Raw genomic sequence first — 117333 nt, 5'->3', positions numbered from 1 at the left:
TTACACCATAACTACGGAGTAATTATGCTGTACTTCGCAGGCTCTAAAGTGTCACCATCATGTATCCTGATTATGGAAGCAAACTGTCTGGGTCGTGAAGGATGCAGAGGGAACCCATGTGTGCAGGAAATGGAGGGAACTTTTGTGGCTGCAGGCTCACAGTGCACCAGGGGCGCAGATGGAGACAGAGCAGGAACAGGAAGAATCCGTCTTATACATAAAATAACTGAGTGCATAAGTATTTTTCCTCCCTTGTCACACCCCTAAACCATCAACATAGAAAATTAATGTTAAAAGCTGCATCAAGTAAAAGCAGCAGTAGAAGCAGTGTAGCAGCAGAAAAAACTCACATCTGGGCATCTGGACCAGAGGGCAGCCTGGAGACTTCAAAAGAAAGTGGAAACAGTTTCTATGGTTTGCTGAGATTAAAATGTAGCTTTTTAACCATCATACTAAATACTGTGTAATTTACCGCCCTCACAGTGAAGTCTGTTGGTGGCAGCATCATGCTGTGGATGTTTCTCTGCAGCATGCTTTGTGAGAATCAAATGAGGAAACCCTGATGCAAAATGTAAGAGATCCGCTGTTTTGGAGAAGATCTACTTTCCATCAAGACAATGAGACCAATATAAAGCCAGTGCTACACGAGTGCCTTTAAAACAGCTACATTCATTTGAAAAAAGGTTTTACTTGCAGTACTTTCATTCATATCACATGGTCTTTATCACTGGATGGAGTTTGCTCAGGATCTGTTGACATGCAAGCTCAGTGGTGCAGCTGTATCAACTTCATTCACTGATGAAGACTGCGTGATATGGTTGAAAGCACCTAGAAAAGCTACTCAGTGGTCAGTAATGGGCTGTCATGCTAAACAATGTCGGTGTCCTGGATTAGACAAGTCAGAACCCAGACCTCTGGGTTGTCCACTTGTTCAAAGCTGATACAGACCTATCCCTATAGAGTCGACACTGTAACTAGTGCAAATGGTCCCTCCTCTAAATAATGAGAAGAATATTTTTGTGATCAGTTATTTTGTATCTTCTACTTTATTTGTTCTAATTCTTGGCCTCAATAGCACAAATAGATCACCAAGTGCAGAGAATTGCCAAAAACTCCTCACTGCTGGTGATGAGGAAACCCAGTAGCAGTGCTTGCTCAGACTGAGCCCTGTGACTCTTCTCCTGGTTCTTGATATGAACATGTTTTCATTTTGCTGTCCTCCTGTTATTCTCTGTCACAAAGTATACATTATCACGTGCACTGTTTTCTTTTTCTAGACGTTTACAGTGTAGTAACACTTTGATATCGTGCTGTTTATTTTATACAAAATAAAATCATATGTACATATCTATTAAACCTGTGGTCCTGTGAGTTTTTGTCAAATACATTGTGTGTACATGTAACATAATAACAATAACAATAACAACAACAACAACAACAACAACAATAATAATATAAATAAAATAGGTGAAATAAAAAAATATAAAATAAATGAAGTAATCAATAAAATAAGAATTAAGACAATGACTTAAGAAGTGACTGAAAAGATTGAAGTGATTGCGGACCATAAGCCCTGTAACTGCACACTTAGAAAACATGATTTTAAGAAGGATTTAAAAGTGAATATGGAGCTTCCAGAGAGGGGAGGCCCTTGGGCTGCAGCTTGATTGTGGTATGGCTAGCAGAGCCTTGGCTTAGGACCAGGCACATGCAGTGTCAGAAGATCTGAGATGTACTTGGGTGCATGTCCAGGGTGGGCCATACAGTAATGTACTCTGAATTTGGTTTCAGTGAGCAGTCTGGTTGCTACAATTTGGACAAACTGTAATTTATTTATTTATTTTTATTCATTTTGTGTAGAGAGAATCACAGTAGTCCACACAAGGGTAAAAAAAAGCATGTATGACTGTCTCTAGATTTCCAGTGCATAAAATATATCCGATATTGGACAGTCTTGTTTATAGCACAAAACGAGTGGACATATGTGTTAACATGCTTACAATTACTTGCTTACGTGGTACAATGGAGAGTCATCTGAATAGGAATGGCAGCTCACATTATGCTTGCAGATGAAATGCCTCAGGGATAACATGTGGAGAGAGAACAAGAGTGGTCCAACGACAGACCCCTGAGGTACCCCTTAGGTCATCTTCACAAAGGATGACACGACTTAGCAATGGGTATTCTACAAGATCTATCTTGTAAGTAAGAATAAAACCACTATAAAACTGAAGCAGAGATACCAACCCAGTTTTGGAGACGTTCCAATAAAATAAAATGGTCAACAAATTAAATGCAGCACTTAGATTTAACAGAACTAAGACTGACAGTTCTTAAGCAGAGGTTTTCTGTGGCACAGTTTATTACACTGAACAAGACTCTGGAGTTGTTGTAGTTGGGCAGCGAGACTAAAGAGGGTTTTTTCAGCTTAAATGATGTAATTTTGTCTAAACTCCAGAGGAAGTATAACAAATACGAAAGGATATATCTTTGCATTGTATCTTGTCTGATGAAACGTGAAAGAACAAGATCAACAGCATGGCCCTCGCTGTGGGTAGGGCTGTATTACAGTTACAGTCTCTCTCTAAGTTTGGCATCACAATAGAGAGGCGTTCAGATAATTGTTCTGGCACAGATTAAGATGCATAGTTTTATCGGGGACATATGCAAAATGCACTTTTTTAATATCTTTTCAACATTAATATGTATCTCCAGAGTGTCAAGAGATCCTCAAACTTTGAGAAAAGACCATCCTCTCTCTTTTTCTCTTTGATTTAGTAATCTTTCGACATCACACGGATGAATCTGCTGAAAATGTGACCTCCTTAAGCCCTTCAGCAGGATGATGGTCCCTCCAGTGGAAACCTGAATCAACTTTGCTGTCCACCATTGTTGTTATCTTGTTAATATCTCATTAATGCTAGCTCTGGGAATAAGATGTCCAGCAAAAACACAACATTCTTCATGTGCTCCCATCATCTGAGGAAGTGAAGACCCAGCAGAGCTCCTCCATTTGGATGAACTTATGACAACCAGGAAAGGAAGACCAAGAGTTACCTCTGCTGCAGAGGATGAGTTCATCAGAGTTACCAGCCTCAGAAACCACAAATTAACAGCACATCTGATTAGAGTCCACTTAAAAGCGTCAGTGTTCAAGTAGCAGACACATCTCAACATCAACTGTTCAGAGGAGACCGCGTGAATCAGGCCTTCATGGATAAATTGCTGCGAAGAAGCCACTGAGGAAGAACAACAATGAGAATTGCTTGGGCCAAGAAATACAAGGAATGGACATTAGACCAGAGGAAATCTCTACTTTGGTCTGATGAGTCTACATTTTAGACTTTAGATTCCACCCACCATGTCTCTGTGAGGTGCAGAAAAGGTGAGCAGATGGGTGTCTACATGTGTGGTTCCACCCATGATGCATGGATGTGGAGATGTGGTGACACTGTACAGTGAATTATTCAAAATTCAAGGCAGACCAGTAACCAGCATGGCTACCATAGCATTCTGTAGCGACATGACATGCCATCTGGTTTACACTTAGTAGGACCATCATTTACACTGCTCAAAAAAATAAAGGGAACACTAAAAAAAACACATCCTAGATCTCAATGAATGAAATATTCCAGTTGAAAATCTTTATTCATTACATAGTGGAATGCGTTGAGAACAAAATAACAATGTAATAATGTAAGCAATGTAAATCAAAATTATTATCCCATGGAGGTCTGGATTTGGAATCATACTCAAAATAAAAGTGGAAAATCACATGGGGAACGGGCAGGCCAAGCCATAGCATCAATGCCGTCATCATGCAGGAACTGCTGACACACTTCAGCCACATGAGGCCTAGCATTGTCATGCATCAGAAGGAACCCAGGGCCCACTGCACCAGCATATGGTCTCACAATGGGTCTGAGGATCTCCTCCTGGTATCTAATGGCAGTCAGGGTACCTCTGGCTAGCACATGGAGGGCTGTGCGGCCCTCCAAAGAAATGCCTCCCCACACCATTACTGACCCACCGCCAAACCGGTCATGCTGGAGGATGTTGCAGGCAGCAGAACGTTCTCCACGGCATCTCCAGACTCTGTCACGTCTGTCTTATGTGCTCAGTGTGAACCTGCTCTCATCCGTGAAGAGCACAGGGTGCCAATGGCGAATCTGCCAATTTTGGTGTTCTCTGGCAAATGCCAATTGCCCTGCACGGTGTTGGGCTGTAAGCACAAGCCCCACTTGTGGATGTCGGGCCAAGGAGGAGGTAGCGGTCCTGCTGCTGGGTTGTTGCCCTCCTACAGCCCCCTCCACGTCTCCTGGTATACTGGCCTGTCTCCTGGTATCTCCTCCATGCTCTGGACACTGTGCTGAGAGACACAGTAAACTTTCTTGCCACAGCTTGCATTGATGTGCCATCATGGATGGGCTGCACTACCTGAGCAACTTCTGTGGGTTGTAGACACCACCTCATGCCACCTCTAGGGCTGAGAGCACTGACAAAATGCCAAGTGACCAAAACATCAGCCAGAAAGGATGAGAACAGAGAAATGGTCTGTGGTCACCACCTGCAGAACCACTCCTTTATATGGGTTGTCTTGCTAATTGCCTCTCATTTCCACCTGTTGTCTGTGCCATTTGCACAACAGCAGGTGAAATTGATTCACAATCAGTGTTGCTTCCTAACTGGACAGGTTGATTTCACAGAAGTGTGATTGACTTGGAGTTACATTGTGTTGTTTAGGTGTTCCCTTTATTTTTTTGAGCAGTGTATTTTTCAACAGGACAATGACAGATCCACAATCATCCAACCTAAACTCATTGGACATGGTTTGGGATGAGTTGGGCTGCAGAGTGAAGGAAAAGCAGTCCTTTCGACCTGTCAAAACTCTTTACCACTTACACTGATTCACACCCCATTCACAGGCAGGTTGCCAATGGATCACTCACACATGCAACACACTTGGACTGGAGGATGACTGGATGACATGCTTTGGCTCTGTGCCAATTTATAGCAAGAAGATGGAGTCTTTTCTGACTTGTGTGTGTTTCAGTTTACGTACATCTCAGCCTTCAGAGTGTTGACCCGCTATGTAAAGCATATTACTATTACTACACTGTTTACCACTGAAGGATTGTCTATTCAAAAGCATAACGATGTTCAACTGGGAAACATTCCCACATTTAACACATTTTGTGCTATAAACCCTGGGATGGTGAGAAATTTCCAACATTATACAATGATTAATTACAAGCCTATTAATTACAGATATCTGGTCATAAATGTTCAGTGTTCACTGATAACAAACCATTGATCCAAATTTCAGGTTTTGATATGATACCTGGCTTGTACACACGTCTGCAGGTTGATACCTATCTCCAACGGTCCACTGCATGGTCCAAAGGTGGATGAGGGCGTCAGCTGTAACTGAGTCCTCAGTGAAAAGTGATGGATTCTTCGAGGGAGGACAATGCAAAGTAAGAATCCATCTTTTTTGACCTTTAAAAATGTATACTAATTCATATATTATCATAATTCATATATTTTCACTTATCTTTTCAAGTGGTCACCGGTCATACACACCTTATTCAAATATTCTCAAAGCACTCAATCTTGATTAACAGACAGCGGAACATCACACACAAGAAGTGCATTGTCAGATTGGCAGAATAATTTCTCTGTTTTTCTCTTTTCAGCATGAATGTGGAGAGTCTCAAGTCTATATTCCTGGACAAAAAAGACAAGTCTGCTGGCTCAAAGGACAAGGGCAAGAGGTAAGAAGATCTTCCAGAATGATGACATTATAAAAACATTCCCTAAAATCGCAAAATGAATTTCAGACTGAAGACACCAAAGTTATCGTCCAGTGGATGTTTGAGCGTCAAGTCTGAACAGTCCATTGAACCTCCTTTACTTTTCAAAGGCAAACAGTAAGATAACAAATTCATAGCCTCACTTACAAATTTATAATTGATTTTTTTTTTAACATGGTGATTAGCTCTATAAACAGACTGTGTTTATCCAATCCAACTGAAATATATCAATCTGAAAATCTTGCTGAAGAATTTCCCCTTGTTTGACCTAGACCTTGTAGAACTTAATAGACTTGTGCTGGCATGTGAACTAGTTACATATTATACATGAGGATGAGGTCAACACTTCCGCCGATGAGATTTCTAAGTGATATTATACAACCCAAGACCTTTCCTTCCTTCTTCCTTCTATTTAGCTCTCTGCCCTCCAACTCAACACATTCAGCTCTTTTTTGGTTCTCTGTGCTGTGATTCACCAGGAGACTATTTCAGGTAGGCTATTTGGGTAATTTTTCATTACACATGAAGTATGTATTTGATTTTTTAAAACTAAAGCCAAATTTTGGATGATTAATTGTGTGATACCAATCCGATAATGCAGGTGACATTGTCTTTTTGTCTTAACATGCTGTTGCTATTATTGTAGTTTTTGCTGTTGCATTTTCTCAAGCACTGTCCTTAAGTCCAGTTTTAAGGTACTTGCTCCATTACATTCTACTCCACTACATATTATAGTGCAATATTGTACATTTCACTCCACTGAATTTATTTGACCAGTACAGCATAGCTACTAGTTGCAGATTAAGATTTTCCACACTAAACATGTCGGCTCAAAAATCTTTGGATGCTTCATTATAGTATCAATTAATTACCCAACTCTGTGAAGTTGTTGAGATAACTTTCTAGTCCTTTCAACCTGTCAAAACTCTTTATCACTTACACTGATTCACACCCCATTCACAGGCAGGTTGCCAATGGATCACTCACACATGCAACACACTTGGACTGGAGGATGACTGGATAACATGCTTTGCCTCTGTGCCAATTTATAGCAAGAAGATGGAGTCTTTTCTGACTTGTGTGTGTGTTTTAGTTTACGTACATCTCAGCTTTCAGAGCTTTGGCCTGCTATTCAAAGTATATTACTACTACTACACTGTTTACCACTGAAGGATTGTCTATTCAAAAGCATAACGATGTTCAACTGGGAAACATTCCCATGTTCAACACATTTTGTACTATAAACCCTGAGATGAAAAATTTCCAACATTATGCAATGATTAATTACAAGCCTACTATAACACTTAAACTGCACAGATATCTGGTCATAAATGTTCAGTGTTCACTGATAACAAACCATTGATCCAAATTTCAGGTTTTGATATGATACCTGGCTTGTACACATGTCTGCAGGTTGATACCTATCTCCAATGGTCCACTGCATGGTCCAAAGGTGGATGAGGGCGTCAGCTGTAACTGAGTCCTCAGTGAAAAGTGATGGATTCTTCGAGGGAGGACAATGCAAAGTAAGAATCCATCTTTTTTGACCTTTAAAAATGTATACTAATTCATATATTATCATAATTCATATATTTTCACTTATCTTTTCAAGTGGTCACTGGTCATACACACCTTATTCAAATGCTCTCAAAGCACTCAATCTTGATTAACAGACAGCGGAACATCACACACAAGAAGTGCATTGTCAGATTGGCAGAATAATTTCTCTGTTTTAATACTTTTCAGGGTGAATGAGAGTCTCAAGTCTATATTCCTGGACAAAAAAGACAAGTCTGCTGGCTCAAAGGACAAGGGCAAGAGGTAAGAAGATCTTCCAGAATGATGACATTATAAAAACATTCCCTAAAATTGCAAAATTTATTTCAGATCGAAGACACCAAAGTCATCATCCAGTGGATGTTTGAGCGTCAAGTCTGAACAGTCCATTGAACCTCCTTTACTTTTCAAAGGCAAACAGTAAGATAACAAATTCATAGCCTCACTTACAAATTTATAATTGATTTTTTTTTTAACATGGCGATTACTTCTATAAACAGACTGTGTTTATCCAACCCAACTGAAATGTATCAGTCTGAAAATCTTGCTGAAGGACACAAAAAAGAACAATTTGTGTCCACTTACACGAATCAATAGATTCAATTTTGTGACTATTTCACAAATTTTTATGGGTTGTTGATTTCCATTGACATTGTTTCCATGGTGGTGCCACATTTATGTGGAATACTGTGTTAAGAACATGTGGATATATCACATATTTCTGTGAGATCAGGCTCATTTTAGGACGGTTTAAAAGTTGAAACTAAATTTGCATGTGAAATAGGAGCTAAAGGGTTTTTATTAAAACCTAAATTTGCTAAATGAATTTCAGATTGACGACACCAAGGTCACCCTCCAGTGAATGTTTGAGCGTGAAGTCTGAGCAGTCCATTGAACCTCCTTTACTTTTCAAAGGCAAACAGTAAGATGACAAACTCACAGCCTCACTTACAAATATTTATACCATGGTCTGGGTGAATACTTGATTCTGATCGGCTGCTGGGTGTCCATTACAATGTGATAATGGATAATGGTGTGATAATTAAGTAATTCTGGTGAAACTGTCTCTTCATGCTCTAAATTAAAGCACTAGCTGGAGTAACCATAACAATGGGGAAGCAGTCAGAACCTATGTTTACAGTTTGTTGCAAAACCCTCACCAAGCTAGCTCCTTCAGTGTCTCATCCTCTGAACACGCCTTTGGATCACATGATCACTCTCTGATCACGTCTTTGAACTGTTTACATCAATGATCCCCTTTCATGGGGGAGAGCCTGTGATCTGGAGGATTTGTCTGCTGTCCTGAAATACTGTCGTTGTGTGGAAAGTCAGGGCAACAATCCTGTAAGATGAAGTCGACACAAGCGATCATCTCACATCTCACATTCAGCTCGCAGCTTCTGGCTGACAGTAACGTTGCACACTGCCATTCGTTTGTCTGTTAAAATCTTGATATTGATTTGGGGACAGTGACATAGCAGGCTTGCGAGCTAGTCTTGTTAAACATACTGTGACATCATATTTACTGATTATTCACCATGTGCAGCGTTATTTACGTTGAATCTTGCTAACATAACGTTAGCTCTCTGGCTAACAGCTGAGCCAAGGGGATCTATGAGCTGAGCGGATTAGAAATATCTCTTGTTGTTACTCTGTCCTATTTCCTGGAGGAGTAAACAACGTTTCCATTGCATAGAAACCTAATGGAATGGTAGTGATTGTTCTACGTATTAGTTAGACCCCCAGGTGTTACCAGGGAAACAGATTTAAAACAGATTGTGAAAAACGTTTTTGTTTGCATGAAAATATAAATAAATGGTCTTAATTATCTTGTTTGGCAAATGACCATATAAGCAGGATAATGTCCTTCCAAGTGTCCATGATCAGAAATTAATAGACTCCACCGCTGCCTCCACGTCGTCCATTAATTCCTGATCGTGGACACCTGGAAGGGCATTATCCCTTACATAATTTAACTTTTTAACATGGTTGTTAGCTCTCTAGGCACACTGTGCTCTGTAAACTTTATTTTAAAATTAATTCTAAGTTGATGTAAAAGTCAATGTACTTTTGCTAAAGTAGAAGTTGTAACGCAGAACTTTAACTTGCTAGTGGTGTAATGGAAATTTGGAAAATATTTTCATTCGCTGTCTTGCTGAGACTCACATGATAAGAGTTATACTGCTTTCATGTCTGTACACTAAATATGAAACTATCACTGATAGCCAGTTAACAGTTAGCTTAGCACAGAGACTGGAAACAGTTCGTCTGGCTCTGTCTGAAGAAAACAAAATGTTCCTAACAAGTTAGATCTCACTTCTTCAGTGAGAGTACCAGGTACCAGGATAGTTGTTTTGTACTAAACTAAGCTAACGCCTCCTTGCTGTAACGTAATATTTAGCATACATACATGGGTGTGGTAATGCGGCCAATTGTTTCATTTAACTCTCAGCAAGACATAAATTGGGGGCATTTTTTTCATCTAAAATGGATTAGAAAAATTTGTTATGAATAAAAGTTACTCTTGCTGAGTCCCTTTTCTCACCAAAATGAAATAAAGAGTGATGGGGCACAAGATAGGTTGATTCCTACCACTTTTTGAAAGTTAAAATTATGTGACTAAATGTGCATGTCAAATAGAAGGCAAAGTGTTATTAGTAAAACATTCCCTAAAATTGCAAAATTAATTTCAGATTGAAGACACCAAGGTCACCGTCCAGTGAATGTTTGAGCGTGAAGTCTGAGCAGTCCATTGAACCTCCTTTACTTTTCAAAGGCAAACAGTAAGATAACAAATTTATAGACATCAAATGTCAGTTCACTTTAGAGGAAAGATTTTGTGTGTGTATTATGTTGTATCATTAATTTGATTCCAGGCGCTGTTAAATGAAATATTTTGTTTTTCCAGTGAAAAGCCACCTGGGTTTACATCATCATCACAGGCGTCTTCCATAGATATGGAAAATCCGTAGGACATTTTTTTAACCTTGTGCTTTGGTGGTTGAGTTCATCCTTAAACAACGAGACGTTTCTTTTGGCAACAGTAAAAACAGTTCAAGGTTCAATAGAATACATAAATGTTTATCAGTGGGACACTGATTAAAATGAAAATATTGTAGAAGAGGTAATTTGATGGCTAAATAAATTATGTCCTGCTGAAAAACGATATACTATATACTATAACTAAAAGCTATATGTCCTAGATAAAAAAAAATCTTCATCCTCCCAGTTACAGTTGTGAAGCCATGATTAGACAATTTTGTGTTTGGTGTAGTGAACATTCAGTTGATGTTCTCATTCTTTCAGATGGGAGAAAGCAGATTGTGACTACTCTGCTTATGAGTCAGACTCATCTTCAATGGACCATCCTATTCATTTTGACAACAAAATGTAAGGCAAACTTGAGACATTCATTTGATCCCAGCTGTTTCAAGTTTTACTCACCGACACTGTTCTGAGTGACACAATCTTTTTGTTTTTAAATATCTGTATGGAATATTTGCATTGTGCATTTTTGCATCCAGGAATTGAAAACCATGTTATATGTTTAGAAAGAGTACATCAGTGTCTTTCTTTTGCGAATCTAGCGACCTTGTCTTCAATACATGTTATTATTATTTTTTCTATTCACTTCCTTTCAGAAAAGTACCATATGGGATGCCACAATCTTGGGGTGGACATGTGATTTGTCACACGGATCCACACAGGTATGTTTCCTGCATATAGATATTAACTAAATCTGAAGTCAGACACTGTACATGTCCACTGTGCTAAATGTGTAATGATTTCCAGGTTAAAAGTGCAATACCCTCCGCCTGCTGTATATCCAGTAGTAAGAACTGACCGCAAAGCCCCGGATCGCTTAAAGCACAGCAGGTACAGCTTTTTGACATTTTTCCAGTGCTGAGAGTTAATCAGATGCCACATTAAACAATCTGTCACATACAGTTGGTCCTCTTTGTGTGCAAGTAAACAGAGTCGAAATAGATACAAATTCTATTTTCTGTAAAAAGAAATTCAATAATACACTTAATCATATAATTCTTTCCATAATAACAAACACACATCCTTGTGTTTTGGGAGGAATTAGTTGATTGAACAGAAACATTATGAGCTGCATCAGTTGAATTAAATATGTCATTTGCAATAAAATACGCATTTCTTCATAATTTTCAGGGCGAAGCTCAAACCTACAGGATCTTCTGGATATGCAACAGATATGTCTGATAATTTAAAGGATATCGTACACAATTTGAGTCTAGACAAACAGTAAGAGTCCAGATTTTATGTTCTACTATTATAACAATATTTAATGGATGCTTCAGAAATTATGAATTACTTGGATGTCATCTCTGAGCTGATCTAAAGGACAATTCATCTGCCTTGGTATTGGTAAACGATAAAATCTAAAAATGCAGATCCTCACATTTACCTTAAGGTGACATTATAGTTTCTAATGCAAAATATGATAATTTTGTCTTTCAGTCTTCGTCAGGATCTTCCAGAGACAGCAGAATCCACTTTATCATCTGACACATGGGAATCATCAATTAATACGTCTGGATCAAGAGATTCCCAATGTGATGAGGACACACTTTCATATGATGATATGTAAGACATCTTTTAAATTCAGTAGTTAATATACAGCTGAGGGGTTACCACAGCAACTTACATGAAGAATAATGAAAATCAGAGCCGTAGATGTTGAGATATTGTGGGTGAATGTCCACACTGATGTCGAACACTCATATATTAAACTCCCAGTTCAAGTCTTTCTTCCACCCTCTCCACTCCATTGAGGCTCCTGTCTCTTTAAGACCCTTGTCCAAAAAAACCCAGTCTGCACCGATTAGTCAGCTCCCAAAGGCCTGAGCAGGCTCCACATTAGCTGCGCAACATGGAACGCCAAGTTCAACAGACTAACCTGCCAAATAAACAGTAAAACAACACAAAATAAAGCAAAACATCCAGCTTTCAAGTCTGAAGGCGAGTCACAGACAGACAGAACCGATGCATCCTTGAGCTTGTGCTTTTATGGGCCCTCGTTAAGAAAATATGGGTGCTCAAATAAGATAATGCTACACATACATTCCAGTTTTGTGGTCATTTTAGGGATAAAATAGTGTCCAAAATAATGTGAATTTGCAGGGTTTTCACTTCCTGAGATGGTGGGATGACAGACAGACTGTTGCGTTGGTTCATGCAGCCATCAGCAGAACAATTTGCATGCATTGCTTGTACCTTCAACGCATTAGCGCATTAGCGGCCTAACAACAATGCCAGACAGCGAGGTGGATTCAGATTTCGCGGGAAGGTTCGAGCCTTCAAAAGGCCCTGCATGTGATGTCTCACACATTTACTGAAAGACCGAACAGGAGAATGAGTCTTTAGACACACCAGGGACAAATATTTATGTTGCAAAGATGTTGAAAATTGCATTCTGCACAAGAAATCCCCTTTAAGTCTTAAAACCTACCAAGCTGAGATGACATTGTGACATGACAAACTCCTCCAGAGCCACAGATGACATTATAAAACTTTTTTCACACACTGAGCAGATATGATTTTATGCACACTGTTCTAGTGGCTATAAATACATTACTAAAGCTGAGCAATCAAAAGTTTGAAATCTTGTAGCAGAAAGTTCAGGCTTAACCTGAGTAATTAAAGGAACATTTGTTTTAACTCCTGATTGTAGGGATTTGAATAATCATTTTTCTCACAACATAGCTTGTTTATATTAAGGAGTCTCAGTAAAAATGTTTCTGGGTACAGCCTTCTTTAGCTAATAGAGATTCTTATTCATTACTGCAACCTTTAATGTTTAGAGCCAGAGCATACTTTTCTGTTAATAGCTTGTCTTATTTCTCTATTTGAAATCAGAGAGAAGGGGGTAATCTGTGACATTTGCAGCAAGGCTCCAGCTGTGAAGACCTGCCTGACATGTAACAGTTCCTACTGTTGGCTTGACGTCCGACAGCACTACATGGTGAAAGCCCTGCAGAGACACATACTCAAAGATGCGTGTGACAAAATTGTAGAGAATCGCTGTCAGCACTACAGAGAACCTCTAGATTTCTTCTGCAGGACTGATCAGATGCAGGTCTGCAGCATTTGTGCAGAGGGAAATCACAAAGGACATGACATCATCTCGAAGACGACACATTGTGCTGCCAGTCAGGTGAAAATGTGTAAATGATTTGGAAAGAATCTCGTAATAGTGATGTGCTGCATTTTGCTTACTGCTACTATTCTATTACAGGCGTCTGGTGGTGAAGAACACCAGGCCCCTGGACTACCTGTTACAGGTGAATTAATACTTCAAAAGTGGAGACAAGTCACCCCAAATTACAGACACACATTTTAGATTTGTTTATTGAGATATTCCTTTATTAGTCGCACAACGTGGAAATTTGCATTAGGCACTGAAATGACAGTGATCTAGATGTAGAAATACGCCAACTAACTGGGTGGCAGTAAAATACAATACAGAAATTCTCCATTTGAAAAAAAACAAATCAATTCAAACGTGCTGATTTTGTCTGCTGCTGCAATCACTGATGCTCAAAACAGTTAACAAATGATATTTGAAATTTGCCATAACTAAGCGGGCAAAGACTCAAAGGAGTCTTTGATTTAATATATTTATGACAGGCTGGCTTTGTTCAGAAGCTAGAGATCATTTTATGTGGCATGGCTGGGCAAAGGTAAAAACTATAAAATGTGTTACAAAGTATGCTGTTGATATCATTTATGAATTTATTATGTCTATCTTATCATTATTCATCTGTTCACATTTCCCTACATCTCCAGAACAGTAACTAAAAAGGCAGGCTCTGCCAAAGTGACAAAAATGACAGTAGAGGTGGCACAAATGGTTTATGGTGTTGTACTATGTTTGTCAGTATTGCCTCCTCCTGGTAAGATCAAGTTCCTGTCAGTGGAGCCAAACACAGTGGTCCTGAGCTGGGGATGCCCACAGAGGCTGGAGGGGGCTGAGAGCTTCAGAGTTGAGTGGAAGTCCTCCAAGGCCGTGGAAGGTTGCATACTCATTAAAGATTTTCACAAAATTGAAATAGACAACCTCCAAGTTGGACAACAATATTTCTTCAGTGTCGCCACAGAAGACGAGGATGGCAATTTAAGTGAACAGGTCACAGCATCTGTTTTCACAGGTAATATGAGAGGTGTCCAGACATTTCATATATCTTTCACTGCAGTAAGTTCATATTCTTAAAAACAAGATAAAACATACCTACTTCAAATGACCACTCTCTTGCAGCTGTGCCAGCACCTCGACACCTAACGAAAGAGCATTCAGAGGCCAGAGTTTTGTCCTTGAAATGGACCAAAGGAGACAACATGGAGGAAATTCCACATCAATTCCTTATCACTTTGGAAAGTCCAGGGAAAGAGCCACGGGCGATACACACCAAAAACTGCCACAAGACCTTCACTGAATTAGTGCCAGACACAGAGTACAGTATCTCTGTCTCAACAGTGTTGAACGATCGCTGCAGCAAATCCATCTCTACAACTATGCGCACAGGTGAGAGGTTATATGCACTGTTGTTTAGGGGAAACTGAAAATTTGGCATCATGTGTATATTAGTGTTTATACCATGGTCTGGGTGAATACTCGATCCGGATTGGATGCTGGGTGTCTGTTACAAAGTGATAATGGATAATAGTGGGATAATGATGATAATTAAGTAGTTCCGGTGAAACTGTCTCTATGCAACGTTAGCTTTCTGGCTAACAGCTGAGTCAAAGGGATCTATGAGCTCAGCGGACTAGAAATATATCCCACTGTATCTATGATCCATCCTATTTACTGGAGTAGTGAACATTTCCATTGCATAAGAACCTAATGGGATGGTAATGATTTGATCCAAGTGTTAGTCAGACCCTCGTGTTACTCATGTGTAAAGACAGAGAGAGAGAACGAATGACATACAAGTATTAGCCAGTGATTTAGTACAGTGGGAACCCCTCATAGTGATCGTGGTTACAGTGATCAATCGCTTATATGGATCAAAAAGCTTGGGACAGAATAATTCAGAATAATACTTAGATTGTTCATTTTGGATCATTTCATACATGACAACATCATCCCAGAGCTGTCAGATCCTTTAGCAAGCAGCCTGAATTTATACTGCCACCTTAATGTGTATCACAATCAGCCTCTGAGCTTAGCAAATCAGCTGGCTGCTAACTAGCACTAAACACAAAGTATAGCCCAGGTGGATGGGAATGCCTTCAGTTTTGTAGGCGTTAAATAAACCATAGTTAAAATTTTGACCTGATGATGGGGCTAGATGAAAAGTTAAGGGGGGGGGGCTAGTTTAATGTAAGTGTTCTCTTAATGTAAATTTTACCTTCTTCAAGCCTAACTCAAAATAACCCTGATAACCTCATCAGGGGTTATTGACTTGACAAAGCTCCTCAGATCCAGTGGAAGAAGTTTTGACATGCTGAGTAGTTCTTCATAATAAGTTAGCTAAGTCTGTACATTCATTGCTCTCTTTCTGTTGATTCACAGAGTCCGTCAGAGTAAGTCTCAGCGATGTGCTGTCAAGGATTGGACTTGAAGACCAGTACGATAACAAGCTCACACTTAGCACTGTTCTGGAGATTAATCACGATGATATATCAGAGAACAAACTTGAAACTGCAAAGTCACTTCCTGACACCTTTTTGAAAAGGCTTATGATGTTGAACACAAATGCTAGAAGTGTCAGATGTGAGTCCCGTGAGGTCGATACAGACAAGAACAATGACATCAATCCCCTGGACCTGATCACTGCATTGTTTCTCTGTTCAGATCGCTTTCTCCAGCAGGACATAGTTCTGAAAATGGCTCTCTGCCAGTTTGCTGTCCCGCTCTTGCTGCCAAATCATGAAACGAGAGAAATCATAATGAACCTGTGGTCCATGCGCGAAATTGTCAGAATCTTTAGACCCTCCAAAGAGGCCTTCATAGAGGTAAACTGTGAAGAAAGAATTGTGAACTCTAATTTTCCTCTGGTGTCATTCGTCAGGCTGGGGACCACAAGCTTGTCCAAGTCTCAGATGTTGAACAAACTGCTTAGTAACGCTAACCAGTACCATGATACATTTTATCATCGTAACATGCTGTGTGGTGATGCCCCCAGGAGGATTTCAGATGGGCTAGTCGAAATCAGCTGGTACCTGCCATGTGGGCATAGGAGCACAGACAAATTCCCTGAGCCGCTGGCCGTTGCCAACCTCAGAGGAGACATCAGGACCTTTGACAAGCAATTCTCATTCCTCTGCCAGACATCTGCAGCTGTTTACATCTTCTGCGATGAATCAGAAACTGATTACTTCAACAATCCGGAAGGAAAAGATGTGAAAGCAAAAGTAATTTTAATTAGCAGCGCACAGGGGAAAACCTTCACACTCAAAACGATGACAACAGAACCATGTTTAAAGACAACTATTGTGACCCAGAAGAAAAAGACTGATGCAGAGCTGATAAAAGCCCTCCAGGAATCAATCTCTAAGATGCTTGAAAACTGTCCAGACAAAGTGTCAGTGGTAAATCTGGCTGACAGAGCTCGGTGGTGTGGAATCCTGGTTGATGAAGATAGTGATGAATGCCACAGCGCATGGAAAAACGCAGGTAAAATAACCAAACGCATCGTTAACACCTCCAAATTCAAAGACAAGCAACTGACTTCCCAGGGACAGATCTGGAAAAAGCTGTCGGAGCTGGAAACTGAGTCCTGGAGATTGCGAAAAGTAGGCAACCAGAACACTGACGTCTACCGAGACTCTTTGAAAATAAAAACAGAGGAGCTTAGGAGGACACAGATGAGATTTGAAATGACATCTGCAATGTCAACCTTCCTTAATGGAGTGGTCACCTCAGAAGTGCAACGCTGTTATTTCCTGAAATGGCTAGAAATAGATTTGGACACTGTGTCCCGGAACAAGCTGTCAGCTCTTCAGGATCAATACAAAGAGCTAAGGCAGAAATGTCCCCAAGACACAGAAAAAATTGTGGAGATTGACAGGCAAATGTCTGTTTGTTCTTTACGCCTGGACCACTTTTTCCGAGAGTGTGGGCAGCTGTATGAATGCGCGGAGAACCTGCCGGAACACAGCCGCCAGAGAAAAACCATGGAACAACTCCCTGCACAGTGTGCTCAGATGCTGCTGGATGGTTTCCCTCTTGAGCTTGTTGATGGAGATGCAGCTAACATCCCGATGAAATGGATCACGAAGGTGCTTACTGAACTTCACAACATTATGCAGTCCAACAGTATTCTCAAGGTCATTACAATCATAGGAGCGGAAAACTCAGGAAAATCGACCCTGCTCAACGCCATGTTTGGGGCTAGGTTTGCAGTTAGCAAAGGAACATGCACCAGAGGGGCGTTCATCCAGCTGATCACTGTCAACAAAGACATCAGAACGGCACTGGGGTGTGACTGCATCGTCATCATCGACACGGAGGGACTGAAACCGAATCAGATGTTTCAAGATGATTACAGCCATGAACGTGATAAGGAAGTAGCAAGCCTCGCTGTTGCACTAAGTGACGTCACAATTGTCAGTGTTTCCAGGGACAACTGCATTGAGAAAGACATCTTAGAGACGGCGCTTCATGCTTTCACAAGGGTGAAGAATGTGAGCAATACGCCTCAGTGTCATTTTTTGCGTACCAATATGTCTGTGAGAGAGGGAGAAGAGAGGAAGAAGAGAGACAAAGAGTTGGTGGAACAGCTCAATGAAGTAATCCAGAATGACACTTGGATGAAGAAAGCCAACATCACCAAGATCTCAGATGTAATGGAGTTTGATCCTGATACTTGCAGCTGGTACATTCCTCCACTTTGGCAAGGGACTCCACCGATGGCTCCTGTCAGTGCTAACTACAGTGAGGCTGTGCATGCTTTGAAAAAGCAACTGATAGGGGATCTCAAAAAGTCTCGGGAAAGGGTCGATCTGACACATTTTATCAGTAAGGTAGAACACTACTGGAAGGGTGTGTGAGAAATGAAGCTTCATCTGAGCAAAATGCAGGAGCACGCAGTGTGAACACATGAAAAGGGGGAGCAGAATAATTTCATAAGAGCTTGTTTCAGTTTCATCAACAAAATGGAATCCATTTAGATTCCAAAGAAACAACAACCAAGCAGCAAAGAAAAGGTATCTGATCAATAAAAACTCTTTTCACTCTTTATGTCACTTTTTATTTACAATGCATTTTTAAACGCTCCAACTTGTTGAACACTGTACAAATAAAACATTAAACGTGTATACGGTTGCATATTATTTTACTTTTTATTCTTTATATAAGGTCATTTTGACCTGAATAGGGAAAGAGAGATACATAAATTTGATGTGTACAGATGTGTAGCAGACACCTAAAATCAGTCAGTTCAGTTATCAGATCTTTGTCAAAAATTACAGTGTCTGCAAGAAATGAATTTGCCAGCATTGGTTGAATTATTTCAAAAGTGCACAGATGAAGATAATGCTAAAAGTAATTGATATGTTGTGAATTTATGTGCTAGTTTGTAAAATAAAGATGGCTATGTTGTCTCATTTACTTGGTCTATTATTCACAAAGGGCTCGCTACAATAATATCACACAATTACATTCATAACAGTTTGTAATGAAGATTTTAGATGTGGCTTTACTGAAATTGTGAAAATAAATCCTCACATACATATTTATGTAACACTTACCACCAGATTCTAGTTGGATAACATGGCATACTGCATTTTGAAGGCTCAGCTCGCCCAGAATATGATATATGATATATATTATAAAATATATATTATAAAAAAACTCCTAAGTGTTGCTGGTAGGTGATTCTCAGTTCATATATATTCAAATTTAAATTTGTTTTAAAAGACAGCTTTGGTTGCATCATGCTTGCTCCTTGCTGAGTCACTCTATAATCTCTCATTACATGTTAAATTCATAATAAATTCACACAACAGTAACACATTTAAGGGGTTCTCTTGAAAGTAAATGAAAAAATAAAGACCACAAGAAGTCTTTGTACATTAATTGAAAATTACAAGAAGATTAACAGTGTGCAGTCTGCTCCTTGCGTATAGTGCAGTAGAATGAGGTTTAGTGAGGAATCAGCGAGACATCATTCGCACAAACTCTGTGGAAAGAAAATATGTGTTGTTATTGCTTGGAAACACAATATTTTTTATTGTTTTTCAAGGAAAATCATGCTCTAAAACTTTTTTTTGGTGCCTTTCATTGCAAACACTGTCCCTTGAGTCTGTATATTCTTACTTTATTTCCTATTTTTACTCAGCTTCCTTACTTAAAGTATTAATGACTCACCTTCGAAGTCCACCTGTCCGTCCCCATTCAGATCTACATCGCGCAAGATCTCATCAATCTCACGGTGGTTGAGCTGCTCCCCCATTAGCTTCTTCATGGCTTCCCTCAGCTCCCCAAGGCTGATCTGACCATCGCCATCAGAGTCAAACTGGAAAACAAAGCGGATGTGGCAAAGAAAATAAAAATGAAAAAGCATATGCAAAGAAATGCATTAGTGAAAGTTGTGAAAAATTGCAGACCTCCTTGAAGGCATCCCTCAGCTCCTTGACTCCAATCATGTCTGCAGTCTCTGCGAGCATCTTGGGACCCATCAGTTCCACAAAGTCCTCAAAGTCCACTCTGCCACCACCTGGAGGGGTAGAAAAAAAAATACACAGAATACAATGTTAATTTTTATTTTTAATTTAATTTTAATTTTAATTTTTTTTGTCTTTATCAAGCAAGCAAAAACCAGATGAATCAGTTAGTGACCAAAGTGATATGTGCTTGGGGAGTTATATAGCTTTAATGCTTTATGGAGTTCTGAAAGTTCTGCATTATGGGCATAGAGCATACGCCCAGACATCAGTCGTCAGTCAGTTCAACAATACATGAGCAATTTGTTAAAGCATATTTAATCCAGTAATTGAATACACATATTTATTTAAACATTGTATATTGAAAAGAAGCATCAGCACAGACATTTTGGACTCACAGATCTGCTGGCTGAGTTCTATCAGTTCCATCTCTGTCGGCATGTATCCCATAGTCCTCATGCACTCGCCCAGGTCCTTACAGCTGATGAAGCCGTCCTTGTCTTTGTCAAACTCCCTGAATGCCTCACGCAGCTCTGCATGGAAAAAGAATGTGTGAGTGAGCGAAAATCAGAGATATTGCTGTTCTGAGAGAAACACTCCATGGGTCTTATGCTAAAACCTTCTCTATGTGATTATTACATTTTTCAAATCAATCTGATGGTTATGTGTTTGTAAGAAATTAGACCATTGGAACTGGGAGTAGCCAATGGTCTAATGGTCGAAGGTGACACATTATAAGTTTTACTGTTTGTAGCTTTAACTAAAAAAAATCATAATTTGAAATCCATTAAAATCCATGCACTAACAACTCTTAGCCTTTGAATTAAATCAGACTTGATTCATAAAACGATTTTAGACATCAAAGTCTATTTACAGATATTTGGAAGTGCTAAAAGGTGCTAAAACCTTTTGTGGCTCCAGCGCTGATAAATTGCCTTATGTGATGTCACTTGAGTCTGTGTCGACTGGGGCTGAACACCTCTGTAATGTGTTCCTCATCTCAGTTTGAGGCTGGTGGCTTGAAGCTATATTAGCTCTTACCAGCATAACACACACGGATCACAAACTGAACTGTTGCTGGTTGGATTGCATTCTGGGTAATGTGGGCACCTGGTTTTGATAGAAAAGAAGGATTGTGGAACAAAGAAAATGATATTTCTGGAGTTTTGATCACAGTGTGTGAGTGTGACAACGTTATAGGAGTGCAATGATAGTCGAGTGAAGTTGCTTTTTAAGGAGTTTGAACATAAAAAAATCCCAAATCTAAGTGACCATTTTCCATAATCAAATCATAAATTACATTCCTGTGAATGTAGAGTGTGAACGTGTGAGCCAAACCTGAGGGATATAAGAACTGTGCATAAACTGTGAGGAATAATCTTCTCCTTTGAATAATAATCCTTCACTTTGATCATCCACAGTTCAAGTTAAAAAAACCCAGCTGGTTCACATATCTGACATTCAACGAGAGGGCAAAGTCAGGAAAGTCTTTTTAAATTCTGCTCTGTACACTTAAGCACAATTTTCACAGTCAAACAGAAGATTTGAGGTTTGAAAGGAAGGCGGTTCGGTAAGAAGACAGGGAAACGACTGAGGGGGTGAGAGATGAGGGAGGATTTGGATTAAGCTTTTGGTATCTCTGTACCTTCCATTTCCTCTGGTCGTAGATCTCTGTCCTGCAGTGGTGTGGATAGACAACAGCACAGAGAAACGGACAGCCAGTTAGGTTACACACATTCTTAATCTTAATCTTCTTTCTGTTTCACACATGCAGTCACAAAAGGCAAAACATGCTGGAAACATTTTAGTGCCTCAGCTCCCAGTGGTTCCTCCAGTCCTATTACGCATTTTTGTTCCATGTTTAACCACCCAAGCGGAGATTCTATTACAGGATTACTTGTTTTTTGATCTGACTGACCTCAATAACCTTTTTAGTCGATCTGCTACACAAACTCATGCCCAATCTCATTCTGCTGATGCCAGCGGAGAAGCTTTGAAAGTCTGCTGCGCATATGCTCCACAACAGGCATTTGAAATGTACAATAAAAAAAATAAAAAAACGCAGAATGACAAATCCTGCAGACTCGCTTTAGCTTGTCTCTCACTTTCCAAACCAACCAACCAATCCAAAGGCACACACACATCTGCATGCACCCACACATGCACCGAAGCTCATGAAACTGTTTGTATGTCGATCTGTTTGTATGTCGATGCATTTTTTTTATTTTTTAACAGTAACACTTTCAACTAAAGCCACGCACAAAAAAACAGTTTCCAGTTTATATTGAACTGGTATGGCATGAGCAAAAGGTGATGCCAGGATAAGTTTGTTCCTCGATGTGTTCTGCGAGGCGGTGACATCAACAGCCGGAATAATACAGGCCTGGATTAGAGGATGCTGGGGAGAGAACAGTGGCGGGGAGATTACAGCTGTAAATTGTATTACAAACCACAAAGGCTTATCGGTTTTTCATTCCTCTATCTGCCGCTGATTTTTTTCATCTGCGTCTGCATCTGCACCATGATTCAGCCAGCACTCGATTAATGAACATTAACACACCTGCATAGGCTAAACATGCAACAAACGCAGACTAATGTTAAAATTCATCACTGCTGGCTTGAGCCAAGTTCAGGTACAGCTGCCACATGTTTTCTTTGTTCTCATTTTGTAATTGTTTTAGCCTAAAAAACAATGATGAGTATTTATTCTATGGTTTATTTTTAGTTTGCCATTTTAGAGAAGAAAAACGGGGATGATGGGGGATTAATTACCAGTAAAGGTCAACACTCTCACCCTATCTACCTCATGGACTAATCTGTGCACTCTGTTGAAGAGTCCCATCTCTTTCCTGGATCCAGGAGAATCAGGAGGCTACTCCACAAGTTCTGGACTGGCTCAGAAAGGTTTGGTGCTGGGTTACTGGACTGACACAAGAGCCTAGCCCTAATGTTCACCATGGTCATCTTGTTTTAGCTAATTAGCACTAAACAGTACATTCAAGTACAGCTGAGGTTGATTGGTTGGACAGTTTTGTTTCACCATCTTTTGATTTGATCATAAATTAAAGTATATTGGATACGTGACAATTCGAACCCTAAATAAAAATAAAGGGTTCAACAAAGTCATTAGGATTAATCCTCTGGGAGGCCACGAAAGTCTGTTCAGCATTTCAAAATTTGGCAAATCTTTAGCACTCAGCAGATACAAAGCAACATTAGTAATCTTATTTCTTGTGACATCATATATAAGACCAGTATTCGCTCTCCTTATCTTCTTTCTTTTGATGCTACTGTGACTGTATACCATTTGGTGCTGTGCAAGTACGTACACTGTTTTTTTTTCACATAGAAACTGCAGTCAGGTGATGAATCCCTGTAGATCTCTGCGACCTTTCACATCGCGCATTCATTTATTTAATCATTTTCAATATCAATTATAGCAGCTTTAAGGTTGTGCTGCCTTTTGACCAGAATTGTGTCCGAGAAAATTCACAAAGTCCACGTTCACAAGGCTGCTTTCATCTATATTTGAAAACTGTGTGGTCACATGTAAAATAATAAATGGATTATATTATGGATAATATGGTGTATATTGTTATATTGTGTTCATCAGTATTGTTACATTTCTCCTCCAGACTCAGCTCAAGGTCTTCCAATAGATCGGGATCCTATAGCTGTGATGAGTGACTACACCACCATCCTAATGGCTCTTTTCAATTAGCGCTGCTGGCTACTCAGTCAGGAAATTACTCTATTATGGATCTCTGCCATATCCCCCATCTCTATATAAGACATTAATCTGAAATAAGACACATGCATAATATCTCAGCAAAGTGAGAAGGTGAATTTATGATCTAAATTACAATATCGACAAATTGGGGGGTCGGTTATACAGTCATTTTAGTGTAATCTGTTATACAGCATGTTATTTTCTTTTTACAGCTCCTATAAGACAAATCAGAAGTCCAATCTAACATTTTTCATTCTTTCTTCATTAAAATATTTTGATTTTATTTCTATTTCCAAGATAACAAATGCTTTGAATATGTGACAAATGTATTGTAAAATAATTCCTGTTTGAAATATAAAAGCTTTATGAAACACTGGAGGTGTTATAAAAGATTATTCTATATCGGTGTTTTCCAAAACAAATTATATTGTGCAACAAAGTCAACAAAGAATTCTTATGAAACTTGGTGATCTGGAGGTACGTAGGACTGATGGGAGGTTGACACACATGGGGATGTGGGCTGTGAAGATGTCACAGTGAAGTGATGGATGGCCTTAACTGCACCCTCACTTGGACAGTGAGGGCTCTGTGAAAATGGATGGATGAAGAGATTTATGGGCGATTTTGGCTATGATAATACTGAACTGTGTGTGTGTGTGTGTGAGTCATACATACAAGTTGGCTCTGTGCGAAGCCCTGCCTGAGGAAAATACAAGCAGGCCCCACTAAGTTGTGCAGCATGTTGCAGTTCTTAACCAGAGCACACAGGGGCTCATCGAACTCCCGCTCGCTCCCTCCTTCCTCCTCGTCATCCGTGTCCTCACCTGCACCACTTAGGCCCCCCAGCATGGCGGCAGCCAGTGGGGTGCCACTTCGATCTATGGGCGACTCCCCCTTGGAGGAGGGGAACCAACCGGATTAGGACCCAGATAAAGTTAAACTTAAATTCCACTGACTGCAATAAAAGTGGCTTGTTCACATGCACAGTTTTGTACCTTTATGGCATTATGTCATTAGTCAAATTTTAAGATATAGATTTATTTATATTCTTCATCCGAAGCCAAATCCATTTGAAAGGCTGCTGCATCTGATTGGAAGTTGTTTACAGTTGTGAGATGTATGACTAACTTTCACAAATTATTTAATTTAGATATGAACATCCACAAAGCATTATTTAAATCTAGCATCGTCTAAATCAAATCAAACTCACTTTGATGAATCTATTTCTCCCAGCTAAAAGTTATTAGTTAAATGCATCCTTACCTTCCTTTTACTGTTCTTTTTAGAAGCCTTGTTGATGTTTCCCATCACCCTGCAATCTTCTTCCTGTCTTCTCCCCTCCCTTTCCTCCACGTTTATACCCACACTTCTCCCCTGTCTCTCTTCCTCTTTTCCTCTTCTTCTCCCTCTCTGTTTAATTGTCACATAAACATCCAAAGTCAATACTAAATCCACTGCCGTCCACGGGATTACACCTTTCACACCCAGTGAGATGAAGACAAATGTTTCCACTTGCACCACTACAACTGAAAGCAAATGAGGAGTCCTCTCAGTGCATGTGCTGCAATCCGAGATCCTATTGGTCCAGTGAGAGGCAAGATAGGCACATTATGCCGCATCAAATCCTAAACTCCTATAGGTTGTTGGAGGCTGTCAATGAGCCTTGAGACATGTAGTGGGATACTATGGAACAGCAGCGGGATGCTGGAGTTTGAGGCGAGGTGGGAGAGACGGGTCATATCTGGGCTGAAACAACCTGCTGCTGCCAGACTGGCTCTGATTGCATGACTCGACCATTTTCTCTCTCCCCTTTCTATCCCTTTCTGTCTCTCTCTCAAGCAAAACACACTTTTTTTTCTATTTATCTGTCACCCCCCCCCCCTTTGCCACGAGTGATCCCTTGAATTTGGACCAACTTAATCTAATCCACCCCACCCACCTTCCTCTCTCAGTCTCTCAGACATCGTGCTTATGGTTTCAAAATGACTAGTCTGGCAGAACTCTATGTGTTTATTTGTGTGTGTGTGTGTGTGTGTGTGTGTGTGTGTGTGAGAGAAAGAGCGAGAGAGAGAGATAGCGCGCGTGCGTGAGAGAGAGAGAGGTGAGGGATTGGGGGGGATGGTAGAATTATGGATGGAGAATTGGCTGCCTGTTTAATCCCTGGCATTTCAGATTAGAGGGAAAGAGTTATGTTGACAGGCCACATGGGGTAGCTTGAAGTGGGAGTGATAGTGGAAGTGTGTTTATGTTACTCAGCTCCCATTTGAAGCACAAAGACAGATGGAGGTAGAAAGAGAGGGATGAGTAACCTCAAGAAGTAACTTGTGTAAATGCTGGAAACAAAAGGGCACACATAACAAATTACGCTGATATTGAAAACTAAAGGATTGATCTCTCTTGGATGCCAGTTATAAACTGAAGTGCTAAACAGAACCTCAAGACCACTTTGACCGGCCCTGGAACCAGTATTTAATATAAACATTCAACTGTTTGGTTAATTTTTCTATAAATATTATCGTCCTAAATATGAATCTAACTCTTTATATTTTATGTATAATAATATGTCCCCACATTATGGTCTGATGACATTGTTACTTTCATTTCATTCAATTCAAAATCTAATTTAGTAGTTACATTTACTGTGAATGTCTGAACCATCTATCTTTGAAAAAGTTTGACTAAATCCCAACCAAACTCTAATCAAATTTTGATTGCTTTGGAAAAGATCACATTTTATTCCAACCATTCAACTGTTCAGATATATTTTGTGTTAATGTTATCTTCCTGTAATCTGGTCAGTATAGTAAACTGCTTTCATTTTAAATTAAAAACAAAAAATACAGAAAATCAGTCAAATGTAGGATGCAAACTCTTCTTCGTGTCATTACAATAACCCTAAATTTCCAAAAAATATGGGACATTGACCTTGATGTCCTCATTGCTAGCCACGGCATCTGTCCTGGCATGGTACGGCATGGTATCTTTTCTGTGCATCTCATCATTAGACTTGCTTACTTCCATCCACGCTGCTTCACTCCTTAACCCGCTGCTGAATGGAAGGTCTGGCTCTGCTGCTTGACTGTGTCTATTAAGGTTGTTCATCATCCAGAGGTAATCTTGACCAAACACCAGCACGGTGTAATCGGAGGGTATCATGAATATCTTAAAATTATGTTTCACTTCTCCTTTCTACAGTACATTATTATTTTTTTTTTTACTTACTTTATTGAATCTTTCAAATTCCATAAGGGGCACAGGTTTTGCTGGCAATCTATTTTGCTTTTAGCTCATTCCCCCCAAGGGTGGGGGGAAGATAGAGGTGTGGGTGCCTGTCTACTACACCATCAGTATCGACAAAACCACCAGATGGCACCACAGAAAGGAAAATTCAAATAAAATTAAATCTCAGTTTTTACATTTCAGTGTTTTCTCACATTTTTGGAAAATTCTTGCTGTGCAAGATTTCCTGAGTTCTTTATTAATGTATTCCTTCCTTTCACCTTTCTCTCTCTTTCACTGTTCGGTGCCATTTACATCCCGATCCAATTGTCATGAAAGCAAGAAATACCAATCCTGCAGAAGCTAAATTAAATCCTTCATTGAAGCCTCACAATCCCTACTTTTTGATCGGACATTTTGCTGCTTAGAGTTGTTGTATCTATCAGCAGTAGCAGAGCAGGTGATGGGCACCTGCAGCCCTCATCCTGTGTAGTCACTTTAGGAGAACAGACACATTTCCCCCCGCCCTGTCACTCCCCTCTATCTGTTTTGTACGTTTCTCCACTTTATATTTTTTCTACATATCACTATTTCTTATTTCAATGTCAGTGTAGATCTCTTATTTTGATTCCTTTCTTCTGGCTTCATAAATAACTGGGTACCTACATGCTTTAAAGCTAAATGAGAATACATAACACAGACCTCATCGCACAGTCCATCTGATAGGAATAGAAACTATTCATGAGCAGCTTTTTTCTACTTCACACTGTCGATGTGTCACCAGGAGAGTGCAGCAAAGCTCAGCTTGTTGCTTGTGCAAAGACGACCTTGTGCTGAGCTGCAACACGCCACCACCAGATGCCAGCCTCGTGCTGTCTTGCTGTTGAAGGCACAAGTACATCATTTCAGTTTCAAAAACCATTTGTTTGCACTTGGCAGAAAGAAAAGGGAGAGATTCGGCGAGGTGTGGTCAGTGGGCAGATGTTGAATGGGGGGAATTTTGGCAACTAAAACGCTGTATCCAACATAAAAGGACATTTCTGTCATGGATATTGAATATTTTGAAATGTTTCGAATCTGTGGAACTGCATATTATGATGTGTGTCGTGTGGCCATCTTGGCTGTTGTTGCTGTTTGGGGTCTCGTAAGCCCATATGGGCGAGGCACCACAAATGGTGCAGGACACATATAGATACATAAGTCAGTCAATCAGTTGCGCAATAGGACAATCACTGACATCATTCTGAGCCTGACCCTGCAGCCTGGCCTTTCTATGGACTTTGGGGAATTAAAAAACATTTCCACTGTGAATCTATTAGTAGAGAGGACAGAGCGTGATGAGATGACTTGCGATAAAGGATTTGAATCCACAGTGTGTCGGTTATATAATAGTATGTGCCTTAGCCCACTGATCCAGCTGGACACCCATCAGATTAGAAAATGGTAGCCTCAGTCCTGTAATGGGCTTTTTCCAGCATTGTTTACCACGCTGTTCTTGCAACAAGGGCTTAAGGTGGTATCAAACGGAGACATCTCGAACAAATACAAAGTAGAAAAAAAAGTAGACGCACGCTCTTACAGAAAATCACATTCACGCAGAAAGAAAGCGCTCAGTAGTGGCTCAGTCTTGCACAGCGGGGAAAAAAAGATGCACTGACATTCGACCTCAATCAACAGCCCGGTGTGAACACAAAGCTTCACAGCCATAAAACCCAAAACAGAGCAGTTGGGTGAGAATTCATGCTCTATCCCTCGACAACAGCGAGCGGACCAGATGTCTGAAAGACGAGGATAGAAGATAGGCCAACCGAAAATCCAGTGGCGGGGCAGAAAACAACATGCTGGATGCGTTCCAAAAGTCAGGATTTTGCATGCCATGCTATGCTAACAGCTTTGTTGTAGGTCAGGTCAAACATTTTGGCTGAGATGGTGTTTGTCCATGTGTAGCTGCATGCTTACACATGCTTGCACGCTGACACACAAACACAAATTTATTACAAATGCTGTAAATTCCTGTGAGGCTTCAATAAGTTGACCTACAAATAAACTTTGTAGATATTGACTTCAGAAATTCTAAAAAAACGACAGCAATTTCTGAGTCATCGTGTTATTGTGGCTGTACTCTACACCATTTCCAGCCTGCATTATATCAGTGTCATCAAACTGTTACAATTTGCACAAGGCTGGCTCCATAATCCCAGTGCATTAAAGATGGGTAATAACACTCTTGTGTGGTATACTAAGCCTGTCAGAGCTTTAACAGAAAAATACAGTGCTTTCATTCAGACTCTGTACCATCCATAACCATTTTCTGACCCTGAATGTGTGCTTGATCTCTCTGGCAAATGTATTTATCTGCGAAGACATCCGTAAGATGAGTTGCAGGGAAGGGGATCAAGCTGAGGTGAATTGAGCTAAACCAAACCGAGTTAAGATTGTTAAGAGTTGATACACTAACGTTAAAAATGAAATGAAATCATTTATGACAGTTAGAACAATACATTTCACCAGTTCACATAATGACTGAAAATGATGAATACAACCTCCGAGCATGAGCACAAACACTTACTTGTACTGAATGTAACTGTAATGTATCTTATGACTCCAGGTCACAGGTCTCCTGTATTAAAGGCCCTCAAGGTAACACAATGATAAATACACCTTTTCTTAGAGCTGCACGAATTATTTGTATATATCAACAGCAGAAAAAATGATGCAGTGTAAAAGGCATCACTCATAATGACAAAGAATTATCATCCATTTGTAGGTTCCCACGGCTCTTTGGGGCATTTTAGCATCTTCAGCTTTTTATTTTGCTTTACGACTTTGGTTCACTCTCCACTGTTCCACTGTTTCCAGTGAAAAGCTTTCATAAGACCACTGAAAACTGGGTGTTTGCATACGAGCATCTGCTCTAAACACTACGACGTCAGTGTTGTGTTTGCAGCTTGTTCTGCAGTGCCCAACTAGACGAGAAAAGCCATTAGTGCAGCTTTAAGTCTAACCTTTTTACAAATGGAATATGGCAATCACACTCAAAACCAGTTTATCCACTGACAGATGTTGATTCTGATTCAAAAATTGGAAACAAGTTCTATAGCAGACTTAGATACACTATCTAATATAAATTGAGCCAATAGTATTTCTGTTTTCTTTCTGTTTTTCCCAGAAACATTTTGAGAGTAAGAACAGGAACAGAAATAAAGGGAGAAGAAAGATGAAAACCATATCTAAAATATTAAACCATTGCTTCATGAAACCTTCATCAGACCTGAATTTAGATCCAAACTCTGGGCTATGTGTGGTGACTGCCATAGTTCATATAAGGAAAAACTCCTGGCATCATCAGCAGAGGATATCAATTTAACCAGACATCATTTTACAGACTGCAGCCACATATGGCTGGCTGGATTGTCCCACATTCCCTGCTCTCATTCTCACCCACTTACCCATTCCCAAAAGGAGGATAATTCCTTTTGCACCTGTCCAGATTTTGTTTATACATTTTCATGTGACCTAAAAATTAGATTTGAGTTTTCTCTGAGGTCCTGGAGGTCCTATGGATTAGTCTCTGCAAAAAATCGGATGCTGGGATGGAAAGTAACGGAAAGGTTGGAACTGTGTGTTCTTTATCTTCATCCATGAGTATATGCTGAGAGTGCACCAGTGGTAATGGTCCATCAACTAACCCGCTTTTAAATCTGTCCACTAAACCTGCTCTTGTCTTTTGCTCTCATTGCTGTGTATCCACTGTCAACAAATACTGACATTTGACAGCAAGAATCTGTAGCTTGATCTAATGTTTTCTAACAAAAAGAGAGTTAATTGCTGATGAACTTGTTCCCTAAAAGCTTAGTTCTGAAAAACTCACAAAAATGCACGACTATTCTTATTTTTGTATAAAAATAAAAATAATGATATACACCAATGCTGCACCACAAGCAAAAATAATGTCGTATGTCGTGAAAATAAGCTGTGGAGAGATCTTGGATTCAGATCGAATGTTTTGAGGTTAATGGTTAAGATAACGTTAAGATTCCTTCATAAAATTAACTGAATTTCCAAATAAATCACATTTTCAGGGTGTGTGACTACAGAGTGTATTCCCTGTCTTTATTCAAGACTGTGGTCTTTTAATGGGAGAGCATGATTTATTGATTTCATGTTCAGACCGTTCAGTATTTTCCCACAAAACCCTGCCCTCAAACTTCCTCCAGACCAAGAAAATCACACAGGAATTGGTAATGTGGTTATGTGGTTAGACAGCCAGTTTAGATCAGATATCAGATCATTTCACAAAGAAAAAGCAGGCTTTCAAAACCTGTGTTGACACAGCCTGCTTTTCATAATATCACAATCTAAGTTGTTCCATTACAGTTATGGAATTAAAAATGTAACTATAGTTAAGTTAAGTGCAATAAAATGACAAATGAAAAGTCAAATAATTATGAAGAATGCCTGCATGCAAGTGTAAGCAACATTTTAAAGCGTTGGTTTAGTTTAGCTTAGTTCAGCTGTGATAACTTTCCAAAGTTTTGTTTACTGTCTTTAAGTATCATAAATCATTGTGCAGTGATTTGGTGTCTGATAAGCCAACAAATTCATGGTTCTATCATTCTTCCTTGAGATTTATTGTTTCAGTACCTTAAGACATACAGTTGGGCAAAAAAGTATTTAGTCAGCCACCAATTGTGCAAGTTCTCCCACTTGAAAAGATGAGAGAGGCCTGTAATTTTCATCATAGGTATACCTCAACTATGAGAGACAAAATGAGAAAAAAAAAATTCCAGAAAATCACATTGTCTGATTTTTAAAGTTAAATTATAATGGAAAATAAGTATTTGGTCAATAACAAAAGTTCATCTCAATACTGTGTTATATACCCTTTATTGGCAATCACAGAGGTCAAACGTTTTCTGTAGGCACTGCAGGATTTGAGTCCCTGGCGGCGTAGTGTGTTACTGATGGTAGCCTTTGTTACTTTGGTCCCAGCTCTCTGCAGGTCATTCACTAGGTCCCCCCGTGTGGTTCTGGGATTTTTGCTCACCGTTCTTGTGATCATTTCGACCCCACGGGGTGAGATCTTGCGTGGAGCCCCAGATCGAGGGAGATTATCAGTGGTCTTGTATGTCTTCCATTTTCTAATAATTGCTCCCATAGTTGATTTCTTCACACCAAGCTGCTTACCTATTGCAGATTCAGTCTTCCCAGTGTGGTGCAGGTCTACAATTTTGTTTCTGATGTCCTTTGACAGCTCTTTGGTCTTGGCCATAGTGGAGTTTGGAGTGTGACTGTTTGAGGTTGTGGACAGGTGTCTTTTATACTGATAACGAGTTCAAACAGGTGCCATTAATACAGGTAACGAGTGGAGGACAGAGGAGCCTCTTAAAGAAGAAGTTACAGGTCTGTGAGAGCCAGAAATCTTGCTTGTTTGTAGGTGACCAAATACTTATTTTACCGAGGAATTTACCAATTAATTCATTAAAAATCCTACAATGTGATTTCCTGGATTCTTTCCCCCCATTCTGTCTCTCATAGTTGAAGTGTACCTATGATGAAAATTACAGGCGTCTCTAATCTTTTTAAGTGGGAGAACTTGCACAATTGGTGGCTGACTAAATACTTTTTTGCCCCACTGTATGCCTGAGATTGTTTTTTTTACTGGGGAGGGGGGGATTGGTTTTGTGTGAATACCTGCATGTCTAACTATGAGATTGTCCTCGCAAGAAGAACAACAGCATCAGTCCTTTCAGGAAGTACGGTTACGTTCAGGTGTCACAGGTGTCACAGGTGTTTGTTTTTTTTTAATCTTGGATTCAAACCTCTACTTGGTTCATCTGTGATATATTTATCAGTGACAGATGACCACCGGAATCCAAACACCACTTAATTTGGATTATGTGGTCCTGAGGGCTGCAAAACACATATCTCACCTGCATGTGTTGGAGCCCTTGGAAAGAGAAAGACTTTGTTGACCTGTTTTGCCATATTGACACATCTTCAGTCTATACAACTACTATAATGAACAAATATAAAAGCAATGTGCATAAGTTGACTCTCTCAGACAGTTCTAAAACTTGAGATACTGAGTTAACAGTAAAATGATGCTAATTTGATTCATGTTCAATTTAACGATCACACTAAGTGCCATGTTGAACTGTTGCATAATGCAGAGATTTCCCCATTTTATTAGTAACTGCCTTGTTTCTGTAAATAAGCTGACTTATAAGTGATGTTTTGCATTTGATTGTAACAAATTAAGCATTGCAAAAAAAGTCAAACATGGATTAGCATGCAGGTCATAGTGAGTCTTAACTTTAAAAGTGGTCAAATCTCTTACTGAATCTGACTGAAGCATTCATTTAAAGTTTGATGTGCTGTCAGATTGTCAGATTTCACAGAAATGCATCCCAGAATTGAGTCCTAGTGTGCACTGTCGTGTAAGTGATGCGCGTTTAACCGGCTGTCTTGTCCTCTGACTCATTTAAGCTCTAATCTCCCTTTATGTTGCAATCAGCCTCTTCTCTCTTTCTTTGTGACATTCTGCCGTCCGTCAGTTCCCGACCCTCATCCCAGCCCTCCCCTTCTTCAGTTTCTCATCATTCACCCCATCTGTTGCTGAATGTATGAAATGTCTGGTCTGAACAATGAGCACTAGAGGGTAAAAAAAAGAGACAAAACAGAGTAAACAAAAACACAGCAGGGCGCCCCGTTCTTTGCAGCAGATGATGGATGTTTTGTGATAGTAAACAAATGAGTGAAAGTGACACTTTTGCTCGTTTCCAAAGCAACAAATGGTCTTGGACCCAAATACATAAGTCACTTCCTTATAAGGTATGAAGCATCCAGACCAGCGTTTAGAATCAGGTCTATGGTGAAGCAGCTTTTAGTTTCAATGCTCCCCACCTATGGAAGAAGCCTCCTGAAAACCTAAGGTCTGCCAAAACTGTCAGTGCATTTAAATCAGGTCATAAAACATCACTGTTCACTGTGGCTTTCCAATGAAAGAGCTACATAACTTTCCTTTAATTTGTAACTATTTATACACATGCTTTTATTGTCTTTTAATGCAGCTTCTCTTATGCTTTAACTATTTATTTTCTTGTGCTTTTATTATCTTTTACATGCAATTTTAATGTTTCTGTAAAGCACTTTGAATTGCCTTGCCTTGCCTTGTACTTTTTAATTTAGGAAAGGCTCCATGCTCCAAACTTACATTTTTTTTTAACATTGAATATTCAAGACCCGTCAGAAACATAGACACATTTGGAAATGTAGACACCAACTTTGGGTTTAGTCACAAACTGTCGCTGTTGTGGGAACTATATGACTAAAACCCAGAGACGTACAGATCAAGGTCCGACAGGGACAGTCTGTGTAGTCTGCTTGCAAACCTGCACTGTACAGAAACACACAAGCACCAGGTGATGACATAACTGAAAACTTGTTAAAGTAGGACGGGCTGGAATACTGATTCACACAAACCTCTGCAAACAAACATAAAGTTTTGGTGAGCCTCTATTTATAATTAATAAAAACTTTATAGCTCTGGCAGAATTGTGGACTTTTCAGATGACATTAAGTTCGGTATTAGCCCATGAAATGACCTGTTACCTTGTTACCAGTTGTTCTCAACACCATTAGAATTGTTGAGATGTTACCTACCGCACCTACCAGCTGGCCAGAAGATGCATATCATCTGGTATTAAAAATACTCCCAAAATTACACGTACGATCATTGGAGAGTACCAGCCACAAACCATGTCATCACAGTAACAATAGAACACTGGTTAACATGTGAAATGCTCACATTTTGGTTACATTAAGGCACCAAAGTATGTGTTTACGTTCAGGAAAAGATGATAGTTTGGATTAAAATAAGTGCGTTAGTACAGTTAAGTAAGTGACATAAAATTACGTAGCTGTGTAGTTTAAGAAAATAAACTCACACAAACAGCATTCTAGTAGTCAAAGTCCTGTGATTGACCAACCCAGCCTCCTCCTCCTCCTCCTTCTGCCACCTATATGAACTTTTTTAAGTCATCGGACAGCTTACTCAATAGCCTGATGATAGTTGAACTGGGTGTTCCTGCCCACACTGGCTGTTGCGCACTGTCAGATTAGCATTTTAAGTGCACTCAAGCGTTCCTGTAGACATAGATTCTGTGCAATATGCTTGCATGTCCTATGTGAGGTCACAGGTCAGGGTGTGAAATCCATGTAAGAGGCAGAAGCTCTGATGATCTACTCAGAGAGATTATTCTTTTCCTTCTCTCCGACCACTCAGCTCTCCGTCTCTCATTTAGAATTCTTCCCTTCTATGTCACTGCCACTGTAGTTTGTGGTCTGTCTCAATCAGCTGACGGCAATAGCTGAGAAAAATTAGTCAGTCTGTCAGTCTTTGAGGAAGTTCCTTAGTCTGATTTTGACTTGAAAACAAAATCTTTCAGGTCATTGTGCGTTTCTCTTCCCTTATACATAATTACACAAGGGTCATTGCATTGCTAGCAAACATGTTAAGTGCATTTCACTTCTCCTAAAACATTTACAGAGCTTATGTTTGGGATATTATGAAACCAGCATTGTTTACATCTATATTTGCTAGATTGCAGGCTTGCAGGCAGACTGATCTCAGAAAAATAATGTGAAAACACTGATGAGATGGTGGTGGCATGTAATGTGTTAAAATTGCATCGTCACAAGAGAGGTCAGGGTGGATGTATGGGTCAAACGCAAGACCTCCACCCAGGAGAGTGCTGTTTGTGTCCTGTGTGAAACCAAAAACTACTGTTGACGTATTTTAACCGATGTACAAAAAGTAACTTCATATCCATAACTAACATTTCTATATTTTAAGACAAACCATGATCTTTTCCTAGACCTAGGGTTAGGATTAAGGTTATGGTTAATGCTACTCTTGGTGTCTAAACATAACCAAACTGTGACTGCTTCACAACGTTAACCACACATTTGTTATTGTTACCTGGTGAGAAAGGTCCCATCAGCTGTATGTATGATACGTCATATATGACATATCAGACATACAGTGGGGCAAAAAAGTATTTAGTCAGCCACCAATTGTGCAAGTTCTCCCACTTAAAAAGATGACAGAGGCCTGTAATTTTCATCATAGGTATACCTCAACTATGAGAGACAAAATGAGAAAAAAAAATCCAGAAAATCACATTGTCTGATTTTTAAAGAATTTATTTGCAAATTATAGTGGAAAATAAGTATTTGGTCAATAACAAAAGTTCATCTCCATACTTTTTTTTGTTATATACCCTTTGTTGGCAATGACAGGTCAAACATTTTCTGTAAGTCTTCACAAGGTTTTCACACACTGTTGCTGGTATTTTGGCCCATTCCTCCATGCAGATCTCCTCTAGAGCAGTGATGTTTTGGGGGCTGTCGCTGAGCAACACGGACTTTCAACTCCCTCCAAAGATTTTCTATGGGGTTGAGATCTGGAGACTGGCTAGGCCACTCCAGGACCTTGAAATGCTTCTTACGAAGCCACTCCTTCATTGCCCGGGCGGTGTGTTTGGGATCATTGTCATGCTGAAAGACCCAGCCACGTTTCATCTTCAATGCTTGCTGATGGAAGGAGGTTTTCACTCAAAATCTCACGATACATGGCCCCATTCATTCTTTCCTTTACACGGATAAGTCGTTCTGGTCACTTTGCAGAAAAACAGCCCCAAAGCATGATGCTTCCACCCCCATGCTTCACAGTAGGTATGGTGTTCTTTGGATGCAACTCAGCATTCTTTCTCCTCCAAACACTACAAGTTGAGTTTTTACCAAAAAGTTCTATTTTGGTTTCATCTGACCATATGACATTCTCCCAATCCTCTTCTGGATCATCCAAATGCTCTCTAGCAAACTTCAGACGGGCCTGGACATGTACTGGCTTAAGCAGGGGGACACGTCTGGCACTGCAGGATTTGAGTCCCTGGCGGCGTAGTGTGTTACTGATGGTAGCCTTTGTTACTTTGGTCCCAGCTCATTCACTAGGTCCCCCCGTATGGTTCTGGGATTTTTGCTCACCATTCTTGTGATCATTTTGACCCCACGGGGTGAGATCTTGCGTGGAGCCCCAGATTGAGGGAGATTATCAGTGGTCTTGTATGTCTTCCATTTTCTAATAATTGCTCCCACAGTTGATTTCTTCACACCAAGCTGCTTCTATTGCAGATTCAGTCTTCCCAGTGTGGTGCAGGTCTACAATTTTGTTTCTGGTGTTCTTTGACAGCTCTTTGGTCTTGGCCATAGTGGAGTTTGGAGTGTGACTGTTTGAGGTTGTGGACAGGTGTCTTTTATACTGATAACGAGTTCAAACAGGTGCCATTAATACAGGTAACGAGTGGAGGACAGAGGAGCCTCTTAAAGAATAAGTTACAGGCCCGTGAGAGCCAGAAATCTTGCTTGTTTGTAGGTGACCAAATACTTATTTTACCGAGGAATTTACCAATTAATTCATTAAAAATCCTACAATGTGATTTCCTGGATTCTTTCCCCCCATTCTGTCTCTCATAGTTGAAGTGTACCTATGATGAAAATTACAGGCGTCTCTCATCTTTTTAAGTGGGAGAACTTGCACAATTGGTGGCTGACTAAATACTTTTTTGCCCCACTGTATAACGGTTTCTGTGGTGCCGACTCGTAATTTAAAGACTTTACGAGCCGCCACCACCACTTCATACTGTGCTGAGAGGTCATTTCACATATTTCTTCCCAATGAGGTACAAACAAAATGGGGACCAACCCATCAAAATGTCCATATCTCTGCTAGTCCAACAACTCCACAGAGAACCTTATAATCAACTGATAGTTTGATAGCTGTGAGGTAATGCGCATAGATAGCTCAAGTCATTGTAGCAGTGAGCTGCTGCATTCATTCATTCATTCATTCCTCGACAAGCAGTTTCTCCATTTGCTACATATATGTCAGTGTCCAAAATCATTTTGAACACAGTATAGGTATATCAGCCAAACAAACCTCAACAGCGCCACATAGACATTTCTGAGAAGCATACTTACACAAAGACCCCTGGACTACATGTAATGGCTGGTGCCGTGTCCTACCTGTCCAAAGACTGAGTCGACAATGGGTCGCAGCTTCCTCCTGTCTCCCTCTTGCAGCCAGACGTCATCGGGGTCTTCCACAGGGGAAGACAGACTCAAGGTCTTTGCCTTGGGCTTCGGAGGCCTCTTTATACTAGCTGAACTCCATCGCCTGAGTGACTCGATCTTCTTCTTTATTGAACCCTGAAGGACAGATGATGTGAGAAAATTGTTCCACGTTGAATTGACACGAAAAGTGAACGAACAGCGACGTTATGATTAAATGAGTGAAGTGAAATATCTTCAAGGTTGAGGCAAAGGAGCTGCAGCAGCACAGGTAGACCTACGGCACACACACTGACACACCTACTGTAGGTGAAATTGCATTAACACAAATGGCATTTACTATTTTACCGTTTAACATAACTGTTTTAATGTACCAGCACGTTAAAAAATGAGCACTTTAAATGAAATACTCTAGTCTGGGAGCTGTAAACAATTAAATTAACTAGTGTGTCCATGGCAGCCAGGCCTCTGAGGACAAACACTGGGTCACCACAGTATATCATGTTGAGTTTGTGAGAGCAGCGGTGGCAGGATTTAGGACACAGCAAACTCATATTTTGGCGTGTATATCCACTGACCTTCTTCATTAACTTCCCCTCAGGCACCTCCATGGATGATATGCTTTTTGCGTCGGTCATCTTTGCAGCCCAGCATGCACAGAGACGTCCTGTCACGCTCGTGTCCACTCCCACTCTTTATCTGTCTCTAGAGCATCTGACACCCGTTGATAATCTGAGGCACATCTCCTACTGTTGTTGCTCCTCCTTCTCTCATCCCTCTTTAATCCCTCTTCCTGTATCTACGTCCATCATTCACTTTTTTCATCTGTCGCCTTTTATCCATCTCTTCCCTTTGGTTTCTCTCCCTGCAAATATTGCGCTCACACACAGATGCTGCTGTAGTTCATTCAGACACAAATGTAGACAGAATTTAACTTCCATCTTTTTGAACTCTTGCTGGGAATTAATGTGGCTAATATATAAAATGTTTTTTGCCTGCTCTTGGGTACCTCATCTCATGAAGAAAATATGTTTTTAATTGATTGAAAAAGTGTAACAGTTTCACACAATTTCTTTTGGCATTTTTTTAGGCTGTCTATTGAGTCAAAGCTTTGGAATTTCTGAGGCTGAGCATTTGTTTCTGTTTCTGTATCTTTGTTTTCATGACTGAGTAACATGCCATGAAAACAAAGGGAAATTCTGACCTTTTGGGTTTTCCTCACTTTCACACTGCTCCAGACATAAATGACGAGTTTCCTCCTCATACCCCAATCACCTGACAAATGCCAGAGCTGAGTCATAAAAGATTAAAGTTTCTGGGCTATCTTAAACAGCAGTGCAGTGAAAAAATAAAGTCACTGTATGTCATGTTCACAGAAGAAGTTATTTTGGTAAAGATTTAATGGATATATTTTGGAAATGGAATGTCTTGATCTCTGTATACAACGCAATGTTAGAATCAAAATGGATTTGACCATAGTGGAAGAGTGAAAAATAATTTATATACATCAAAACCCTTAAATGGTAACAAAGGCATTCCTCCATACAGAGGCCACACCCACTCAATGCAGGAACAACTGCACTTTCGCTGCTTAGCAACCCACCTAACTCTTAGCTTTGCCATTTTTATTTTTCCGCGCTTGCTTTACTATTTTCTTTATTTATAATCCTTTTTGTCCAACTTATAAGTTTAACTTTTATCATTTTGTCTTTACTTTTCTTTACGTATCAGTTTATCCCAGTGCTTCTCAATTATTTTCTGTTACGCCCCCCCACAGGAAGAAGAAAACATTTCGTGCCCCCCCCCATTCTCCGCAGCGACTATATATAGTATCATTTGTCTATAAAATTGTTATAAGTACACCTCTGCATAACATTGTATCGTTATTAACATTAAAGAAAACAACAAAAAGAAAAAAGAAAGAAATATAGATCAACTTACAATAAAGAATAGCTTTATTAACATTGTTTTTTAGTCTAACAGAAAATATTTAAAGTGCATCAATTGAAGGCAAGCGCTACATATGCTTTGTCATATTTCCTCATCTTGGGTTTCGGGAGACTTTCGTTTGTCTCATTATCTCCGTCTCTCTCCGCCTTTCTTTTCATCCCTGTTATAATATAATTTTTCCATGGTGTCTCTTGAGGGTTTGTTCACTACACTTAATTTCTACCGCTCTGCTGTGTGTACGCATACTCAACAACAAAACCCTACACATAGAGCTAATACTCCCTGCGCACACTCTGACAATGAGAGCGCCACTGCCACCTACTGTAGGGAATGTGCAATTACTAGTGGTGTGCGATACTGCTAGATTTGGTATCGATCCGATACCAAGTAAATACAGGGCAGGTATCGCTGATACCGATAAAGATATCGATACTTTTTTAAATGCATCCCCATGCGGTGAGCTCTTGCGTGTAGCCCCAGATCGAGGGAGATTATCAGTGATCTTGTATGTCTTCCATTTTCTAATAATTGCTCCCACAGTTGATTTCTTCACACCAAGCCGCTTACCTATTGCAGATTCAGAATTCAGAATTCAGCTTAGAATAATTGATGAGAATTTAAACCGTGCACCGATCGAATGGTTTTGAGAGTGTAATAATAATTAATTAATTTAATTTTAATTTTAGGTCAAACATTTTAATTTCTCTCTTCTCCCTTTTCCTTTCATAATTTTCCTGTGTCATCTCTTCATTCAAGTAAGTATAACTTAACAATAACAGAAGATAGCATCCACAGGTGTTCACAGAATGACTTAGGGATCAGACTCTGACATTGAACACATTCTCCTCAATTTACAGATACGAGAGCAAACGTGCAAGAAATTACGTTAATGCTGACAACGTCCAAAAGCCTTGAACAGAAGCTGGTAGAGACAACGGAGTCTTTAACTAAAGCAGGAAAATGCAATTGGACAAAGATAAAGAATCCTCAGCAGATGAGGAAAAACTTGAGCTGATAGAAGAACATAACAGTAAACCCACTCCTCCAAAAGAGGATGACAACCCTCAAGTAGGTTCACTGCAATCATATCAAACCACCATGGGATTTGTCAGGGACACAAAGGTGAAAAAGTGAAAAAAAACAGTTCCAATCAGCTACCATGTAGTGACTATGGACTGTTTCTCAGTGTGTTAACATCAGCCAGTGATGTTGCTGTTAAAGAGTCTGATGGCTGATGGGAGAAATGACCTGCGGTAGCATTTAGAATTGAGACTGTACAATGTTTAATTCTTAAGGTTAAATACCTGAAGCCATTTGTGCTAATGCTAATAAATTCTATTTCTCCTCACCAAGATGAGGAGTGGTGCTCCTGTTAATTTGAGAGCTATTTAATTAATTAATTAAACTGTGTAGTGATCCCGCTGCAGCTGACAGTATTTTCTGTCTATGTATGCGACATCTCTAATAATCCCGTATTTATTTCCTCTCTAGCTCTCTCTGATCTCGTCTGTTCTGATGCTGATGTACGCATGTCCTCAATCCTCTGCACTTTATAGTGCTTCAAATTGTTTATTACATTCACCATATGGGCCGGTGCAGTGCATGTGCAAGCACACACATCACAATTCCTGCATTTATTTGGTGATTGTTTGTGATTCCAAGGAGAAGGTTTGACAAGATCTGATACAGTATTGTATTGTGTTAGTCTTTACAGAACAGGCAAAGCGAGTTGCTGTTACAGTAAGTGCTTTAGCTGAAGATTCCCACAACCACATCCAAAAAGAAGACAAAGAAAGGAGGGGAGTGGACATGAGCTGACACACAGGAATGATAATAATTAAATTAGGAATTAAAGATAAACAAGTAGGAGGTGTTTAAAGGCGTCTGTGGTCCCAAGGTAACTCACCTGTGGAGCTGCTGGAGCATGTCAATCATTCTTGACTTGTTTTCCCATATGATACATAAAAGACTTTTCATCAAACATTTTACATTCTACATTCTGTCTTTTTCTGTCCTGGACTGCTCCCTGGACTCCATAGAGGAGGTGGGTGAGAGGAGGATGTTAACAAAACTCAAGTCCATCATGAACAACCCCTCTCACCCTCTCCACGAGACTGTGGGGCCCTCAGCAGCTCCTTCAGCAGCAGGCACCCAAGAAGGAACGCTACCGCAGGTAATTTTTCCCATCAGCCATCAGACTCTTTAACATCAGCATCACTGGCTGATGTTAACACACTGAGAAACAGTCCATAGTCACTACATGGTAGATGATTGGCACTGTTTTCATCATCTCACATGCATCTCCATACTGTACAGTTATGTTCATAGTGTATTCTTATTCTTATTCTTTTGGAGCTGTGTGTAACAAAAAGCAATTTCCCCCTGGGGATTATTAAAGTAATTCTGATTCTGATTCTGATTAAATATTTATTTATTCTCATTACAATTTATATTTATTTACTGTTGCTTATTTTTCTACTGTTGTTTATTTTATTTCTTTTCTCTCTATTACTGCTTATCCCTGCTGCTGCTGTAATATGTAAATTTCCCCCTATGGGGGATCAATAAAGTCTAAAATCTAATCTAATTTTTATATCACTGTTAGTTGGACTGCAATAACAGGGGCGGAAAGCAAATGTTGACAAAATGTGAATTATAAGGAAACACAATGGAACAGGATGCAGCTCAGTGCTTTATAGTGATAAATATATTGAACGTGGGCTTTGAAAGTATAAAATGTGTTAAGCTGCCAAACTGGAACCTAAACTGTCATTATTGTGTTAGTCTGGGCAATGGGCCTTTTTCCCAGAAGACATTTTGACTGATGCTTTTCTCATGGGAACTTCAACAACTGAACAAAACCATCTGTCAAATCAAAAAACGTACACTTACGATGGGTGCAAAGGAAACAAATGCAGGGCAAATTGTTATACCATATGCACCTAGAACTTAATTCCATGTTGTTGTTTTTTTCTTTTTCTTTTGTTTACTTTTGTTTTTTGTCAAGCACCATCCTGCACAACACCATCCAGCCACAGCTACTGGAGGAGAAGCTACAGAAGAAGGGTGTGGACTCGTCAATCACCTCCTGGATTGACAGACTGACCACAGTTTGTCTGATTGGGCAGTGTTAAGTCTGGAGTGATTGTAAGCAGTGCAGTTGCTCCACAGGAAGGAAGAGGACGGCTCCACCGCCGCTGCGTATTCTGGGAGAGGATATCACCACGGTGGGGGAGTGCAAGTACCTGGGCGCCAACATCAACAACAGGCTGTGCACAGGAAGGGGATGAGCAGACTCTATTTCCTGAGGACGCTCCTTCAACACGTGCAGCAAGCATAGCTTTACTTGGTATGAACAGTAGATTATGGTGGCTAATATTAATGTTAGCAAACATATATAAACACACACACACACACACATATATATATATATATAAATATATACATACAGAATAAGGACCATTACTGAATCAGTTCACTGACTTTGTGTGTGTGTATGTGCCTGTGTGTTGCTTTGTCCTAAATAATGACCATTAAATGATATAATAATAATAATAATAATAATAATAATAATAATAATAATAATAATAATAATAATAATAATAATAATAATAAATTAAATGTATCATCAGTTGATAAAACCATCTAGGTGCTTTGTACTTACCGATTCTCAGGAAACCCATCAATCATCATACAGAAGTTTGCCAATATCCTTAGTGAAACTGATGTTTAGTGAGCCAAAACCACAAAGGGTGTATGCGTTCCAGTAGCACAAAACAAAACCTACACACCCACCCAGTATCCTCACTAACAAGTTAACTCCCACTTGCTCTCTCAAAGACGATTAAAAGTGGCAAACAAGTTAACATGCTGCTGCATGAGCTGTGACAAAGCAGCATTTATGTTGTTGCCAGGGAGGACTGACCCAACTGTACACTGAGATATTTTCCCAAAAAAGAAGAAACTCTGCAATTATTCTCAATCGCTGTTGTAATCTGACAGCAAGGAGCATTTTTTTTTTTACAGTCCTACGTTGGAGCCCAGGGGTGAGCATTTTAACAAGAATTTATAACAAGAAGTTGACATGTTACTTTCTCTACTTTCTTATAAAGGGCTATTTTCTGTTTTATCTGTCTTATCACCACCTATCAGCTATAAGCACTGTGGCAGTATATTAAACCCCTTAAAAGCAATACATACGACCCCTCCCTCCAACCACTTTCCCTTTCATTCTCTCATCTGTACCAGCTATTTCATCTTTGTCCTTTCCTGTTTCCTGTTTGTGTCCGATATGTCTTCAGTTGATCTTCAGCATTCAATATTTCTGCTAATACTACATGATGAAGCAGTTTGACTCTTTTCATCATTAACAAGTTAGAGGCAAAGAGAATTTATTGACTATGTATGCAAACTTAAACCATAATATCTTCATACGTGTCATTTTCACACTGCCACTAAACAGCACATTAGACATGGAATCTGTAATAGCAAAATTTATATCAAAACGAAATAGAAAAATGATGATCACTTCAATAAAAGAAAGAGCTGCTAATTTAAAGGTTATCTGACTGAGTAAACACAACACGTGTTATGTCAAACTTTTATATTAAGAGATAACTTAACTTTTTTCTCTTCATTGTGTTGTTTGAACATATTCTTGTTTTGCAAGCCCAATATTTCATATTGCTGCACTGAGTATGAAACAGGATCTTGAAAGTTTCTTATTTCTTCCCCCTCCTCCTCCTCCTTCTTGTGAAATGTTTGCTTCATCACTTCAGAGAGCATTGCAACACATGGACATGAAGAGATAAATAGATGAACACAGAGCGAGAGAAAAATGAGTAGTCTCAAAGGGAGGGAGGGAGGGAGGGAGGGAGAGAGTGAGAGAGAGAGAAAAATAATCTGCTGAAACTGAATGACTGAGAGGACTGTGGAGCCTCGCTTGTATGTCAGTCTGACCTGTTAGGTTTAATCCTGCTCTGTCTTTATATTCTGAATCTTCACTCTCACATATTTCACTTCAAATTACAACTACCTCCATGGTAATCCCATACTGTTGTGGCCTACATTACACCTCAGATTGTGTGTACGTGCCTGCGTGTGTGTGCGTAAGTGTCCGACTGAGTGTGATGGAGCCAGACAGTGCCGGCGGTGGTCATGAGAGAGTCAATCAAACTCGATATCAGAAATGATAAAATCCAATCACTCAGAAAGGTGGTCAGACGTTCAGTAGTTCAGATTTAAATGCTCCTGGATTACTGGACCTGAAAAGCATAATCCCACGTTATCATTTCACATCTGTTTATGCAATCACTGCTATACTGCTCTCTAGTGGCCAACACCTGCATGGTCTGAACCTCCAATCAATAGCAGATATATCTTGAGAGTGCAAAGTTGAGGAAATTCAGGGCACAAGAGTCAAATGATAACATGTTAACGGACTGGACACAAAAAAGGGATTTTCAGTAAACCAAGCCAATAATTTATGTCACTATAAAATCCATCCACTTGCACAAAGTGAACTTTTTATTTATGGCAGCAGGTGAAGCAATTCAATGCTGTGCAAAATGTCCTGGATTCATTATACAGAGAGCTTCACTAAGAATAGCCCTGCTTTGAAATAAATGCCTGACATCAGCGTGCTCACAATGACAATGCTAACACAGTGATCATTAGCAAGTATAGGCAGTATTCAATACAGACTGAAGGCTGAAGTGATTTGGTTTGCAAGTATTTTGCTGGACATATTGAAATTCACACTTAATAATGGCATTAGATAAAAAGGTATAAAAGGGATAAAAAAGAGGAATCACCAAAGTTATTACAGTTTATCCTGAGGGGGACAGTAATGTCTGTTCCAAGTTTCATGGCGACTTATCTAAGCATTTTTGAGATATTTCAGTCTGTGGACAGTGGACAGCCTGACTAACTAATCAGCATCGCCATCCCTGGAGCCACATTACTTAATCCTTGTCCTGTATCAAACTGTGCCACTACTTCCTGTTCCGCATGCTTTTTGTGATGGACAGACAGACCAATTAGTCAGCATTTCCATCCATAGCGCCATGCCACTTGCATGGCTAACAATACTGTAAATTACAACTTCTTGTTCCGCCTGCTTTTTGAGGTGGCCACAGTTTTTATGTAATAGATCAATGGGCGTCCATTGAATTAGGCCTACATGTATATTAAGACAAATCTGATGTGATTAAAGATATCTACTAAACACTAAATCAAACATAAAGCCAGAAATCCAACAGTGCCTTAGTTATCTTCTATGTCACGTTCTGATTCTTGTCTTGTATGGTCCATGTGACTGTCTTTGAGGCCCCCAGAGGGCCGAGGTGTTCCAGTGCTCGCGTCACTAATGTTTTTTCGTCTAAAATGAGCCATGAGGCTTCTCCCTGGCACCATCAGTAACCCCTCTCCTTCTTCTACCAGACCATCAAACACTGCTCCGACGCTCTGTCGTATTCTCCCACAGAAGTCTGGACAGCTGAAGGCGTACAGGATGGGGTTCAAAATTGGATTCAAGAATGCAAAGGTTGTGGCTAAATGTAGCCCCATTTCCACCAGTTTGAGATTTTGACGACAGTACTGGGCTGTCACTTCAATTATGCAGAAGATGTGATAGGGAGCCCAGCACAGGGCAAATGCTAAAATCACAAATGTTACCATCCTGGTGAAGCTCTGAGACAGCTGATTGTTTTTGGTCTGATTAGACTTAGTAACAGACAGTGTAGTGGGTGGCTTGAAAAAGTTGTTTGTGGTTGTAGGGGTATTTGTAATTCCTGTTGTCCCACTTTTGTTTGACAAAATCTGTGTATCAGTGAGCCTGTTGGCACTCAGCTTCCTCCTCCTTCTCCTGGTCCTCAGCTTGAAGCAAATATGGATGTAACTCCATGCAATCACCATCAAGGGGAACAGGAATGCTAGTAGCAACTTGGAGATGGCTGTTGCGGCCTGCCTCTCTTCACAATTTTGCTTCACAGTGGCTTGAGAGGACGAATACAGGGCAAAATTATGATAGCACAGTCTCCTCCCATCCTGTGTCTCAGTCACTGTGCGGAACAGGATGTATGGTAATGTATTAATCGCTGCCCACAGCCACCCTAATGCACAAACCTTCCACGCTCCTGCCACTGACCGATGATTCTGGCACCACACTGGCTTGACCACCAGGAGGCAGCGGTCGAGTGAAATGGCTGCCAGCAGGAAGGCTGACACAAACATGTTCAAGAAGAAGATGGAAGTCTGTATTTTGCAAAGTGGGTTGCCAAGGTTCCAGCTATGATAGGAACCAAGGTAGTGGGTGAAGAGAGGCAGCGTCAAAGTTGTCAGGAAGTCAGACATGGCCAGGTTGAGCACCCAGACAGAGGCCACAGTGCGGCGCTGCAGGCGGAAGCCCACCACCCAGAGGATCAGGGCATTCTCCAAAATCCCCAGGCAGGAGACCAGACTGTGGATGCAAACCAACACCAAATTGGTCTTCACGTCTATGCTCACGTTGTGGTTCTTCATTTCCTCTAGCAGGGGACAGAGCAGCTCTGCCCCTGAAGTAGCGGTGATGTTTGACATCTGTGCTCTGCAAGAGAAAAAACACAGTGATAAGAAGCAAGTGGAGAGCTGATTAAAATCAGGGTTAGGATTAGAAGGTACTGCTATCTTAAAATGTTTGTGCACGTGAAGTTCTGCAGTATCTGATTTTTTTCTACAAGTTTATGGGGGTCTACCCTGGAAAGGATTTACGAGAACAGTGAGGGTGCTGATGGTGGAAATGGTGATGTCATATGATCAGTAGACCTGTCCTTGCCTGTAGACTGCTGATAAATCACCACTCTCTTTCCACATACACAGTGACTAATTGAAATGAGTAGCATAGTCATATTAATGGTTAATCTTTATGGATGCTTTATGCTGACATCACGCAAAGCCTACTTTTACGGACATGTAGAATTTTGTACATATATATCTACATATACTGTATATATTGTTAAATTCCTTTTATTGTACTTTATTCTTATTCTATTCGTATTTATTTTATAATAACATTTATATATTTATATTTATATGCAGTTGACATTTTCAAGGGGAAGCTTCTTCACCTCTGGTCGTTGTGCAACTGAGGCTGACACAGCTTACTAACAGTTACACTATAACATGTAGGTGCAACAGTTCTCCTTTATTCCTTATTCTCTAGAAAAGAAAGGAGAACTACAGGGTACCTTTGAGATGAGCAACATGTCAAAGCCTGTTGCTGTGGTCTGACAAATCACCTCTTGCTGACTTGCTTGACTTGCGTAGTCTGAGCAATGCAGGCGGGGAGATACCATCATTTTGGGGATTACTGGCTTTCTCAACCTATCAACCTTTTTTCATTGAGATAACGACATTGTACTATTCCTCTGGGACGGAACTACCAGGACACATATTTTCACTGAAGATTAAAGTGATAGTTGCTTATTTGCTAAGATGCTGTTTTTCAGCCTCACCTCTGCACCTGTTAATGGATGGCAGTCTGTTTGTGATGCAAAGCAACCATCAATGCTCACCCAATGCAAAGAACGTCTCTCTGGCAATTCTGAACCTTGGATTCTGGGGTGTAACCAACGACTGCTTGTCGCCAAGGAAGTAATTAGCAAGGAGTAAGGAATAAATTGATATTCTGGCATGCTAAAGGCCATTTGTTGTTGGCATCAGCTGAGCTGCCAACCCCTTTCAAGCTGGTAAGTCACCAGAATCATGACAGCTGACTTGATGGGCCGCCTGGTTGGCAGAGGCTGTATGTCATTTTCTGCCAGACCTGCTTGCTGAGAAAAAGCTTTGGAGCTCATACTGAAACACACGGCTCTAAACAATGAACAATACTCAGTACTTATCTAATATAATAATGCTCAGCACATCTTATCTTACCCACTGAGAGGATTTTAAACAACAGAGCTAGTTTGGTTGATGAAAGTTGTATCTACTTGCAGTAGCTTGTTAGCATTGGTTTAATTAGCTATCATATGAAAAATATGCAACGGACAATTAAAATTAAATGCAAGCCACTGATTAAAATTACATTAATCAACATACGTTGAACAACTAAACCAAGAGGACCTCCAAAAAATGAAACACACTGTAAAGAAATTGAGCTAAGCCCCACTGTGACATGCAAGTGTTACACTATATTGTCTGACGTGTCAGATTCTCTGACCGGATAGGGAATGTAAACTATTTTAGATTCCCACTGCCCTCTCCCAGTGTTCCCCGCGGTTGCAAATCATCAATTATTTCTCCAATTACAGAGCATATTTTCAGGTGACACAGAAAATGTGGGTGTTAACTTGCATAGAGGTTACATAGATCCATCTAACTACTACCTGTCTAGATGAGGTAAACACAGCACCGTGTCTGCACATGAATGCAGACTGCACTGACGTAACTGCTTCTCCCCCTCAAGTGTAAATAGCGTACATGGTCACAAAATAAAGGGTGATCTGCTTGAATCACTTTGTGAATGTCTGCACAGCTGCACAGCACAGCACCTGCCTTTAAAGTTATAAAGTGAGAACTTACAACCACAATATGAGAAGCAGATGACCATATTGTGTGGAGGAATAAAGGCCAAAGTGTGTGTTACGGCTCAGTGTGCTGACTTGTACTGCTGTCAATGTATACGTTTGCAGTAGTGCGCTTAAATGTAAATAATATTGATACGATAGTTGGCTCCACGTCTGTTTGACACTGTAATCGCTTGGCATTTTATTATTTACTCTTAGCTCTAATACTAATCTTTAGTGTCCCCTCATCGATATAAATGAGAAGAACAAAATATTATAGACACTTATAGACATTTGTCTGAAGCGATACAATTCTACAGCACCGTAAATGCAGCCTCCACAACACCTCTCTAAGGTTTCAACAAAATCTAAGCAGTATAACCTTCATGAAGGTAACAAACACACACACATGCACACATATATGTATGTTTGCGTGTGTGTGTCAGTGTGACAGCTGTCTTTAAAATTACACATTGAGAATTTAAAACCACAATATGAGAAGCAGATGCTTCTTGTTAGTGCTGACCATTGTAGCACGTCGAACCAGTGGTGTGGTTGACTCACTTGCCCTATGACCTCCTGGACTGTCTTGTGACAGAGGAAAGGGGGGGGGGGGTTTGCCACAAACCCATGCTTTAACAGTGTACTGGCTGTGAATGAACCCTGACCTGACTTATCCAAAACAGGAAGCCATTGTATGAGAGTTCCGGATGATAACGTGATGAACGCTAAAAAGACTGATAAGTGACAATGATGAAGTGATGGAACCCAAAGCTTGCCTCTGGGTAGGTGTTGTGTAAAAGGCCCCACAGTGACTGCCATAAAATCAGCACAGAGCTTCTATCGACATACACGTTGTGAACTCCCTCTGAACTAAGTGATTAGGACAGAAGGGTCCTGTCCGAGCGACCCCGTGGTCTCCCTCACTCGTGGACCCCTGAGGCCATACAGATCAGAATGAGGGGACGTCTGTACGAACATTCTTCCATTTCTGCTATAAGTTTAAATGTGGTTAAAGAAACGGTCCAAAGTGCCCACAGATCAAATAATGCTAATTAATGTGTTCTTTTGTCTAATGGTGTAACCCACATGTTCATGAATATCCAAGGATGACCAACTAACTAATTACACTTTTGAGGATGCTGCTTCAAATCCTGTGATAACACTGCAATTCACCAATGAGTGAAAAGACTCAGTAGATTATTATAATTACATTATTATAATTAATAATCTGTGTCTAATAAGTTAGAAACTAACCAACAGTATATTCAATCCAGGTCTGTTTAATCTGTGTAATGTGATAATTAGAGTAATGGAAGTTAATGCAAACTTGAGAATGTTAAAGATTAGGTCATTGTGTGTCATGCCATTTAGGAAGTTATTTGGTAAAGACCTAATGAACATATGTATTGGAAATGGAATATCTTGATTCTGTATACCATGCAATATTAGGAATGAAAATGGATTTGGAACATAGTGAGTATGAAACAGAAATCTAATTTAGTAAGTCTAAACTTTTAAGTGATGACACAGGCGTCCCTCTGTCAGAGGAGAACACGCCCCTAAGATGCAGAGGATAAAACCTCTGTCTTCCCTTCTGTCATTGCTTAGCCCTTCTTTTCTGCTTTGCCGTTTTTATTTTTATTTTATTTTTCCCTTTTTAAGTTTTACTTTGTTACTTATAATCTTTGTGCCTGCTACCTTCAAGTTAAACTTTTGTAGACCGTTCTTCTGAAGTTATAGCTGATCACTATGACTGAAAGTATAACGGAGTTTTCTTAAAGTCCTCTTAAATACCGCCTGAAACACCAGAACCAAGAACCAAGTACTTCTGATAGCAACTCTCGTTTTTGATAACTCTGAACTGTTGCGTGTGACCAGCGACAACTGAGTTTTGAGGCTTAGGCCAACGTCAGATCCAGACTCAACACCCTGCCTAGTAAGAGCTGAACGCCGCTGGCTGTCCTGTAGTCCGAACGGACCGACAGACGCCACCGCCAAGAACCAGCACATCCTGATCCACCGGAACCTTCAAGTCCCTGAACCACAGTGCTGAGGGAACTGAGCCGACATCGCCAAGGCCCTCCAGCCTCCTGTCTCAGCCTCCAGAGAGAGCTCCTCTCTCTCCTCCTCTCCTGGAAACCTGCCAGGGACGCTGACAGCTGACCCTGCCTGTGTGACTGCGGACCACCGCTGGATGCATCACTGCTGGACCAAGGGCCCACGTGAAGTATAACAGCTGGTGCTAGTTCACAAGTTGGTGTCAGTGTAGCTCTGAGATCTATCTAAATCTACAGGGAGAGTAGTCAGTGGATCCTCTGTGGTTCTAACTACAACGTTCTTAAAGTCAGACGGGTTCCCCTCGTCCTCCGGTACAATCAGTATTCAGTTTCATTTCACTATCACCAATCCAAAGGTTTATCAGCAATGTTAGTCTTCTGTCCTTGTTGTCTGTCTAGTGTCATTTCTGTCTTATCCGCCTTTATAGTCATTAGTGTTTTATGTTGATATTTAGCATTTATTAATAAAAAGGTGTACTAACTGCCACTTCGCTGCCTGGATATTTCTTCATAACAAGGTCTAAGAGGATCAATGCCACTGAGAACTTACACATTTAGAACTGAGACTGTTTAATGTTCAATGCTTAATTCTTAAGGTTAAAGACCTGAAGCCATCTGTGCTAAGAAAATAATAAGTTGAATTTCCCGTCCAATGACGGGTGGTGCCCCTATTGATACGACAGCTTTAATTAATTAATTAAATGGTAGTATACTTTGCTACATATATTGGTGCCCCAGTGAGAGCACCTATACTTTCCTACATATTTTGGTGCCTTAGTGAGAGGCCTATAATATCTCCTATTCAACCTACTACATTTATTGGTGCCCTCCTGTGAGGTATATAACTTACTACACCATAGTGTATGGAGGAATAAAAAGTGAAGCGCTCAGCACATTTGCACCAAATTGATGAATGAACCTACAACTTGTGGTTTTATTAGTATGTCCTTTTTTGATTACATTTCCATAAACAAACATATATATGTGTGTGTGTGTGTGTGTGTGTGTGTATGTGTGTATGTATATGTACTGTATGTGCGTAAAACCTTTTGTGAATTATAACTGAATCTGAATTCTATGTGAATATCAAATGCAGACAGAGCACGGACAGTATCGGAATCTGTTCTTTCTACATTTTAAAACATCTGTTTGTGTTGCAGAGCTGCATGATGAAATGAATCGCTATCCCTACATGCATGACATGACATGGAAGTATTACAGCAGCATGAAAAAAAGTAGATCAGCAACAACAAAAACTATCAAGAACAATAAGAGCTGTAAAGGAATTATGAAGTATAGTAGTATAAGCTAATGTATAATAAAAGGTACAAACAGTAATACCTGCTTAATAAGGGCAAGACATGGATCAAAACTAAGACAAATCTGTACGATTCAAAGGTTTTTGTAACACTCACCTAGATGTTAGATTGCTTTCACAGAAGAGAGAGAAAGTCTCAGGTTTTTCATTCCTAATTCCTGTCTTCTGTCGTCCTCCTTTTCTTACTATCACACACACTCAACCCTCCAGTTCTGTCACTTTTCTACAGCCCTCCTGCTATGGAGACACCCCCCCCCCCCCCCCACCCCCCACCCCACCCCCACCCCCCACACACACACACACACACAAACATACCTTCCCTTTGCTTCGCCATATCTTTTAATAAGACTTCTGTTGAATGAGAGCATGTGTAAACATGAATGTATTTGAAATTTCGATTCAGTGGAAATAGAGAATATTGAGAAAGAGATCAAAGCAACAGAATATGATTCGAAATATAATGTCTGTGATGTGTCATTGTCCGTCCTACGTGACGTACATCATCCAGGGCTTTACTTGTGAGAACTAGTCCCCCTGATGCGTCGTACTGACAAGTCGTTCCCATGATGATGCATCACATCAATGTAACGCTGGCATCCTTTGTGTTGTGAACACGAGAGTCCTAATCTAGAACTCCAAGTGTCTCCGCCACCATCTGGTGGCGAATGCGACTCAATACACCTCTCACTTTCAACATAAGTGTTAAATGTGCTGAGAGATCACGAACCATGGGCTACTGTTCATTTGAATATGTAAAAACAGTGCCAATATCTGTCTGCAAAATGATTGTGTTGCCAAAAAATTATACGCTACATAGAAACAAAACAGCATATAGCTGAAAATAAAGTGTTTAACTGAAGTTCAGAGGTGAGCTTATTCCATTTTTACATCATCAAACATCATCATCATCATAAAGAGAATCTGTCAGAAACATGAAACCACAGCTAACAAATGAATTCTTCCAGTAAATGCTTAAATGAATGGTGATAGATTAAAACAGATGGAGTTAACCAGCCAATACTAGCCAGTCACAGATCAGGAAGTCAGGACTAAAGAAATAACGCACTTGAAAGATAGCTGACAGAAATCAATATATGTGTTTTTTCTTAAAATTGATCATCTAGATGTAGTGTAATTACATGTAGGTGTGTACTAGATATGTGATATATTCAGTAGATACGTCTTTTTATGACCCTATTTGCAACCCTAAAATGAGAACTACAATTGTGGTCCCGATTTGTATCAAACTGCATGGCCTGGCTCTAGGGAAATGTAGTCTTAGTGTGAGCGCTTTATTGTTTTAATAAAGTTAATTTCATGTTAAAAATCCTATGCTACATATTCTTCTAAATATCAAATTAAATAAATAACTTCACATTTTACACTCAAAGCATCATTTGAGAAAAAGATACAGGGGTGCTTGGATGCTGCTAACAGCCAAACGGCAGCATTTCTAAATGGAATGAAGCCAAGTGACAAGTCGAACGCGCCCACAACATAGTGTAGTTATTCAAAAGGCATATCTATTGAATTTAAGAAATATGGAGTACAGCTGAATTAGTAATGGCATTGCATCTAGATCAGGGGTGATCGTCAGACTTGCTCTCTTACGTTTCCTTAATTCTGCCATTTTGGGTCACCTGTAGCAGATTTCTTCTTCATTACTCATTTTATAGAGAAGCTGCCTCGTTCAAGACAGTTACTCCACTTAGTGGTGAGACTAAGAAGTACAATACAGTCCAGCGCAAATTCCATGAGTGGGCCGCATTCCAATACATTTTTAGAATTTCCTGCGGGCCAATGAAACAATGGACACCCCTGCCTTATTTTAATGTTTCTGTATTTGACAAAACACAATGAATTATACATACAATAGTATAAGAGTTGGGACCCATTGTCCAGATGGCTTTAACTTCACTGTTTGCAGAGTTCAGGAAAAATCTGTGAGAACTGCAAATTAAGGACAAAGCAAAAAGTGGAATGACACGTTTGCTGGGGAGTGGCCCATGAGCACATTGTTCAAGTGTGTACTTAACATGTGTCTTTGCCTACTGGCACTCCTCGTGTCACGTTCACGCAGTTCAGTGCAGAATGGAAACTATAGTTCAGTAGAAGGGAAAATCCTGTGAAAAACACCAGGATCTATACCTTTACATAATTATCATCTTGTATTATGGCTTTTGATGAAAAACTTTTTGAGCATTGCCTTTTTCTTCCTCATTTCCCCTCAAACAGACTGTTTCTGTTTCTCAGTTCTCAATTCTCTGATCCAAATGTGTCTTCCAAAGACTTTTGTCACGATCAGCATCGTACATTTATCATTTAACCAAGCTGATAACTGAATTTTCATATTTTTTCTCTGTCTGTAGGCTGATCATGACTACTGTGCTGGGTATAGCCCTGCTGGCTTTGGCTCTATCAGGGCCCACCGTGGCCTTTGTCCCCACTGGGGGTGGGGCGTCCACTCACGACAGCATTACAAGAACGGCTCTGTTGCAAAAAGTGACGGAGACGTGTCGGGCGGTGGCTGAAGCAGCTGGTTATGAGTTCCGACCCATGGTAGGATGGAAGATAAAAAATGTGCAAGGCAGCACAAACATAGTCACACACAACACCCAGAAACACACACACTTACATAAAAAAACTTGTTTTGCACCTGCAGGAAAACAAGGCCACTTTAGATCTTTTCTGGCAAACATGGCTCCATTCTTAAAGAGTCTTTAATACACACCCTCTCTTAATTATATAATAGTGCGCTTTCTTACCACTCTTTTTGCTTGTTCCTGGAAATGTAAACTCTTCATTGATCCCTGACCACAGGGTTCATCCCCTGAAGAGCTGGTCCAAGCCTGTCTTGGTCCCACAGCAACGGGAGAAGTGTCTGGTGCTAAGTTTCACTCTGCTCTTCAAGAGATCTACAACCAGAATCGACTGGTAGACCGTGACTTTGTCAACAGGTGAGAGAAAGATGGAAGCAAAACAAGTGGTACTAAAAAACAATAAAATAATAGATAGATAGACAGATAGATCAATAGATAGATAGATAGATAGGCACCTTTCAAGGCACTCAAGGTCGCCTTACAGTAAAAGACAATGAAATACATTAAAATATAAATAATAAATAAGGGGACTGTGTGTGTTGCTAAGCTTGAAATATGAACAGTACAAGTGAGAAATACCTGTGAAAAATTCTTTTAGTGCTCCACACCACTTCAACTCAGAGGCCTTTCTGGTGGGACGTGGCCTAATCAGGGAGGGCATGGCGTCCATTAAGGCTAACATTCGCAAGGAGAACTTCCAGGCTGCCAGGGAAACACTGGGCAGAGTCCTTCATACGCTACAGGTGAGATGGGGGGGGGGACTGGGCAGAGAGGTTAAAGGGAAAGAGGAGACGGAAGAACGAGCGAGACATTGAAACATTGAAAAGACATTGAAAGGAGGAAAGTGCATAAACACAGTATGAAATCAGAACTCTCTCTATGTGTGTATACAAGTGTTAACGTGTGTGTTTCCATGCATTATCAGGACTTCTACAGTCACAGTAACTGGGTGGAGCTGGGATACACAGAGCCTTACATCAACCTCATACAGCCAGACCTTCCTCTAGAAAACCTCGCAGGTGTGTGTGTGGGTGTTGTTCTTGTTACACATGTTTATGCCTGTGGGTTGGGTAAAATGTCATAAGGTAGACATTTCATAATTTATAGGTTTATCTACAGACCAAAGAGCAGAGAGTGTTGTTTGTCTTCAAGACATGCCCACAGAGAATACTTGATTCTGATTACTCTGATTGTGCATTAGTTTTAGATAATCATACAGCTCTGACATGGCACCCCTATTACAGTTCTGAAATATATTGTGCCAAACTGAAGACAACCTGATGCGTCTTGTGTGCCTTTTGCTTGTATAGATGTTAACACTGCCACCTGCAGTGACTGTTCCAGTGGAACATGCCCTAATTCCATCCTCCCCAGTATCTTGAAGGAGAAAAAACTAACATCAGGGTACATGGGAATCTTCTCGGCTGCCAAGCCTAAAGGTATCACTGGCACACACATGTCATCAAACCACATTCAAATACAAAGGGATTCACAGGCACAAGGAGCAGGCCTGGCTGAGAGGCTGGTAGCCTCCTCCGGTAGAGCCTCTGCTTTGTGTCTTGATTCCTCTCAAGGAGAAAATGAACCTCCACAGCAAGATATGTAAACATTCATTTTACTTAACATGTATATGCCTGATATGAAACAGGTTACGCAGATGATATATAGTTTAGCTAGAAAGCTGATTGATATGAAATGATCGCTTATTCACTTTCTTGCCAGGATAACATGAGAGCATTGATACAACTCTCACACCTGCCAGTCCAGTCCCGCCCAAGAAGGGACTGGACACATATTTCCCCCCCTTCTATTTAGTATGAACTGAACAAGTGAGGTTTAAAGTTCTGATCAGGGAACTTTATAGGTGCTGGTCAGGCTAGCTGTTCCCCCCTTTCATCCAGTCCAGCTAACTGGCTTTATCTTCATATTCAATGGACAGAAGTGAGAGTGGTGTAAATCTTCTCACCTTACTCTAATCAGGAAAGCCTATATCCTAAAATGTTAAATTATCCAAGGTCCTTGAAGGCATCTAGATATCATGCTCCCACTTGGATTCACCCCTTTTGTCTTGTTCCAGGTAAATGCAGCCATGGAGGGGCAGCTGACCTCACCAGCACAACAGTTCCCCGCGGAGGCATCAACAAAGATGAACGTCACCCGGATAACGTGGCCCTGCACAATGCCGCTGTAAACGCAGCCACAGCCGCCAGCCTGCAGCTGCTGCAGGACATCCGATTGGCTGCCAGAGACAAAGACTTTCTGAGGTATGAAGCTTAGATGTGAAAAACATCTGTTATTGTTAAATATCAATTAGAAGTTTTACTTTCTGATAAAAACATGTCACTGTCTAGACCGGGAGAGATGATTAGACATTCCTGACCTCTCATCCTCCACTCTCTCTGTCTCTCTGTCTCTCTTCTCTCTCACAGAATGATGGGGATTGCCCGCTCATCTGTTGTGTGCTTTGTTATTGACACCACTGGCAGTATGTCGGATGACATCGACGAAGCCAGGGCCGTTGTTTATGAAATTATTGACAGTAAAAAAGGAACGCAGGACGAGCCCTCCGAGTACATCCTGGTGCCCTTCAATGACCCTAGTATGAACTATTCTACCACACCAATCATGTTTAGAAATCCATTAGTGGTGTTATATTCCCGTTGATGTAATAATGCCATAAAATGTCACATAGGTAATGCTCGGCTGTGTTGTTGTTTTACTAGGTACATAATCTTATGATCTTAATGATGATGATCTAGATTTAACAAACTGTAAATCTGCAGAGTCACAGTTATCCTGTAAGTCCTTTTAAAAAAGGCCATGATACTTTGAACCACAGGTTTGCCTTGGCATCTTAGCCCCTTTCTGTGCTTCATGTGTAGTGTTTGGACCTGTGGACAGGACAACAGACCCTGATAAAATGAAAAGAGAAATCTCTAAGCTGACAGCGGATGGAGGTGGTGATGTGCCTGAGATGTGCCTGTCAGGACTTCAGGTAATATCACTACGATATTGTCAGATTGTTACTAGGATGGCTGCTGATTGGGGAAAGACTTTCCAGATATATTTTTACGAATCCTGATCCAGAATGAACTGACCAGGTTCCTTTTATTTCTCTAGTTGGCACTCACTAGTGCCCCTGCCTCCTCTCACATCTATGTTTTCACCGATGCTACAGCCAAAGACATCGCTCTCAAAGACACTATTGTTGCTCTCATCAGGAGCTCCAAGTCAACGGTAAATACTGACTGACACTCAGTGATGTCCTATGTTCACGCATGTATATTTGAGTGAAATAACCTAGAAAAATTGGGCATATAATCTCCACATGAAACCATCTCCACAGGTGTCATTCTTCATGACTGGTAGCAGTAGGAGGCGCCGTCGTTCCCTCAGAGCTGCTTCTTTTGAAGATTACATAGACCTGGCTTTGGCCTCTGGAGGCCAGGCCATCAAGGTGTCTAAGAGCAAGCTGCCTGAGGCTACAGATGTCATTCTTGACACGTCCACTTCAGCTCTAGTAAGACTGTGCAGTTCTAATAGTACATTCTGTGCTATCTAAAGCATGTACTAGCCTCTTAGACCTGTTTGAAAACTAGAAAAATGAATAGATGATACATTTTGCTCCTCTTCTGTTCATCAGGTGACAGTTCTTCAGCGAGCAAGGACCCCCGGGAAGCAGGAGACTTTCCCGTTCATGTTGGATGAATCTCTGCAAAATATCACTATCTATATCACAGGAACATCTATTTCTTTCACACTGACCAACCCTGCAGGTAACACAGTATTCCTGTGGCAATGTTTGCATCAGCCATTCTCATTAAGTGTTCCTTTTTCTTGCTGACATCATGATGAATGCCAACAAATTCCAGGTGTGAGCCAAAACCACAATGAGGTCAGTGGTAAACTGGGGACCGCACAGTCTGTGGGCAACCTGAGGAGAATCCGTCTCAACTCTGACAGCCAGACAGGAACCTGGCAGATCAACGTAATGTCCAACCAACCATACACACTTAAAGTTACAGGTCAGACTATATTTGTTAATTATACATGTTGCTTTGTACAAATGCACTGTTTAAATTGTGTCATCTTGTATGTACAGTGGGGCAAAAAAGTTTAGTCATCCACCAATTGTGCAAGTTCTCCCACTTAAAAAGATGAGAGAGGCTTGTAATTTTCATCATAGGTACACTTCAACTATGAGAGACAGAATGGAGGGAAAGAATCCAGGAAATCACATTGCAGGATTTTTAATGAATTAATTGGTAAATTCCTCGGTAAAATAAGTATTTGGTCACCTACAAACAAGCAAGATTTCTGGCTCTCACAGACCTGTAACTTCTTCTTTAAGAGGCTCCTCTGTCCTCCACTCGTTACCTGTATTAATGGCACTTGTTTAAACTCGTTATCAGTATAAAAGACACCTGTCCACAACCTCAAACAGCGACACTCCAAACTCCACTATGGCCAAGACCAAAGAGCTGTCAAAGGACACCAGAAACAAAATTGTAGACCTGCACCAGACTGGGAAGACTGACTCTGCAATAGGTAAGCAGTTTGGTGTGAAGAAATCAACTGTGGGAGCAATTATTAGAAAATGGAAGACATACAAGACCACTGATAATCTCCCTCGATCTGGGGCTCCACGCAAGATCTCACGCTGGGACCAAAGTAACAAAGGCTACCATCAGTAACACACTACGCCGCCAGGTACTCAAATCCTGCAGTGCCAGATGTCCCCCTGCTTAAGCCAGTACATGTCCAGGCCCGTCTGAAGTTTGCTAGAGAGCATTTGGATGATCCAGAAGAGGATTGGAGAATGTCATATGGTCAGATGAAACCAAAATAGAACTTTTTGGTAAAAACTCAACTTGTCGTGTTTGGAGGAGAAAGAGTTGCATCCAAAGAACACCATACCTACTGTGAAGCATGGGGGTGGAAACATCATGCTTTGGGGCTGTTTTTCTGCAAAGGGACCAGGACGACTGATCTGTGTAAAGGAAAGAATGAATGGGGCCATGTATCGTGAGATTTTGAGTGAAAACCTCCTTCCATCAGCAAGGGCATTGAAGATGAAACGTGGCTGGGTCTTTCAGCATGACAATGATCCCAAACACACTGCCCGGGCAATGAAGGAGTGGCTTCGTAAGAAGCATCTCAAGGTCCTGGCCACTCCAGGACCTTGAGATGCTTAGCCAGTCTCCAGATCTCAACCCCATAGAAAATCTTTGGAGGGAGTTGAAAGTCCGTGTTGCCTGGCGACAGCCCCAAAACATCACTGCTCTAGAGGAGATCTGCATGGAGGAATGGGCCAAAATACCAGCAACAGTGTGTGAAAACCTTGTGAAGACTTACAGAAAACGTTTGACCTCTGTCATTGCCAACAAAGGGTATATAACAAAGTATGGAGATGAACTTTTGTTATTGACCAAATACTTATTTTCCACCATAATTTGGAAATAAATTCTTTAAAAATCAGACAATGTGATTTTCTGGATTTTTTTTTCTCATTTTGTCTCTCATAGTTGAGGTATACCTATGATGAAAATTACAGGCCTCTCTCATCTTTTTAATTGGGAGAACTTGCACAATTGATGGCTGACTAAATACTTTTTTGCCCCACTGTATGTATGTATGTATATATATATATACAGTTGAAACCAGGAGTTTACATACACTGTATAAAAAGACACATAACCTTTTATTTCTCACTGTCTGACATTAAATCAAACTAAACTTTTCTTGTTTTAGGTCAGTTAGGATTACCAAAATTATTTATATTTGCTAAATGCCAGAATAATGAGAGAGAATTTATTATTACTTTCTTCAAAGTCAGAAGTTTACATACATTTCCTTAGTATTTGGTAGCATTGCCTTTAAACTGTATGACTTGGGTCAAACGTTTTGGGTATCCTTCCACAAGCTTCTCACAATAGTTTGCTGGAATTTTGTCCCATTCCTCCTGACAGAACTGGTGTAACAGAGTCAGGTTTGTAGGCTGCCTTGCTCGCACACGCCTTTTCAGCTGTGCCCACAAATTTTCTATGGGATTTAGATCAGGGCTTTGTGATGGCCACTCCAAAACATTGACTTTGTTGTCCTTAAGCCACTTTGTAACTAATTTGGCAGTATGCTTAGAGTCATTGTCCATTTGAAAGACCCATTTGCGCCCAAGCTTTAACTTCCTGGCTGATGTCTTGAGCTGTTGCTTCAATATTTCCACATAATGTTCTTTCCTCATGGTGCCATCTATTTTGTGAAGTGCACCAGTCCCTCCTGCAGCAAAACACCCCCACAACATGATGCTGCCACCGACGTACTTCACAGTTGGGATGGTGTTCTCAGGCTTCCAAGGTCCCCCTTTTTCCTCCAAATGCAACGATGGTCATTATGGCCAAACAGTTCCATTTTAGTTTCATTAGGCCACAGGGTATGTCTCCAAAAATTAAGGTCTTTGTCCCTGTGTGCATTTGCAAACTGTAATCTGGCTTTTTTATGTTGCTTCTGGAGTAATGGCTTCTTCCTCACTGAGCGGCCTTTCAGCCCATGTCGGTACAGGACTCGTTTCACTGTGGATAATGACACTCTCTTACCAGCTTCAGCCAGCATCTTCACAAGGTCCTTTGCTTTTGTTCTGGGGTTGATACGCACATTTCGCACCAAAAAACGTTCATCTCTGGGACAGAGAACCTGTCTCCTTCCTGAGCGGTATGATGCCTGGACATTCCCATGGTGTTTATACTTGCGTATAATTGTTTGAACAGATGAACGTGGCACCTTCAGGCATCTGGAAATTGTACCCAAGGATGAACCAGTGCTGTGGAGGTCGACAATTTTCTTTCTGATATCTTGGCTGATTTCTTTTGATTTCCCCATGATGTCACACAAGGAACCAGTGTGTTTGAGGTGTGCCTTAAAATACATCCACAGGTGTGCCTCCAATTAACTCAGATGTTGTCAATTAACCTTCCAGATCATCATCTGGGCTTTCCAAAATTGTTTCAATGCATAGTAATCTTAGTGTATGTAAACTTCTGACTTTGAAGAAAGTAATAAAAAATTCTCTCTCTCATTATTCTAGTATTTAGCAAATAGAAATAATTTTGGTAATCCTAACTGACCTAAAACAAGAAATGTTTAGTGTGATTTAATGTCAGACAGTGAGAAATAAAAGGTTATGTGTCCTTTTCTGTAATGGTTAACCCACCAGTATGTGTAAATTCTTTAATCAAAATGATGTGTTTGAAATGATGTAAAAGGAATCTGGACTAGTGGAACTGATGGACTGGCCAAGTCAAAGTCCAGACTTGAATCCTATCAAACAGATCTAGGATTTATTGAATTCAAAAATAGATCACACACAAATTTAATCCAAAGCAAGTCTCTGGGAACAGCTAGGAACTATTTGGAACTCAATAACAAAAGAGATGGTCGAAAAGTACATGAAAACAATCAGGGCCAAAGGAGGTCAAACAAAATATTAAGATTTTTATCTAAAATATGTGAATAAGGACTATTTAGTTGTTCCAGTTTGTTATTTGCCTAATAAATAATAATACAATGTTTAATTTGAAACAAGTTTTTGACAGATTTCAAAAATATTAGACAGGTGGTCTAATAAATTTGTTAAGCACTGTATATATATTTATAAAGCATTAAGTAGTGAGCTGTAGATGTGTTGGTAGGCTGCTTTTGTTACTTTTGGACAGAACAAGGCCAGCTAAACCCCCCTGTTTCCCATCTTTGTGCCAAACTAAGCTAATCTGATGCTGGCAGGAGCTTCATATGTACAAGGCACAGGTGGGAGTTATTGATCTTCTCATGTAACTTTCAGCAAGAAAGTAACTAAGCATATTACCCAAAATGCCAAATAATTTCTTTAAGGTAATTTGAGCCTATGCTAGCATTGACCTACGATGTGTGTATTTTTTATTTTTTTTAATAAGTATCATTTTTCATATTTACCTCCACTGCTTTATGGTCCATATAAACCAACTAATAATAATAATGATAGATAGATAGATAGATAGATAGATAGATAGATAGATAGATAGATAGATAGATAGATAGATAGATAGATCTATCTATCTACCTACGGGAGAGGTAGTTAGGCCTCATGAATGTTCACTAACTCACTCTTTTGATGTGTGCCTGTGTTCACTGTACTTGTGTTTCCAGGCCAGAGTATGATTACCTTCATTTATGACTTTGTGGAACGCTTCGAGGGACCTCATCCAGGTTATGCAGTACTCAGTGGGCGTCCACTAGCAGGTATGCTACATGCAATAAGGCTGTATAATAACTTTATAAGGTGATATGGTGTTCATCTGCAAGTGGCCAAAATGTCCATTGCTGCAGGTCTAACTTTACTGAACAGCAAATTAGTCGACCAATCAAAAGTAAAGTAAAATGAAAGCCATCGTTCTCACGCCTAAACGAGAAACTGCAAGTTTTTTTTTTACCTTTCTCTCTCTCCATAACTTGCTTCTTTGCTTCTCTCCTCTGGAAACCCAGGTCAGCCAGCCACCCTGATGGTCTCAGTAATGGGTAGGAGAGGTCCATCCTCCATAACCATTGGAGATGTTGGCCTGGTATCTGTGTCTGGTCCTAACACTGTTAGCAATGGCACAACAACTGATATGGGCAATGGAGACATCCTGATGACTGTTGATGCGGTCCCTGAGGGCGAGTTTGTGGTCATTCTGAAAGGAACTGACAAAATGTCAAACAGTGAATTTCAGAGGCAGTCTACCACCCAGATGTCTGTCTCCAAAGTAAATATCCAGGTCGGTCTCTTCCTTCACTACCACTTCACATCCAGTGTACTCTGTCAGACTTTGTTTGATTCAAACTGAAACAACACTTCAAATGCTTTGAATTTTCTATCCAATTCATATAGGAACAATATCACTTTTTCTTCACCTGTTTCTTGTTTCTTGTTTCTCTCTTTTCCATTTCCCTGAAGGCTGTGGTAGACAGCAGTGTGGAGCCAGGAATACCCTTTAAGCTCCCCTTCAATGTCATGACCAAGGGCTCTGGAGGTCAATACTCCATCACTGCAAGAAATGACAGAGACTTCCCCATGTCCTACCAAAACAGGTGAGGGGAAGCATCACATTTATTTGTTAAACATCCTTATCAATACTTACACGTTGGCTCTGAACAGGTAGGAAACACTGTTGCTGTCTCATGGTGGGACAGCACATGACCTGCACCGAGGGAAAGAGACATGTGTTATTACTCCAACCTAGCCGGTTGCCAGATTTGATTATAATACCAAGTATTTCAATTAGAGCCTAAATGTGTCCATGTGCACAGTATATAATGTATTTACTGTATTATTGTATGTATGCCAGGAAATCTAATAGGCGATGGTAGATGAATCCTTATGGCTTTGGTCGAGGATGAAATTTTCACTTATCCAGTAAAATATCTCAATGTTTTTGATGGAATGGTACAACATTATGGTACAAATATGCATGGTTCCCAGAGGATGAATCCTCTAGCGCCACCATGAGGTCTGTGGCTTTGATTGAAATGTCTTTTGGTGCACACATTCCTCTCCTATATTGTAAACTAATTGCATTGCCATTGGCTGCATTCCATAAACGTTGTACCTGCTAGAATTAGCATTCTCGCTGATTAGTAAAATTAAATTTTTCTTTCCTTTCTTGACAGCCTCACCTTGACAACTGGAGAATATGCTAATGCTACTTTGACCATTTCACCACCTGCCGACACACTATCAGGCACTGATGTCACTCTCACAATGGAGGCCAAGTCGTCCAGTGGTGTTGACTCCAATTATGTGGTTCTGAGATTCTCTGTTGTTACCAAGGTAATCAAATTTATGATTACTTATTCCAACTGCATAATCCAAGGTGGATTATGAAATTGGAATAAATAAATAAATAGGCAAGCTTTTGCACATACCCACAAAGATGGCTATTACAGATGCACTCACAACAATATTACAATAGTTATGTATAGTTAGGAATCCCACAGAATGAAATATCCTGTGATTCATGCATACATTTCCTGACTTTCTTTTTCTGTTGTCTGTCCAGATTACAGATTTTGTTCAGCCCGTGTGTGAGGTGGTAAACGTGCTGGCTGAAAATTGCCCTCGTGACGTGTCTCAGTGTGAACCTTTCCAGTGGGAGCTCTGGGCCAACCTTACGGACGGAAATGGCACCGGGATAGAGAGTGTTTCTTTGCGTCAGGGCAATGGATCCCTCTCATTTACCTCCCTCAGTGCTCCCATTGTCCAGGCGAAATACAACAGCTCCTGCTGCTCACAGATTGTCGAGTTTGTAGCTGTAGACAAAGTTGGCAATGTAGGCAAATGCTATCAATCCATTGTGCGTTCTGCCGGCCCTCCTACTTCAACCCTGTCGCTGCCACTGTGGTTGTGTTTGCTGGTATCTGCCTTCATGGTGAGGATGTGAGGGGCTTCTGTTACATTGTAACATTGTATCCTGCTTAAATAATTATTAAACAATTGTATCCGGCACTGATAACACAGCTGATGATGAATGTATATTTAAGATGTCAGAAATCATGAATGAAAACATTCCATTGCACTGCAGGGTTGAATAAGATCTGAGGCGACTGGGGGCTCAGCCTGGACTTCTGCTTACCTGCTTACTTTCCAGATGTGCTGTTTAGAATATTAACAGTTATACAGTAATAAGTATTGAGTAAAAACAGAATGTCTCACAGCAGCTTTCATTTAACATTTGATGAGTTTAAAAGACTGTTGAATGTATTTGTTGACCCTTCTTATTTTCCAATAAACTGCTTTGTTTCCCTCACACAGAATTTCCAGGTAGTTTATACACAGTGTAGTGTGTGCACTGACTTTAATATCATCACTAGTTAAATTTACTTCATATCGTGAATCAACATGCAGTTTCTGTAGTAACCATTATGGAGAAGTTACTACATATTGTTATTGAATTTTTATATATTCTGCCTGGGGTCTTTCTGGAGTTTGCATGTTCTCCCCATGCTAGCGTGGGTTCTCTCCGGGTACTCCGGCTTCCTCCCACAATCCAAAAACATCCACATTAGGTTAATTGGTAACTTTAAATTGCCTGTAGGTGTGAGTGTGAGAGTGAGTGGTTGTCTGTCTGTTTGTCTGTATGTGGCCCTGCAATTGGCTAGCAACCAGTCCAGGATGTACCCTGCCCAAAGTCAGCTGGGATAGGCTCCAGCTCCCCTGCGACCCTGACGGATAAACGGTATAGATAAATGGATGGATGGATGGATGGATGTTATTATATATTCTCATGATCATCAGTTCTTATGCTTGTTTAGCTTACATGGTATTAACAGTATCTTCCTGGGAACTCCATATTCCCTTTGCCTCGGTCTTCTGCACAAGCAAAGCTCCTTTTGTTCTCTAATGAACCAACCTTGAGGATCAGATGCACAAGCTAAATCCTCCCCAGGACACTGACGCAAACCACAAAGAGCAAAACTTACTATAAGACTCCCACCCCGCGGAGGACCCTCCATAGTCGCCTTTGGTCGTCATTGCTGGAATTATAATCGGGTATTGTATGATCTTACTTGTACAGTTTAAATTATTTAAAGAATTCCAAGAATGGTTAATATTGACAGATTGACAGATCAACTGTTATAACGCCCCAGTTGTTTCAAGACTGATATGTAAAAGTTTCTACGGGAAACTGATGTAAGCCTTTTCAAGTTGGTTTGTGGCAGAAACGAATGTCTGTATTATAGGAATTGTGATCATGACATGTTCCGGGAACATGGGGAATAAGCATGGGAAGATGAACAGAGAGTGTCATCTTGATAGTCCCATTGCAAATATCATGAGGAACAATTGGGGTGAAAACAGAGTAAAATGGTTGAGTGTCTACACTGAAAAAAAAAGTCCTTTGATTTTACTTAATTTTAATGTGGACATCGGTCCCACATCATCAAAATGTGGCCAGCTGACATAATTTTTCCTTTTCCACTCACTCAATAACTGTTTGTCATTCCAAAATATTTCATTCACATTAGGCTGATTAAATTAATCATGTTGACTGGACATATTATTTGTGAGTTACTGTAATACCAATTTATTGTGTAATATTAATGTAATTCAATCATTTCCAGGGTACCTGATTTACAACTGTAACTCTAACTTAATTTCTAAATGGTAATATTATTCAAAGGTATTACGTTGCTTTAAAGCAATTTCCTTATGTTCCTGTTATCCAAGTTAGGTCTGTAAATCTAACTTGAAGTTAACTCAATCCAAATGTATTGTAGACACCGGTAAAAAACTAGAAAAGTTTCAGTGTGTGCAATTACAAAGTAATAAATTTAAACTGATTTGAACTGACAAAAATGGCAAAGAGTTCTGCACTACAATTCTCTTATACTGAACCTTTTATTATAACAACAAATACTACAAATTCTGCATAAAGTGCAATGGCTTTACAGGACATCAAAACATGAGCCACTTACAACAGAAGTGCTGCTATGCTGCGCTTAGCTCTGTGTTTTCACCAAATAATAAAATGGAAAAATCAATAATTAACACAAAAATAAATAATAAATAATAAAAATAAAAAAAATCCTGCAGCAGTTTTTTTAAAGTTCACTCAGCACAGAAAACAAAAATGGATACAAACTCTCAACTGGTTTTGTACTGGATTCATAAAAGAAAACATTGTCTTCTTACTATAATGAATTTACAAGAAATAAAATGAAAAAACAATTTATTGCACTTCACTGCAATACCAAAAATGCCTTTGATCAAATATTGAAATGTCTTGTGGTGTATTGCTCACAGTATAGTAACTCTCCATTTAACTGGAAGAACCTTTTTATAAAGCAAGTAGTTTGCTAGAAAGATATCCATTTAGTTTTGGATTACCTCAAAGGAATAGCAGAGGTCAGCAGGGTAGCTGAGGCATACATCAGTCTGAACAACATAACAGTAATGCTTCAAAGCAGCAAATACAAAATACTCCATCTTTTGTTAACAAATGAAAAAGCAGTCAAATGGTAGAGCAATACCAACAATGCTTTTTAGGACAATTCAAATGTTTTGTAATTTATCGCTCACAATGATAAACAAGACAAATGGCACATTTCAGTGAAAGTATCTTTTTCACTGAAAGAGTCTGTTTGTTAGAGCGGTTGCTTTGTTAGAAAGTTTACCTCCATCCAGTTCCATGAAAATCTTCTGGATTACCTCAAAGGTGTAGCGGAGGTCAGCAGGATAGCTGAGGTTCAGGGCATAAATCAGTCCCAACAGCATAGCAACAGCTAGTGCTACATTATCCAGATCTTGCAACACCTTGATGCCTTCAAGGACAATTCGAATGTCCTCTGGGTTATCACTTGAAGCATGGTCTTTTAGAACATAAATCCCAATAGTGGTGTCTTCAATGGCCTCGTTGATGGCGTCTTCATCCATGCCCTGTACAATACAGAGAAATGTAGGTAAATACATCTAAGTATATAAGACCTATTAACCAACCCCTTTATAGAAAAGAATAAATACATATAACATTAGGCAGTAGGACTGTGCAATATGACCAGAATCTCATATCCCAATATAAATCATTTCATATCCAGATAATGATAAATTTCTAAATATCGTAGACTTTCTGCAAGTTCAATGAAATGAAATGAGTAGTTTTTGGTCCGTTACTCTACGTGCAACAAAAGTTTCACAAATAAAAAGTCAAGAGTAATTTATTGATGCAATCTGCACAAAAATAAATTAAACAATGAAAAATATTGCTGCAAAGAGCATATGTGACAACAAAATAAACAATGAGAAAATATGAAGTGATAGACACAATTGTCAAACAATAAGCAAGTTCTGTAGCTGATGTGCAATACATGTTTCACGAGTAAAAAGCCAATGAGAGTAATCTTGAGTCTTGAAAAAGTGGAGTTGTTTTATAATCAGTCATCTTATATTCAGCATAATATAGTGGTTGTGCACCTGTTTACTAGTGAGTATTGTCATCAAACTAGTAAGATGAAAATGGCAACTAGTGTGCTGCATATGACAAGTAGTACGTCAAAAGAGCCTAGCATGTTAAACAAATGCCTTACTAGTAACACAGTTGCTCAATCCTGTGGCACAGCAAGTTAAATGGAAGGCCCAATATGAATTAATGAAAGAATACAATAAAAGATGTGCAACAAGAGTGAAAATGTAGACCTAAACCAGGTGAGTAGTTATAGAATTGGACTGAAATAAAACAGCAGGACAGAGACAAAAAGAATGGTGACAGCAGTTATAGAATGGAAGGAGATGTTTAGGGCTACAGCTACTATTAATTTAACTGATTAGTCTTCTGGTTGTTTTCTTGATTATTGATTTCTTGATTATTAATTTTCCCCAAATAATCTATAATTTAGTTAAATATATTGAAAATAATGATAAATACCTACCACAAATAGACAGTCTACTGTCATGTCTCAAATTTGATTTGATCATTTTTTATCAATTTGATTATCAAAATGGTAATTTGTGCATTTTCTATTAATCAATCAATCGTTTCAGCCTAAGTAATAAAAGTAAAAGTAGGAGAATAAAAGAATGGAAGACAAAGAGAAAAAGGTAAGCACTGAACCATGTACATACCACATATTCGTGTAAAAGAAGTTCTGGATCTTCACCCATGTAGATACAGACTCCCTTAATGACACACTCTTGTCCAGCATCTACATCATCACACTGAGAACAATTTCTTGATTAATGCCTTAATTGAGCCCTTGTACTATATTTTAATGTCAACTACTGATGTAAACAAAAAAAATTTTTCTAGAATATAACACCAAGGTTCCAAGAACAAGCCTTGCTGTGACCTCCAAATCACGTGGGAAGGACATTGACAAGAAACGTGACAAAGAAAGAGGAGATAGACAATAATATGAAGCCAATTCATTCACTCATTAACTCATTCAATTGAGGAAAGGCTAAATCAGAGACAAAAAGACGGGGAAAGAGAAAGATAAAAAATGAATGCACTCATGGCCTCCCTGCCTTTCCATAAAATGTCCATCTTAAACTCAATAAACTATGTGGGAGCTACAACATTCTAAATCATTCAATTTTCCATGACTGTTTTTGTTCCCAAAACACATGGCAAAAATTCTTTGTTTCTAAATTTTCCTGACTGCAGGACACCTGTATCACTTACATCAGAACTTTTTTGAGTCGTTGCCCCAGCTGTCCTCCTCTCTTTTGGAACAACTTCGTCAGGTTGTCAGAGTGGAGATCCAGTTGAGATAGGAACTTGGACTGAAGAGGGACGATGGTGATTCTCTTGAATTCAGCGTTTATCTGAAAACGGGTAATAAGCACAAAGGAAATCAGGTTTAAACGGTAAATATCAGGAAGAAAGTCACAATTACACATACAGTAGACCAGGACAGTCTAGAAGGGGGATAAAGCACAGACAAACAATATATAATCTTTTAATCTTTTTTTTTTTAGTATTTTGCCAGTGTACTCAAGATTCTTCTTTTATCAACAGCAAATCCAAAATGAAAAACCCAGCAGAGATAAGCCTTACCTCAATGACTTCAAATAGAGCAGGCCACCTTGCTATGAAATCCTCCACCATTGGTGCATCACGCACAACTTCATGTCTTCAAGTCTTTTCCATCTTGAGTTTCACAGCCTCTCTGTTGTTCTTCTTCTTAACATCCAACAGTAGAGCTTTCTGCATTGCCTCCAGACTCTCAGTTTCTGCAGATGGGTATGCCGGACAAAAATTCACCTCCGCTCTCTTTGCCTTTTTGACACCAAAGGCTGCAAAGCGCTTTTCTGCATGTTTGTTTTTTAACGAGTTCACTGTCAGGTGTGTTCGGTAGTTTGATAGTTTATATTTTAAACTGGTTTTCCATCTACCACATCCAGTGCAGGACCCCTTCTCAGTTAAACATGGATGCGTCTTAATGAGACTCTGGGCTACCTGTTCCATCTCCTTATCAGTGACATAGACTTTATACTTCACAATTTCCTGTGATGCCTCGGACTGATCCATCGGACTGATCCACTGGCCTCATCGACTGCTGGACTCTTTATTAGATTGTTTGTTCGCTTACACTTGTTTATTTCAGTGAACTTTGTAAAGCACTATGAGACACTCTGTTGTGATATTGGGCTATACAAATAAAATTGAATTGAATTGAATTGAATTGTACTATACCATTGAGGATGTCTGACTTCAACTTGGGATCTGGAAAATGTACAGTGCCATTATGGGCATAAGCTAAATTTGCCTCCTCAAGTTTTATTTCAGCATCGTAAGAGAACTGTGGAACACAAAAAAACAGCAGGCCAAGAGGACCGTGACCTTGTAGACTCACAGGAGGACAGTACAGCAGGACAAGAGGACTGTGAGGTTGTAGACTCACTTGAGGACAGTACATCTGTATCCACAGATACACCTGATATGGAAAAAGAGTCACTTTTGGAGGAAATATACAAAATATACAATACCTGCAAATATACAAACCAAAAGATTAAATGTCAGACAGCTAGAAATTTTAGATTTCATAGTAAGTGATAAAACCTTGCTTATTTTTCAATTGCTTATTATTGCAAGCACGTAAATCTAAAGTAAACAATTTCTGGTTAAAAATAGAGTAGGAGAAAAATCAAGGAGAAAGGGAACAAATACGAGATAAACAGCAGATAAAAAGGTGGCTTCATATATGGGAGAGCTAAATTTAATACTAAAAACCTTTTAAAGACCCATTCTAATTTTACACTTCAGGCTTTTTTTTAATAAGAAAAATCACCTATTATCCCAATTCAAAGCATCACTGCAGGTCAGTATAAAGGTCAGTACTGTACATCTGGTCCATGTCAGAGGTCAGTGTTTGGTATAATATAGATGATTGTATGAACTGTTGTTAGTTTACATTAGGTTAGCTGCTGGTGGTATAAATAAACCAGGACTTTTTCCCTCAGACTTCAGAACAGCCAAGTGCACTAGCCCAGTATAAAAGCAGGATTCACTTTAGAGTTTTAACATCAGAAATGCTACCTCTGGTGCAGAGGAACTTCGGTTTCATTGACAACAATATATTGAAAACATTTGTTAAAATCATGACCTCATGAATTGAAATGACTTTCTCATGATTTTTATGTTATGTTTATGTTATGTAGTAAAAACCTCATTAATTACATTTTAAGATTTACATTTTTATGTAGACACACACACAAACATATAACTTATTACAAATTGTCAAATTCCCATAGTTGATAGCATACCTTTTATTTCAATATGTCTTTTCAAAGTCACCATGCGGGCTGATCCAATCTTGTAGTCAACAAGAGGATAAGTATCAAGGAGTTCAGTGAATCCCACGAGACTAAATGTTTTTGTGGGTGCTGGGCTGAGTTAAAAGGCTCTATAATGCTCTCTGTACCAACCACAGAGCTCTTTGACAATGTAGAACACACTCTGATGTAAAATACAAATTTGGTCAATTTCACTGAATTAAGGCAATCCACCTGCTGCTTTGTGGGCCAGTATCATTCCCTTCCTATAGGTTATACCCTTGATTGTCACACACTGTGCAAGGTAAACCTCATGTGCATCAGAGAACTTTTGCCTGATGGCTTGTGCAATATCCTCTTTGAGTAAGTCTACTGGTAGAGTAGATACTGCCGAGACCTCTAGGTCAGACTTGCTCAGACAAGGAGAGCTCAGATAGTAAGCAATCATCATCTGATGCTTTGAGGCTAACGAGAGGGGCACATTTTTGAAGCAGTTTGTGTGTCTGATAACCTTCTTAAAAAAGCTATGTTTTGCCTCAAAGCGCATTGTCCACAGCCCAACAACTGGACCAAACAGCCTAATCATCTGGGGGTAGTGCTCCAAATAATGGTGTTTTGGTAGAAGCCTGATGTCAGGGAACAACTCTTTATATCTCTGCCTATGCTCTATGATTTTACATTCTAAGAAAGCCAATGAGTCATCGCTATGCACAGGGGCAACAACAAGCTCTGTGATATCCTTCAGATCCATGAGTACATGCCATGCAGGCTCATCTTCAGGTACAAGTGACCCAACTAAAAAAGGTAGGAACCGGAGCAAGCTCCAGTTTTCATGAGCATTTCCCCCAACTGTTTTTCTGCTGGAGAAAGTTTGTGACACTATGTGAGGTTTGTTTGTCCTATCAGCCCATTTGTAGGGAAAATTCAGAATGGCACTGTTCAGGTCAATTAATGTGAAATATCGTCTGGATATAAGCACTGTTAAGCAATGAGCTACCTCTACTGGGATTATACCCTCAAAAACATCATGGGCAAGATCGGGTGGATAGCCAAAGATGACATGAAAATGAGACAGATTTTTTGTGAAAATGCATTCCCTTTTCACTCCACAAAAACCTGTACCTGTATCTTGGGCTTGTTTGACATGGGTCGCGTGAAGCTCTTTGGTTCTCAGACTGAATTCACCAGATGCAACAGAATGTAGCTGAATATCACTGCTCTTTCCTGTGGAAAAACTACAATAGTATTCCACAGAAAAACTCTCCAAAAATCCAGCAGCACTGTGTGCTCCCAGGTTGTCAGCTACTACACTGAGTACTGTACCTTTAACTGACTCACCTAACAGTGGGACATAAACACCAAGCTCCTCCAGAGTTTTCAGATCTTGTACAAGAGGTTCAAAGCATTTATCATGACCATAGGTTTTAACATCATCAGTTTTGCATAAAACTGACAAATAGATAGATGATAATGAGGAATGAGACCCCGGAGGCAAGTTGGCTAATACCCAATAAACAGCACAAAGCTTGTGTTTCTTGCGTGAGGTGCCAAGGGGGTTACAGGTTTCAAAATCATCCACATACAAATTTAGGAGGATCCTTGGCTTTTCTCCAGTGAGGAAACTATTTTCCTTATATAGGGAGCCATCTCTTGAGGATTTGTACTGATATGACACTTCAGAATCTATTCCCTCTTGTCTTCGATGGCCCTCAACAACTTTATCAATGACATCCCTTCTATTTAACAGCTGTTGTATGGACTTCAATATCGGAGCATATTGGAAACTGCGTTTGTTTTTACCATCAAGAATGTATTCAATTGGCTCTACGACATAGAAGTTCTCCTTGTAATACTGCTTACGCAGATGCGCAGTACTTAGAGGGCCACCTTTTTGTATGGACCTTTGCACAGGATTACCAGAACAAACTGCATCAACAGTCTCTCTAATTATAAGTTCATCGACAGGGAGGTTCCTCTGATGAAAGATGTCTCTCACAAGGTCACAAGATAATGGAACAGTGGCAGAAGAAATCAAATGATGGAGTTCCTCTAAAAACACATCAACAGCTGTGCTTGGCACATGAACCAAATGCTCGAATTTCAGCAAAGCAGCAGCAAATCTTTGCTCTATGACCTTCTGCACGTCCTCAGAATGAGATTGACTATTTGAAGAAACAGCAGTGTTGGACTGCTCAACACACTCTGGACTATTAGCCTCCAAGTCATTCACAGACGATATCCTAGTAGTTAAAACTACCTCAGGTTTAAAATCAATCAATGTGTGATGGCAATGTTTTCGGTTTTTATGCGATTTAAATGTACTATAAATATTTGTTTTAAACTCACAGCCTAAAAACATACAAGTGACTATCTCATTTCTTTTGAGATGTACATTAATGTGAGCAAAATAATCCCTCTCTGATGCTAAATCACTACAAGGACAAAGGTGGCAACTGAATATAGCTTCCTCTTTGTGACTAACCCCTGTTGAGTGGATTTTACTTTGGTGGACGATAAGGGCATTCCACGTCTTAAACGTGCATGGACAGCGCAGGTATGTACATGGAAAGCGAGAACTACGTCCAAAATGTGGATGTCTTAACTTGTAGTGATGCAAAAGCTTGGACCTACTTGACACAGTTTCTTTGCACCCTTTACAACTCCACATTCCCTAAGCTTAACCCTGTAACACACATTAAGATCATCATCAGTTACATTATTAAAGCTCAAATCTGCATTTCAGGTATAAACAAAAAGGTACACTGCACTACATAATTCAAAACACATGAAAACTTCCAAAGTGACAGTTTTTTAAATACAAGGACTAACATTAAACAACTACATGATTTTTAAATAAAGGTTTATGTAGAATTTAAGTATTTGTCAGAGTAAAATAAATCTATATATTTAGTTATATAATCAATTACTAAACAAAAAAAATAATTTCCAGCTATAATTTGAACTTTTCAACTGTTTTGGGAAATGAAACTGAAAATGTCATGAAAAATCTGATTTATGGCTTAAACAGCAACACAACAGAAGAGAAATATGACAACACTTACCACTATAAAGCCTTTGAGTGTGTATGCTGTACAAAATTAGGATGAAGGACCTATGAAAAAAATATTTAGAATTAGTAATGTGTACTCAGTGGTTTCATCAGTTAATTGAAAGACCACGAACAAATAAAATCATAAAGCAAAGATGCAACAGGCATTAACTATTAAGTATTAGTACTATTAAGTATTTTCTGCAATACAGCACATTATCGGATACAATGGTAATCTGAAAAATAATAATGTGTGCACATGAAGAGAGTGGATACGACAACTGCCTGCAAGTAACTATACCACTGATCAGAGTTGAAAGAAGTATTAGGATCCTTAAAGTAAAGTAAAAGCAGAAATACAATTATCTAAAATAATCAATTACAAGCAGGAGTCCTGACTTCAACAGGCTACTTCAGTAAAAGTACATAAGTAATATCAGAAATATGTACTTACAGTGTCAAAATTATAAGTACTCATTTACTCAGATTGGTCTCTTTTATAGTGTTAAAGTATTTGATTTTATCGCAAACAAATACATGTAAGAGAATTTTAATGCTGTAATTAATGAATGTGTAGCAAATTTTAGATACTTTGGGTGGATTAATATTGAGTGCTGTATCACATTATATACATGTTAGCATATCTTTTTTATAATAACCCACTGTGTAACTTTCACACAAAGTGCACAATATTTTTAAAGAGCAGACAATTTATAGTCAGAATATAAAATAACATTTTTTGTAAATTATAAATTTTGTAAAAAATGTTACTAGTAAATAAAATAAATGAAACAGGGTAAAAAGTACAATATTTCCCTCTGAAATGTAGACGAGTAGAAGTACAAAGTAGCAGAAATTGGAAATACTCAAGAACTGTACAAGTACCTCAAAATTGTACTGAAGTACAGTTCTTGAGTAAGTCTTCTTAAGTTAATTTCCAACAATGCCACTGATAGAGACGGAGGAAGGGCTGATTTGTGTCAGCCAGCATCTGTCAAAATTTAAGATTTATCACAAACTCAAAAACATACAGAGCTTTCATTTATCAATTTTGTAGAAAAAATATCTCTTGGATTAACTAGGGCACTGTAGTTGTGTAGAACATGACAAAACTGCAAAGAAAGCAGATGGAAATATGCTTTCACACAGTTACTGAATAGGTGGTTTAGCCTTTAGTTGTTACGTCATGTACAGTAATGAGCATAGTCAGTCATATCAAGTACATCTTTGCGTATCTTTACTTTACCTGATTCAGTGTCCCCCGCAGCCTCTCTACTCTGCCATTCAGTGAAACTGGAAATGACAAAAATATATCAAATGTAAAACACTGAACACTCACCCAGCACATACCGCCGTTATATTCTCAGTGGGAGTCAGTGTACCTTTTTGTTAAACTGTTCTTTCTGACCTTACAGAGCCGCCACACCTCGTAAATGACCTGTAGCTATTGCTATTAGCCCTGTGTTCTATACCGGTCTAACGTTAAACATTTTAACATACGCAAAAGAGACGGCCAAATAACTTAACTCGTACGTATGACACTGTCGCGGACAATGAATTAGACGCCAGTAGAAAGCGCGAGTTGAAAATATCCAACTTTAGCGAGACGTTCTTGTGCATCACTTAGCAGCGTGTGTAGGGAGGGATGGAGACGAGGCTAACCTGCTAACAGGTGCTGTCCCCCGGGCAGGCCGGGGGACAGAGGTGAGGGCAGTGGGGCGTCTCGGCGAACAAACACACCCTAGCTACTGCACAAAGCAGAAGTTCGCTTTATAGACAGTCGGTTGTAATTGTATTAACACCATGCACAATGCCAATGTACTTAAACACGTCAATTTAATGTACTTACTTTTCAGTTATCAGTCGAGAGGAGGATGCGGCGGCAGAAAATAAATCTTCTTCCAGTTTTTGTGGGCAACAACACCTCCTCCTGTTGTTGTTTTGACAGATCGTGTTTGGCATTGGTGCACTACCTGGACCCTCTGATCCAGGGGGGCCAATGACATGTCCTGGCGCCCTTTTTTGGAATACAAGCCGTTTTTTGGCAGTCACCAAACTGACATCAGTTCTCAATTCAGTCGATTTCAGTCAACGCGAGAGAACCTTGTACATTCAACATTCTCAATAAACATCTGAAGTCTACTTGGTGGAATCATGTTTACCAATGGATTTTAAATGAATTGCGTTACTTATATGTAAGACATTTTTGTAAATTGAAAGACCAGCTATTTCCCATTTTTTCAGTGTAGACAACTAAGTTTGGTTTTCCAAAGCGGGGTTCTTTAAGCACAATTAAAATAATTGAATTAGAGAAAAAATTACTGGCTCATGAGCGTAAACTAAAAAAGAAACACAGTATTAGAAAGACAAAGGTGAAGTTGATGGAAAGTCACAGACATTGTCTCAGTATGTGGAAGAAAGAAGCAGAGAATGGAGAGAGAAAACAAGCAGTGAAGACAATGCCAAAGATAGACAGTATGAGTGAAGAAGGTAAGGGGAGAGAGAAAAGAGAGAAAGTTCAAACCACTGCACCAATACTCCCACACTCGCACCCTGTCTCTTCTCTTTATCCGCAGCTCGCTGCTCTGAAACTGGACTCCGACCTCGATACCGGTCCGCCTCGCCAACAACAACACCAAGCTCCGGTGGTTGCACTCCCAGCATACCAGGAGGCTGACACCACTGCCTCACAACAGCCCACATCATCACGTTCAACTCACCACCTACATCATGCGAGTGGTGGCCAGCTCAGCTCATCAACGACCACCCACCTATCATCCGACACACCCTCACCATCCAAGCTCAGAGATGGGAAGACCTACAGCCGCTCTCTTGATACTGGCCCTGATGATACAGTTTCAGTTGAGACCTCCGGTCAGTATCCAATGATCCAGGTGGCGGGCCCCCTGTTAGTGTTTAGAGGCTGGACAGAGAAAGGCATAAAAGAAGCCTCTTCTCATCTGCCTGATCGTGTCCTCAACGGTCAGGCTTTCCAAACAGCCCTCACCGACTTTTGCCGTGAGTTCCTTCCAACAATGCCAGAACTGCGTCGCCTCCTGGCTAAAAAGGTATCTGTGACTTTGCAAAATTCTCAGAAAAATGTAAAGGAGACGTTAGAGCCATGCAGCCTGACTGGGCGCATGCAACTAATGCTGGCTACAGAAATGCTGTCACTGAACTGGGCCAGGCCTTTCCTGTCAAAATTGACATGAGAAAAATCACCACATGCAAACAGCGAGAAGATGAATTGGTTGCAGATTATCTTACTCATCTGACTGAAACCTTCAACCACCACAGTGGCATTGAACGCCCTGCAGATCTTGGCAATACACCAGGTGTTTGGGAAACACACCTCACCAACTGTTTTCTAAACGGCCTCCGCCCTGAAGTTACAGCACTGATACGACACTCTCTGCATGTGAAGAACAACTGTTACAGAAGAAGCGACGATGGGACGTCAAGATACAAAATGACACACACCAAGCCATGCTCACCCTGTTTCAGTCAGCGTGACCGGTCGTGACCACACAGGTTCGCCATCTGACAGAGCAGCTCCACCGGGTCCTAACCCATTTGGAAGGTGCTTCAGCTTCCCCAGCTGCACCGCCACCCATGGTTCCACTGCCTGCCGCCTGAGGAGACTCCGGGGATTGCCGGACGTTCATCGTTCAGTGCGACTTGCACTTTAAACTGAATTCTGCCATGTACACCTCGAACCAGGCCAAAGTAGCCTTCATCTGGCAGGGAGAGCTGCAGCCTGGGCCACTGCGGAGTGGTCTCGTTGGGCTCCCATATGCCAAGACGCCAAACTCTTTCAAGACGCATTAAGCCGCATTTTTGATCATACCTCTCCCGCCAAAGAGGCATCCCGAGCACTTCTTCATCTCAGGCAGGAAAATGGGCCGGTTGTGGATTATGCCATCAAATTCTGCACACTCTGCTTTTTTTATCTTATCGAGTCGAAAAGACCAGCTGGCTCCTTTCGAGCTCCCCGCCAGGCTAGAGGACCTTATTGACATGGCCGCCCGAGTGGACAATCTATTAAGGGACAGGGCGGGAGAGCGACGCTGGGCTTCCAGCCGACCTACCGGCTACCCGGGGCTCTCCTCTAAGCCTCTAGGGTCCCAGGGATCAGAACACCTACAGCCTTCCAGGAGGGGGACTTCACCAGGAGGTGGTGAGGAGCCCATGCAGCTTGGAAGAACCAAGCTAGATCCTGGGGAGAGACAACGCAGACGCACTGAGGGGGCCTGTTTTTACTGTGGGCAACAGGGCCACCTTGTGACGTCTGGGCTGACCAGGATTGAGGTGGTCACTGGTGAGCCGTATGGTAAATGACTATTCTCCTTGCAAGCTGATTAAGGTAACGCTTGGAACGGGTAAGGAACCCAGAGAGCAGGAGGCTCTTATTTACTCGGGGGCAGACAAGAGTTTAAAGGATTGGGCCTTGGCCAAAGAGCTCCGGGTGAGACCTATTCCTCTGGCCCAGCCGGTCAATGCCTGAGCTTTGGATGGATGACTGATTTGTCAGGTCATGCACCAAACTGAACCTTTTCAAGTGACCATAGACCCTGAACACACAGAAATCATGCACTTTCATTTGTTTAACTCGGCTCAGCATCCCCTGGTTCTTGGCTATCCTTGGCTGTAGAAACACAACGCCCAAATTGCCTGGAGGTCAGGACGGGTCAAGGCCTGGGGGTAGCAGTGTAATGGTTGTTATGTGAATTTTGTTCATGCTTTCAGGAACCCTCAATCAGAGGAGGCTCTGGACACATCACCTCTCTAAGGTCCCTGAGTGCTACAGGGACCTAAAAGAGGTTTTTAACAGGACGCAGGCCACATCCTTGCCTCCTGACAGGGCTTTTGATTGCGCCATTGAGTTGTTGCCTGGTGCGCCCATCAGGGGCGCCCCCAGAAATTTTTCACAAGTCTACTCAAGTTTAAAAGCACCACACAGAGGCCTTTGATTGTTTTCAATACAGCTTTATTCTGCTGTAAACATGTAACAGACTATGTCCACAAAAGCATTGTCTTTGACAATATACATTTTACCATAGCTCTGAGAGTATTCTAGCCATGTGTGTGCACTGTACCACTATTTCTTGAAGCCTCATCTTCTGCCCCCTTGAAGAGTACGAGGGAAAAGCTTGAGATGCTGCTGTTTGGGCCCTCTGATCTTGACAGGAAAATATCTGTGATGAAACATGAGGAAAATAAGTTACTCTGAATTTAAAATAGCAGCAGCAAAAACAACAATAATAACATGAGTAGCTGTCCATAGTAATCTCAGATTACAGTTGTATTATGGACCCACAGTCAGTTCCGTCCTGACTGTTCAAACTCATCTACCAGTAAACACGAATGAGAAGCTTTCTGTTGTTGCACCAGGATTCATAACTCAGTGTTGACGCCTTGTTACCACGCGTTTATCCAGGTGAAGTTACTCTCTTGCCATTCATTTCCTCATGAGGGACCCTGTTCTAAGTTCACCTGTTGGTCCAGCAGTAGGATGAACAGCTGTGTCCTCTCTGGCCTGCTGCTGTTACTTCTTCCCTGTTCTCTGGATCTGTCACCTGCTCCTCTGCACTGCCCTGCTCTGTCTCCGTCCCTGTCTGTTCATGGGTTTGCTCGGCGGTGTTATCTTGGCCTGCATCATCGCACATATGGAAGAGATGTCCGTAGACTTTCTCTTCAGCAACCAGCATGTGGTTCAGCACAGACACAGTTTACCAAACACGTACTATTTGTTCTAAAAGTAAGTACTGTTTGACTTACTTACCTGTTGGTAGTCTGGTTGTCTCAACAGCTGCCGTTGAAAATGACTTCCACTGTCCGTCTCTGAGTTTGGGCAGCAGCTGCTGCAGTACTGCCTTCACTTGCACTCGGACAACGTAGTTACAATTTCCGAAATTTTCAAATGTGAACTTTACCTATCAGAACTGGCCCCCCCCTGGCCCCCCCTGCCCCCCCCTTGATGGCGCCTCTTGTACTCTATTTCTGGGCCAGAAAGAAAGGCCATGGAAGAATACATTTCTTCATCCCTGAAGGCCGGGATTATTCGGCCTTCCTCTTCCCCAGCTGGAGCGAGGTTCTTCTTCGTAGGGAAGAAGGATGGCTCCCATAGGCCATGTCCCAGAAGTTGTCTCAGGCGGAACGGAACTACGACGTGGGCAACCGTGAGCTGCTGGTGGTCAAGACGGCGTTGGAGGAGCATATATCAGCATACTTTCCTGATCTGGACTGACCACAAAAACCTGGAGTACATCAAGGGAGCTAAAAGACTCAATTCACGCCAAGCCAGGTGGGCCTTGTTTTTCAGCCGATTCAGGTTTACTTTATAGACCGGGTTTGCAGAATACCAAGCCAGATGTCCTGTCTCAGTTGTTTGACCCTGAACCGACTGCCAGAGACCCCAAACCCATCCTACCACTTGTTGTGCTTCACTATACAGTGAATAGCACATGGTGAAGACCGCATGTTTCTTTTTTCTGTGGAACTATTGTACTCCATTCCCCAGTGTCTCCAAGTTTAACAGATAGGTGTGAAATCACCCCCGCACCCAGCTCCACAGTCACCATTGGCCGGAGGGGGGGCACATGATTTTACGACCTCAGGCCAACAAAACCAGTTCACCCCCACTGAACTCTCTCTTTCCCCTTGTCTTCTCCTGGAGGAAAGACAAGTCCTCTCTTTCTCCCGTTGTCTTCTCCTGGAGGAGAGACAACGCTCTTTCTGGACACCTCTCCTCAAGAGGAGAGAGACCACTCTTACACATTGTCTTCTCCTGAAAGAGAGACAACTCTCTCCTGAAGAGGAGAGAAGCTCAACTCAGCTAAGCTCTGCCTCAGTGTGGCCTGTACCAGAGCAGCCACCTCCTTCATGGTAGCGACACAAGGTCCTGCCTGAAGTAAGCAGATCAGCGCCAGCAGGTACGACCCCGAGTCTGCCAGCTGATAACCAGAACCAACAACAGGAGCACACCAGCAAGTTGGTATCAAGCTGCTAACTAGCCAGAATCAAGAAGCGACCGCATTCCTCCAGCCTGTAACCACAGCAAGGACACAAAAGAACCACACCTTTCCTCCAGCAACATGCCGAGAAAGCAGCATCCTCAAGGACTCTTCTTCTCCCCTTTAAGGACTGGTAACAAATTCTAACTGGGCATAATTAGCTTAGCATTACTGTATACATGGTTTACCCCTGTTAATGTATTGGCTTGCTTTAATGTTCATTGAGTTTGATTGTTATGATGTGTTGTAGATTACTGTGCAGGGGGGCTGGCCATCACCATTTGGTCCCTCTCCCCCACCTTTGTGGGCCCATCTCACATTCCTCAGCTTTATCACACACACACACACACACACACACACACTCTCTCTCTCTCTCTCTCTCTCTCTGTCTTCCTATTATTTGTTAGTTTAGTCATAGACACTTAGTTAGATTGTTTGATTGATTTTGTTCTGTTTTAATAAATGTTTTAATACCTGCTGTCTCCTTTAATGTTGTACAAGGGTGAACACTGCCAACCTCTACACTGTCAAGAACTCCAAAATCCTTCAGCTAGCTATCAATGTGGTTATTTTGGTAGTAATTATTAAATTAATTATAAAACATAATTCCAAATTGATAGTTTAGTATTTTTATGAGACTAAATCAATTAAAATGGCTATCTTTTCCTCGCTTTTTCGAGGTGGTGCCCCAATCGAGGTGGACTTTATTCAAAGTTCATTTATTTTAATAATTATTAATTATCTTTGACAATTATTAATTATTTCTGATAGCCAAATTGAACTTTACCACTTGTTAAAGCACAACACACTCAACCGTGTGGTTGGAGCGGTGTCCTGGCAGATAGAAACTGATGTGCAGCAGCAGACTTTATGTCCTTAAGGCAGATTTGAAGTTTAATCAACTGATTGGGTTCATCTGGCTTTATTGATAAATATAATTGTGTATCATCTGCATAACAGTGGAAATGAATGGAGTGCTTCCTGATAATATTACCAAGAGGAAGCATATATAAGATAAAGAGTATTGGTCCAAGCACTGAGCCTTGTGGAACTCCATGTCTAACCTTAGTGTGGACAGAGGATTCGTTATTAATATGTACAAACTGAAATCGATCTAATAAATAGGACTTAAACCAGCTTAATGCAGTTCCTTTTATACCAATGAACTGTTCCAGCCTCTGTAACAGGATGTGATGGTCAATGGTGTCGAAAGCAGCACTCAGGTCTAACAAGACCAGGACAGAGAGAAGTCCTCTGTCTGATGCCATAAGGAGGTCGTTTGTAACCTTCACCAGTGCTGTCTCTGTGCTGTGGTTCGCTCTAAAACCTGACTGAAAATCCTCAAATAGACTATTACAGTTTAAAAAATTACACAGCTGATTAGCTACAACTTTCTCCAGGATCTTGGAGAGAAAGGGAAGGTTGGATATAGGTCTATAGTTAGCTAACACACCTGAATCAAGAGTAGGCTTTTTCAGGAGAGGTTTAATTACTGCTACTTTAAAGGACTGCGGTACATAGCCTGTTAGTAAAGACTGATTTGTCATATCCAGTAAGGACGTGTTAATTAGGGGCAGGACCTCTTTAAGGAGTCCAGTAGGAATGGGGTCTAGGAGACATGTTGACGATCTAGATGAGGAGATTATTGAGGTCAATTCAGCAAGATCAATTGGAGAAAAACAGTCCAAGTACCCATCAGGTCTAACAGCTGTTTCTATGGTTCCTAGGTTTGAAGTTGGACCAGACCCTGTTGAGGGCAGGAGGTGTTGAATTTTGTCCCTAATAGTTAGGATTTTATCATTAAAGAAGCTCATGAAGTCGTTACTGCTGAGCTCCAAGGGAACACAAGGATCAATAGAGTTCTGGCTCCTTGTCAGCCTAGCTATTGTGCTAAAATGGAATCTAGGGTTGCTTTTATTTTCTTCTATTAATGAGGAGTAGTAGGCGGCTCTGGCATTACAGAGGGCCTTTCTATAGGTTTTAAGACTATCTTGCCAGATTAAACGGGATTCTTCCACTTTGGTGGCCCGCCATGTCCTTTCTAGCCTTCGTGAGTGTTGCTTAAGCTCACGTGTCTGGGAGTTATACCAGGGAGCTTGTCTCTTTTCTTTAATTCTCTTCTTTTTTAGAGGGGCAATAGAGTCTAGTGTCATTCGCAGTGAACCTGCGAAATTAGCATGGGGGTCATCCACAGCACAGGGACACACAGGCTGAAATACTGAAGGAATCACCTCCTTAAATTTGGCAACAGCACTATCAGATAAGGATCTAGTGAGGACCTCTCTGTCATATAGAGCATAGTCCTGTAGCAAGAAATCAAATGTTAACAGGTAATGGTCTGATAAAATAGAGTTATGTGGAAAGACTGTTAACTGTTCAATTTCAACACCATAAGCCAAAACAAGGTCAAGAGTGTGGTTAAAACAGTGAGTTGGTTCATTTACACTCTGGGAGAAGCCAATTGAGTCCAGTAGTGAGACAAAAGCAGTGCTAAGACTATCATTATCATTATCCACATGAATATTAAAGTCACCTACTATAATCACTTTGTCCACACTAAGGACTAAATCTGATAAAAACTCTGAAAACTCAGTTAAGAATTCAGAGTACGGACCAGGAGGGCGGTACACTGTGACAACCAACACTGGTTTTAGAGTTTTCCAGGTTGGGTACGAAAAACTAAGAGTAAGACTTTCAAAGGAGTTATAATTGAGTTTGGGTCTAGGTTGGACTATTGAACTAGAGTTAAAGATTGCTGCAACTCCACCTCCACGTCCAGAATCTCTGGGAATATGAGTATTAGTATGACTGGGAGGAGTGGCCTCATTAAGGCTAACATACTCCTCAGGACGTAGCCAGGTTTCAGTCAGACACAATAAATCAATATGATGGTCAGATATCAGATCATTTACTAAAACAGCTTTGGTTGGCAGAGATCTGATGTTTAAAAGTCCACATTTAACTCTCCTGTCCTGTTTCATAGTGCCAGTGGTATTAACTCTGATTAAATGTTGATGCTGAACTCCTCTCGTGTTGGACTTAATAGATCTAAATGGTCTGAGTGGTCGGGGGACAGACACAAGTCTCTATGGGATGTTGGGTGGGTGACTGTACTAATGGAGGAGCAGAGAAGTGTGTAAGACTGCAGCTCTGCCTCCTGGTCTCGACTCTGGATTGTCAAGTTTTAGGACTAATAAACTTCGCCATATTTCTAGATAAGTGTCCAAAGTGGGATGGATGCCGTCTCTTCTAATGCGACCAGGTTTTCCCCAGAAAGACTACCAATTGTCTATGAAGCCCACATTGTTAGCTGGGCACCACCTCGACAGCCAGCGGTTAAATGATGACATGCGGCTGTACATGTCATCACTGGTCAGGTTGGGCAGGGGACCAGAGAAAACTAGGGAGTCCGACATTGTTTTAGCAAAGTTGACAGACCATTCGAACATGCAATGATGGATTTTATTGAACTTAGTCCAGCACAAGGGAAAAAATATTGTCTAGTGATGGTGGATATGTGGTCTAAGTGGGTCGAGGCTTTTCCTGCAAAACACGCAAGCAGCCAAACAGCCCTTTTGACAGAAATCATTCCCGGATGGGGAATTCCAACAAAAATCAGCAGTGACAATGGATCACATTTTGTAAACGAAGTGTTAAAGGAAGTTGGAAACTTTCTGGGCACTGATATGCGACACCACTGTGCTTATCATCCCGCCAGTGGGGGCACAGTGGAAAGGGAAAATGGAACACTCAAAACTAAACTTTCCAAATGTTGTGAAGAAACAGGACTATCTTGGGTGCAAGTACTCCCACTCATTCTGATGTACATGAGAATGAGACAGAGGGCCAGAACAAATCTGACAAGTCTATGCACACTTTACTTAAAAGTCTAGCAGTAAAAATAAAGACAAAGCAATTTGGAGAAAATATCAAACTCAGAAATGTGTTATATGTAATGGACTATAATCAATCCCAACTCACAGTCCAGCCTTGCCTGTTAGTCCTGTGTTCTTGGATACAGGACAGGGTGACAGGAATTAAATAGAAGAAAAATTACAGGGAAATATTTCACATTAAAGTTCGTATCCAGTGTTCATTTATACATGTACACAGAAAATGCAGGGTTACTCAAAGTCTACATCATGCCGTTGCCATCATTATCCTCAAGACAAGTTATATTTTAACTTGCCCCACCTTTGTTTGAACCCTCACAAGCTATAAAAACCTTTTACTCAGTAGAGAGTGATAAGCCAACCAAGGGGATCCTTAAGGTGGTGACTAATTCTGATGTTTTCCACCACATCTCACGGATGTATGATAATGACATGCAGGTTTCTATGAGGGAAACCCTGATATTAGATTACAGTTAGCATGTGCACACCCCCCCCCCAGGTCTCCACCCGCACGTCATATTCAAGGTGCTGTATATATTCAGCTCTAAAGGGGTGGTGTGGGTATTCTAAATGGATCACTGAGGTCATCACAGCTGAGAAATATTAAGGTATGATCAAAATTCAATCCTGTTAAGTTTTATATTTAATATCAAATTCTTAAAAATCATTATTTGAGCATGGAATAATGAGTGTCACCTTTATCAGGCAATGTGAATCTTTTGTTGTGATTCATTAATTTCATATTGTATCTATACATTTTCTGTTTGTACATGTGTTAATTAACAGTTTATGTTGTTTTTACACCTTATTTTAAAGTTTCTGTAGGCTATTTGACAAAACACAATGAATTATACATAGAATGTTATAAGAGTTGGGACCCATTGTCCAGATGGCTTTAACTTCACTGTTTGCAGAGTTCAGGAAAAATCTGTAAGAATTGCAAATTAAGGACAAAGCAGTTTGCTGGGGAGCGGCCCATGAGCACATTGTTCAAGTGTGTACTTAACGTGTCTTTGCCTATGAACTCCTCGTGTCACGTTCACGCAGTTCAATGCATTGAATAACTTGGCTGGAATTAGAGTGGAAAATCCTGTGAAAAACACCAGGACATCTGAAAGAATGCCACAGACAAAGCTAACCAGCACATTCTTTATGTATTGGCTTATTCTCATCTATACCTTTACATAATTATCATGTTGTATTATGGCTTTTAATGAAAAACGTTTTGAGCATTGCCTTTTTCTTCCTCATTTCCCCTCAAACAGACTGTTTCTGTTTCTCAGTTCTCAATTCTCTGATCCAAATGTGTTTTCCAAAGACTTTTGTCACGATCAGCATCGTACATTTATCATTTAACCAAGCTGATAACTGAATTTTCATATTTTTTCTCTGTCTGTAGGCTGATCATGACTACTGTGCTGGGTATAGCCCTGCTGGCTTTGGCTCTATCAGGGCCCACCGTGGCCTTTGTCCCCATTGGGGGTGGGGCATCCACTCACGTTAGCATTACAGGAACGGCTCTGTTGCAAAAAGTGACGGAAACGTGTCGGGCGGTGGCTGAAGCAGCTGGTTATGAGTTCCGACCCACGGTAGGATGGAAGATAAAAAATGTGCAAGGCAGCACAAACATAGTCACACACAACACCCAGAAACACACCCACTTACACAATAATCAGAAGTTCACACGTGTGAACATAAAAAACAAGGCCACTTGAGAACTTTTGTGGCAAACATGGCTCCATTCTTAAAGAGTCTTTTATACACACCTTCTCTTAATTATATAATACTCTTTTTGCTTGTTCCTGGAAATGTAAACTCTTATCATTGATCCCTGACCACAGGGTTCATCCCCTGAAGAGCTGGTCCAGGCCTGTCTTGGTCCCACAGCAACGGGAGAAGTGTCTGGTGCTAAGTTTCACTCTGCTCTTCAAGAGATCTACACCCAGAATGGACTGGTAGACCGTGACTTTGTCAACAGGTGAGAGAAAGATGGAAGCAAAACAAGCGGTACTAAATGAAGCAATGAAATAATAGATGGATGGATGGATGGATGGATGGATGGATGGATGGATAGATAGATAGATAGATAGATAGAAATACTTTATTGATCCCCAGGGGAAAATTCTGGTGTTACAATAGCATAGAAGTTAAAGTGACCACCACCATGAATACAAACAAATAAATAAGCAAAATAAAAATGTACAAAATGTTGTAAAATAAAATGTAAATGTATGTAAAATGATAATAATAATACTTTTTATTTATAGGCACCTTTCAAGGCACTCAAGGTCGCCTTACAGTAAAAGACAATGAAATACATTGAAATATAAATAATAAATACATAAATAAGGGGACTGTGTGTGTTGCTAAGCTTGAAATATGAACAGTACAAGTGAGAAATACCTGTGAAAAATTCTTTTAGTGCTCCACACCACTTCAACTCAGAGGCCTTTCTGGAGGGACGTGGCCTAATCAGGGAGGGCATGGCGTCCATTAAGGCTAACATTCGCAAGGAGAACTTCCAGGCTGCCAGGGAAACACTGGGCAGAGTCCTTCATACGCTACAGGTGAGATGGGAGGGAGGGGGGGCTGGGCAGAGAGGTTAAAGGGAAAGAGGAGAAGGAAGAACGAGCGAGACATTGAAACATTGAAAAGACATTGAAAGGAGGAAAGTGCATAAACACAGTATGAAATCAGAACTCTCTATGTGTGTATACAAGTATTAATGTGTGTGTTTCCATGCATTATCAGGACTTCTACAGTCACAGTAACTGGGTGGAGCTGGGATACACAGAGCCTTACATCAACCTCATACAGCCAGACCTTCCTCTAGAAAACCTCGCAGGTGTGTGTGTGTGTGTGTGTGTTGTTCTTGTTACACATGTTTATGCCTGTGGGTTGGGTAAAATGTCATAAGGTAGACATTTCATAATTTATAGGTTTATCTACAGACCAAAGAGCAGAGAGTGTTGTTTGTCGTCAAGACATGCCCACAGAGAATACTTGATTCTGATTGCTCTGATTGTGCATTAGTTTTAGATAATCATACAGCTCTGACATGGCACCCCTATTACAGTTCTGAAATATATTGTGCCAAACCGAAAACTGCCTTTTGCTTGTATAGATGTTAACACTGCCACCTGCAGTGACTGTTCCAGTGGAACATGCCCTAATTCCATCCTCCCCAGCATCTTGAAGGAGAAAAAACTAACATCAGGGTACATGGGAATCTTCTCGGCTGCCAAGCCTAAAGGTATCACTGGCACACACACATCATCAAACCACATTCAAATACAAAGGGATTCACAGGCACAAGGGGCAGGCCTGGCTGAGAGGCTGGTAACAGGTTACGCAGATGATATATAGTTTAGCTAGAAAGCTGATTGATATGAAATGATCGCTTATTCACCCCCCCCCCCCCTTCTATTTAGTATGAACTGAACAAGTGAGGTTTAAAGTTCTGATCAGGAAACTTTATAGGTGCTGGTCAGGCTAGCTGTTCCCCCCTTTCATCCAGTCTCCAGCTAACTGGCTTTATCTTCATATTCAATGGACAGAAGTGAGAGTGGTATAAATCTTCTCACCTTACTCTTGTCAAGCCTATATCCTAAAATGTTAAATTATCCAAGGCATCTAGATATCATGCTTGATCAATAACCAACACATATAACTCTCATCTGATGTTTTCTATGCCTCGATATTCACTGGGTTCTAATAAAACATTAAAATGGATTAATACATTTAGTCTATCCAGGAAAGCAGACCTGAGTACATAGCAGGCACAGGTCCACTATAACTAGTTAATTGAAACATGTCCCACTTGGATTCACCCCTTTTGTCTTGTTCCAGGTAAATGCAGCCATGGAGGGGCAGCTGACCTCACCAGCACAACAGTTCCCCGCGGAGGCATCAACAAAGATGAACGTCGCCCGGATAATGTGGCCCTGCACAATGCCGCTGTAAACGCAGCTACAGCCGCCAGCCTGCAGCTGCTGCAGGACATCCGATTGGCTGCCGGAGACAACGACTTTCTGAGGTATGAAGCTTAGATGTGAAAAATATAGTTTTGTTAAATATCAATTAGAAGTTTTACTTTATGATAAAAACATGTCACTGTCCAGACCAGGAGAGATGATTAGACTTTCCTGACCTCTCATCCTCCACTCACTCTCTCTCTCTCTCTCTCTCTCTCTCTCTCTCTCTCTCTCTCTCCCTCTCACAGAATGATGGGGATTGCCCGCTCATCTGTTGTGTGCTTTGTTATTGACACCACTGGCAGTATGTCGGATGACATCGACGAAGCCAGGGCCGTTGTTTATGAAATCATCGACAGTAAAAAAGGAACGCAGGACGAGCCCTCCGAGTACATCCTGGTGCCCTTCAATGACCCTAGTATGAACTATTCTACCACACCAATCATGTTTAGAAATCCGTTAGTGGTGTTATACCCCCGGTGATGTGATAATGCCATAAAATGTCACATAGGTAATGCTCGGCTGTGTTGTTGTTTTACTAGATACATGATCTTATGATCTTAATGATGATGATCTAGATTTAACAAACTGTAAATCTGCATAGAGTCACAGTTATCCTGTAGGATAAAAAGTCCTTTAAAAAAAGATACATTTAGGCCATGATACTTTGAACCACAGGTTTGCCTTGGCATCTTAGCCCCTTTCTGTGCTTCATGTGTAGAATTTGGACCTATGATCAGGACAACAGACCCTGATAAAATGAAAAGAGAAATCTCTAAGCTGAAAGCGAATGGAGGTGGTGATATTCCTGAGATGTGCCTGTCAGGACTTCAGGTAATATCACTATGATATTGTCAGATTGTTACTAGGATGGTTGCTGATTGGGGAAATACTTTCCACATATATATTTTTACAAATCCTGATCCAGAATGAACTGACCAGGTTCCTTTTATTTCTCTAGTTGGCACTCACTGGTGCCCCTGCCTCCTCTCACATCTATGTTTTCACCGATGCTACAGCCAAAGACATTGCTCTCAAAGACACTGTTGTTGCTCTCATCAGGAGCTCCAAGTCAACGGTAAATACTGACAGACACTCAGTGATGTCCTATGTTCACGCATGTATATTTGAGTGAAATAACCTAGAAAAATTGGGCATATAATCTCCACACGAAACCATCTCCACAGGTGTCATTCTTCATGACTGGTAGCAGTAGGAGGCGCCGTCGTTCCCTCAGAGCTGCTTCTTTTGAAGATTACATAGACCTGGCTTTGGCCTCTGGAGGCCAGGCCATCAAGGTGTCTAAGAGCAAGCTGCCTGAGGCTACAGATGTCATTCTTGACACGTCCACTTCAGCTCTAGTAAGACTGTGCAGTTCTAATAGTACATTCTGTGCTATCTAAAGCATGTACTAGCCTCTTAGACCTGTTTGAAAACTAGAAAAATGAATAGATGATACATTTTGCTCCTCTTCTGTTCATCAGGTGACAGTTCTTCAGCGAGCAAGGACCCCCGGGAAGCAGGAGACTTTCCCGTTCATGTTGGATGAATCTCTGCAAAATATCACTATCTATATCACAGGAACATCTATTTCTTTCACACTGACCAACCCTGCAGGTAACACAGTATTCCTGTGGCAATGTTTGCATCAGCCATTCTCATTAAGTGTTCCTTTTTCTTGCTGACATCATGATGCATGCCAACAAATTCCAGGTGTGAGCCAAAACCACAATGAGGTCAGTGGTAAACTGGGGACCGTACAGTCTGTGGGCAACCTGAGGAGAATCCGTCTCAACTCTGACAGTCAGACAGGAACCTGGCAGATCAACGTAATGTCCAACCAACCATACACACTTAAAGTCACAGGTCAGACAATATTTGTTAATTATACATGTTCCTTTGTACAAATGCACTGTTTAAATTGTGTCATCTTGCATAAACACTTCATTTGCAGAGTAAAGGATGAGCTCGATACTCAACATGACATCCAGAGACTTTAGGACGTTACTACTTACAGCTAAATAGTTCTGCACATAATCCCCAGTAAAACCACAAATTAGTTTTTGTTCAGATTATTTTTATATATATAAAGCATTAATTAGTGAGCTGTAGATGTGTTGGTAGGCTACTTTTGGACAGAACAAGGCCAGCTAAACCCCCCTGTTTCCCATCTTTGTGTCAAGCTAAACTAATCTGATGCTGGCAGGAGCTTCATATGTACAAGGCACAGGTGGGATTTATTGATCTTCGCATGTAACTTTCAGCAAGAAAGTAACTAAGCATATTACTCAAAATGCCAAATCATTTCTTTAAGGTAATTTGAGCCTATACTAGCATTGACCTACTATTTGTGTGTGTTTTTTTTAAATAAGTATCATTTTTCATATTTACCTCCACTTCTTTATGGTCCATATAAATCACGTAATAATAATAGATACATAGATAGATAGATAGATAGATAGATAGATAGATAGAAATACTTTATTGATCCCCGGGGGGAAATTCTGGCTAATAATTAATCTTCTATTGTCAAAATAATCTGGCACAAATTATGACCCTGCTGTTGGTCAAACGTAATTAGAGGAGAGGTAGTTAGGCCTCATGAATGTTCACTAACTCACTCTTTTGATGTGTGCCTGTGTTCACTGTACTTGTGTTTCCAGGCCAGAGTATGATTACCTTCATTTATGACTTTGTGGAACGCTTCGAGGGACCTCATCCAGGTTATGCAGTACTCAGTGGGCGTCCACTAGCAGGTATGCTACATGCAATAAGGCTGTATAATAACTTTATAAGGTGATATGGTGTTCATCTGCAAGTGGCCAAAATATCCATTGCTGCAGGTCTAACTTTACTGAACAGCAAATTAGTCGACCAATCAAAAGTAAAGTAAAATGAAAGCCATCGTTCTCACGCCTAAACGAGAAACTGCAAGTTTTTTTTTTACCTTTCTCTCTCTCCATAACTTGCTTCTTTGCTTCTCTCCTCTGGAAACCCAGGTCAGCCAGCCACCCTGATGGTCTCAGTAATGGGTAGGAGAGGTCCATCCTCCATAACCATTGGAGATGTTGGCCTGGTATCTGTGTCTGGTCCTAACACTGTTAGCAATGGCACAACAACTGATATGGGCAATGGAGACATCCTGATGACTGTTGATGCGGTCCCTGAGGGCGAGTTTGTGGTCATTCTGAAAGGAACTGACAAAATGTCAAACAGTAAATTTCAGAGGCAGTCTACCACCCAGATGTCTGTCTCCAAAGTAAATATCCAGGTCGGTCTCTTCCTTCACTACCACTTCACATCCAGTGTACCCTGTCAGACTTTGTTTGATTCAAACTGAAACAACACTTCAAATGCTTTGAACTTTCTATCCAATTCATATAGGAACAATATCACTGTTTCTTCACCTGTTTCTTGTTTCTTTCTTTTCCATTTCCCTGAAGGCTGTGGTAGACAGCAGTGTGGAGCCAGGAATACCCTTTAAGCTCCCCTTCAGCGTCATGACCAAGGGCTCTGGAGGTCAATATTCCATCACTGCAAGAAATGACAGAGACTTCCCCATGTCCTACCAAAACAGGTGAGGGGAAGCATCACATTTATTTGTTAAACATCCTTATCAATACTTACACGTTGGCTCCGAACGGGTAGGAAGCACTGTTGCTGTCTCATGGTGGGACAGCACATGACCTGCACCGAGGGAAAGAGACGTGTTATTACTCCAACCTAGCCGGTTGCCAGATTTGATTATAATACCAAGTATTTCAATTAGAGCCTAAATGTGTCCATGTGTACAGTATATAATGTATTTACTGTATTATTGTATGTATGCCAGGAAATCTAATAGGCGATGGTAGATGAATCCTTATGACTTTGGTCGAGGATGAAATAGCTCAATGTTTTTGATGGAATGGTACAACATTATGGTACAAATATGCATGGTTCCCAGAGGATGAATCCTCTAGCGCCACCATGAGGTCTGTGGCTTTGATTGAAATGTCTTTTGGTGCACACATTCCTCTCCTATATTGTAAACTAATTGCATTGCCATTGGCTGCATTCCATAAACGTTGTACCTGCTAGAATTAGCGTTCTCGCTGATGATTAGTAAAATTAAATTTTTCTCTCCTTTCTTGACAGCCTCACCTTGACAACCGGAGAATATGCTAATGCTACTTTGACCATTTCACCACCTGCCGACACACCATCAGGCACTGATGTCACTCTCACAATGGAGGCCAAGTCGTCCAGTGGTGTTGACTCCAATTATGCGGTTCTGAGATTCTCTGTTGTTACCAAGGTAATCAGACACCTTGGATTATGAAGTTGTAATAAATAAATAAATAGGCAAGCTTTTGCACATACCCACAAAGATGACTATTACAGATGCACTCACAACAATATTACAATAGTTATGTATAGTTAGGAATCCCACAGAATGAAATATCCTGTGATTCATGCATACATTTCCTGACTTTCTTTTTCTGTTGTCTGTCCAGATTACAGATTTTGTTCAGCCCGTGTGTGAGGTGGTAAACGTGCTGGCTGAAAATTGCCCTCATGACGTGTCTCAGTGTGAACCTTTCCAGTGGGAGCTCTGGGCCAACCTTACAGACGGAAATGGCACCGGGATAGAGAGTGTTTCTTTGCGTCAGGGCAATGGATCCCTCTCATTTACCTCCCTCAGTGCTCCCATTGTCCAGGCGAAATACAACAGCTCCTGCTGCTCACAGATTGTCGAGTTTGTAGCTGTAGACAAAGTTGGCAATGTAGGCAAATGCTATCAATCCATTGTGCGTTCTGCCGGCCCTCCTACTTCAACCCTGTCGCTGCCACTGTGGTTGTGTTTGCTGGTATCTGCCTTCATGGCGAGGATGTGAGGGGCTTCTGTTACACTGCTCTGGTATCCTGCTTAAATGAAATGCCGGCACTGATAACACAGCTGATGATGAATGTATATTTAAGATGTCAGAAATCATGAATGTAAACATTTCGTTGCACTGCAGGGTTGAATAGGATCTGAGGCGACTGGGGGCTCAGCCTGGACTTCTGCTTACCTCCTTACTTTCCAGATGTGCCGTTGTTGGAAATAAGTATCGAGTAAAAACAGAATGTCTCACAGCAGCTATCATTTAACATTTGATGAGTTTAAAAGACTGTTGAATGTATTTGTTGACCCTTCTTATTTTCCAATAAACTGCTTTGTTTCCCTCGCACATCATTTTCAGGTAGTTTATACACAGTGTAGTGTGTGCACTGACCTTAATATCATCACTAGCCAAATTTACTTCATGTCGTGAATCAACATGCAGTTTCTGTAGTAACCATTATGGAGAAGTTACTGCATATGCTCACTTCTTAGTGTGCTTGTGTTGTTGTGATTAACTGCAGGCCATTATTCTACTAAAACGAATTACAGTTTTATGGAAAGTCTGACTCACAATTTTAATTACAAATGTCAACAAAATGCTTCTTCACTTCTGTTACAGCGAAAGTATTCTGAGCGGAAAATTACTTATCATAGAAGGTTTGTAAACATAAATGATCTGAAAACACAATGTCTTCAGTGAAGAAAATGACGTCTTCCAAATTTTGCCAAAATCATTTTAAAGATATTAAAATGGTTTCTCACAAAAAATTGGGGGGTTAATTTGAAACTACATTTATTACCGGTTTTCTCAAATGACAGGACCAAGAAAATATGCATCTTTAAGTCAATGTAAACTCAGAATATGCTCCATGTGTAATGCTTAAATCAGATTCAGAATTACAAAAGGAGTTTGTCACCCGTTTTAATGAAAAAATCATTTGTACTTCCTATAATTATTTAACAGCAGTTAAAAGCAAAGCAATGAAAGTGATCATCTCAAATGTATAAACAATGTAACTATGTACATTTTTACAGTTTGATAATATCTACTATTCAATAATTTTTCATATATTTACATTTTTTTTTTTACATACATTTGCAGCAAAATGTAAGGCCTGGAGATACTATAGCTGACAAATGGGCACTAGACATATCCTTACGTCTGTCATGAATAATTCAGAGGTGCAGTTTATACTCAACCCGTGCTACAAAATCAATTAAGAAGGTAAAGATAATTCTAAGGAATAGTTTTGAGCAGATGTTTCCCTTCAGAATTCAGGAGAGGAGGCATCAATCTGTCTGTCTATCTGTTTTAAGTAATTAAAAGACTAAAGTCTGCGTATTGTTGCCAACCTGTTCCAATGAAAGACAACATGTTAACTGTGGTTTATAGTTGAAATCACTCGCAACTGAGTTTAAAGTGGGCTGATTACAGCCCACTTTAATCCCTAACCATCTTTTTTTTTGTTATTTCATATCCACTACTGATGCTACGATGTTTAAAAATCAGGTGCAAGCAATTATGCTGGTTAAGAATCTGACATAGACTTTTCTTAGGACCTTTCTTAAAAACAAATAATCAGAAAAGATGTTGGTGAATGAGGCCCAGTGTGTCTGTCCTCTCTCTTGCTCACGCACACACACACAGACAAATTCTCCCTCCCCATATCATAAACCGATGTTTAAAGTACATCATAAAGGCTATGTGCGATTGTCAGCATAACGTGTATCAGTTATTTAATCTCCAATATTTGTATTTGTTGAATGAACACTTAATAAAACAAATAAAAAGGAATTATGTGAAATACATTATAAGTCACATGTTTTCATTTACCATAAAAAGACTATTTTCATACATGTATATTATACACAAGTATACTCTGTGAAAAGCACCCAGTCCCCTAAAGAAAACTGCTTCAAAAGATTAGTTTGACATTTTGGGAATAACGCTTATTTGCTTACTTACTACTCTCAGAGCTTTGCATTAAATAATGAGCTGGAACCTGGAGACGATTAGTTTATCCTAAAAACAGGGAGGAGAAGGAAACATCTAAACCTGCTCTGCCCAAAACCCAAAAATACTCTTACCAGCACCTTTTAAGGCTATTTTGTTAACATGCTGTGTCTCATTTGTTTAATCTGTACACCTGTAGTGTTGCCAACCCATATACAGGTTTGGCACCAAAAACTTGGATGCTCAAATAGCAGCTCAAAAGCACGGAGTACGGTGAAAGAATTACGAAAAGCTTCCAGAAATTAGGGCAAAATGAAACCCTGGAAACTTCGACATCACAATTTATCCATGACCATCCATACATACTTTAAAGGGAAAACACCTCCCGCTCTACACGTTCTGCTCAAACTATAGCAAGGACAAGGTCACATACAATACAGTGAAACACTTCCAACAAGTTTTCTTATGAAATAGCAATAAAAAGAAGCAAATCAAACAAACTGAAACTGACAATTAAGCAGTCAAAACAAAAACGCTGTTGCTGTTGTTACGTAGGGATGAGTGCAAAGAGAGAAAAGCATTCTTTTCACTACACCTAAAATCAAAAAACAAAGACATGACACATATTTATCTTCTCATCTAATCTTTGGCAAAAAAAAAAAAAAAAAACCCTGAAAAGCATACTTCCAAAAATGTCAAACTGTTCCTTTCAGCCTTATTAAAAATAAACCATCCTCTGATGAACACAAAGCAAAAAAAGACTGCAACTCCCCATTTACATTTGCGTTACAGATGCATTGCATCAATGATAAAAACAACTAAATCCCCCCCTGCAAATATTCTCACATTACAAGACTGTCTCCAACTATAAATGACATTACTGTTCTCAGTGGAACATCCATCCATCCATCTCTCATTGGACTTTGTGTACATTTTTGACATGCTTTTTGAGGTGGCTTGACTGCGTGAAGTGCTTGGGGCAGTGTGGGCAGGAATGTGGTTTCTCCCCTGTGTGGATATACTTGTGCCTTTTCAGGTTATTGAAGTCTAAAAATCCTTTTCCACAGTATTGGCACCAGTGTCTCTTCTCCCCATTATGCCACCTTAAATGCACATTTAGTTCTACCCTTCTTGTGAATTTCTTGTCACAGAGATTGCAATGGAATGGTTTCTCTCCAGTGTGGATCCGTATGTGGGCTTCCACATCTCGTTTTGTGAAGAATCCCTTGTTGCAGATCTGGCAGACAAAAGGTTTAATCCTGTCATGTACCATCTGGATGTGTTTGGTTAGGCCAAATCGGTACACAAACCCCTTCCCGCACTGCTGACAGATGTGGATCCTGCCATTGCGGTGCACCCTGCCATGGTGTTTTAGACCTTTGGAGTCTGGGAACTGCTTCCCACAGAGTGTACATGAGAAAGGTCTGCGACCTGCGTGGAGACTAACATGACTTTCCAGGGCAGCACCGCTGCTAAGCACGCAACCGCACTCCCCACACTGGTTCTTAAGCAGATGCTTACCGATGACTGATAAAGGCTGTAATGGTGATACAACGGGTGGGGCGTTCATAGGTATGGGGTGGAGAGACACACTGGGGGGGTAAACTACTATACGATTCTGGGATCTTGTCACTTTCTTTACAGGTAAGAGAGAGGGCCTCTTTTCCCCTGTCTGAGGTGTTCTACTGACTGGCATTCTAGGAGGAGTCCACACAGCTTTGGCTGTACATTTTTTCGAAACCTCACAGCTAGAGCCGTTTTCTGCTAAGTGGCTTGTTTTAGCTCCATTTTGCAATTGAGATTGGTTAGAAGTTTTCCTTTTGATTAGTATTTTGGCTGCTTTAGATAGCTTCTTTGCATTAAAAACTTTTAAATTCTTATTAGGATTGGTACCATCTTGAATTAATCTGGGTTTCTTAGCAGTGTTTCCAGGACTGACACAATCTTGAGTCAACTTGGTCCACCTAACATTTGGGGAACCAGTTTCACTCACAGTGTTTATAGTACCATCAGTAGTTTTGTTTAACCTCCTCGGATATAAGGAAATTAATTCCCCTCTAATCTGTTCAGTGCCAGAACTATCTTTTGCAAAGGTCCACCTCCTACAGCTGACAGGTGTTGATTCATTGGTAGACATTATAGCACTAGTACCATTTTTACTCAAACTAGTTGTCCCAGAACTAAAAGAAGTAGATTCAGTCTTTGGGGGACTAACATCACCTCTACTTGAACTAGCCCTCTTGGGTCTTACAGACGTGGTTTTGGCATTGTTAGGGCAACCAACAGTTTTTGTATTTTTCAAGCTAGCACCATTTCTAGTTGAACTAGCCCTCCTACAACACACAGAAGGAATTTTGGTCGTTTTAGGGCTTTTTTTAGTTGAGTTAGATCTCCCAGGACTCACAGAGGTGTTTGTCTTTTTAGTGCTAATGCTTCTATTTGCGCTAGACCTCTTAGGATGCACAGAAATGTTTGTTGTCTTTTTAGGGCTAGCACTTTCTTTAGTAGAGTTACACCTCCTAGGGCGCGCAGAAGGGGATTTTTTATTTTTGGAACGGACACCATTTCGACCTGAACTAGACCTCCTGGTTGTCACAGGTCTGGATTCACTGGCAGTCTTAGACCTCCTTGAACTGACAGAGGTTGATTCATTAACAGTCCTCTTGGATTTAACATCTTTATATAATCCAGATCTTATTGCACTAATGGGAGCGGGGTCCATAGTTGTGTTTTCTACAGATGAAACATCTTCATTTGGCCCTGGGTTTTTCGTGTTAACTGGAACAGGTTCACTAGTTGTGTTTCTGTCTTTTGGACTGTCATACTCTAATCCAGGTTTTTCAGGGTTTACAGTGCAGGTCTCTGTTTCTGTGCACTGTTCTGCATTTGTTTCAGTTCTAGCTTGGAAGTGAGTTTTCAGGTGACTTTGGAGTTGGGTGACAAGAGAATTTTTCTGTGACCTTTTCTTGCAACTGGTCTCAGTCTCTGGGCAAGGAGCTCTGGCCTCTATAGAGTCATTAGAGGAGGCCTATGACAAAAATGAAAGAAGGAAAATAAACTTCACAAAAGTAATACATGCAGAACAATCACATAAGTATTTTGCAGGAATTCCACTTAAATATGAAACAATATATACTCATATTGCTAAACGGACTTATTTGTATTTACTACTACATTACCTTTTCTGAGTTTTGCACAAGAGGACACATCATCAGCTGCGCCAGGAATTGGATTTTAGTCATTCGTAAATGAGGCTCAGATGTGTCCTTCGATGTGGTAGATGTTAGATGTATGCGGCCAGCTGATTGTTTCTCTGAGCTGATTGTCATTTCCATATTGGAAGTAGGTACAATAGCTGAACCAGACACACCTGAAAGGTCAGTCACGTGTGTTTGTACTGACTCCTTGGATGATGTAGGTGGCTGCACATCTTCTGACACCTGACTGGTCTTTACAGACACAGCAACAGAAGTTTCTTTTAAAATTGGACAAATGTCTGTAGAAAACACAAGCATCTCTGAAGGCAGTGTTGATATGACCACAGGGGATGGTTTTTCTTCTGTGAATCCTTCTTTCAAAACAGACGTTTCAGTTTCAGAAGATCCATTTGTAGGCAGTGTTGAGATTAAGACAGTTTCTTTGGTTGATACTGGAAATGGGAGCCGGGTTAATCTGACCACAGCAGAAAGTTTTTGTTTGTAAATTGATGGTTCTGGTGGAGAGAGGGAAGCTGGCAGTAGCCTAGCTGACATGTTTAAACTGGTAAGGAGAGGTGCATTTATTGTTTCCGAAACAGAGGCAGATTGTTTGGGAGATTCCAAGTTTTCAGATGTATTCTCCGTCTTTTGAGACAATGTTGTGGCCACTTCATCCAAAGCGGTTTGTGTATCTACAGAAACTCTTAACTCTTTTGCCGAAGAAATCAACTGCGATGACGACACTATAACTGGACATGCTGATTTGAGAGGTTCCTCCTTTGTTGTCAGTTCAATGGCTTGTGACTGATGTTTTCTTGACACCACAGCTGACACCCGTCTTGGAATTATGATTGTTGTATCATTGTGTATGATGTTTGGGTGTGATGGAGTACCCACTAACTGTGAGTCTGTTGAGGTGGCGGTGTGTGAAGTAACAACAGGAGGCAATTTCCTGGACACAACATATACGGTTTTCTGATGACCAGAAGAAAGGGGATATGTTTCAAGAGATAAACCTGCAGATGTAGAGCCTTGAAGTATGCTATTACTCTGTATAGCATCAGTAGGGACCTGGGTGGGACACTGGGCTGCAATTTTATGAGGTATTAATGAGGATACTGATCTCGGCACAACAATAATTTTTTCAGGTATTGCATTACTCTCCGCTACCAATGTTGTTATGGGTACAAGCGCACTTGTTTGAATTGCAGCAGTTGACAAGGGCATTGAAGATATAATAGCACTGGGTATGCTGGTGGCATCTGTAGCCTGAGGAGCAGAATTTAGTTTTTCTATAGTTGATTGTGTTGCTGTGGCCACTTCTGTTAGAATGCCTGAAGCTTCATGAGTTTCAACAGGAAGCAGTGGTGTGTGTTGCCCTTCCTGTGTTTGTAAGGTACCCACACAGGAAGGAAACTGGGTTTGTTGTGGTGCTGCCATTCTTAGTGGAGATGAGAATGTATTTACTACCACTGACTGATTCATGGCTTCAACTAAAAGCATTGCATCTCGAAGAGGTACAGAGGTTCTGAATTCTCTGGGATGAACTAAAAGTGCTTGTGCTGACTGAGCCGGAGTGTCTAATGTTTCAATATCAGTGGACGCTTCTGTGGATAGAGCCTGAATTGACCCGTCTTCCATGTCCATGGAAAGTTGCTGACATTCAGATTGTTTTCCCTTTTCAGAGTGGCAACTTCTTGTCAGAGATGCTACTGAAACAGCCAGAGAACAAGCCTTACTGCTTCCCACATCCTCTACAGCAGAATTTGCTCTCTCTTGGAATGAAAGAGTGATAATGGATGGAGACTCTTCAGGCTGAACTGGAGCTGCTTGTGGAGACTCAGATGAAGTGGTATTCACTGTATCAACTGCCAAAGAGACCTCAACTTCCTCCACTCTTACTGTGCAGGAATTTTTCAGTCCTTGCTCTGTTGGAATATCAGATGATGGCGATTTAAGTGTTTCTTTCATTGGCTGGCTTGAACATTTCACTTTCTTTGGTGGCCTCCCTCTTCTCCGTTTTACTGGCAAGTCAGACTGGGAACTAGCATCACCTTCTGCCACACCATTTTTTGATTCATCACATGCTTCTCCTTTGTTGAGTGGTGGCCGTCCTCTTCTGCGTCGTGCTGCCAAGTAAGGCTGGGAACTGGCCTCACCATCTGCCATGCCAGTTTTTAGTTCATCGCATGCTTTGCCCTTGTTGAGTTGCATGGCTTGTGCCAGAAATACATTATTTAATAATGTTTCACTCTCTCTTTGGCATTCTTGGAGGAGCACTGATGGCTGTTCCTTTTCAAGGGGTACAACCTCTGGTTGATGCTGAGCAACCTCCACTGGGTGCTGTCTGGGTGTTATGAGCTCTCCCTGTGATTCAATGTCTGATATCTTCAAACCAACATTAGACTCCTCTTCCGAGTCTTCTTTTCTTGAAGCAAGTGAGATGACTAGTGGATGCTCTAGTTCAGATGATTGGTTCTGGGCTCCTTGTAAACTGCTATCCATTCCCAAACACTGCAGTTCTAGGGCTACTTGGGTCTCTCCATGTCTTTGAGGCAAGGGTATTTCTCCATATGAGCATGCCTGGTTAATGAAAGTCCCTTTCATTTTCAATTCCACAGGCAGAGGGAACATGAGAAGAAATAAAAAGGTGAGAACAGTGACATACGACATTCTGTTTTGCAAATTATCAAACTTAAGTTGGAAAATTTAATTCCTCACCTGCTGTATCAGCACTCAAGACTCTGCCGTAAACTATGCCAGATTCATCTTCCTCTTGCTTCAAAACAGACTGCAGTGAAGTATCATCATGAGAGTTATGGAGAGTGGTGACAATACCTCCAAGTACAAGAAAACATAAATAGAAAAATACATTTGTTTGTTGCTGAGATACATGTACGCACCTCCTGTTTGACAACAATAAATGCCATTTGAGAATTTCCCTGTACATGGTTCTCATAGTTGTGATCCTGCAAACTGCTCTCCGTCTCATGATAACTGCATTGTTGCTCTTGGTCTTGCAATGGTAAGTCCCCCAGTGGTTGACATCGCTCTACCACCACCGTGTGGAAAGGAACAAGGTCTGTAAATATGAACACATGAAAAAAAACAGAACCGGTGATTTAACGACTAAGGTGTTCAATCTTAAGTGTAGAGTTTGAAAAGGGTTATAATTCAAACTACTGAATCCCCAATTCTGTTTTGACTTCTGGTAAATTAAAAAGAAGAAAAGAAAAAAGGAGTCGAGGGGCACATATGCCAGAGGCCAAGAGCCAGACATGCAAAGGATGCAAAATTTGACACAAAAACTGTTCTTTAAAACAAAGAGTTGTGAGACAGTATGTTTTATATGCACAACATATTATTATTGTAATCAAAAGATAAATAAATCTGTAAATAATACAAACAGAAAGTCAGCATGTCTTTAACCCTTTGAATCTTGGGCGTCTCTCATTTGGCATGTATGTAGTCTTGTACATGATCTAGGACTGTTTAGGTTTAATGCTTGTTAGTTCCAAGTTCTTGTATTCAAGTCTACAGCTGAAACTACTAATCCATCATCAACAAAGAATTGGACAAAAAAAAAAATTTTGGACAGATTAACCATGTAACCCTCTGGGGTCGCATCAGTCGCCCACCATCACAAAATCACTCACTCACATGGTTTCAATGATATTTCTGTAACAGATGTGTTGAACGACTTAATTTAAAAACTGACGTGAAGAGTGGCGTTCAGGCGTTAAAACGAGTCGTCATTTTTTCATATAATCCATTCAGGTGGTCCATAATCCATTAAGGAAACACTGTGTTATTTTTGAACACTTTCGAAAAATAACAAGTGATAATTCGATTTTTTTGTGTACTTGTTTATCGAATCGCTAGATCAGCGAGGCAGAAGTGATGCAGTCACATAGTTATTTGCAACACACAAAACATGATTATATGTTGTGATAAAATGTAAATAGTTCTGTTTTTTTCTGTGTAATAGAGACTTAATGATTTATGTTTGATAACATGACACTGTATTTCTGTATTCAATGTATTTCTAATGTATGCATTTGTATTAATCATTGCATGTTCATTCAAATGTCAGTTTACAAGAACAACCTAACCAAGACACAAGCCGACTCCTTTTAGTGTTAACTATTATGCTACACATATCTTTTAGCCCAAATCAACACACAGTGTCAGGCACAAGGTGGGTGGACCAGGAGGCTCAAACCCTGAGACAGGCCGCACTCCTCCGCTGGCCTCGCTACAAGCTTGCTTGGGCTCTGACAGCCCATAATATAACGCAGCTCTGGGTCAACCATCTGTGAATACCACTACAGCTGGTTGATAATCAGCCTCTGTACCTGCCTGCTTGCTCTCAAATACCATGTTTCGGCTGAAGAAACACAAGTGCGTTGCACCCAAAACAGTATTGGATCTTGTACAGTATGTGGGGCTGTTGCGATAACCACAATTTTTCTGTATGTGACTGGTGCTACTGATGTTCACACTGACCTGCCTCTGCAGCGTGACAACTGAAACCCCAGTAATTGTAACATCATGAGTGAGGTCTGAGAGCTCCTACTTACACCAAGAAAATGCAATCATCTTTTTCATTTAAATAACAATATGTAAGCTGCTTCTTTGAGCTCCCTTTCAGTGAAAGGATCTGAGTGTAATTATCTCAGCAGTGGTGTTCAACTGTTCCTTTTTTCAGCGATGACTCCCTGTATTCACCTGCTTGCTGCTCAGGCGTCTCTCCAGCCGTGATCACCTGCATCTTGCATCAAATCTTTGAAATTCACTTGAGTTTTCAACTCATGTATAGAAATCTAGTACTTACTAGTAGTTGATGACGCATCGCTGTGCACTTCTCAAAACTTTAAAAGAGTTTATGTAACAATTTGAAAGAGGTGACGTGTGGCTTACCACAGCCTCATTTGATTTGACCTCATTGTTAGAATATTATTCTGACATTTGTCCAGCATTCCCACACATTCAATCTTACAAACAAAATTCAACACAAACAATTAACCAGACAACAACAATAGTGCAAACATATAACACACCAGCCACTGCAAATATTCAGTGCTTAGTCCACACAGGACTCATGTAACCTTACATATAATACCCAGAACAACAACTATACATAATAATAATAATAATATTAAATTAAAAAAAAAGATCTGCTATCAGTAAGTATCAGTATTGGCAGATATCCAAATTCAGGTATTGGAATCTTATCTCATCTCAAAAAAGGTGAAGGGACGTATCTCTGAAATGGTTGTGGCAAATCAACTTGGGCCAAATTGTCAATAAGACTTTCTAACATATTAAATTGCTCCATGGGGGGGAATGGAAGTCAGATGCCAACTTAAAAAAAATGAATATCATGATAGCACATTACAGGCAGATCCTTTGACGTGTATCCAAAAATCAGTATAGCTGAAGAGAAATCAAATTGAAAACAATTGTAAAATAAAGTGCAAGGTCACTAACATCTACATTGTAGCAGTCATTTATCACACAGCATCCCTTAAAATCAAACTTATTTCATTAAGAAAACTATGTGCAAAATAGATCTGAAACCACAGTAATGAATCTCCATACACTGAAATTAGCAAATCAAAAGAGAGAGAGTGCAATCTGTGATTCTGTTTATGAGTTAAGCTACTGTTCAGCAGCAGCAGCAGCAATGTGTGTGTGTGTGTGTGTGTGTGTGTGTGTGTGTGTGTGTGTGTGTGTGTGTGTGTGTGTGTGTGTGTGTGTGTGTGTCTCGTTGGAGCACAACGATACTCACCTCTGCCATGTGACAGGATACCTTAGTATGGTTTCCCTCATAGTTTGGATCCGACGCTTTAGAAAACAGTAAGCTGGGCTAAACCACTGATACACCAACAGACAGGAGCTGCTCTCCGTATCCCGCATTGCACGACTCATTCAGTCACGTCCTACATTTCTATTCGCCGACATGACAGAGCTTTAGGAGGGCAACAACTCACCACACTGCACAGCTCGGTCACACGTATCGGAGGCGCCGCTTCGCACAGGAAGAGGCTCCCTCTCTCCGGTGTAAACAGTAGGTCCACACAGCGCCTTCTCGAGCCGGCCGCATCTTGTTTTGAGGTCCTCGTTCTCCTTCCTCACTCTGGATATCTCTGCCTTCAGCTCGTCCACCATAGTTTCAAAAAGTTTCGTGGTCTCTGCGACGGCGGTCCCGAGCATGCTCTCCATGACGGAGGCGTACTTCATCTGAAAATCGTCCGCTGACATGATGGCGTGGTTTATCGCACGTCCGACGTTCGCTGTGAATAAACTTCTGACGGAGTATTTACTGTGGCATTATTAAAAACATGGTATTATGAGCTGGTTCAAAATGGCTTCTTCCCATGGCCAGATCATATGACGCACTTGGCGGAAGGGGAGGGGGGGTAGCAAAAAAAAACCGAACTGTGTTTCTTGTAATTATCAAATAGGTGCAGACACAATACATTTGTGCGGACAAAACAAACTGGTACTTAATTGCCATTAGTTATTTATCTGCCATTGTTGACGAACAAGGGCCATTCTTTATGAGACAGCCACACGGCTTAAGCGATTAAGTTTGTCCCAACTCGCGACCAGTACTTGAATCTCGGAAGTGCGGTTGTTTACAGAATCAAAAGGAAATGCTATAGCTCAACGCGAAACTGTCCGTAGCGCTACCTTACAGCTAAGGAATTTAATTACTTTGCGACCAAACCCCACATTGCACGAAACCAAAACTACACGCATGTTAAATGTGGTAATTTCGTGTTTCAGACAGTTGTCTGTCTCATAGTGTTCGGTATCTGTACCGTTAACTCTGAATCAAAACTAGTGCTTCAAGCTAGTTAGCTAGCCTTGGCATTAACGTTACACTCCCCTCAACAGTTTGGTTAATATTAGCTAGGTCGGTGTGATGGAGGTAACCAAACGGTACATGCGGACCAACTAATATCTGTTTAACGTCCACCAGAGTTCAAGAAATTTAAAGAGATCAACATTAGCTGTGCCCGACAAATAGTCCGTGAGGTGGCAATCCAAAGTTGCCTTCTTTTCGGTTTACGGGAATTGAAATTGAAAGTCACGCATTATCGGCACAATGGCGGAGGCTATAGTAACGTTTCAGTCCCAACTTTCGGGTGTCATGGAAACGGTCTTCAAAGCGGCCATGTATGAGATCACCCGGCTGGTGGAGGACAGTTTTCTGGAGGAGGTGACACGGTGCAGGGAGCAGGTGGAGTCCCTGAAGAGGCGACTCAAGTGGTCGGAGAGCCGACGGAAAGAAAGAGAGGGAGACAGGAGGGGTAGGTGTGTGGACTGCGGGAGAGCCGGGGCGTCTGGTGAGGAAGAACCCAGGATGAATGGTGAGTCTGCCAAGTGTCCACTATTCTGGTATTTCTCGTGACGAAAGGTCAACAAGCGGATACTGAAAGGCACCTGAAACTGTTTGGATCCACAGTAGTTGTGATCTCAGTAACAGCTACACTGCCTGTGGTACACATAGAAGACAAGACATTCAAACATAACGCAATGAACACTCCACAATATCACCAAAACTAAATGTATGTGCACAACTGATGGTCTCAAACACATCAGGAAGACAGGAAGTGCAAATAAACTCTAGACAAGACGCGTGTTCAGTGAAAACCATTCCAGGTGGCTACCTCATGAGACAGATGGAAAAAATGAGCATCAGAGCAAAAGGTGGCTACTTTGAAGAATATAAGATATAAAACAAATTCTGGTTTGTTTAACACTCTTTCATTTCATAGTTTTGATGTGTCCAGACTTTGGACTGGTACTGTCTTAACTCCAGTACACTCCTCAATACAACTACAATCAATGAAGCTGCTGTACCACTGCAGTGCCTGTGTTTTTAGGCAACAAACTGTAAACACAACACTGACATGTCATCCCCTTAAAAAGTGATTTGGAACCTTGTCATTACTGTCAACCAGGTTAATATGAGTTCAATGTGAAGTTTCAAGTATCTTCAGCTGATAATTCACCCTGGTGGTGTTTAGTCCATTACACTATGCCGCTCTTAGCCCTCCTAAATCCTTACAATGCACTATTTCCCCCCATCTTTTGCTACAGAAAAAAGTCTTAAACAGGAAACTATGCTGCAAGAGGAGATAAACAGCTCACAGTGCACTGATGGAGAGGCACCTCGTCATGAAGCAGAAGAGCCCCACAGTGCCATGAAGGAACCACCGGTAGGGGACGGTTACATTGCGTTACATTATTTGTGCTTCAATGAATTAGATTTAAAGATTCAAATTGTGTGTTTTCATTGTTGCACATATTTGAGAAGTCCAGTATTCTCTGTAAGATTTTTCAGTAGTTTTGTGTAATTGTCAAAAAGTGTTAGCATCAAATCATACCTGCCTTTTGATCTAATGCCAAGACTATGGTTTCTCTTGAGGTGAGAAGAGTTAAACTTCCTTTATTAATTGAGTCTTTCTGCATGCTTGCCAGTCCCCGTGTGCACAGGGTGAAAAGGTGGATAGACTGCTCAAGGAGGAAGCCCTTCGGGTCACGCCAGGAACTAATGAGTCCCAAGAGAGATGGAGAGTCAATTTGGAGGGTCAGTCTCTTCATATATTCAGATTGACTCAGAAAAACAGTCCTTAAGTGAATTTTAAGCTTATCAGGGTCATTCAGGGCAAATTGATTGGCCAGTCATTGATCCGTGCGGGACAGCGACAGTCAATCAGAGTCTGCGACATGAGTGCAGTGTTGCTGGTTTCATACAGCTCTCACAAGAGGACAGTCTTACATGGATTTGATGTATAGTCCTGATAGCAAAATAAAACTTGAGCACAAAATCATATAGGAAACACTGAACAAAACTCCTGGGTGAAAAACAGCAACTGTGGTATATTTTCTATAGTTTGCTGACAATTCCTTGCAAACAGTGACGGAGGGGATGCAGTAAAACTATATAGTATCATAAAATGACAAACTTAAACCAAATATGGAGAAACCGAATGCATACACTGCATTCATTTACTGATCTAATATGTGCTTAATTTCATAGTTTGCATATTTATGTGTTATATCAGCATTACATATTCATAACTAAAGGATAACAACCAAACCCAAAGCAAACTTCACTCTAGAACATATTATGTATAATAATATAAATCACCTAAACTATGAAATAATAAGTTATTTTCATTTTTTCAGGCCAGTCAAAGTCTCTAAAACTGTAATCTACTGGCCAAGTGGGCCCAGTCAGGGAAATGTTAGTATGAACCCTGCATATTAATATCCTGTTAATCTTCCGTCACATGTAAGTATAGTAATTTATATAGCATTGGATTGTTGGGAAATTACAAATCTGATGATGTACGTTCTTGATCATATGAACATTTCAGCGTTCATTTGGTAACTGTGTGCTTTTGGTCTCTGTAACCATACGTCCATAACCCTTTGGAATCTTTTCTCACTGTTCAGAAACAGAACCAGGTCTGCCAGGCCCCAGTAAACGTTACAGCGACCAGAAGATCCCAAAGTGCCATGTGACTTGGGAAGCTTGCTTTGACCAGAGGCCAGAATCGGGCCAGGATGGACAATCAGGTGGCCCATCTGAACCACTTTTCCAAAACAGGTATGGTATGGAAGACTTGGGTGGCTTTGACAAGACTGGCTATGGAGACGGCAATATGATAGACATGGGTAACCTGGATGGGTTACAAGGATCGCCAACCCACTTAGGTGAGGATCTGGGCTACATGGGCCACTACGAGGGGAATGTGGAGGCACCAGAAGGAGCAGAGCATCAAGCTTACCAAGCAGACTCCCCACGGAACAGAAGGGGCGCGGTCGGTTCACCTGCTGGCTCAACCCCAAGGACAGAGATTGATGTAAATGGAGAGTTTAGTTGTTTATTGATCAACGAAGAAGGGTATCTACAGGACCCGAGCATTTTGTACCCAGAGCATGTGTCTGGTGATTCAGGCGGGAGGTTGAGCCTCCGTGGACAGGGCATTCGCATCGACCCAACTTTAGACACCACAGGGAATATGTATGGGCCCTCAGATGCATACAGTGACACCTTAAACCTAGGTGAAAGGTTGCAGCATCAAGCAGGAGGGAGAGGAGGGCGAAGATACACCTGTAACCAGTGCTCCATTTCCTTCCCCGATGCGGCCTCACTAAAGACCCACAAGCAGACACACAAATGCACCGGACAAGTGCCACCATACTCCTGCACTCAGTGCGGAAAGACCTTTACTCAAGCCTGTAATCTCAAAGTCCACCAGAGGATTCACTCTGGGCAGGGTCTCCACCTCTGCAGCCACTGCGGTAAAGGATTCCCTTCTTTCTCTGACCTGAAGACACATAAGTGTGGCCAAACGGGTGACAAACCTTACTGCTGCACTGTATGTGGGAACAAGTTCAGCCGTCTCTGGAATCTGAAGCTGCACCGGAGAATTCACACACAGGAAAAACCTCATCGGTGCGCCATGTGCGATAAGAGTTTCACACGGGCGGACATATTGAAGGTTCATCAGCGTACCCACACGGGGGAAAGACCATACTGCTGCGCTGTCTGTGGCCTCAGCTTCAAACGCCTGGATCATCTGAAATCACATCAACGCAAACACATGACAGATATATAAAACTAGGAAAGTGTGGGGACAGAGAGATTTAAGAATTAATGTTTCAATTTATGAGCCATAAATGTTTTTCATCGTCACAACAACCCGAAAGTCATGTTTTTCTTTCCAACCAAGTCCTTTGGTTTTTACAGAGATAACTTTTTGTTTGTTTGTGTTTGATGAAATAAGACTTATCTGTACCCATTTATTGCTGCATATTTTTTTACTGAATAAATTACTTGCTGAGTTACATTAATCTTGTGATTACATTACAGATCAAAAACGATGTCTATACATGTTTTCTATAGATGATACAGTTGAGGCCAAATCCCTGTGTTATAATCCCAGATAAATCTGCTAATGAAACATTTTTTGTTTTATTAGGTCCCAGCCTTTAATTTTCTGATAAACTATATTGCAGTACACAGGGAGGGTATGCTAATCTATAATACAACTGGAAAGTGAATCTCATGGCAAATGGAAAAACAAAGACCTTTATTAGAGAACCCCCTCAATATAAGTCCCACAAGTACAGCAGTATTGGTACATTTTAATGAATTAAGCTTGAATTCTTATGCTTACCATTAAAATAAGTAAGTAAGTAGGTGGTATTCCAGTGGTTTCTCCTTTTCAACAGGTTTTTTTTCTATAAACCAGTGGCCCCCTGTGTCTTACAAACTTCTTACAAACTATTAACTACTAATAATATCTAAATACTTCAGATACATATACCCCAGTGGGTTTAAGAAAGTGCAGAGTTAACCTACACACGTATTTGTAACCTAATATCAACATGTAGGGACTTAGTTTTGTTGTAGAAGTGTGGCATAATTTTAGTATAGAAAACAACCACATATCATTATCAATCATATGTATGATCGATTTTAGATTGAGTAGAAAAATCCAGTCTGACTTTTGTAGACTCCTTCAAATGAAACCTTGTGGGAGACGGAACCACAAAGTATTGTACAATGGCTAAAAACGCATTCCCATTTGAAACGACGAGCTTTAGTGACATTGGACTGCTCGGTGCAGCCTATGGGTTTCACCTCATTAAAACGCGTTTTGTTATTCCGCTCTCAGGCCCGGCCACCGTACCGCGTTGTGAATGACATCACGAGCAAAAACAAGGAGCACAAGTGATTGTGAAGACGCTAGCTTGGCCACATGATGAGTGCACATTACTGTGCTCCGCTAAACAGCCGCCACTCGTGGAATGGGAGTGTAAACAGCTGAACACACCAGGACTGACTATGGTTTATGTCATTCTCAGCGCTAGTTGGCTTCATGTTACTGACGGTCTGACGCTGTTGACGGAAGGTGGCATACGAGTGCTACCGTTATGCTAAGGAGTCACATTAGCCGGCTAGCTTTGACTAAATAACGTCAGGTTATTGGGCATCGTCAGGACCTTATTGTAACGTTCATACTTGCATGAATATCTTTTTCATGAGCTACAACACTGATAACAACAAGTGGGTGTATAAGTTGGTTGAGTAGAGACTGGTCTGCTATTATAATGGTGTACAACCACAACAGCCTGTGGTAACATTTTCTAAGAAATTCTTCCCCCTCATTTTTATTTATTTATTTTTTTTTTACACAAACACACGGCATCCTGACAGCCCATCATGGCGGACCTGGACTCCCTCATCGTCACTTTCCAGACCCAGCTCTCTGATGTCATGGAGACTGTGGTAAAGACAGCCATGTATGAGGTCACCAGGTTGGTGGAGGACGGCTTCCTGGAGGAGGTGAAGCGCAGGAACCAGGAGGTGGAGTCCCTCAGGGTGCAGCTGCAATGGGCAGAGAGGAAACTCAGTGACCATGGGGGGAAAGAAAGACTTGAGATGACTGGGATGTGTGTTGACTGTGTCAGCGATGATGTGGAGCTGTCCAGTGAGCTCGCAGAGGAAAGGCCTGAAGGACAGCAAGATGGTATAAAACAGAAAAGTATTTACTCAGGTATAAAAAAAAAACACTGTACTCTGCTGTGATACTAAAGCGCTCCTCTCTCCAGACATCTTTAGGGGCTGTGGTTTAAAAGCGGAGGGTGAAAGATGGACTAGGAGCCTCAGACAGGGAGCCATACCAAGGTCAACTCAGACAGCAGATGGTCCTATAGCCGCTCACAGCCCTGAGTCACAGGTGGGTCACAAGATGGAGCGGAATTACTCTGAGTGGCTTTATGCATATCTGCTTCCAACTAAAAAAAAAAAAAAATCAAAATAAAACTATATTCTCTGCCGTTCAGGCTACAGTAGAGGAAGAAGCACTGGCAGCGGTGGATGTGAAGGAAGAAGAAGGGAATAAGCCGTCTTGTTCTTCTGTGCATTTAGGAGGATGGAGTGGTGAGTATTGTGGTTTCACAGCTATGCCCGTTGTTTTCTTTGCATATTAGCTTTGGATATCTACTATGTGTTGACAAGAAGTATCAAGCGTAATATCTTGCATGTGACACATTTGATTACTACTATTGTCATTTGGGCTACTACTATAAAAGCAAATAGTGAGTCTGACCTATGTGCCAAAGAAACTATTAGTTTGATATTAGTGATAATTAATTACTTCTCAAAGTGAAAATAGGTTAATGTGACCTCATGAGCTTCCATTTGCAAAAGAGTCTATGTTGTTGATTTTGCATTCAGGTGTCATTACAAATATAGAAAGTAATTTGCTCCACTTATTCCTGTAACACAGTGAAGTGCCACAGTTCTGCACACTTAACATGACAGTTTTACCATTCAAAAAGAAGTCATGGAGCGACATTTCCCCCCAGTAATATAATACCTGCAAAAGAAACTGCCTGCAGTTCTTATACCACTATGTGACAGTTCCATTGTGCCTTGCGTGGAAGAATATCTTCACGTTGTTGCAGTCAGTAGGAGACCCTGTAATCTGTTTTTTTCAGCAGTTGCTTGTGGAGGTGGTTAATGTGATCTCTTGCAGGCAGTTTCACAAATGTATGTTATACCAAGAGCACATTTCTGTAAATGCTTGACCTCTCTTTGCTGCTGTAATACATAGAATCAGTTTATCGATCTTCTTACATTTTAGTTCATTTAGTTTTCAAATTACTGAGCTGACAGCACAGGCCGTAGCACCAACTGATTAGCTTTTTTGGTAGCCCTAACCCTAACCTTAACCCTAAGCATTTGAAACGATGAATAGAACACCTGTTTCCATCCCTTTTCCAGGTGAAGCCAGGCCTGAATCCCATAGCACCACTGAGATAACTGAGGCCCAACCAGGACAGACTCAAGAGAACAGTGAGGAATTATTGAGGAATATTATTAAGCAAGATCCACAGCTCACCACTGCATATGTCTTTCCTGAAGAGCAGGAGGAAACGCGCATGGCCAAAGATCTACCTTTAGAGGAGGACAGTGGATGGGTTGGCCTGACTGTCACAACAGCTGGAGTGTTACAGAATCCCATGCTTGCAACAGAAACGGACTGCGATCCAGCACAAACTAGGGGATCTGTGAGACAAACAGAACACGAGCTGTCCAGCATCACAGCAGATGTCAGTGCTCTAGTCGCTGCAGGTAGAGGTCAGATTTCATCCTCAGCGTCTCCGAAGGTAAGACTACAAAACAGTGATGCGTTGAATGTGACTATCAAGCAGGAGGTCATTGCCGATTATGACAGTTGCGAGAAAAACGCGTATAAGGACAAGAAAATGACAAAGTCTGGCATGGCATCTTTCTCGAGCTCAGTAAAACAGCACAGGATGAGTTCAGAAACACTCAAGCAGAACCGCATTTCCCATAAAGCCGCTGTGCAGGAAGTTATGAAGCTGCATTCCAAAGTGGGCGCAGGTCTAAGACTGCAAGCGGATATACAGCACCTCCACCGACCAATGAAAAGGTCCTCTCACGCACTCGCCAACAGCACCACCACAGCCCAGTCCGTAGCTCACTCTCAGGTTGTAAACTTAAATCCCCTCAACAGAGTTCCCTCCACATCTAAAGCCGCTGCTCCTCCACTCTCAGTACAGCGAGTTCACCTGGGTGACAAACAGGCCACAGCACACAGCCGAACTGGCGCCCCGTGGGTTAGCATCAAAACCCAGCTTCACTCTGCAAACTCTCATCACGCCAGCCCCTTACCCCATCCAGACTCTCACCCTCATGCCGGCCCCAGGCACCTCCTGCGCTGCGGCCAGTGTGGGAAGTGCTTCCCCCACCCCAGCAACCTGAAGGCCCACTTGCAGACACACACAGGTGAGAGGCCTTTCTGCTGCTCCCTCTGTGGTCGCAGCTTCACCAAGCTGAGCAACCTCAAGGCCCACCGACGGGTCCACACCGGAGAGAGACCGTACTGCTGCTTGGCTTGTGGCAAACGCTTCACCCAGAAATGTAACCTGAAGCGCCACCAGAGGATCCATCTGGATGTATGATGAAGGACAGCCAGCGAGAAAAGGACATGTTTGGTGTGTTTTGTTTTAGATTATGATGCTACAGTTTTTCCTTTGCTGTGACGCATTGAAAAATGCCACTTGTTGACGCGGTTGTTGATGTTACTGTCCCTAATTCTTCTGTGCATTCCAGAGAGGCTCATGTAGCAACGCAGCTGTTGTAGTGGTTGTTAAACAACAAAAAGCAGCGTGTTATGAAACGTATCACACGCAGAGATAGGTCAGTTGTTGAAACGGAAATTTTGGACTTAATGTGGAAGTTATTTACCGAACTGCTTACAGCTTAAAAATCCTTTTCTGACATTGAAGAAAGCTTCAGAGGTCGTTTTTGAATTGTTTACTTGGTTGGCTGCAGTATTGAAAAAAGTGAGCACACATCACTGCTCAGGACAATGGAAGCTTCACAATTCACAACAGTGTAGTTTTGTCCAGTCTTTAATTTAAGCAGCTCATAGGACGTCTCACCACTTTTTTTTGTTTGTTTTAATTTCTTTCATTGTCTTTGTTTCCATTTCATATTATTTTATCCCTATTTATATATCGTAAATATATTAAATGGTTTTACATATTTCAAATATTTATGCTATTGGAGATGTTAAGGATTAAGAGAATAAAATCAACTTTTTTTGAAAAGAATAAATTGCATCTTTTGAAAGAACAATCTTGGGAAGAGAATGGTAGAATACTGGCCACAGGCTGGCTTCATGATTCATATCTTATATAAACAAATGTGAAAGAAAAACCCACACCCATGACCGACAATGATTGGCTACTCCTGCTCCGAGCATCCCTGTGATTAACTGTATGAACTTTAACAGATAATTCACTATAGGTAGGAGTGAGCCGCTCGTGTCTTCGCACTTTTTTTTACTCCTAAACTGGATGTGTAGGTGTAATTCTCAAAAGTTTGGTAAACACGAGCCCAGGTCACATGACTCTAGAATTCACCTTGGGCCACAAAACATAGCATTTCAGGGATTTTTTTTCTCCAAAAAATATATATTTGGGTATAAGTTTGCTTCACTTAACTTCAGAAAACTGCACCTTTTGAAGATCTCAAGTTTTACAGCAATATTGTAGTATCTCAATTGACCTCTTGGTGTCAGCCTTTCATCTGACTTTGGGCAAATATCAGGACCGTTACAAAGGTTTCCGGATGTGGTTAGTCTTCTTTTGCTGCCAGTGCATGAGTGCAATAGAGGAATACTCTTAAGGGATACTTTGTCGATATTCAACTGGCTTTGTAACATTACAATATTGGTTGTATGTTTAAATGAGCAATATTAACCTCCCTGCTCGTTTCCTGCACAGGGAGCTCTCTGCTCTCTGCCAGCCAGGTGATGTGAGACACATTTATTGAATGACGGACTAAATGTAAAATAACAGTAATAACTTTATTGTTGAGTCAGCTATTCAATTTGAACAACAGTTGAAGCCGGCAAATGTCCGCAGAAAATGCATTTCGTGTCACCTTGTGGACACAGCATGGAGCTCTTCCTCTCACA

General features: G+C 40.7%; 7 protein-coding genes across 8 annotated transcripts; 4 read left to right on the top strand and 3 right to left on the bottom strand.

Moving 5' to 3' along the window:
* Nucleotides 1-3915: 3915 nt before the first annotated feature.
* LOC139222628 (up-regulator of cell proliferation-like) lies at nucleotides 3916-18392 on the top strand. Its single transcript, XM_070854459.1, has 7 exons — nucleotides 3916-3957; nucleotides 4122-4321; nucleotides 5697-5774; nucleotides 7560-7634; nucleotides 13633-13678; nucleotides 14296-14545; nucleotides 15913-18392. The coding sequence occupies exons 1-7, from the start codon at nucleotides 3916-3918 to the stop codon at nucleotides 18390-18392; spliced, it is 3171 nt and encodes a 1056-aa protein (XP_070710560.1).
* A 1032-nt stretch (nucleotides 18393-19424) lies between these two features.
* Nucleotides 19425-38726, bottom strand: cabp2a (calcium binding protein 2a). Of its 2 annotated transcripts, XM_070828300.1 has the most exons (8): nucleotides 38667-38726; nucleotides 38044-38226; nucleotides 24412-24630; nucleotides 21652-21682; nucleotides 20405-20539; nucleotides 19950-20059; nucleotides 19711-19858; nucleotides 19425-19522 (listed from the first exon to the last, which is right to left on the bottom strand). In XM_070828300.1, exons 1-8 carry the CDS (start codon nucleotides 38724-38726, stop codon nucleotides 19497-19499), a joined length of 912 nt encoding a protein of 303 aa, XP_070684401.1. In that variant the 3' UTR covers nucleotides 19425-19496. The 2 variants fall into 2 exon arrangements, with proteins under 2 accessions (XP_070684401.1, XP_070684403.1); XM_070828302.1 differs by lacking the exons at nucleotides 38044-38226; nucleotides 38667-38726 and adding an exon at nucleotides 25000-25044.
* A 6852-nt stretch (nucleotides 38727-45578) lies between these two features.
* Nucleotides 45579-47616, bottom strand: LOC139199254 (prostaglandin D2 receptor 2-like). The gene has a single exon (XM_070828298.1). The coding sequence runs from the start codon at nucleotides 47614-47616 to the stop codon at nucleotides 46303-46305; it is 1314 nt and encodes a 437-aa protein (XP_070684399.1). The 3' UTR covers nucleotides 45579-46302.
* Nucleotides 47617-55303: 7687 nt separating this feature from the next.
* On the top strand, nucleotides 55304-66367 carry LOC139199252 (von Willebrand factor A domain-containing protein 7-like). The gene is made up of 17 exons (XM_070828297.1): nucleotides 55304-55520; nucleotides 55782-55918; nucleotides 56160-56304; nucleotides 56487-56580; nucleotides 56872-57000; nucleotides 57639-57825; nucleotides 57991-58160; nucleotides 58444-58556; nucleotides 58682-58798; nucleotides 58908-59081; nucleotides 59205-59337; nucleotides 59434-59586; nucleotides 63740-63832; nucleotides 64076-64347; nucleotides 64527-64660; nucleotides 65240-65399; nucleotides 65629-66367. Exons 1-17 carry the CDS (start codon nucleotides 55338-55340, stop codon nucleotides 66007-66009), a joined length of 2775 nt encoding a protein of 924 aa, XP_070684398.1. The 5' UTR covers nucleotides 55304-55337; the 3' UTR covers nucleotides 66010-66367.
* A 20911-nt stretch (nucleotides 66368-87278) lies between these two features.
* Nucleotides 87279-95841, top strand: LOC139199251 (von Willebrand factor A domain-containing protein 7-like). The gene is made up of 18 exons (XM_070828296.1): nucleotides 87279-87402; nucleotides 88194-88383; nucleotides 88636-88772; nucleotides 89217-89361; nucleotides 89546-89639; nucleotides 89919-90047; nucleotides 90644-90830; nucleotides 91017-91186; nucleotides 91490-91602; nucleotides 91730-91846; nucleotides 91956-92129; nucleotides 92253-92385; nucleotides 92482-92634; nucleotides 93432-93524; nucleotides 93768-94039; nucleotides 94212-94345; nucleotides 94906-95065; nucleotides 95265-95841. The coding sequence occupies exons 2-18, from the start codon at nucleotides 88201-88203 to the stop codon at nucleotides 95643-95645; spliced, it is 2775 nt and encodes a 924-aa protein (XP_070684397.1). The 5' UTR covers nucleotides 87279-87402; nucleotides 88194-88200; the 3' UTR covers nucleotides 95646-95841.
* A 4754-nt stretch (nucleotides 95842-100595) lies between these two features.
* Nucleotides 100596-107050, bottom strand: LOC139222619 (uncharacterized). The gene is made up of 5 exons (XM_070854447.1): nucleotides 106780-107050; nucleotides 103690-103868; nucleotides 103508-103577; nucleotides 101688-103386; nucleotides 100596-100617 (listed from the first exon to the last, which is right to left on the bottom strand). Exons 1-5 carry the CDS (start codon nucleotides 107048-107050, stop codon nucleotides 100596-100598), a joined length of 2241 nt encoding a protein of 746 aa, XP_070710548.1.
* Nucleotides 107051-107386: 336 nt separating this feature from the next.
* Nucleotides 107387-116509, top strand: LOC139222611 (gastrula zinc finger protein xFG20-1-like). The gene is made up of 8 exons (XM_070854435.1): nucleotides 107387-108165; nucleotides 108899-109017; nucleotides 109280-109388; nucleotides 110261-111426; nucleotides 113034-113346; nucleotides 113429-113556; nucleotides 113663-113759; nucleotides 114606-116509. Exons 1-8 carry the CDS (start codon nucleotides 107901-107903, stop codon nucleotides 115808-115810), a joined length of 3402 nt encoding a protein of 1133 aa, XP_070710536.1. The 5' UTR covers nucleotides 107387-107900; the 3' UTR covers nucleotides 115811-116509.
* Nucleotides 116510-117333: the final 824 nt, after the last annotated feature.

The sequence above is a fragment of the Pempheris klunzingeri genome, chromosome 3, assembly GCF_042242105.1.
Source record: "Pempheris klunzingeri isolate RE-2024b chromosome 3, fPemKlu1.hap1, whole genome shotgun sequence".
Taxonomy (NCBI): Eukaryota; Metazoa; Chordata; class Actinopteri; order Acropomatiformes; family Pempheridae; genus Pempheris; species Pempheris klunzingeri.
This window is presented reverse-complemented; position numbering and strand designations above follow the sequence as displayed.

Excerpts from the sequence above, each read along its gene's own strand:
- LOC139222628 (XM_070854459.1), top strand. The coding sequence starts at position 3,916 with ATGGGTCTGAGGATCTCCTCCTGGTATCTAATGGCAGTCAGG. Across the intron at positions 3,958-4,121 it reads GGTATCTAATGGCAGTCAGG|TGTGAACCTGCTCTCATCCG; the intron begins GTACCTCTGGCT and ends TTATGTGCTCAG. Across the intron at positions 5,775-7,559 it reads TCAAAGGACAAGGGCAAGAG|GGTGAATGAGAGTCTCAAGT; the intron begins GTAAGAAGATCT and ends AATACTTTTCAG.
- cabp2a (XM_070828300.1), bottom strand. The coding sequence starts at position 38,726 with ATGACCGACGCAAAAAGCATATCATCCATGGAGGTGCCTGAGGGGAAG. Across the intron at positions 19,859-19,949 it reads TGAGGGATGCCTTCAAGGAG|TTTGACTCTGATGGCGATGG; the intron begins GTCTGCAATTTT and ends TTTGTTTTCCAG. Across the intron at positions 19,523-19,710 it reads CGGACAGGTGGACTTCGAAG|AGTTTGTGCGAATGATGTCT; the intron begins GTGAGTCATTAA and ends TTCTTTCCACAG.
- LOC139199254 (XM_070828298.1), bottom strand. The coding sequence starts at position 47,616 with ATGTCAAACATCACCGCTACTTCAGGGGCAGAGCTGCTCTGTCCCCTG.
- LOC139199252 (XM_070828297.1), top strand. The coding sequence starts at position 55,338 with ATGACTACTGTGCTGGGTATAGCCCTGCTGGCTTTGGCTCTATCAGGG. Across the intron at positions 57,001-57,638 it reads CTCGGCTGCCAAGCCTAAAG|GTAAATGCAGCCATGGAGGG; the intron begins GTATCACTGGCA and ends GTCTTGTTCCAG. Across the intron at positions 58,799-58,907 it reads TCAGGAGCTCCAAGTCAACG|GTGTCATTCTTCATGACTGG; the intron begins GTAAATACTGAC and ends CCATCTCCACAG.
- LOC139199251 (XM_070828296.1), top strand. The coding sequence starts at position 88,201 with ATGACTACTGTGCTGGGTATAGCCCTGCTGGCTTTGGCTCTATCAGGG. Across the intron at positions 89,640-89,918 it reads TCCTCTAGAAAACCTCGCAG|ATGTTAACACTGCCACCTGC; the intron begins GTGTGTGTGTGT and ends TTGCTTGTATAG. Across the intron at positions 90,048-90,643 it reads CTCGGCTGCCAAGCCTAAAG|GTAAATGCAGCCATGGAGGG; the intron begins GTATCACTGGCA and ends GTCTTGTTCCAG.
- LOC139222619 (XM_070854447.1), bottom strand. The coding sequence starts at position 107,050 with ATGTCAGCGGACGATTTTCAGATGAAGTACGCCTCCGTCATGGAGAGC. Across the intron at positions 103,869-106,779 it reads TGACCGAGCTGTGCAGTGTG|ACCTTGTTCCTTTCCACACG; the intron begins GTGAGTTGTTGC and ends TCATATTTACAG. Across the intron at positions 103,578-103,689 it reads TTATTGTTGTCAAACAGGAG|TCTGTTTTGAAGCAAGAGGA; the intron begins GTGCGTACATGT and ends ACTTCACTGCAG.
- LOC139222611 (XM_070854435.1), top strand. The coding sequence starts at position 107,901 with ATGGCGGAGGCTATAGTAACGTTTCAGTCCCAACTTTCGGGTGTCATG. Across the intron at positions 108,166-108,898 it reads GGAAGAACCCAGGATGAATG|AAAAAAGTCTTAAACAGGAA; the intron begins GTGAGTCTGCCA and ends CTTTTGCTACAG. Across the intron at positions 113,347-113,428 it reads GCCTGAAGGACAGCAAGATG|ACATCTTTAGGGGCTGTGGT; the intron begins GTATAAAACAGA and ends TCCTCTCTCCAG.